At 35.2% G+C, this 133361-nt stretch overlaps 4 protein-coding genes across 15 annotated transcripts; 1 reads left to right on the top strand and 3 right to left on the bottom strand.

Moving 5' to 3' along the window:
- Positions 1–15029: 15029 nt before the first annotated feature.
- On the bottom strand, positions 15030–23268 carry LOC141667683 (uncharacterized). Of its 3 annotated transcripts, none has more exons than XM_074474268.1 (7): positions 23109–23268; positions 22647–23001; positions 17181–17289; positions 16965–17045; positions 16623–16844; positions 15938–16033; positions 15030–15856 (listed from the first exon to the last, which is right to left on the bottom strand). In XM_074474268.1, the coding sequence occupies exons 3-7, from the start codon at positions 17269–17271 to the stop codon at positions 15150–15152; spliced, it is 1197 nt and encodes a 398-aa protein (XP_074330369.1). In that variant the 5' UTR covers positions 17272–17289; positions 22647–23001; positions 23109–23268; the 3' UTR covers positions 15030–15149. The 3 variants fall into 3 exon arrangements, with proteins under 3 accessions (XP_074330369.1, XP_074330367.1, XP_074330370.1); XM_074474266.1 differs by having other exon boundaries at positions 22652–23001; XM_074474269.1 differs by lacking the exons at positions 22647–23001; positions 23109–23268 and adding an exon at positions 19212–20301.
- A 6818-nt stretch (positions 23269–30086) lies between these two features.
- Positions 30087–31889, top strand: LOC141664573 (uncharacterized). Its single transcript, XM_074470529.1, has 3 exons — positions 30087–30207; positions 30656–30728; positions 31163–31889. The coding sequence occupies exons 1-3, from the start codon at positions 30087–30089 to the stop codon at positions 31887–31889; spliced, it is 921 nt and encodes a 306-aa protein (XP_074326630.1).
- A 654-nt stretch (positions 31890–32543) lies between these two features.
- Positions 32544–124656, bottom strand: LOC141664202 (uncharacterized). 10 transcript variants are annotated; one of them, XM_074470107.1, is made up of 7 exons: positions 40208–40408; positions 39741–40100; positions 34748–34856; positions 34526–34612; positions 34190–34411; positions 33503–33598; positions 32544–33421 (listed from the first exon to the last, which is right to left on the bottom strand). In XM_074470107.1, exons 3-7 carry the CDS (start codon positions 34836–34838, stop codon positions 32715–32717), a joined length of 1203 nt encoding a protein of 400 aa, XP_074326208.1. In that variant the 5' UTR covers positions 34839–34856; positions 39741–40100; positions 40208–40408; the 3' UTR covers positions 32544–32714. The 10 variants fall into 10 exon arrangements, with proteins under 10 accessions (XP_074326208.1, XP_074326212.1, XP_074326209.1 ...); XM_074470105.1 differs by lacking the exons at positions 32544–33421; positions 33503–33598; positions 34190–34411; ... (2 more) ...; positions 39741–40100; positions 40208–40408 and adding exons at positions 43466–44329; positions 44411–44506; positions 45095–45316; ... (2 more) ...; positions 52035–52384; positions 52492–52755; XM_074470111.1 differs by lacking the exons at positions 39741–40100; positions 40208–40408 and adding an exon at positions 124296–124656.
- A 7134-nt stretch (positions 124657–131790) lies between these two features.
- LOC141664572 (uncharacterized) lies at positions 131791–132369 on the bottom strand. The gene has a single exon (XM_074470528.1). The coding sequence runs from the start codon at positions 132367–132369 to the stop codon at positions 131791–131793; it is 579 nt and encodes a 192-aa protein (XP_074326629.1).
- Between the last annotated feature and the right edge of the window lie 992 nt (positions 132370–133361).

Raw genomic sequence — 133361 nt, 5'->3', positions numbered from 1 at the left:
CTTGTCAACAATATCCAGTTTCCTTTTTGTTCTTCTAGCCAATTCTTTCTTCCTTGGAGATTTATTCCGTTCTTCAATTTTCTTCTTTGATTCAGCAGCTTCAGATGGTTGAGAGGGAATTTGTTGAGATGAATTAACAGCCTGTAGCTTGGCCAAGATAGCAATCTGCTCTTTCTTTTGTTTAGACTTCTTTGCATCTAGAGCAGCTTGCTTCTTTTCCTGCTTTAATCTGGCTTTTTCTTCTCTCTTTGCTTGAGCAAATTGTGGATGTCCAGCTACCACACAAATTTCCTTTCCATTTCTAAATATCTTAGCAATTCTCCTTTTTGAAGCTGAATTAACTGGATCTTTATAGAAGACAATTGATCTTGATAGAAGACAATTGATCTTGATAGAAGCTTCTTCTCATCAGGATTGGGTGTCTCATACATAGTGTCCAAGGGGTTCTTCAAAGATGATTTTGGATAATTTGCCATTGGTTTAAGAATTATTTCAGCCTTTGGAGACTTGATACAGGAAGATTGTCCTCTTTCCAGATAATTCATGCTCATCTCATTCACACTGATTGGCTTGACTTGAGAGTGATGGATGGCTGACTTGACTGGCTCCTTGACAAGTTCAAACTTTTTATGTATCTCCTCATCAATCTTATTCCAGTTGATCAAACTCAACTTTCCTTTCTCAGCAACTTTCAAATTTGCTGTTGCTGCTTTAATCAGATCTATACCATCTGCAACTGTTGGCTTGGAGACAGTAGTTGAAGGTACAATTACTTTGCTGATTTGAACTTGAAGTGTCTCCCCCTCACTTGGTCCTTTCTCCCCCTTAATTGATTCTCTCTCCCCCTTTTTGTTATCATCAAGTTGAGGAGTTAGGCCTTGTGCTTTAGCCAGTTGCATGAGAAGGCTTGTCTGAGACTGTTGATTTTGAAGAAGTATGGCCACAGAATTCTCAATAGCTTGAACTCTATCTTCCAGCTTGGCCAGCTTCTTTTCAGAATCTGATTCTCTTCTCAGTCTCAGTAATAGATCCTGCATGGTACCATATGGCATGACTGAATCCAGCTTCTCAGAATTGTAGGTCTTCAAGTCAGCTATGTCCTTTTTGATTTCATCTACACTCAGATTCTGTCTGACTTGTTGTAGCTTCATTAGATGTAAAGACTCTAGGTGAGTTTGAAGAACAGCCTTGGTACCAGCATTTGAGCTCTTCTGAATGGCCTGTTGGATAGACATAATTTGTTTGACCAAGGATACATTGAATTGTCCAGGAATGGATTCCTTAGTCAAAGCCCATTCAGGTAGATCAGGAATAGAACTTGGGCCTTCATCTCCCCCTAATTTCATGCTTCCATCAAATGAAATAGAGTCATCATCATTAGAATTTACCCCAAATTCTTCAGATGGCTCATCAGCTGTAGGAGGCATCAAATTGACAGCAACTTTATCCCTTTTTAGAGATTCTGAAGTATGCACTAAATTTAATGTCTTTTCTGCCTCCTCATTGCCCTGAGCAGCCAACAATTGATAGGCTGACACAGGATGAGTAAAAGTGTCAGCATCCAAGGAAATGTTATAAATTACAGCCTTGTAATGTTGCTGAAATTGTCTTTCCTTTTCAGCATCATCCACAATCATTGACTCATGAGCAATGGCTGTATCCACCCTTATTACTTCTGTACCTGCTTTTCTTTCATAATCTCTCTTTTGTTGCATTAGGGTCTCACCCTGGCTCCCCACCCTCACACCCTCACCTTCACCTACTAAGGTGGGACTTCTCTCACTCACTTTTTCCAATCCTGAATAAATGGATTGCTGATTTTCACTCTTTTCCTCTCCTTTTGCCTGGGAGCAACCCAGCCTCTCACTCAATGCACTCTCCTCTCTCAGTCCTAAGAGTGACTGTACTACCACTAAATCTTCTGCACTTGAAATTATTGAAGTTTGAAGTTGTGCAGAGATACTCGACGGACAAGTGATATCCATCGAGTGAGTAATAATGCTATCCGACGGATAACTGCTGTTAAGCTTATCCGTCGGGATACAATCACTACTCGACGGATGAGCAATATCCATCGAGAGATTAGAAATGAATGAGGTGGGAAGGGAAACTATTGTTGACTCTGTGTTGATTGAAGTTATTTGAGGCACAGATGTCACAACAGTATCTGAAAGAATTGGCAAGTGAGCCAACAAATCATCTAAAAGATGATGCTCACTTGCACTAGAATTTGGCTTCCCCAACAGAGTTAAAGAAGGGGAATCAGGAATTGAAGTGTTTATCATATCCACTTCCAGAGAGTATGTTGGTGAGTATGGTGTTTCAGATGCTTCTATTATTAGAGATTTTGGCTGTGACTCCACATTTATTGGAGCCACATCAAACTGAATTTGAGAGAGTGCAGGGACTGTGTCTTTAGCACCAGTTTGCACTGTGTGTGTGCCCTGTGCATCCCCGGATGTTTTAGATTTCTTTTTTCTTGTGTAAGTTTGGGGTGAGCTTGTGTCCCTAACCCTTTTGGCATGTGCTCTTGGCTGAGAGCTTTGTTCAATAACTACATCCTTTTGGGAGGATGCAGCTAGGCTAGGCTGGGATTCACTCAACTCTCCAACCTTATTCTTGGGGTTTCTTTGTTGTTCACCCCTTCCCTCACCTAACTTACCCTCCTTCACACTCCCCTCTTTGGCTTTGGTGGATTTTTCAACTGGTACCTTTTGAGAGATACCAGAGGGGGTTTTCTTTGATTTGGATTTAGAAATAACAGTAGTTTTGGCAGCTTTGGTAGGCAACTGTTTGGTCATTGTCACAGTTGCGATAGCTACTCCTGAACTCAAAGAAATTGAGGAGGTTGGAATAGTTGAAGGGATGGATGAACTTACCTCACTTACCTGAGGTGCCTGCATTACAGGAAAGTAGAATATTGGCACATTCTTATGATGGTTGGCCCTGTTCAAATCTGCAATGATTCTTCTTTCTTGAACCCAACAAGCCAATTTGTTGTTTGGGTTCTCAAGCACAATCTCTTGACATAGATGGTTAGCCAATAACATGAAAAATCTAGCATAATATACATTCTTTCCTCTTTTAGCTAACTCACCTAATTTAAAACCTAACTCATACAAGACAAGGTCACTGAAATTGTAAAATTTATCTGTATGTATAGCATGTTAAGCATGGAAATGTTCACAGAATCAAAATTACTGATTTTTCCAAAGAAAACCTTAGTAACTACATCACACATGAAACTCCACTCCTACCTAAGACCCATTTTTCTAATATCACTTAGTTTAGAAGTAGGAAGTGCATAATGCATGGAATTAAGCATATTGATAAGATCAGTGTCAGTGTGTGGTGAAGTCACATTATTATCAGGAATTTTGAAACATGCTTTTATCACATCACTATTGATACAGAATTCGTTACCTTTGATGGTTAGAGTGATGGTCTTGTAAGTAGAGTTGTAGATTGCAGTGGTCCACATCTCTTCAACAACTTCACAGAAGATTGTGGGTGATTCCAGCATGGCGTAATTTAACTTGCAGTTCTTCACAAAGTCCATCATCTTGTGATAGTCCTCTAATTGCTGAATACCCTTATTGACCAAAGCAATGGAGTTGTTCTTCTCATAAATGAACCTAGTTTGAGACATAATCTTTACTACAGGTGCCATTGTTAGAGAATGAAAGCTTGAAGAGAAAGAGAATATTTGCTTGAGAGAGAATGAAATTAAAGCAGTTGAATTGAGAATGATAAAAGAAAACAATTGAAATGAAATAAGCTTTTATACTATCTCAAAAATAACTGATAAAAATAATAAATAAAAGTAGATTAACCAATAGAAATTTCCTAAAATAGTCGTTTAAAAGTAAATTGTAAAAATTCCACCCATTATCCGTCGTGTAATGCTTACAAACTGTAAGTATACTCGATGGATACTGTTCAGGGAATTAACGGCTGAGATTTAGACAATTCGACGGATGAGGATAAACTGTTATCCGTCGAGTTTTAAAAGATTCCAGAAAAGTAATTGATTTTTATTGGCAAATAGTATATCGACGGATGACTAAACTCGATGGATAACGATCATCCGTCGAGATGTAAATTTTGACTTAGCCAAAATTTCATCCAAGACTTAAAAATCAACTAAATTTCTGGCTACATTACAACTTGCAAAATAATTCAGATAAATTTAAGAGTAATTAAGCATACCTAACTCACTTATCAACCTTGAAAAGGTGGATTCATCCAGTGGCTTGGTAAAGATATCTGCAAGTTGCTTCTCACTTGGAACAAAATGTAACTCCACAGTACCATTCATTACATGTTCCCTTATGAAATGGTACTTGATGTCTATGTGCTTAGTCCTTGAATGTTGCACTGGATTTTCAGTGATGGCAATTGCACTTGTGTTATCACAGAAAATAGGAATCCTCTCAACTTACAAACCATAGTCTAGCAATTGATTTTTCATCCATAAAATCTGTGCACAGCAACTACCAGCAGCAATATATTCAGCTTCAGTTGTAGATGTAGAAACTGAATTTTGCTTTTTACTGAACCAGGACACAAGCTTGTTTCCAAGAAATTGACAACTTCTTGTTGTGCTCTTTCTGTCAATTCTACAACCTGCATAATCTGCATCTAAATAACCTGTTAGATCAAAACCAGAATCTCTAGGGTACCAAATGCCAAGTTTTGGTGTTCCCTTGAGATATCTGAAAATTCTCTTAATAGCTATCAAGTGAGATTCTCTAGGATCAGCCTGAAATCTAGCACATAAACATGTAGCAAACATTATATCTGGCCTACTAGCTGTTAAGTACAGAAGTGAGCCAAGCATGCCTCTATAACTTGAAATATCCATAGACTTTTCAGTAGTGTTTAATTCAAGCTTAGTTGTAGTGGCCATGGGAGTTTTTGCAGATTTGCAATCCATTAGATCAAACTTTTTTAAAAGATCAAAAATATATTTGGTTTGACTAATGAATATTCCATCACTAACTTGCTTAACTTGTAAACCAAGAAAGTAAGTTAGTTCTCCCATCATACTCATTTCATACTTACTCTGCATCAATTTGGCAAACTTTTTACAAAGTTTCTCATCTGTAGAGCCAAAAATAATATTATCTACATAAATTTGAACAAGTATGCTAGAGCCATTAACATTTCTGAAAAATAAAGTTTTATCTACAGTACCTCTTGTGAAGTGATTTTCCAAAAGGAACTTTGATAAAGTGTCATACCAGGCTCTAGGTGCTTGCTTCAATCCATGAAGTTCTTTCAAAAGATAATAGACATATTCTGGAAAATTTGGATCTTCAAAACCAAGAGGTTGACTAACATACACTTCTTCCTCCAAATCTCCATTTAGAAAGGCACTTTTGACATCCATTTGATAGACCTTGAAATTGGCATGGGCTGCATAGGCTAAGAAGATTCTGATGGCTTCAAGTCTTGCAACAGGAGCAAAAGTTTCATCAAAATCTATTCCTTCTTGCTGACAATAGCCCTTAGCAACCAATCTAGCTTTATTCCTGATTACTATGCCATTTTCATCCATCTTGTTTCTGAATACCCACTTGGTATCTATTGGATTCTTTCCTTTAGGCTTGGGTACCAGCTTCCATATTTATTGCTTTCAAATTGGTTTAGCTCCTCCTGCATAGCTAAAATCCAATCAGGATCTAACAAAGCTTCTTCTACCTTCATTTGTTCTTCATTTGACAGAAAGCTGCTGTATAGACACTCTTCCTGAGTTACTCTCCTTGTTTGAACTCTAGAAGAAATATCACCAATGATAAGTTCAAAGGGGTTATCTTTTGTACATTTCCTTTGTTGAGGTAGATTAGCTCTAGATGAAGAGACCTCAATGTTGTCTTGATGTGTGATTGAGTTTTGATTTCTAGAAACTCCCCATGAGTTTGTGGATCTTTGATTTGAGATAGGGGTACTTTCTATAGGTGATCTATCTTGACTTCCTGCTCCTTTTGATAACCCGACGAATGGTGAATTTTGAGTACCGACGGATGAGGCAGGTTGTCTTCCGACGGATAACGCAGATTGCCTCCCGACGGATGAAGCATTATGCAACTCGACAGATGTAGAGGTTTGTGCTTCATTGGTAGTGGATTTATCTGCATTATCCTTAGACACTGTTTCTTGATCACTTTCATCATCACTTTCATCACTAGCCATCTCCACATTGTCAAATTTGAGGCTCTCATGGTAATCTCCATCTTTCAGTCCTTCAATCTTTTTATCATCAAACACAACATGTATAGATTCCACAACAATGTTGGTTCTTAGATTGTAGACTCTATATGCTTTACCAACAACATATCCAATAAAAATTTCTTCATCTGCTTTAGCATCAAACTTCCCATTTTGATCAGTTTGATTTCTCAGGATATAACATTTGCAGCCAAAGACATGAAGAAAGTTTAGAGTTGGCTTCTTGTTCTTGAACAATTGATAAGGAGTCATGCATCTTGCTTGATTGATCAGAGAAATGTTCTGAGTGTAGCATGCAGTATTTACAGCTTCAGCCCAGAAATATGTTGGTAATTTTGATTCTTCAAGCATTGTCCTTGCAGCTTCAATAAGTGATCTATTCTTCCTTTTCACTACTCCATTCTGTTGTAGAGTCCTTGCTACTGAGAACTCATGTAAAATCCCATTTTCCTCACAAAATGCTCTCATGACAGAGTTTTTGAACTCAGTTCCATTGTCACTCCTGATTCTTCTAACTTTGAAATCAGGATGATTGTTGACTTGCCTTATGTGATTGATGATGATTTCACTAGCCTCATCTTTAGACTTTAGGAAATATGTCCAAGAGAACTTTGAAAAATCATCTACAATTACTAGGCAAAATCTTTTCCTTGAGATTGACAATACATTGACTGGTCCAAACAAATCCATGTGAAGCAGTTGCAAAGGCTCTTCAATTGTTGAATCAAGTTTCTTCCTGAATGATGCTTTAATCTGCTTCCCTTTTTGGCAGACATCACACAGTCCATCCTTTGTAAACTCCACTAGAGGAATGCCTCTTACTAGTTCTTTCTTTACCAGCTCGTTCATGGTCTTGAAGTTCAAGTGGGATAGCTTCTTGTGCCATAGCCAACTTTCATCCTGACTTGCTTTACTGAGAAGACAAGTTACAGATTCTGCTTTAGTTGAGTTGAAATCAGCTAGGTACACATTTCCTCTTCTCACACCAGTGAGAACTACTTTGTTGCTTTGATTATTAGTCACAACACAGCTTCTTTATTGAAGGTTACTGAATTGCCTTTGTCACAAAGCTGGCTGATACTCAACATATTATGTTTGAGACCATCCACTAAGGCAACCTCTTCAATGATGACATTGTCCTTTGAAATCAAGCCATATCCCACAGTATAACCTTTGCTGTCATCTCCAAAAGTAATACTTGAGCCAGCTCTCTCCTTAAACTCTGTGAGCAGGGTAGAATCACCAGTCATGTGTCTTGAACAACCACTATCCAAGTACCAAAGATTCTTTCTGTTTCCCTGCACACATCAAAATCAAATCAAGCTGATTTTGGTACCCAAGTTTCCTTGGGTCCTGCCTTGTTAGCTTTTTTCTTCTGTTTCTTAGGTCTTATCATGCATATTATGGCTAACAGGAAATGGCATGCTTGGTATAAACATGTTATTCCAGTAAGGCATGCTAAATGGCATTTGAGGCATACTGTATGCATCATAATATGGATTAGGTGCAAATGGCATATTAGCAAACTGTGCATTCATGTTCTGTGTAGGCATAGCATTAACAGGTATGAGAGGCATGGCATTCATGTTAGGAAATTGAGACTGAACAGACATGGGAGTAGGTATGGCATATTTGCAATTAACAGACAAATGATTTACACTACCACACTTGACACAGATTTTTCTAGGAGCATATTTATCAGGTGTGTAGTTATTGTGTTTGTTAATCCCTACTTTACCATTCCTATTATTTTTCCTTTTAGTCTCTGTTTTTACCTCAATTTTCTCAAGTCTGTCACTTAACTGTTTGACAGTCATGTGACCAACATTAGCCTTTTTCCCTTTCTTAACTTGACTTGACTCTCCTGAAACAAAGTTCTTGGAAACAGACCCATACTTCTCATTTAACTTAGATAGTTTGGCTTTGCTAATGGGCTTGCTTATAGCCGACGGATGAGGATTTTTATTATTCGACGGATAGCACTTTTTGTTATCCGACGGATAGTCCTCATCATCCGTGGACTCTACATCTGTTAGCAAACCATCTACCAAATTGGGTTCTAGTTTCTCTTTGTTCTTTTTCCAGGCTTCATCACAAAAAGACTCAATTCCTTGAACTTTGGTGATTTGAGCATGGACATCGCTGGATGTTTTCCATGCTTTAATCACCTCTTGTTCACGCTCGAGCTGCTTCTTTAAAATCTCTTCCTTTTTCAAGGACTCAGTTAATTCCTCCTTGGCAATCTTACACTCAATTCTTAATTTCTCAAAATCAATAAACTGAAATTCAAGCACATTATTCCTCTCACTTAAAAACAAGTTGTTTTCTTTGATTTTAGCATTTTCTTTAGTAAGAGACTTAAGTGTAACACACAAATGATATAATTCTGTAGACATGTCATTTATGGCATCATTACACTCAGCTTTAGATAAATGTGCAAGGTTTGTAGTGATTACCTGATTGCTTGATGAACTTGTCTCTGTTTCATCAGACTTGGCCATTAGGGCTAGATTGACATAGCTGACATCTTCATCTTCATCCAAACCATCTGCTGCCCAGTCATTCTCTTGTGTAATAAAAGCCATTTCCTTTTATTTGAGTAGATCAAAGTATTTTTGCTTATAATCCACAGACTCAAACCTTTTCTTACTGGAATCTGACTTTCTACACTCATTTGCAAAATGCCCTGCCAATCCACATTTGAAACATTTGAATTTTGACTTATCCACCATGTTTCTATTTGGCTTGGCTGCTCCAAAGTTCTTCTTGAACTTGAGCTTGGAAAATCTACTGAAAAGAAATGCTAGGTGCTCATCAATATCCTCCATGTCATCTTGGCTCAATGAATCTTCACTTTCTGCTGCAAGCCCCTTGCCCTTATTCTCACAGACCTTTGAAGTTGATTCAACAACTTCCATCTTCACTTCCTTCTCCTTTTCCAAATCAGCAACTAGTGCAATGGATCCTCCTTTCTTATTTCCTCTCTCCATCCTTTCATCCTGCTCTATCTCAAGCTCATATGTCTTCAGGATGCCATACAGTATCTCCAAAGTAAACTCTTTATAATCTTGTGAGTTTCTCAATGAGACTGTCATTGGTTTCCATTCCTTTGGAAGAGATCTAAGGAATTTCAGATTAGAGTCTTTAGTCTGATAGACTCTTCCATGCAACTTAAGAGCATTTAGTAGTTTTTGAAATCTACTAAAAATGTCAGTGAGTGACTCACTTTCCTCATTGTGAAAATGCTCATATTGCTGAATCAAAAGCTGCATCTTATTTTCTCTAACTTGCTCAGTGCCATCACAGATTATCTGTATAGTATCCCAGACTTCCTTGGCAGTTTTGCAGTTAATAATGTTGTCAAACATGTCTGCATCAACTCCATTGAACAGAATGTTCATGGCCTTTTTATCCTTCCTGACTTGTTCAATGTTAGGATCAGACCATTCGTGCCTCGGCTTGGGAACTGATGGCTCGTTTCCTGTTGCAGCTCTCATTGGAACATGAGGGCCTCTTTCTATGCAGTCCACATAGGCCTCATCTTAAGAAAGCATATGAAGATGCATCTTTACCTTCCAATGATGGTAATTATCTTTATCTAGAAAAGGAATCTTGACTCCAACATCTTTCTTGTTCATCTTGCTGAATTATTTTGATCTTTAAACTCTTTGTAGATTAAGAGCTTGCTCTGATACCAATTGTTAGCCCCTTAACAATATATCAAGAATTACAGAAGGGGGGTTGAATGGAATTCTTGAACCTTTTTCTCGAAATAAAATTGTTCAACTCGAATATAGATATACCTGTTTTGATTAGCACAATGCGGAATAGAAACTTAATTGAATCAAAACATAAGTAATTAAAAACAAGAGTCTTTAAAATTTTTATGGTAGATTTAAACAATTCCACCAGAGATATATATTATATATCGAGAGGACTCTGTGTGCAAGAATGCTCACAGCTGCTTACAAATTGAACTACTGAGATTACATGGAAATGCTAATAATTCTGCTTACAAAGATTTCTCTGTTTTTGTGTATCTCAACTCTTTTTTCTATTTGCTACATTCTTGGTTTATATATTACCAAGATTACAAAGTCAAAAAGACTGAATATATATAAAAACTATCAGTCTTAAGCTTTGCTGCTTTTCGTCCTCTATTACCCAGTTAATGGGCTTCCACAGTAGGTTTGTATACATCTCGACGGCTGTGCTCAGCTTTTCACTGTTCAACTGCTGTTTGAATTCTTTATTAGTTGAGTACATGATCATCCGTCGGGTTGTTGATCATTCGTCGGGTTGTTGATCATCCGTCGGTTGCTTTGTAAGTTATCCGTCGGGTAACAATCAAGCATATGACTTCATTTCACTTATACAGAATTACAAGACATCATTTATGTACAATTAATCAACCTATTCTGCATATATAGTTAAAGTCAACATGACTTATATGCTACTACAGATTCTATAAAAAGGTGTATACATAACTGTGCTACAGACTTATTATTACATAAGCTACTCACTCGATGGATAATAAGTTAACATCCGTCGGGACTATAATGAGTTATCCGTCGGGACTATAATTCTTATCCGTCGGGACTATAATTCTTATCCGTCGGGACTATAATTCTTATCCGTCGAGTGCTAAATAATTTCACTAAGTAAAATCTACTTAGATGTTTTGTTTATGAAATCATCAAGTACACAACATATGCACAACACCCAGAAATTCCACCGGGTCAGAATTCCCGTGAAAACGCAAGTCATTGGTTGTATTACTGTATCCTGCGGGCAACTGTGCCTCCCTCACAACAGCAGCAAAAGGGGAAGGAGCTTGCGCAGTCGTTGTTATCCTACCTCCTTCAAGATGGTTGTGCAATCTCTTAAGATCATTCACGATGAACATCCCTACCCCAGGAATGGTTTGGACGTTGGGTTGTTCCCCTTTGTTACCCCCCGGGTGTACCGGTGGATCTTGTCGCCCCTCGCCCTGAGGCTGCGGCTGTGGTATGTTTCCATCTTGATTTTGAGCGTTCCCTTGCGCATGAAGTTCCTCCTGACCGTGGCGTGGTATCTCATCATTGTTTTGCAACCTTTCTTGACCTCGTGTGCTGTCCGGTCATGAGGATGCGTCCTGGTTCCATTGCCCGTAACACTGTGGGAAGCTATAGGGACAATGACAAGGGGTTCTCTAGTAGAGGGCGCGCCATCTTTTCTTCCATTATATGGCGCCCTAACATGATGGTACCCTATCCTTCTTCGTCCATTTCCATGATAGCCTCGACCATAATTCCCAAACCTTCCTCGCGGAGGGGCACGCTCGTGCTCGCGGTGCCGCGCCCTATCATCCCTTGGGTCTGTAGGGGGCACACGCGTTGTATCACGGGGCCTCGTGTCTCCAGCGTTTCTTTCTTTCTACCATTCCACCAGTAACATTCTCAAATCATCGTCTCCCAACCTTATGCCAAGCCTTCTCTTCAAGGTCGAAAAATCTCTTCTTTTCTCCTCTGGGTTTTGAATATTTTCCGCACGACGACACTCGTCCATCGTACGCCCAGACCTGTGTGGATGTGGCGTTTCTTGATTGCCGGAACGAGGCCTCGCTCTACCGTCCGTGTCCTCATCGATAAGCTCCACAATGGGTACATCATCCGAATACTCCAAACGCCGCGGAGTGATTCGCGGGTTTTTACCGCTGGCATGGGTATCCCTCTCAACTACAGGTGCTTTCCCTACGGCTTGGCCACGAGGGGGAAAATGATGACCCCTCCTCGTCCTGCGACGCTTCACCGTATTCAGCCTTGACTGAAAACTGTTAAGCGTATCCCCCATGCGGTACAACTGCTCTAAGATATCAGCATTGCTGATGAGAACTGGAGGTGTTCCTCCCACATCTGGAGCTCTCGGGAGATCTGCCATGTTTCTGGGCACGTAGGGTTCATGGCGAGTGTAGCCTCCCTCGCCTTCTCCTTCAGATCTGCTATCACTTCCATCATAAGAACTTCCATCATGATTATAAGACATCTTTTCCTCCCAAGATTACAATCTTAATCAACACCCCTCCTTGTAGCGCCAATTTGTTGACGGAGGAATCTGGTAGCAACAAAAATTAAGGTTTCTCGCTGGAATTAAGATCTATGACGGTGGTTCTTTGCCGGAAAATCAAGCGGTGTGTGGTGGTTTGTGGTTGTTTTAGGCTGAGATTGATCAGAGTAAGTGGTGGCTTTCTTATCAGCTCTCAACTTCTTACCCTCTCAATGTGCCTACGTACCCTTTATATAGGGATCAAGCCTGACGTAGTTCTTGTGAAACAAGAAATCTAATGGGCTGAGACTTCTTATCCCTAGGCCTGGTAGAAGCCCATCCAGAATCCATCTTCCGCTAGCTTTAGGAATGTCCAACTATGAGGCCCAACCGCGAAGGCCCAAGGCTCATCCGTAATCGCGGGACTTCACGGATAGTGCATCTCCCTGCGCAAGGATAACACCCCGCTACAGCTATCTCCCTTGATTTACGAATGCAGGTATAGTCACGGTTCACCCCAAGTGTCGGACGCATCTCTGTCCCCCGAATGAGGATGACCCACCAGATAATAGGACAGGTGATCCCAAGTTTTTGGGTGCAAAGTGCAGGATGACTCCAAAGTTCTCCAACGAGGACACCCGTTGAATACAAGAATAGAGTTCCCAAAGCACACACCAATGTTAACCCCACATCCCCAACGAGGACACCCGTTGAATACGTCAATCATCAGGCATACCCCTGGAGGCCTTCAAGCTTTTCACGGATATCCCCCTCCTTGACCGACTCAAGGAGGGAATTCTTCAAAGAGTACCTGCAACAAATATGTTAGTAGAAATAATCTCCATTGCACCCTTCCAAGCATGCTTTTTCCTGGATGATCCTCATGAGAGAGCACTGACCAAGCACAGGACGCGTCCTATGTCATTGGGCGCGTCCTCACCTCCATGACGCTTATATCGCCTCCCTAATATTTTTCCTTTCACTACCTTCCACAATGGCAGGACGCGTCCTGAGCAGGACAGGCGCGTCCTCCAGCTTATATTACCAAAAGATCACAACTGCTGGACACATTCACCACGGTGGACGCGTCCACAATATTTGGGTGCGTTCTACCCTAACCATGTGCTCCCAAGCTTCCTTATTATCAAACCATCTTCCATAAAACATCTCCTCAATGTTGGGCGCGTCCTGTGTGCCTGGACGCGTCCTAACATTTTACAATGTAACACCGAGTTTGACTGTAATTAGCCCGCGTTTGACCCGAATTAATCCAATGCCAAATTTTGGGTATAAAACTTCACAATCAAATTTCTTAAAGATAATCCTGTATCGTCAATAATATAGTTATGTGCAATAAGATTTCTGATTTCTGATGTATATATTTAGTGTTTAAGAAAACAACATATGTTATTCGAAAATCGAATGTGAACTGAATCAAACAAATTTAACAGAGTGATCGGCTGCTCGCAACCGAACCGAGTTTGGCCGAGCATTTTGATGTTAAATACGAGTACTTGGAAACTTTACGAATAAACGAATTTCATCAACGAATCGAGCCAACGATTGCGATTGCGGACACAACCGAATATGACTGGTATCGATCAGATCATTACAAGTAAAAATCATAAATGAAAAACCAAACAAGAGGTGTGTGGTGATGAAAAAGTTGACTAAGAAGAAGGACAAGGACATGGGGGGATTGAATAGTAGAGAAAAGTTAAAAAAATGAGTAAAATAGTGAGACCTATTAATATTATAGGTATAAAGTGGGTATAGTGGAAAAAAGTAATGGATGTAGTTATTTTAAAAATAATAAAAACTTTATTATTTTTGAAATTTTTTGAAATATAAATAACTGGAAGGGATAAAGTGTAAACAAATGGAAGAGACAAAAGAGTGAGTATCAAACATGTACGTGGCTTTAGAGTTTAGGACATAGGAAGTAATCGTAGATACTCCAATTTTTTGGTACACAAAATGAGTTTAATATTTTGTGGTACAATTATAGTTTGAATTTTTAATAAACCGTATAATACGGTATAATTTACAATTTGACATTTTAATATTGCAGTTCAATTACGCCGCACTGCAATTTCATATATTTATTTATTTATAATATATATACATAAAGATATTTATATACTATAGATTCAATTTTTATTTACTTTAGTTTTGTGTTATATAAATGCTGACTTAAATATTACAATTAGTGATATTTTTTTATTTTTAACCGAAAGAAAAAATTTTTAGCCCCATATTAGCTAAATTTTTATTATCTTTATGTGTAAATAATAATTTTTTTGAATAAATGAACTGCACAAACCGCGCCATATTTTCGTGATGTGATTTATGTAATTTTCTGAAATTACATGGTACGTGTGCGATTGAAAATTTGATCTAACCGCAAGTATGAATTAATTTACGATTTGAGAAAATTTGATCTTGTTGGATTCGTATTTATAAATATTTTAATACAGTGAAATTTTATATTTAATACTACTACGAAATTAAAGATATTAACAATTAAAAATGTGCATTGGCAAACGTGTCCAACACAAATGAGAAGCGTTTTTAGGAATAGAGGGAGTAATATGTATAGATCACTGGGCCATGCTCACTTAATTATTCTTGCATTGCATGTTTATCTAAAATATTTATGAAGATTTAAAGAAGATAGATAGAAAGTACTTAGCAAAATTTACTTGTAGAATCAAGTTTGGGCCCCTATTTCGCATGCCAGAGTGGGCCTGATCTAGCCTTTATCGAAAAAAAAGAAAGAACAATTTGATTTAGCCTCTCTCATAACCCTGAACAAGTCATCTGTGCTAAACGGGCAACAAAAATTCACCTAAAATCAATTTTAATGTGCATATGCATTACACAAAAATAATCATTTACAAAATGGAACTAACAATTTTTTCATATTCGGCATTAATACTCTGCATGTTCTCTGCATCCGCAGCTAGCTCTGATTGCAATGCCGAAGAGGTCTTTTCCCTATTCTCCTTCTTCAGTTCAGCCTCACTAAGCTTCTGGCGGAGTTGGCTGATTTCCTCATCACCAAGCTTGCCTTCTTCAACAATTTTTGATATCTTACTTTCCTTTTCCATGCAGTCTTTTTGGAGGTCCTCGAGCTTTTCCTTCTTCAACTTCAGCTGGGTCAGAGCTTCTTCAACTTTATCAACATCAAACCCGTGAGGTTTGAACGTATCCAGAGTTTTCAATATACTTTCAATTGCAGAGATGTCAGAAGAGGGCTGCAGTTTTGAAGCGCTCTCCACGAGATTATTAAAACTTACAACAAGACCAATTGCAGATCCCTCGCGGAGTACTTCTTCCTGTTCTTCTAAAGGCTGGAAGTGCGGCTTACGTTTCATCTTCATATAGGCTTTACCGGAACAGATACTTTCCCATAAGGTAGAACGCTTAACAAATGGAATATCCTCCTCATTCTCCGTAGAATCGGTTCTCACAAGGGCAGCTGTTCCAACATCTCCACCATCCTCATTCTTCATAGAATCAGTGCTCACAATCGCAGCTGTTCCAACTTCTCCACCTTCATCATTTAACTCAGCACACTGATTCAGATCAGGAATATCTCCTGGATCATATAACAGTAACATAAATAATAAGCTACCATATCAGATTATTATCAGAACTGGAGTTCAGATAGTCAGCTTACTAGGACCATCCGTATTCGGAAGATCAGAAGACCTCATGGTATTCCCATGGTCAGGTGGAGTTCCATTACCATCTTGTTTGTCAACGGACAAAGTTCCTGAAAACAATAACAATACTTTATATAACCAATTTAATATCGCTAGCCATTAGTAGAACTTTCACAGCTGAAAATTACAGATAGTTAAAGATGAAAATACAAATTTCAGAAGTACATGCCGAGTTTCAAATAATTAGGTTCGCCAAACGAAAACTCCCCATTACCTAACATGTCATCGAGCTGGACACATATATAAAACCAAATTCTTGGAGAAGACGGCTAAGAAATTTCCGAAGAGAACACATTTATCTAAACTAGATATCTATAAAGCAAGTTAATCATTTCTTATCTTCAAATGTTTGACCACCACAAAAGAAAACCTATGAAGCATATATTTTCCATGTTTATTAATACAACTTGCCGGTGCATGGAAAGTTAAAGCTTATTGCATTAAATCACGAAATGAATTGCGAGTAATTTGATTTCCACAAAACAAGATTATTACTCTATTAGTAGTTACAGATTTTTCCTCGGCATCTTTCAGCAATTAAGAAGCACACAAGAAATTTACTTTCAAAGAATGGCCCTGCACTTTCAGGATAAATTTTAACTTGCATGTATCTGATATAAACCAAGTTCCAGGGCATACCTTGATATTGTGTTACATCTTCCTGGCCCTCAAGCATAGGGGTCTTTTCTGTTTTTCTCAGCATACCATTGTGTTTTTTCACTCCATTTCTAGGTTGCTTACGACATGAAAGTGGGGGCAGTATAAGGTCCTTACCAGAGGGGTTAAAATCACCAATTTTGGGTATTTCATCCCCTACACGGGAATCATTCATATCCACGTTCGCTCCTGTGCTTCTCTCACCTACAGATAATTAGTTCAACATATTCTTAACAAAGAATATCTTCAAATTCTATACATATATGTATATATGTGTGCACGTGTGTATAAATGTTGGTAGGAGATCATTCGCCAAACATATACGTTTCTTTGGTCTTCCCCTTTTTTTCCCAGAACGATTGTTTACTTTCTCAGCATTATTTTTTTTAGCAGACCAATGTTCCCCTGCAAGACACAAATTCACTGTCAACAATCTCTTCAACATGAATCCCACTATTATCCTTCTTTTAGTACCATTATTCAAGGTTGTACGGAATTTGTGGATAGTTACTATTATGTAATTAAGTGATATGTTTATACCTGAGGAAGCAGGAGAATTCTCAGACTTGGACTGTAATTCTTCAGCCATCGTCTCCAGTCTGTTTGAATTTGCAGACTGCCTAGTGAGCATCTTAGCTATTTAGTTAACCTGTAACAATATAATGCAGACTTCCGAGTAAGCATCTTAAGTATTTAGTCTAAACTCTAGATACAAAAAACAAAGGAATAGGATGGAATAACTTGGTAATTACTACAATTCAAATGATATTTTTCAATTTTAGATAGCAGAGTGGGTGCGGTTTGAGTTAAATTTGCAAGGGAAAATGTCAAGCTTTTATTGTGCTCCACAGTAACATAAAAGGCGGTCAATGTTGCTTGTTTATTCACCAATTTCCCAACGATTACCCTATCAAAAAGTAATTTAAATAATCCCCCCCCCCTTGCTTCCTCCATCTCCATGTATCCTACTTGATGTAAAATATGTTATGACAGGAACAGGCCAAACAGATAAAGAAACATCAAAATTCTACGGCAGCTTACAAATTCAACACTTTGTAACACTTTGATCCAACACTTTGATCTCCATCAACCGTATTTGTGCTAACCACTAGTTTACAAATTGTACTTGATGACTTATTACTAATTCTATTTCTAGAACACTTAAACCTTTCCGCATTAAAATAAGGTGTTCTGTTAATAAGCACTGTATATTTACACAAACGGCATAAAGCAAACATTCTACGGCAGCTTCTCCCATTTTCCATTAACCCAGTCACAATTAAGCGAACAATTTGCAAATAAGAAAGGGGGGGAGGGGGATGGGGTTGTATGAACTTATATAAATGTTTATATATTATTACTTGCCACTTACATGTGTCTTATATCAAGAGAAACAATTTAACTTAAGTAATAACATTTCCACATGATCATTTTCTAATCCTTGACCAGTTTAAAAGCCACGGAGAACAATGAGCACTTTAGAAACATTGAGACAGAATTATAAAAAAAAAACCATAAAAAAGGAGTGCCTTCACGGATTCGAAGCCAAAAACTACATAAAAAGATTAAAGTTCGGTCCACCTCAATTACTATACGTTTTTTATATCACATTATTATTTATTCATTTTTCAAAATGCAGAGATACTATGAAATGGGCTAATCTATCACATGTTCACATTTTGTCTTTAATTTATAATACTTACACAGAACTTTAATCTTTGATGTAATATATGATAAAGACTAGTGTTCGCTTTACTTTTCCTGCTTTGCTTTCAGGGATTTCCTTTTTCCTTGCAAGTCTCTAATGGTCTATGGATCACAATCCCATCAATATGGGTGATACTAATATTATATACATTGTAAACCATATAAAGTGATAAGCAGCTTCGATGCTTCCACTAAATCATTTTAGGCTTTGGAGAAGTGGAAAGTGGAAATGTAGGATATCATGTAATTGAGCAAATCCAAAATATGAGTGTTTACTGATGATTTGCTGAACCAAATTGATCAGGCTATTAAAAGGATGTAGAGCCCCAAAATCAGAATATTTATATTAAAAAAATCAAACTAAAGCAGATTTCATAAAGAAAGTAAACTTGGTTTATAGAAGTTTATAATTTGCCACATCTACGATGATAATAAATTGTACCTCAAATTCAACAACTTACCATTATATCTGAGATATAAACAAACATAATCATTCCATCTACCACTGTTGAAATTAAACGAGACCCTAGCAAACTTGACATAAACTTATAACTCATCAACCCCAATATATATATATACAATATCATAAATAAATCTATATAAGAAGAAATCAAATTTTAAAATTCAACAAAAACATCAAAATGTCCAGATCTAAGTGTCAGAAATAATATTGTCATTATGTATATGTAACGATGGATAAGGAAATATATGATACACATATCAGATATACACCAAGTAAATCATACATATACCGGGTAAATTGAATATATGCTAATTGCATTTATGTTTATAACGTGAAAAGAAAAAGGACATAACTAATTAATTGAGTTATAGAGATAATCACTAGATTTGTTAATAACTTACTTGAATCAACGAGGAAGATGAAGCAAGAGGCTGAACACAGCGAAAAGCGGCGGAAAGAGGCTAGAAGATGGAATGATAAGACAAGACTGAAACCCAATCTTGAGTTAGGGTTTTCCTTTTTGCTATGATGTATTACAAACTTGGGCCGAAATTTAGTTTTGAATTTGGGCTTTTATTTGGACTCTAATTATTCTTGCCTCAACTACGATTTGCCAGCGCTATGCCTCTCATCTTACACACCAAGATATGGCCCTCAGTAAGGCCCATAGGGTTACCCAGATGACTTGAGTCATACATCACAGCTCCTTTTGAAAACACTATGAGAAACACTAATACGACATCAAACTATCTGCAAGAAACCAATTCACTTCGTCGCTGACACTTAACCAATGATTTCTTCCTCAGCCCTAGCCTTGATACCAATTTGCTAAGTTGTTTATAATCGTTTTCACATTGACGTTTTTAAAACACATTAACAAACATAAAAATATACAACTCAATTGAATGTAACACAAAAATGGAGACACGCACTCTACACTCCTAGATTATCACCTCGCTCTGATATAAAACCCTTGTTTATCTTTTACAATACATGTCTTTATTTTTGCATACTTGTTTCATGATTTTTGAAGTGTATGATATGCATATGTTTATTATGAATTTGGTCACAATATAAAAGTTAATTTGTATTAGTTTGGATTTTTAATTGATAAGTTATAATATTTACTTGCAGGAATCATCTGATTAAAGAAGGATTGCAGATTTGCACCTTTAAGAGGAAATTTTCTAGAAATCTTGCACAGTCTTTACGGTTTAGACTTTTCGGAAGGCCAATTCAGACGTTTAAACTGCGCACAAAATTCTTATGGAAAAATCTTTAATTTAGGTGCTCTAGCTATCAAAATCCGAACGGAACAACCAGGACAGAGAGCCAAAAAGTCGGATACAAATTTTTTTCCAAAAAATTATTGTTTCTACATTGAAAATATTGAATTGACTATTTTATAGAGATATACAAAGGATCATCATACCTAATTTGCGTTTGGGTAATACATTATAAGAATAGTCACGAAAAGAACTCAAGCATTGAAGACATTCAAATATGTCTTCAAACTAGTTTTTTTTTCTCTAAACTTCATCTCGATCACATATGCATATGTGTTGACTATTTTGATTATTTTAAAATTGTTTGGAGAATTTATTATGGTCTAAATTCTACAAAGTTGGAATATTGTGAAACCACATTATAAGATTATTGGAGTTTTGTTATAAAGGGATAGTTTCTTAGTTGTGAGTGAGGCATTCATTTATGATGGGGAAGGATTAGGAGCTATCACACAATCGATCTTAAACTTAGGTAATGACTCGTGAAGGCCTTTGGATATTACATGAAAACTTGGTTTTGTAGGAGATAGGTACCGTAGAGGCATCATTCTGATCATATTTTAAATCAACATAATTAGATTATAAGAATTGTTAATTTAACTCAACTATTTAATAAAATGCTTCAATATTGGTCAACATCACATGCAGGATGTATGGCACTTATAATGCACTATTTGGAGCTCATTTATAATATATATAGATTTCTTATTAGTATATTTATAACAGATTGAATTTTGTATCTAAATGGGTAGCCAACAAATTTAAAGCCGAAACATCTTATTATCTTATGTCATTGGTGGGCAGGATGCACAATCAAAGAGATGTCGGTCACTTTTTGCTATTTTTCTTTGGGTTGATTTTCAACATAAAGTAAGTTATATTTTTAAAATCTTAACCATTATTCAATCTGTAAACATTGCATAATATAAATAATTACCTTGATTCAAAATCATTTCCTATCCATATGTGACTATGAAACTGGACTCTATATATTTACCTATACTGTCACTTTCTGCGCATAACCTTGCTTTGGTAAGTAGATACATCCTCTGATGTTCATCTCTGAATATGCTATTCCTCATTGTTGAGACTGGTTATGCTATCAGCTAGCCTTATCTTGATGAAACAAATAGCATTCCACACATGACACTACTAATCCCAAGATGAGGAAGGGAAACGACTTGATTTTCAAGAAAAAAATACTCAAAGATTCATGACTAATGAGAAATCATTTGTATTACGTCAACATGCAAAATGCAGCCCGCGCCGGGGAGGGGGGGGTTAAAAACTGTTCAAATGTAGAAAGGTTTGCACTATTGATTTCTGGTTGAGTTGTATTTGACAACAAGAAACCAGGGAGTTGCCAAAGTAAAACGACAGTTAAAAAAAGCAAGAAAAAAATACATAAAATAAACTGTAGTTGTCCGACTCGACAACGCCTCGAGACTAATCCGCCTTCTCAACACATACTTTTCATTGTTTTAAAAGGTTTGGCTCACCTGTTAATAGGGTGTCCAGCTGAATGTTAATATCCTTAATAATCGTGTCAAACTGTCAATAACTACACAATTGTTGTTTAATAACTGTGTCAATATTGACGACAAGTACACCATTGCTGCAAGGATGGTCTTTGATGTTACTTTTTTTTTTGACAGGGGTCTTTGATGTTACTTATGGTATAACCACGTGTTGTGTTTGGCAAATGTTATTGTATACCAAGGCCATCTCCAACAGTTGTAATCCAAAAATCCAAATTTGGATCACCAACTGATCCAAATCCAAATACTGATCCAAATTTCTGATCAACTCCAACAGTGTGATCCAAATTACTTTTTACATATAATAATATATAAATTTCATATTAAGCAATTTTATCTTAAATTTATCATTTAATCATTATTAACAGTTTATATAACATTTCATAAATTAATGAAATCAAAAAAAATTAATACACATAAAAAATTGTGCACTTAATTCACGAAAAACACATTTATTGCAATAATTAACATAAAAAATATTATTGATACACACTAATGTTCCGAAGTAGTATATTTTTCTCAAAAATGCTCAATTAATGTGCAATATGTGACTCTTTATTTTTTATCTTTAAATTTTAATGAAAATATGTTTTCTCATTATTTTAAATTTTATTTTTAAAATAAATTTTGTTAGCTATTAATTATATTCAGTTATTAATTATATAATTAAATAATCAAAAATCAATTTAAAATCTCATAAACTACAAATAACAAACCATTATTTTATATTAAACCAAGTGATCCAGATTTGGATCACCACTTGGATCACTGTTGGAATAGAATTTGGGGTAATCTGCCCCAAATTTGGATCTTTGGATCCTGTTGGATTTGCCCCAACTTATCTCCCAGAATGCATTCCTAGCTAGGTTAAAATTAAAAGTGTCTATGCCAAGTTCATCTCAGCATTATTTCTAATAAACTTCTACTATCTAATAGCATATACGATTTTGTCATAACAACATGATTTTTGCCCAAATAAGAATATTGCAAAACTATAAATGCAGATAAGAACCTCACAGTGATCCATCAGACGAGGAACCCGGTTGTAAAGAAGATGTAAACTGAAATTCAGTCTCCCAAAATACGCACTTCCAAACTCTCAACACTTTCGTGAAAATCGACAAAATCAAACTCCACAGTTCCGGTGTACCCCTCTTGTTTATCAATTTCACCACCACCACCATCAGATTCCCATCCCAATAAACTCTGACCGCCATTCTTGACAACAATATTAATCTAATCCAAAGATGGAAAATTACTGGAGCATTTTCTTCATTGTTTACTTCACACATGAAAACTGAAATTAGTAATTTTCTCTCTTTCAGATATTGCGTCGAACACCTGGGGGTCAAAAGCAAATGTACACCCTGATAGAACAAAGACAGGAGATCAAACAAAGAGACCAAGAAAAACAAGATATAGATACATAGAGATACACACATATACACATATGTCTCAGTTTCTTTGTTTGTACCTCTCTATCTAGACAGTAATTGTATGTGTTTTTAGATCATCGAATTGTAAATTCTTGACATGGGGTTTTCTTAATTTCTCCCTCGAGGAAGCTAGCCAGTTTTCTCTCTCTCTCTCTGACTCTCTCTCTCTCGCTCTCGCTCTCTCTCTCTCTCTGACTCTCTCTCTCTCAGTTATCAAAACACCAAAAATAAAAGAGTAACAAAAAGGGGAGAAAGCGCCTCTATTTATATAACCGGGTTTAGAGAAGAGAGATTTTATGATAAATTATCGTACTATAAAAAAGGACTAAGCCCAAAATACCTAGTTAAACTTGTTTTTAAGACAGACCACCTAAGGTAATGCGAAAAAATAAAAAACCTTGTCTGAAATTTTAGCAATATGACAATATTTTTATATACTATAGACAAAATTTCTATTTGTGATTTATAAATCTGTATCGTATCCGATTTATAAATCTGTATCTTATTCAATATATTTGAAATCCGTCATTATTTCAGATAGACCGGTGTTATTTAATTCGTTCGATAACTGAAATCAAGTTTTAAGTTAGACATGTGATTGTTATTGGTGTATATTTTTAATACAAAAAATTAAATAACACTTTCATGAAAATCGATAAAATCAAAATCCACAGTTCCGGTATACCCCTCTTATTTATCAATTTCACCACCACTACCACCATCAGATTCCCATCCCAATAAACTCTAATCCCCATTCTTGACAACAATAATAGGGGTCATTTGTTAAATCTGAATAAATATACCTGATTGATTCAAATTTTTTGAATGAATAATATATCTGAATATGAACGAATTAATACACCTTGATGCTCTTTAATATGCATAGTCATTTATAAGTACTTTTTATCTTATTTTTCGGATTCTCTGCTTTGGCCCATGAGCCTATCGACATCTGTTTACCGAATTTTATAAATTTAGATGATGATTTTGATGGACGTCATTTACGGGGTTGGAAAATTAATGGATACCTTACCACACTGTTGGAATTCTACTGGATACTAACTTGATATTATTGCATGCCCGATAGAATTGCGGGCCTTTATGATGAATTACTCAGGTTCAAAAAAATAAGTGTAATACATGATATTTTTATGTATATAATCTTATTTTATTAACAGATTTATTTTTAAAATTTAATATTATAAAATGTTTTAAACTCACGTGATTTGTGTGAAAATATTCATCACGCCAGTTATCTAGTTTATATTGTGTGATACACGACTTTTTAAGTTTTACTTTTTGATTTTTCAAATTTTTTTAATGTGTTGTAATATTGTTTTTTTAATTTTTTAAATATTTTGGTTATTTATGGCACTGTTGCAATATTATTTTTATTTTTTACTATTTTTTGTAATATCTTGTAACAAATATGCATATATTAAAAAATATACGGATGAGAAATTAATTTACAAATATATTTTATAAAATATTAAATTATATTCAATCTACTATTGTATCATTATATTATATTTTGGTTTTTGAATATTAGGAGAACAGTGTAATTTTTTATATTTATGATGAGTGCTTAGATTTCTAATCATATTTTAATTAGGATATTGTATCGTAATTTGTGTTTCAGTAATCGTTTTCTGTTTATGATTATATTAAAAATATATCTATTTTAAATAGATATATTCCGAACCGACTGTTTTTTATTATATTAGAACAACGGTTGAGATTATTTTGTTGACCAAACTTTTGGATTAGAAGTCTGTTACACTTATTATATTCGAAGGATATAATATTCTTAAACTAAACATTTCACATTTGGGGTGGTAAATATTTTTAAAAAATTGATTCTAAGTTATCGCGGTAAAAGTTGAATTTTGGCCTATGGTCCAAAATTATTTTAGCTAATACTTTTTAATTTTATTAATTAAGAAATTATTTTATTATGTCAAAAGATTAAAAAACTAGAATTCAAGTGTAAAAACATAAAAAGAAAAGGTTCAAAAGTCAATGGAGTTGAATGTTGTTTTTTTACGATTATAGTGGAAGGATGCTTTGAACCAAAGAATTTGACAAAAAAATTCGACAAACAATTCCTCTCGATAAAGGTAAAAGAAAAATATATAAGTAAATATTTTTACAATAATCTTTGCGCACATACTTAAACACTATAATAATGCTAGGGGTGAGCAATAAAATCCGAAAATCGGATTATCCGAATTTCCGATCCGGTATCCGATTTAAAAAATCCGATAATTAGGATATCTGATCCGAATAATTCGGACCGGATATCCGATCCGGTTTTTTTATATGAATTCGGATTCGGATCTGGATCACAACTTTTCATAAAACCGGATATCCGGATCCGATCCGGTTTTCACTTTTATTAATAAAAAAAATTATATGTATAATACATGATAAATTATATATATTTTAGATTTTTTTTAAAAAAAATATTTAGTAACATTATGGTTGTTTCTCTCCAGGATTTTCAAAATTTCAGTTTAATATCTAATTGACTCATCATTCCTTCGTTGGTATCATCAACAAATTTGATATGAGTGTATAATATCAATGTTAACAAGTTTACATTGACCATACTTGCAGATTTGACATAAGTGATAATAAGAAATAATAATTTATGTCTGACGAGTATCCTGAAAACTAGATAGTAACAAATTTAATATAAGTGTGCACTAAGAAATATGTTAATATTGACCATATTCGCTAATTTACAATCGATCTTTATATTAAATTAATTTACGTGTCACCATTTGTCCCGACTAATAATATGATGACAAAAGTATAGTTTCATGCATCATTAATTTGACAACTCGAATATGTATACTTATCCCGTAAATTGTATTTTTTTTTTAAATAAAAGTTTTAAATGGATCCGGATAATCCGATTTCCGGTCCAGTTTAATCGGATATCCGAATATCTGGATATCCGGTTAAATCGGATCCGGATACGGAATGTAATTTTAGCGATCCGAAAAACCGGATATCCGGTTTGAATTTTAAAACCGGACCGGATATCCGGTTTTGCAATAAAGGTAAAAGAAAAATATATAAGTAAATATTTTTACAATAATCTTTGCGCACATACTTAAACACTATAATAATGCTACCTACTTTTCAGGAAATATATATGACCCACGTTGTTGACATATCTACCTGTGTTATACTTACTTCATATTTAATTACATCTGCAATTATTCTGGATGTAACTTACTTATGATTTATTTGAATTGTTCCCAAAATACAGTTATGTTTTTAAGGTAATTTAATGGTTACAAAAAAACAGATCACTTTGATTTCATAACACGAATTTCCCATAGACAATTTTCACAACACATTTTGCCTCATATTGTGTTGTATCACTTTTTAATACATGATAATTTCTTGAATTTTTCAGGTGAATTATTTTATAGCACTTATTACAGTTTTCTTGTCTGTAAAATTTTGACCTTCAAATAAGTCATCGTCAAGTGGATTAACATTTGAACAATTACCTGACGGGACATTGATTTCTTGAGTTGTAAACTATGGAGCAATTGAAAAATGTTCATCGTCGTTGTCGGTGCTATGATCTGAATAATCTTCCTCTTCATTGTATGCTTCATCACCTTCAGATTCATAAGTTTCTGACTCAGGATGATAATCTTGATTATCATCTACACCCCTCAGGTTATATATAGCATTTGGTCTTACAATTTCGTTTAAAGAAAAGAATTATTCATCTGTTATATAAAAAAATTAGTGTTATGAATATATAGAACTCATTTCAATAATTTTTTTAGAAAACTAAGTTGATGAGTTTGTTGAATTATACAACTGCGGCGGAAGTTAATTCAATGATATAATTATTTAAAGTGACTATATACTGAGAAATTAAAAATGATAATTCATTGAAAGGTTAAAGTTGACAGGTCACTGCAAATTTGATTTAACAACTCTCCGAAAAGTTCAATTTGACAATTCATACAAATTGATGTAATAATGATACTTTTAAATTCAAAATTCAAAATTTAAAATTTAAAATTTATTAATTATATATTTGTTGTGTAATAAAAACTAGGGTTTGTTAGTATTTAATGTTAGGATTTGTGAATTTCGAGTTTTAATGGATGTTCTCACAGTGAAGACTAGTTGTTCTCGCAAGATGCCTACATATCTCTGTGTTGTAGAGAATTAAGGCAAAATGTAGTTCTAAATTGAGGGGGTAAAACTCTTTATATAGAGGTGAGTCTAGGGTTAGACTGGTGTTGTAAGACTTGGTAGACAAGTCTTCAACTTAGATGGTAATTAGGAATCTTGTAAGGCAAGTGATTCCTAGATTCTTCCTTGCAGGAGTTAGTGTCTATGTTGGACGTCATGTCTCTATTTTTTCCAGCCGTATTGGGTTTGATGTTCGTGGACCTTGACGACCTCTGCTCGTGGGTCTTTGATTTCGTTTTTAGCTTCAAGAATTTTTAAATTTTATGTGTTAAACGATCAGGAAACAAATCATCTAACTAGTTTTAGTATATTATTTGTTTTACCATCTGGTTGTATCGACAGTTGGAATGTTTTCTAGAGTGAGAAGCTCCTCCTTCTCTCTAGAATTTCATTTTCCCGCCTAGCTATTACACAGATCTAATATCCAGTGCATGCTATTATCCAGCAGTCCTTCCCTCTCTTTCTTCTAATTGTATTTCCTTCCGACCTTCATCTCAGCTCCTATACTCACTCACTCTATACCAGAGATGCACAAAAAGCTCGGGCCCGAAAATCTGGCCCGGCCTGATCCGGTCAAAGCCCGGTGCCTTGGATGGAGGGGAACCAATTTAAGAGAAATGTTATTCATACGGTGCCTTGTTGGATTAAACTGGTAGATATTCCACACTCTTACTGGTCTCCTGAAGGTCTGAGTTTTATTGCTAAAGCAGTGGGGGTGCCACTCAAATTTGATGATAATACCTCTAGATTTGAACCAATGAAGTTTGCACAGGTTCAGGTTCAGTTATCGTATGCTGCTCCGCGACCTGATTTTGTTTGGGTTTCTGTGTTAGATCATGAAGGAAAGGAAGACCTTGTCAAAGTGTTAGTCATGTACTCACATCTACCTTTCTCATGTAGCTTGTGCAAAACTTTTGGCCATTCTCTATCTCGTTGTGCTAATAACCCTGATGTTGTGAGGCCTGCGCCTCGAGCCAGAAATAGATCCGGGGTTGGGACGCAGCCTCGCATAAACGGGCCAAAAATGGAACCTCCATCTAATGGAGTCACAATTGAGCCCCAGACTGATGAGTGGTGCGCAGAGACTGCTCAACTTGTGGGTGACAAAGGTTTTGAGACGCCTCTTGTTGATGATATTAATCCCACTATCATTGGTGAACTTGCAGGGTGTGATGTGGTTCTTGATGATGACCAACATGGAGATGATATTCAGATTAATGAGCCCAAACAAGTTAATCATGTCCTTGAGGATGATTTGGAGAACTTTGATGCAAGGCCCACTGTGCAGGCTCCTCCCCTTGACACAATTGAGCATGATGCCCAGGATGAAGATACTGAGGCTTTGCCAAGGTATATGGAGCTTATTGCAGAAGGACTAATTGTTGACCTTTCCACCTCTGGAAGGAAGAGAACCAGAAGTAAAAGCACTACTACTACTGTTGAGGAGACACCGGTGCATAGGGAGGTGGCCATTGGGCTTGGTGTTTCAACACCTAAACCTAACATCCCTAAACCACACTCTAAAGCTATTACTGATGAGGATGGCTTCACATTGGTTGTAAACAGGAAGAGCCCCAAGCTGGGGGGGGGGGGGGGTGGGGGCAATCAGCTATTCTTCGCAGACTTAGATGAGGTTCTCCTCATGGAATGTGCGTAGGCTAAATAAGAGCCCCCACCAGAATGAGTTGATTAAGTTTATTTTAGATAATCATTTAGATTTTATAGGTGTGTTAGAAACCAAAGTCAAGTTACATAATGCAGTTTGTATTTCAAAAAAGATTAATAGAGCTTGAAAGTGGTTGTTTAATTATGACTACCATTATAATGGTCTTGTTTGGGTTGGCTGGAATCCAGATGTTTGGGACATTACTTTGCACTCTAGCTCAGCTCAACATATTACTTGCAATGCTCATTTTATTGAGAAAGATATTCATTTTTTGGTGACTTTTGTTTATGCTTTCAATGATGGTGCGGATAGACATGCTATTTGGTCTCATTTGAGCTCTCTCGGCACTTGTCTCATGCCTTGGTGTGTCTTGGGGGATTTTAACTGTATTTTGTCTTTAAATGAGGTTTCTGGAGGTAGAGAGCATTGGACCCCGGAGATGCAGTCTTTTAAAGATTGAGGATTCAATGGGCTTGGTGCATGGTCAAGCCAATTGTGCTACTGTTTCAGTTAACTATTTCACGGAGTTCTTGGGGAAGGCCTCTCCTTGTGTTGATGCTAATCTCTCGAGCATTCAATGCCCCACCATCACAGAAGCTCAATCTTATCAATTAGAGGCTCTAGTTACGAATGATCTTATTCATTCCACTTTAAAGAAGATGAAGAAGAACAGGGCGCCGGGCCCCGATGGTCTGAATGTTGAGTTCTTCTTGGCAACTTGGCATATCAGCGGGCCTTCTTTTTGTGAAGTTGTGCATGCTTTCTTTGAGACTAGTACTAAGCACTCTGTGCATAATTCTACCTTCATTGCTTTGATACCTAAGATTCAAACTCCTACACAAATGAAAGACTTTCGTCCTATATCCTTTTGCACTATTTTTTACAAGTGTGTCTCCAAGATCCTTGCTTCTTGTTTGAAGACAGTTCTCCCCTCTCTTATTGATGTTGCTCAGAGTGCTTTCATACCTGGTAGAGTTATCTCAGATAATGTTCTCTTGGCTCAAGAACTTTTTAGAGGTTATGACAGGGTACAGGTGCTCCGCCGTGTGCTCTCAAAATTGACTTACACAAGGTCTTTAATTCGTTGCAATGGTCTTTTGTTCTTGCCTCTTTAGAGAAGATGGGGTTCAATGCCACTTTCATTTTCTGGATCAAAGCGTGCATATGCACTCCTAAATTCTCTGTGAAACTTAATGGTATTGTGCATGGTTATTTTGCTGGTGCTCAAGGCATTCGTCAAGGTGACCCCCTGTCACCCTATTTGTTCACCATATGTATGAATGTGTTATCTTGTTTACTGAAACCCATGCCCCCTAACTTTAAATACCATTTCAAGTGTAAACATATGGACATCACTCATTTGGTTTTTGCGGATGATGTTTAGTTTTTTGCTCATGCTAATGTCGATTCAGTCAAGCATATCATGGATAACATTGTTCTCTTCTCTTCGATGAGTGGCCTTACCCCAAGCGTACATAAAAGCTCTAGTTTTATTTGTAATGCCTCTGCAGATTTTTTACTTTGGTTTGATACTACCTGTGGTATTCCTCGAGGTTCCCTTCCAGTTAAATTTCTTGGAGTGCCTCTCATCTCTGCTTAACTGTGCATTAATGACTGCATTCTTCTCATTGACAAGCTCTCTGCTAGGATCAATTCTTGGACTTCTCTATTGCTTTTTTTTGCTGGTAGAGTTCGTCTTATCAAATCTGTTCTCACAGCTATTCAGGCTTACTAGTGCAACCACTTCATGCTTCCTACTGCTGTACATGCCCATATTCAATCTCTGTTAACTCGTTTTCTTTGGAGAGGAAACATCAATCAAAAAGGTAGTGCCAAGATAGCTTGGACAACAGTTTGCCTGCCAAAGGAGGAAGGGGGCCTTGGAGTTAAGAACATGATTGATTGGAATCGTGCTCAAATTTTGGGGCATTTACTCAAGATTATCACTAAACACAATAGTTTGTGGTCTAACTGGGTTCATGCAACTCTGCTTCGCAATAAACACTTCTGGATCATGCATATTCCTACTGATTCATCTTGGATATGGAAGAAGATCCTCAAATCTTGCACTACTGTTCTTCAATTCATTACCTATGCTATCGGGAATGGGTGATCTACCTCTTTATGGTTTGACCCCTGGTGGGAAGGCATCTGTTTGGCCTCCACTTTATATTCTCCAATCATTCGTCAATGTAGGTTAACTAGCAATGCAATGGTTAGTGTTTTGCTTCATTCTGGTACCTGGGTTTTGCCTAGGCCCAACTCTAGGCATCATCATATCGACCCTCTTATTCTTCGTTGGCTTGATCGATTTAATTTCCCGGAGGTGCATCTTGATAGAGAAGACAAAATTCTTTGGGCAGGTGTTGATGTAACTAAGGTAACAAACTGGGATATTTGGAATTCTCTTAGGAACAAGGAGCATGAGGTCTCTTGGGCTCCTGCAGTTTGGAACAAACTTGTGATTTATCGCTATGCGCATCATCAATGGGTGGCTTGTCATGGACGTCTCCCTACTCTTGCTCGTCTAGCTCGCTTTGGCATTACTAGCACTCAACTGTGTTACTTGTGCATTGGAGGTACTGAAACAGATAATCATATTCTTAGGCATTGTCCTTATAGTGCTTGTGTGCTTGGGATGATTTCTCACGTTTTGAAGGTGCATATTTTTGGTGACTCTTGGCTTCACTGTTTGGAGCTGGCTCTTCAGATTTCTGATAGGCCTCTGCGAGCTCTCTCTTTATATTGCTTACAGATCTTTTGTTATCACATCTGGAGGGAACGAAATTCTCGAGCTCATGATAAAGAATGGTTTGGTCCACAACAGCTTTTTGATGGGATTATGGTTGATTTTAAAGCTAGATTATCTGGATCTCTAAAGTTTACTAAGATAGTTTGTAGTAGGCCTGACTTGATATTTTGATATTTTGTTTGCTTTCTATCTCCAATCTGCTTGTAGATTGGTTATAGATAGTTCCCCTCTATGGCTTGTCATAGAGCTTGGGTTAATCCCTTGTTTTTTCGTTTCTTAACATATACTTACTTAGCAAAAAAAAAAAAATTGCATTTGTAAAAAAATATATTGTAAAATAATTGAAAGATGACTGAAAAATAAAAAATTCAAAATTCAAAAGAAGAAAAAGAGGGAATAACTATCTTTTTAGTTACATGTTCGTATTCCATGGGTGAAAAATTTATGATTATGCTTCCTAAATCAGAGACTGTTATTTAAATTTGGTTTATCTTGTTTCACATGATCTACGGACCCATAAATTTTATCTAGTGCGCAATTGAAAGCGGCTCCAGGTTAACTACGATAAAAAAACAGATAAAAAACAGAAAACAGAAGACAATTGCGTATGAACAAGTTTATGGCGCACATCAATTTATATTCGCTTAGCTGGGCATCTCCAGAGATATACTGCCTCTATCTCGTCAAATGACTTGATCCCATTCAGAGTTTTAACACTCTTGCTTTTCTGGCAGTGTCAGTACCTTCTAGGTTTACAAGGGATAGACTCAGGTACTATAGTATCATCTATGTAGCAAAAAAAAGTTATGTTATGATAAAGTTGGTTTATCAGGTATGACTAGCAAAGTTTACGTGTAGAGTCAAGTTTGGCCCCCCGTATCTCAGGCTAGAATGGGCCTGATCTGGTTCTTTAACAAGTCTTCTATGCTAAACGGGCAACTAAAATTCACCTAACATCAATTTTAATGTGCATATGCATTACAGAAAAATTATCATTTACAAAATGGAACCAACAATTTTTTCATATTCGGCGTTCATACTCTGAATGTTCTCTGCATCCGCCGCTCGCTCTGACCGCAATGCCGAAGAGGTCTTTTCCCTATTCTCCTTCTTCAGTTCAGCCTCACTAAGCTTCTGGCGGAGTTGGCTGATTTCCTCATCGCCAAGTTTGCCTTCTTCGACAATTTTTAATATCTTACTTTCCTTTTCCATGTAGTCTTTCTCGAGGTCCTCGAGCTTTTGCTTCTTCAACTTAAGTTGGGCCAGAGCTTCTTCAACTTTATCAACATCAAACCCGTGAGGTTTGAACGTATCCAGAGTTTTCAAAATACTTTCAATTGCAGAGATGTCAGAAGAGGGCTGCAGTTTTGAAGCGCTCTCCACGAGATTATTAAAACTTACAACAAGACCAATTGCAGATCCCTCGCGGAGTACTTCTTCCTGTTCTTCTAAAGGCTGGAAGTGCGGCTTACGTTTCATTTTCATATAGGCTTTACCGGAACAGATACTTTCCCGTAAGGTAGAACGCTTAACAAATGGAATATCCTCCTCATTCTCCGTAGAATCGGTTCTCACAAGGGCAGCTGTTCCAACATCTCCACCATCCTCATTCTCCACAGAATCAGTGCTCACAATCGCAGCTGTTCCAACTTCTCCACCTTCATCATTTAACTCATCACACTGATTCAGATCAGGGATATCTCCTGGATCATATAACAGTAACATAAATAATAAGCCACCATATCAGATTATTATCAGAACTGGAGTTCAGATAGTCAGCTTACTATGACCATCCGTATTCGGAAGATCAGAAGACCTCATGGTATTCCCATGGTCAGGTGGAGTTCCATTACCATCTTGTTTGTCAACGGGCAAAGTTCCTGACAACAATAACAACACTTTATATAACCAATATAATAGCGCTAGCCAGTAGTAGAACTTTCACAGCTGAAAATTACAGATAGTTAAATATGAAAATTCAAATTTCAGAAGTACATGCCGAGTTTCAAATAATTACGTTCGCCAAACGAAAACTCCCCATTACCTAAAATGTCATCGAGCTGGACACATATATATAAAACCAAATTCTTGGAGAAGACGGGTAAGAAATTTCCGAAGAGAACACATTTATCTAAACTAGATATCTATAAAGCAAGTTAATCATTTCTTATCTTCAAATGTTTGACCACCACAAAAGAAAACCTATGAAGCATATATTTTCCATGTTTATTAATACAACTTGCTGGTGCATAGAAAGTTAAAGCATATTGCATTAAATCACGAAATGAATTGCGGGTAATTTGATTTCCACAAAACAAGACTATTACTCTATTAGTAGTTACAGATTTTTCCTCGACATCTTTCAGCAATTAAGAAGCACACAAGAAATTTACTTTCAAAGTATGGCGCTGCACTTTCAGGCTAGATTTTAACTTGCATGCATCTGATATAAACCAAGTTCCAGGGCATACCTTGATATTGTGTTACATCTTCTTGGCCCTCAAGCATAGGGGTCTTTTCTGTTTTTCTCAGCATACCATTGTGTTTTTTCACTCCATTTCTAGGTTGCTTACGACATGACAGTGGGGGCAGTATAAGGTCCTTACCAGAGGGGTGAAAATCACCAATTTTTGGTATTTCATTCCCTACACGGGAATCATTCATATCCACGTTCGCTCCTGTGCTTCTCTCACCTACAGATAATTAGTTCAACATACTCTTAACAAAGAATATCTTCAAATTCTATACATATATGTATATATGTGTGCACGTGTGTGTAAATGGTGGTAGGAGATCATTCGCCAAACCTATATGTTTCTTTGGTCTTCCCCTTTTTTTCCCAGAACAATTGTTTACTTTCTCAACATTATTTTTTTTAGCAGACCAATGTTCCCCTGCAAGACACAAATTCACTGTCAACAATCTCTTCAACATGAACCCCAGTATTATCCTTCTCTTAGTACCATTATTCAAGGTTGTACGGAACTTGTGGATAGTTACTATTATGTAATTAAGTGATATGTTTATACCTGAGGAAGCAGGACAATTCTCAGACTCGGACTGTAATTCTTCAGCCATCGTCTCCAGTCTGTTTGAATTTGCAGACTGCCTAGTGAGCATCTTAGCTATTTAGTTAACCTGTAACATTATAATGCAGACTTCCTAGTAAGCATCTTAAGTATTTAGTCTAAACTCTAGATACAAAAATCAAAGGAATAGGATGGAATAACTTCGTAATTACTACAATTCAAATGATATTTGTTTTCAATTTTAGATAGCAGAGTGGGTGCGGTTTGAGTTAAATTTGCAAGGGAAAATGTCAAGCATTTATTGTGCTCCACAGTAACATAAAAGGCAGTCAATGTTGCTTGTGTGTTCACCAATTTCCCAACGATTACCGTATAAAAAAGTAATTTAAATAATCCCCCCCCCTTGCTTCCTCCATCTCCATGTATCCTACTTGATGTAAAATATGTTATGACAGGAACAGGCCAAACAGAGAAAGAAACATCAACATTCAACCATCAACCGTATTTGTGCTAACCACTAGTTTACAAATTGTACTTGATGACTTATTACTAATTCTATTTCTAGAACACTTAAACCTTTCCGCAATAAAAAAAGGTGTTCTGTTAATAAGCACTGTATATTTACACAAAGGGCATAAGGCAAACATTCTACAGCAGCTTCTCCCATTTTCCATTAACCCAGTCACAATTAAGCAAACAATTTGCAAATAAGAAAGGGGGGAGGGGGAGGGGGATGGGGTTGTATGAACTTATATAAATGTTTATATATTAATACTTGCCACTTACATGTGTATTATATCAAGAGAAACAATTTAACTTAAGTAATAACATTTCCACATGATCATTTTCTAACCCTTGACCAGTTTAAAAGCCACGGAGAACAATGGGCACTTTAGAAACATTGAGACAGAATTATTTAAAAAAAAACCATAAAAAAGGAGTGCCTTCACGGATTCGAAGCCAAAAACTACATAAAAAGATTAAAGTTCGGTCCACCTCAATTACTATACGTTTTTTATATCACATTATTATTTATTCATTTTTCAAAATGCAAAGATACTATGAAATGTGCTAATCTATCATATGTTCACATTTTGTCTTTAATTTATGATACTTACACAGAACTTTAATCTTTGATTTACTATGATAAAGACTAGTGTTCGCTTTACTTTTCCAGCTTTCAGGGATTTCCTTTTTCCTTGCAAGTCTCTAATGGTCTATGGATCACAATCCCATCAATATGGGTGATACTAATATTATATACATTGTAAACCATATAAAGCGATAAGCAGCTTCGATGCTTCCACTAAATCATTTTAGGCTTTGGAGAAGTGGAAAATGGAAATGTAGGATGTCATGTAATTGAGCAAATCCAAAATATGAGTGTTTACTGATGATCTGCTGAACCAAATTGATTGAACCAAATTGATCAGGCTATTAAAAGGATCTAGAGCCCCAAAATCAGAATATTTATATTAAAAAAATCAAACTGAAGCAGATTCCATAAAGAAAGTAAACTTGGTTTATAGAAGTCTGGGAAGCATGGGTGCGGGTGCGGGTGCGGGTGCGGGGATACGCGGTGTGGGGATACGGAAATTCGGCAAATTTAAAAATATGGGGATTCGGGTGCGCGGGGATACGGAAAATATTAAAATATTTAAATATATTTTTAGATAATATATATTTTATAAGTACATATTATATAATTAAAATTGCATTTTAAATAAATAAAGTAGTCAAATAAATATAAATTTGTAAATTTTTGATAAAACTAACCAATACTCAGCACATATAACAATTGATAGTAAGAAAAAGTAAATAAAGAAACAAGTATTAAAGAATGTAAAATAAGATAAAATAATGAAAGCAGTGAATTACACTAGCAGACCAGGTCGGTTTAACTTTGAAACACTCAAAACAACAAAAGCCCAGCCCATATATACATACACGATACACACAGACTCCCCCAAAGCCAATTGACTCGGAATTGAAGACGGAGATGAAGAGAACAGGCTCGACGGCGGCGACGTTAGAGCTCAATCATCTCTCCTCTCAAACTTCTCTCTCATCTCAAATCTCAGATTAGGCTCCGGTAAGTAAAGGTCAACAAAAAAAATTACGGTCTCTGCCCTTCCCGCACCCCCAACAAATCGAGTTAATTAAATATGGGGACACACCGGGTGGCGCACCCGTACGTATGCAGCCGCACCGCCGCGCACCCCCGCACCGGAACGTATCTAGTGCGCAGTACGTGGGGGTAGTGCCGCACCCCTGCTTTCCAGATAGAAGTTTATAATTTGCCACATCTACGATGATAATAAATTTTACCTCAAATTCAACAACTAACCATTATATCTGAGATATAAACAAACTTAATCATTCCATCTACCACTGTTGAAATTAAACGAGACCCTAGCAAACTTGACATAAACTTATAACTCATCAACCCCAATATATATATACAATATCATAAATGAATCTATATAAGAAGAAATCAAATTTTAAAATTCAACAAAAACATCAAAATGTCCAGATCTAAGTGTGGATTAATTGGATGCAATATCAGAAATAATATTGTCATTAGGTATATGTAACGATGGTTAAGGAAATATATGATACACATATCAGATATATACCAAGTAAATCATACATATACCAGGTAAATTGAATATATGCTAATTGCATTTATGTTTATAACGTGAAAAGAAAAAGGACATAACTAATTAACTGAGTTATGGAGATAATCACTAGATTTGTTAATAACTTACTTGAATCAACGAGGAAGATGAAGCAAGAGGCTGAACACAGCGAAAAGCGGCGGAAAGAGACTAGAAGATGGAATGACAAGACAAGACTGAAACCCAACCTTGAGTTGGGGTTTTCCTTTTTGCTATGATGTATTACAAACTTGGGCCGAAATTTAGTTTTGAATTTGGGCTTTTATTTGGACTCTAAATATTCTTGCCTCAACTATGATTTGCCAGCGCTATGCCTCTCATCTTACACACCAAGATATGGCCCTCAGTAAGGCCCATAGGGTTACCCACTCGACTCGAGTCATACATCACAGCTTCTCTTGAAAACACTAATACGACATCAAACTATCTGCAAGAAACCAATTCACTTCGTCGCTGACACTTAACCAATAATTTCTTCCTCAGCCCTAGCCTTGATACCAATTTGCTAAGTTGTTTATAATCGTTTTCACATTGACGTTGTTAAAACACATTAACAAACAATATTGAATTGACTATTTTATAGAGATATACAAATGATCATCATACCTAATTTGCGTTTGGGTAATACATTATAAGAATAGTCACGAAAAGAACTCAAGCATTAAAGACATTCAAATATGTCTTCAAACTAATTTTTTTTCTCTCTAAACTTCATCTCGATCACATATGCATATGTGTTAACTATTTTGATTATTTTAAAATTGTTTTGAGAATTTAATTATGGTCTAAATTCTACAAAGTTGGAATATTGTGAAACCACATTATAAGATTATTGGAGTTCTGTTATAAAGGGATAGTTTCTTAGTTGAGTGAGGCATTCATTTATGATGGGGAAGGATTAGGAGCTATCACACAATCGATCTTAAACTTACGTAATGACTCGTGAAGGCCTTTGGATATTACGTGAAAACTTAGTTTTGTCGGAGGTAGGTACCGTAGAGACATCGTTCTGATCATAATTTAAATCAAAATAATTAGATTATAAGAATTGTTAATTTAACTCAACTATTTACTAAAATACTTCAATATTGGTCAACATCACATGCAGGATATATGGCACTTATAATGCACTATTTGGAGCTCATTTATTATATATCTAGATTTCTTATTAGTAGATTTATAAGAGATTGAATTTCGTATCTAAATAGGTAGCCAACAAATTTAAAGCCGAAACATCTTATTATCTTATGTCATTGGTGGGCAAGATGCACAATCAAAGAGCTGCCGGTCACTTTTTGCTATTTTTTTAGTGGGTTGATTTTCAATATAAATTAAGTTATATTTTTAAAAATCATAACCATTATTCAATCAGTAAACATTGCATAATATAAATAATTACCTTGATTCAAAATCATTTCCTATCCACATGTGACTATGAAACTGGACTCTATACATTTACTTATACTGTCACTTTCTGCACATAACCTTGCTTTGGTAAGTAGATACATCCTCTGATGTTCATTTCTGAATATGCTATTCCTCATTGTTGAGACTGGTTATGTTATCAGCTAGCCTTATCTTGATGAAACAAATAGCATTCCACACATGACACAACTAATCCCAAGACGAGGAAGGGAAGCGACTTGATTTTAAAGAAAAAAAATACTCAAAAGATTCATGACTGAATGAGAAAATCTTTTGTATTACGTCAATATGCAAAATGCCGCGCTCTCCGGGGAGGGGGGGGGGTTAAAACTGTTGAAATGGAGAAAGGTTTGCACTATTGATTTGTGGTTGAGTTGTATTTGATAACAAGAAACTAGGGAGTTGCCAAAGTAAAATGACAGTTAAAAAACATAAAATAAACTGTAGTTGTCCCACCCGACAACGCCTCTAGACTAATACGCCTTCTCAACATATACTTTTCATTGTTTTGAAAGGTTTGGCTCACCTGCTAATAGGGTGTCCCGCTGAATGTTAATATCCTTAATAATCGTGTCAAACTGTCAATAACTACACAATTGTTGTTTAATAACTGTGTCAATATTGACGACAAATACACAATTGCTGCAAGGATGGCCTTTGATGTTACTTATGGTATAATCACGTGTTATGTTTGGCAAATGTTATGGTATACGAAGGTACTTATCTCCAAAAATGCGTTCCTGGCTAGGTTAAAAGTGCCTATGTCAAGTTCATCTCAGCATTAATAAACTTCTACCATTTAATAGGCATATACGATTTTATCATAACAATTTCATGATTTTGCCCAAATAAGAAAATTGCAAAACTACAAATGCAGATAAGAACCTCACATTGATCCAACAGATGAGGAACCCGGTTGTAAAGAAGATGTAAACTGAAATTCAGTCTCCCAAAATACGCCCACGGGAACTCTCAACACTTTCGTGAAAATCGACAAAATCAAACTCCTCAGTTCCAGTGTACCCCTCTTGTTTATCAATTTCACCACCACCACCACCATCAGATTCCCATCCCAAAAAACTCTAACCGCCATTCTTGACAACAATATTAATCTAATCCATTCTTCCACCATATAAAATTACTGGAGCATTTTCTTCATTGTTTACTTGACACATGAAAACTGAAATTAGTAATTTTCTCTCTTTCAGACATTGCGTCGAACACCTGGGGGTCAAAAGCAAATGTACACCCTGATAGAACAAAGACAGGAGATCAAACAAAGAGACCAAGAAAAACAAGATATAGATACATAGAGATACACACATATACACATATGTCTCAGTTTCTTTGTTTGTACCTCTCTATCTAGACAGTAATTGTATGAGTTTTTAGATCATCGGATTGTAAATTCTTGACATGGGGTTTTCTTAATTTCTCCTCCGAGGAGGCTAGCCAGCTTTCTCTCTCTATCTCTCTCTCTCCTTCTCGCTCTCTCTCTCTCTGGCTCTCTCTCTCAGTTGTCAAAACATCAAAAGAAAAAGAGTAACAAAAAGGGGAGAAAGCGCCTCTATTTATATAACCGGGTTTAGAGATAAGAGATTTTATGATAAATCATCGTACTATAAAAAAGGATTAAGCCCACCATACCTGGTTAAACTTGTTCTTAAGACAGACCACCGTAGGTAATGTGAAAAAATAAAAAACCTTATCTGAAATTTTAGCAATATGACAATATTTTTATATATTATAGACATATTTTACAAAATTTCTATTTGTGTCTGTAAATCTGTATATCATATCCAATCTGTTTTAAATCTGTCAATATTTTATGTATACCGGTGTTATTTAAGTTAGACATGTGATTGCTATTCGTGTATATTTTTAATAAAAAAAATAAATAACACTTTCGTGAAAATCGACAAAATCAAACTTTACGGTTCCGGTGTACCCCTCTTGTTTATCAATTTCACCACCACCATCACCACCACCACCATCCCAATAAACTCTAGCCGTCATTCTTGACAACAATATTAATCTAATCCATTTTTCCACCATATAAAATTACTAAAACATTTTTTTTATTGTTTACTTGACACATGAAAACTGAAATTAGTAATTTTCTCTCTTTCAGACATTGCGTCGAGCATATGGGGTCAAAAGCAAATGTACACCCAGATGCTCTTTAATATGCATAGTCATTTATAAGTACTCCCTCCGTCCACCCAAATGTAGGGGGCGCGGAGTTTAATAAAGTAGTGGAGAAAAATTGAAAAAATGAGTAAAGTAGTGGGACCGATTAATATTATATGTATAAAGTGGTTATAGTGGAAGAAAATAGTGGATGTAGTTAATTTAAAAATTATAAAAACTTTACTATTTTTGGAAAGTTTTGAAATGTAAACAATTGGATGGGACATCCCAAAAAGGAAAGTGTAAACAAATGGGAGGGACAGAGGGAGTACTTTTTATCTTATTTTTCGGTTTCTCTGCTTTGGCCCATGAGTCCATCGACATCTGTTTACCGAGTTTTATAAATTTAGATGATTATTTTGATGGATGTCATTTACGGGGTTGGAAAATTAATGGATAACTTACTGCACTGTTGGAGTTCTACGGGATACTAACTTGATTTTATTGCATACCCGATGGAATTGCGGGTCTTGAGAATGAATTACTGAGTTAAAAAAATAAGTGTAATATATGATATTTATATATATATAATCGTATTTTATTAACGGATTTATTTTTAAAATTTAATATTATAAAATGTTTTAAACTCACGTGATTTGTGTGAAAAAATTCATCACACCGATTTTCTAGTTTATATTGTGTGATACACGGCTTTTTAAGTATTACGTTTTAATTTTTCAAATTTTTTTAATGTGTTATAATATTGTTTTGTACATTTTTTATTTTTTTTGGTTATTTATGGAACTGTTGCAGTATTATTTTTATTTTTTACTATTTTTTGTAATATCTTCTAACAAATATGCATATATTGAAAAATATACGGATGATAAATTAATTTGTTTATTGTTTATTTGCATGCTTTTTTGCGTTAACTATTATCTTAGTCTTGTCTTGCTAAATGTAATATAATTGCATGTTGCTGTATTTTGTTAGTATTATTTCCAACAACTGTGATGGCTGATATACGTGTACTTGTATTCAGAAATATTAATATGTATAGATCATTGGCGATACTCACTTAATTATGCTTGCATTGCATGTTTATCTAAATTATTTATGAAGATTTAAAGAAGATAGATAGAAAGTATTGTAAACATGGGAGTAGGGTTCAGAAAAACAAGATGTAGATAATTAATTATCGCTCCCTATATGCGTGTCCTTGTAGTATTAACATTGTTCAAAAAAATATTATACCAATAATATAATTGGAGAATACATCTTTTCTCCCAACTTAAAATTTAGTTAATCTAATACACAACCGCCTCCTTCCTCTCCTCTCCTCTCCTTAGTGTTTGTCTATTTTCAAATAAACCGAGGGGCTTCTATTGATTTTCTCCGATGGAAAGTCCCAATCCCTTCATTCTCTTTTATTCTCGTTAATTTTCTTTCAATAAATTTTAATTTTTTGTGTATTTGTGTGTCTCTACTTTTGGAGTGTGTGTTTTATCTTTTCTTTAGGAGTATTTTGTTATGTTTTGGTTTAGTTATGATTGGGTTTTATTTGGTGTTGGATATGTTGAGAACGAGTTTATTGATATTTGATCTTCAAAGTTTGTATGGTGTTGGATATGTTGAGAACGAGTTTATTGATATTTGATCTTCAAAGTCTGTATCGAATTTGGGGAGGTGGTGATTATTGCAAGAGTTCACACTTCACAAACAAATATTGTTCATCCTTCACGAGTTTACACTTTCGAAATGTTTATAGTTGATATCCAGTATGTAAATAGTTGGGGTGCATTCGGCATGTATATAACTGGTGTCCAACATGTATATAGCTGTGGTGCCGCTTCTTCAATATCAGTTTATGCGATTGGTGTGTCTGAACAATGGGTTATTTATGTGATATGGTCAATTACGATGTTGCTATTTTCAGATATTTTGGTGCAATTTGGATCGTTTGGGATGTCTTTGATTTCGTATTTAGCTTCAAAATTTTTTAAATTCTATGTGTTAAACGACGAGGAAAAAAATCATCTAACTAGTTTTAGTATATTATTTGTTTTACCATCTGGTTGTATCAATAGTTGGGATTTTATCCTGATTGTACTATATTTAAATTAATGAAAGTTTTTTGCATTTATAAAAAAAAATATTGTTAAAAAAATATTAATTATTATTATTTTTTTTAATGAAAGATGACTGGAAAAAAAAAATGAAAAATTCAAAAGAAGAAAAAAAGGGAATAACTATTTTTTTGGTTACATGTATTCCATGGGAAGAAAATTTATGACTATACTTTCTAAATCAGAGACTGTTGTTTAAATTCGGTTTACCTTGATTCACATTATTTACGGGCTATTACGAGAGCCCATGTTACACATGCAGGTCAAGTTGGTTTATCAGGTATGACTAGCAAAGTTTACGTAGAGTCAAGTTTGGGCCCCCGTATCTCATGCTAGAATGGGCCTATCTGGTTCTGTGCTTTCCACAATTTTATCTGGCCTTTATTAAAAAAATAATAATAACAAGATTATCCAGCCTTTCTCAGAACCCTGAACAAGTCTTCTATGCTAAACGGACAACTAAAATTCACCTAAGATCAATTTTAATGTGCATATGCATTACAGAAAAATTATCATTTACAAAATGGAACCAACAATTTTTTCATATTCGGCGTTCATACTCTGAATGTTCTCTGCATCCGCCGCTCGCTCTGACAGCAATGCCGAAGAGGTCTTTTCCCTATTCTCCTTCTTCAGTTCAGCCTCACTAAGCTTCTGGCGGAGTTGGCTGATTTCCTCATCTCCAAGTTTGCCTTCTTCGACAATTTTTAATATCTTGCTTTCCTTTTCCATGTAGTCTTTCTGGAGGTCCTCGAGCTTTTGCTTCTTCAACTTAAGTTGGGCCAGAGCTTCTTCAACTCTATCAACATCAAACCCGTGAGGTTTGAACGTATCCAGAGTTTTCAAAATACTTTCAATTGCAGAGATGTCAGAAGAGGGCTGCAGTTTTGAAGCGCTCTCCACGAGATTATTAAAACTTACAACAAGACCAATTGCAGATCCCTCGCGGAGTACTTCTTCCTGTTCTTCTAAAGGCTGGAAGTGCGGCTTGCGTTTCATCTTCATATAGGCTTTACCGGAACAGATACTTTCCCATAAGGTAGAACGCTTAACAAATGGAATATCCTCCTCATTCTCAGTAGAATCGGTTCTCACAAGGGCAGCTGTTCCAACATCTCCACCATCCTCATTCTCCATAGAATCAGTGCTCACAATCGCAGCTGTTCCAACTTCTCCACCTTCATCATTTAACTCATCACACTGATTCAGATCAGGGATATCTCCTGGATCATATAACAGTAACATAAATAATAAGCCACCATATCAGATTATTATCAGAACTGGAGTTCAGATAGTCAGCTTACTAGGACCATCCGTATTCGGAAGATCAGAAGACCTCATGGTATTCCCATGGTCAGGTGGACTTCCATTACCATCTTGTTTGTCAACGGGCAAAGTTCCTGACAACAATAACAACACTTTATATAACCAATATAATAGCGCTAGCCAGTAGTAGAACTTTCACAGCTGAAAATTACAGATAGTTAAAGATGAAAATTCAAATTTCAGAAGTACATGCCGAGTTTCAAATAATTAGGTTCGCCAAACGAAAACTCCCCATTACCTAACATGTCATCGAGCTGGCACATATATAAAACCAAATTCTTGGAGAAGACGGGTAAGAAATTTCCGAAGAGAACACATTTATCTAAACTAGATATCTATAAAGCAAGTTAATCATTTCTTATCTTCAAATGTTTGACCACCACAAAAGAAAACCTATGAAGCATATATTTTCCATGTTTATTAATACAACTTGCTGGTGCATGGAAAGTTAAAGCATATTGCATTAAATCACGAAATGAATTGCGGGTAATTTGATTTCCACAAAACAAGACTATTACTTTATTAGTAGTTACAGATTTTTCTTCGACATCTTTCAGCAATTAAGAAGCACACAAGAAATTTACTTTTAAAGAATGGCCCTGCACTTTCAGGCTAGATTTTAACTTGCATGTATCTGATATAAACCAAGTTCCAGGGCATACCTTGATATTGTGTTACATCTTCCTGGCCCTCAAGCGTAGGGGTCTTTTCTGTTTTTCTCAGCATACCATTGTGTTTATTCACTCCATTTCTAGGTTGCTTACGACATGACAGTGGGGGCAGTATAAGGTCCTCACCAGAGGGGTGAAAATCACCAATTTTTGGTATTTCATCCCCTACACGGGAATCATTCATATCCACGTTCGCTCCTGTGCTTCTCTCACCTACAGATAATTAGTTCAACATACTCTTAACAAAGAATATCTTCAAATTCTATACATATATGTATATATGTGTGCACGTGTGTGTAAATGGTGGTAGGAGATCATTCGCCAAACCTATATGTTTCTTTGGTCTTCCCCTTTTTTTCCCAGAACAATTGTTTACTTTCTCAGCATTATTTTTTTTAGCAGACCAATGTTCCCCTGCAAGACACAAATTCACTGTCAACAATCTCTTCAACATGAACCCCAGTATTATCCTTCTTTTAGTACCATGATTCAAGGTTGTACGGAACTTGTGGATACTTATTATTATGTAATTAAGTGATATGTTTATACCTGAGGAAGCAGGAGAAATCTCAGACTTGGACTGTAATTCTTCAGCCATCGTCTCCAGTCGTTTTGAATTTGCAGACTGCCTAGTGAGCATCTTAGCTATTTAGTTAACCCGTAACATTATAATGCAGACTTCCGAGTAAGCATCTTAAGTATTTAGTCTAAACTCTAGATACAAAAATCAAAGGAATAGGATGGAATAACTTGGTAATTACTACAATTCAAATGATATTTGTTTTCAATTTTAGATAGAGAGTGGGTGCGGTTTGAGTTAAATTTGCAAGGGAAAATGTCAAGCTTTTATTGTGCTCCACAGTAACATAAAAGGCAGTCAATGTTGCTTGTGTTATCACCAATTTCCCAACGATTACCCTATAAAAAAGTAATATAAATAATCCCCCCCCCCTTGCTTCGTCCATCTCCATGTATCCTACTTGATGTAAAATATGTTATGCCAGGAACAGGCCAAACAGATAAAGAAACATCAACATTCAACCATCAACCGTATTTGTGCTAACCACTAGTTTACAAATTGTACTTGATGACTTATTACTAATTTTATTTCTAGAACACTTAAACCTTTCCGCATTAAAAAAAGGTGTTCTTTTAATAAGCACTGTATATTTACACAAAGGGCATAAGGCAAACATTCTACAGCAGCTTCTCCCATTTTCCATTAACCCAGTCACAATTAAGCAAACAATTTGCAAATAAGAAAGGGGGGGAGGGGGATGGGGTTGTATGAACTTATATAAATGTTTATATATTAATACTTGCCACTTACATGTGTCTTGTATCAAGAGAAACAATTTAACTTAAGTAATAACATTTCCACATGATCATTTTCTAACCCTTGACCAGTTTAAAAGCCACGGAGAACAATGAGCACTTTAGAAACATTGAGACAGAATCATAAAAAAAAACCATAAAAAAGGAGTGCCTTCACGGATTCGAAGCCAAAAACTACATAAAAAGATTAAAGTTCGGCCCACCTCAATTACTATACGTTTTTTATATCACATTATTATTTATTCATTTTTCAAAATGCAGAGAAATGTGCTAATTTATCACATGTTCACATTTTGTCTTTAATTTATGATACTTACACAGAATTTTAATCTTTGATGTAATATATGATAAAGACTAGTGTTCGCTTTACTTTTCCTGCTTTGCTTTCAGGGATTTTCTTGCAAGTCTCTAATGGCCTATGGATCACAATCCCATCAATATGGGTGATACTAGTATTATATACATTGTAAACCATATAAAGTGATAAGCAGTTTCGATGCTTCCACTAAATCATTTTAGGCTTTGGAGAAGTGGAAAGTGGAAATGTAGGATGTCATGTAATTGAGCAAATCCAAAATATGAGTGTTTACTGATGATCTGCTGAACCAAATTGATCAGGCTATTAAAAGGATCTAGAGCCCCAAAATCAGAATATTTATATTAAAAAAATCAAACTGAAGCAAATTCCATAAAGAAAGTAAACTTGGTTTATAGAACTTTATAATTTGCCACATCTACGATGATAATAAATTGTACCTCAAATTCAACAACTTACCATTATATCTGAGATATAAACAAACATAATCATTCCATCTACCACTGTTGAAATTAAACGAGACCCTACCAAACTTGACATAAACTTATAACTCATCAACCCCAATATATATATACAATATCATAAATGAATCTATATAAGAAGAAATCAAATTTTAAAATTCAACAAAAACATCAAAATGTCCAGATCTAAGTGTGGATTAATTGGATGCAATATCAGAAATAATATTGTCATTAAGTATATGTAACGATGGTTAAGGAAATATATGATACACATATCAGATATACACCAAGTAAATCATACATATACCGGGTAAATTGAATATATGCTAATTGCATTTATGTTTATAACGTGAAAAGAAAAAGGACATAACTAATTAACTGAGTTATGGAGATAATCACTAGATTTGTTAATAACTTACTTGAATCAACGAGGAAGATGAAGCAAGAGGCTGAACACAGCGAAAAGCGGCGGAAAGAGGCTAGAAGATGGAATGACAAGACAAGACTGAAACCCAATCTTGAGTTAGGGTTTTCCTTTTTGCTATGATGTATTAGAAACTTGGGCCGAAATTTAGTTTTGAATTTAGGCTTTTATTTGGACTCTAAATATTCTTGCCTCAACTACGATTTGGCAGCGCTATGCCTCACATCTTACACACCAAGATATTGCCCTCAGTAAGGCCCATAGGGTTACCCAGACGACTCGAGTCATACATCACAACTCCTCTTGAAAACACTATGAGAAACACTAAAACAACATCAAACTATCTGCAAGAAACCAATTCACTTCGTCGCTGACACTTAACCAATGATTTCTTCCTCAGCCCTAGCCTTGATACCAATTTGCTAAGTTGTTTATAATCGTTTTCATATTGACGTTGTTAAAACACATTAACAAACATAAAAATATACAACTCAACTGAATGTAACACAAAGATGGAGACACACACTCTACACTCCTAGATTATCACCTCGCTCTGATATAAAACCCTTGTTTATCTTTTACAATACATGTCTTTATTTTTGCATACTTGTTTCATGATTTTTGAAGTGTATGATATGCATATGTTTATTATGAATTTTGTCACAATATAAAAGTTAATTTGTATTAGTTTGGATTTTTAATTGATAAGTTATAATATTACTTGCAGGGATCATCTGATTAAAGAAGGATTGCAGATTTGCACCTTTAAGAGGAAAGTTTCTAGAAATCTTGCACAGTCTTTACGGTTTAGACTTTTCGGAAGGCCAATTCAGACGTTTCAACAGCCCACAAAATTCTTATGGAAAAATCTTTAATTTAGGTGCTCTAGCTATCAAAATCCGAACGGAACAACCAGGACAGAGAGCCAAAAAGTCGGATACAAATTTTTTTCCAAAAAATTATTGTTTCTACATTGAAAATATTGAATTGACTATTTTATAGAGATATACAAAGGATCATCATACCTAATTTGCGTTTGGGTAATACATTATAAGAATAGTCACGAAAAGAACTCAAGCATTGAAGACATTCAAATATGTCTTCAAACTAGTTTTTTTTCTCTAAACTTCATCTCGATCACATATGCATATGTGTTAAATATTTTGATTATTTTAAAATTGTTTGGAGAATTTAATTATGGTCTAAATTCTACAAAGTTGGAATATTGTGAAACCACATTATAAGATTATTGGAGTTTTGTTATAAAGGGATAGTTTCTTAGTTGTGAGTGAGGCATTCATTTATGATGGGGAAGGATTAGGAGCTATCACACAATCGATCTTAAACTTAGGTAATGACTCGTGAAGGCCTTTGGATATTACATGAAAACTTGGTTTTGTAGGAGATAGGTACCGTAGAGGCATCATTCTGATCATAATTTAAATCAAAATAATTAGATTATAAGAATTGTTAATTTAAATCAACTATTTAATAAAATGCTTCAATATTATGCAGGATGTATGGCACTTATAATGCACTATTTGGAGCTAATTTATTATATATCTAGATTTCTTATTATTATATTTTTAAGAGATTGAATTTCGTATCTAAATAGGTAGCCAACAAATTTAAAACCGAAACATCTTATTATCTTATGTCATTGGTGGGCAGGATGCACAATCAAAGAGATGCCGGTCACTTTTTGCTATTTTTTTAGGTGGGTTGTGGGTTGATTTTCAACATAAAGTAAGTTATATTTTTAAAATCTTAACCATTATTCAATCTGTAAACATTGCATAATATAAATAATTACCTTGATTCAAAATCATTTCCTATCCACATGTGACTATGAAACTAGACTCTATATATTTACCTATACTGTCACTTTCTGCACATAACCTTGCTTTGGTAAGTAGATACATCCTCTGATGTTCATCTCTGAATATGTTATTCCTCATTGTTGAGACTGGTTATGCTATCAGCTAGCCTTATCTTGATGAAACAAATCGCATTCCACACATGACACAACTAATCCCAAGATGAGGAAGGGAAACGACTTGATTTTCAAGAAAAAAATACTCAAAAGATTCATGACTAATGAGAAATCATTTGTATTACGTCAACATGCAAAATGCCGCGCTCGCCGGGGAAGGGGGGGGGTTAAAAACTGTTCAAATGGAGAAAGGTTTGCACTATTGATTTCTGGTTGAGTTGTATTTGATAACAAGAAACTAGGGAGTTGCCAAAGTAAAACGACAGTTAAAAAAAGAAAGAAAGAAATTCATAAAATAAACTGTAGTTGTCCGACTCGACAACGCCTCGAGACTAATCCTCCTTCTCAACACATACTTTTCATTGTTTTAAAAGGTTTGGCTCACCTGTTAACAGGGTGTCCAGCTGAATGTTAATATCCTTAATAATCTTGTCAAACTGTCAATAACTACACAATTGTTGTTTAATAACTGTGTCAATATTGACGACAAGTACACCATTGCTGCAAGGATGGTCTTTGATGTTTCATCCTATGGATCACAATCTTATTTTGTTTCATGAGCAAAAAACGACAGTTAAAAAAAGAAAGAAAAAAATACATAAAATAAACTATAGTTGTCCGACCCGACAACGCCTAGAGACTAATCCGCCTTCTCAACACATACTTTTCATTGTTTTAAAAGGTTACTGAGGGCCATATCTTGGTGTGTAATTGAGAGGCATAGCGCTGGCAAATCATAGTTGAAGCAAGAATATTTAGAGTCCAAATAAAAGCCCAAATTCAAAACTAAATTTCGGCCCAAGTTTGTAATACATCATAGCAAAAAGGAAAACCCCAACTCAAGGTTGGGTTTCAGTCTTGTCTTGTCATTCCATCTTCTAGCCTCTTTCCGCCGCTTTTCGCTGTGTTCTGCCTCTTGCTTCATCTTCCTCGTTGATTCAAGTAAGTTATTAACAAATCTAGTGATTATCTCCATAACTCAGTTAATTAGTTATGTCCTTTTTCTTTTCACATTATAAACATAAATGCAATTAGCATATATTCAATTTACCTGGTATATGTATGATTTACGTGGTGTATATTTGATATGTGTATCATATATTTCCTTAACCATCGTTACATATACCTAATGACAATATTATTTCTGATATTGCATCCAATTAATCCACACTTAGATCTGGACATTTTGATGTTTTTGTTGAATTTTAAAATTTGATTTCTTCTTATATAGATTCATTTATGATATTGTATATATATATTGGGGCTGATGAGTAAGTTGTTTATGATATTGTATATATATATTGGGGTTAATGAGTAAGTTTGTTTATATCTCAGATATAATGGTAAGTTGTTGAATTTGAGGTACAATTTATTATCATCGTAGATGTGGCAAATTATAAACTTTTATAAACCAAGTTTACTTTCTATATGGAATCTGCTTCAGTTTGATTTTTTTAATATAAATATTCTGATTTTGGGGCTCTAGATCCTTTTAATAGCCTGATCAATTTGGTTCAGCAGATCATCAGTAAACACTCATATTTTGGATTTGCTCAATTACATGATATCCTACATTTCTACTTTCCACTTCTCCAAAGCCTAAAATGATTTAGTGGAAGCATCGAAGCTGCTTTTCACTTTATATGGTTTACAATGTATATAATATTAGTATCACCCATATTGATGGGATTGTGATACATAGACCATTAGAGACTTTTAAGGAAAAAGGAAATCCCTGAAAGCAGGAAAAGTAAAGCGAACACTAGTCTTTATCATAGTAAATCAAAGATTAAAGTTATGTGTAAGTATCATAAATTAAAGACAAAATGTGAACATGTGATAGATTAGCACATTTCATAGTATCTCTGCATTTTGAAAAATGAATAAATAATAATGTGATATAAAAAACGTATAGTAATTGAGGTGGACCGAACTTTAATCTTTTTATGTAGTTTTTGGCTTCGAATCCGTGAAGGCACTCCTTTTTTATGGTTTTTTTTAAATAATTCTGTCTCAATGTTTCTAAAGTGCTCATTGTTCTCCAGCTGAATGTTAATATCCTTAATAATCTTGTCAAACTGTCAATAACTACAGTATTGTTGTTTAATAACTGTGTCAATATTGACGACAAGTACACCATTGCTGCAAGGATGGTCTTTGATGTTACTTATGGTATAATCAAGTGTTGTGTTTGGCAAATGTTATTGTATACTAAGGTACTTATCTCCCAGAATGCATTCCTAGCTAGGTTAAAATTAAAAGTGTCTATGCCAAGTTCATCTCAGCATTATTTCTAATAAACTTCTACTATCTAATAGCATATACGATTTTGTCATAACAACTTCATGATTTTTGCCCAAATAAGAATATTGCAAAACTATAAATGCAGATAAGAACCTCACAGTGATCCATCAGACGAGGAACCCGGTTGTAAAGAAGATGTAAACTGAAATTCAGTCTCCCAAAATACGCCCTTGCAAACTCTCAACACTTTCGTGAAAATCGACAAAATCAAACTCCACAGTTCCGGTGTACCCCTCTTGTTTATCAATTTCACCACCACCACCATCAGATTCCCATCCCAATAAACTCTGACCGCCATTCTTGACAACAATATTAATCTAATCCAAAGATGGAAAATTACTGGAGCATTTTCTTCATTGTTTACTTGACAAAGGAAAACTGAAATTAGTAATTTTCTCTCTTTCAGACATTGCGTCGAACACCTGGGGGTCAAAAGCAAATGTACATCCTGATAGAACAAAGACAGGAGATCAAACAAAGAGACCAAGAAAAACAAGATATAGATACATAGAGATACACACATATACACATATGTCTCAGTTTCTTTGTTTGTACCTCTCTATCTAGACAGTAATTGTATGTGATTTTAGATCATCGGATTGTGAATTCTTGACATGGGGTTTTCTTAATTTCTCCTCCGAGGAAGCTAGCCAGTTTTCTCTCTCTCTGACTCTCTCTCGCTCTCTCTCGCTCTCTCTCTCTCTCTTCTAACTCTCTCTCGCGCTCTCTCTCGCTCTCTCTCTCTCTCTGACTCTCTCTCTCTCTCGTCAAAACACCAAAATATCTCTCTCGCTCTCTCTGACTCTCTCTCTCAGTTGTCAAAACACCAAAAGAAAAAGAGTAACAAAAAGGGGAGAAAGCGCCTCTATTTATACTGGTCACTGTGCCCGCTGACGTTTGAAAATATAAAATTGAGTTTTCGAAAAACATTGAATTGTCGCAATGTAAAGTTTTATAATCCACTATAATTATACTTCTAAATGTTTAAAAATAAATTTGATGTCCCAAGACATTACATATGTACATCGTATATTAAGAAATTGGTTGTTCAATAATATTTTAGAAAAGTTCAATTATTTAGGCAAAATTAATAAATTTGGCAAATCATAACACTATCACAAAACATATTAAGGGAATAACTTGATGTTTTAACTCCCAGGAAAATTGATATAATTGTAAAGGGTACACAGTTTCCTTATAACAATTATCGGTTTAATATTTGTCCAATTAATATCAATTTTATTATATTTATATTCTTTGTAACTGTTTACTTTCTCTGTCATTAACACCGAAAGTAATTTACCAAAAAGTAGAGACCTTGTAAGTAAAAAAAATGTAGAAAAGGAATTTAAAGAAAATAAAATGTATTTAGAAGATGTTATATAAGTTTTGTGTGCACCGACATTGGTTTCAATTACAAATGTGGAGAACTGGTTAGTTTGTAATAAAATAATATCAATTATCATAATAAATAATTATGCATAAACTTAGTTATCTTTCCTAATTATGGATGTAGGTATTATCACAAGTTATTTCTTTTTACAAAAGTCATTTACTGCCCGAGAACGTATTGCTGAATGTTGATAAGTTTCATACCTGACTTTAAAAAATCGAAAATGATGGTAAAAGCACTCAAGGATTGGATGGTATGATGGATTATTATCGAGTAAAGCCATACTATTTGGTCATTTTGCAATATGATGGATCTGAAAATTTTTGCATGCAAATATATAATACATATGCCATTGAAATTAAATACTCCTCTCAACACCGAATAACACATGATGTTGCATTGTGCGATGAGGTTGCAATAGAAATCCTTCGTCATGAGTTTAATTATAATACAGTTGCAAATGTAAGCGTTGTCTACACCTTGATAATAAAATCAAAATATCCGACCATCGATAACTCAATAACAATGAGTATTTGTACATTTTTTGGGTAAAATATTACAAATTTAATGTGACCATTAATAATAGAGTAATCAGTTGCCAACTTAATAATAAATATAGTCTTATATATTTTAATTTGGTTCTTACAGTTTATTATCTAACATAAGAATACTACGATGTATTTCTCCTCTAGCTAAATAATTTGAAAATTATGAAACATGAATCTCAATGATCTAATTTTAACAGTTATTTTCAAATTACAGGATTACAAATTTGTGAACTTTCGTCCTTCTGAACTATAATGACAATTACTTGTCCATCCAAGATTTGTTAAACAACTCTTGAAATCTTTGGCCAATATCATTAATGAAGGTAACATTGACTTTATTTCTAAAATTTTAGGTTTATTAGTCACAACTATATAAAAATGAATAATGTAATTGATTTCAATAGACCTTCTATATAAAATGTGAACAGAGTAATTATTTTTTAATACCGTCTATCTGTTAAAATAAATTTCATATATGACTTATCGGGTACTCCTTTCTAGAAACAAATCTCGTAATAGAAGGGTCTACATTTTAATAACATCTAATAATTTTAATAAGATACCAAATTAGATGCATATTGAGGCAAATTGATTAAAATATAAACGTTTAATTATATGCAAGAATAAATATGCCTTAAAAATTAAGAAATGTTATCATTTAAAAACTTAGGAACATCTGACAAAGCAAATAAGTCAAAAGCGTATGGTTTGATCAGTGACACATCCTTTGTTACTCTCTCACACCTTGTTTGTTATGAAAGTAAATATGATTCTCGTCCGTGCCATGTTTATCTCATCACCATTATAATTATAAACTTTGAAATTTGATAATATAAACATGACTCTTTTTAAGATTTTCTCCAAAGCCATCACATAACTTCTCACTCATAAACTCATAAATGCATGAATCGTAGAAAAATAATATTAGGAATAAAACCTATAATTGAACTCATTTTATTACATCAATGAAGTGTAAAAGTTGTTGTCTCTGATCATGAATAATCATGATTTTCTCGCTCTTCAAACATAACCATGTGGTAAACTTAGTATGCATTTTATCGAAATGAAGAATGTGTTTGTTTCTGTGATGGTGGACTTGAATTAAAAGTTGGAGGATACAATTGTCTCTTTGGTCACTCACTTATAATTGGCTTATCACTTATAATAAACGTAAGCGTTGTCTGCACCTTGATAATAAAGCCAAAAGATCTGATCACCTATAACTCAATAATAATGAGTAATAGTACATTTTTTGGGTAAAATATTACAAATTTAATGTGGCCATTAATAGTAGAGTAATCAACTACCAACTTGTCTATAATCTTATACATTTTAATTTGGTTCTTATAGTTTATTCTCTAACATAAGAACACTACGATGTATTTCTCCTCTACCTAAATAATTTGAAAATTGTGAAACATGAATCTCATTGATCTAATTTTAACAGTTAATTTCAAATTACATGATTAAAAATTTGTTAGCTTTCGTCCTTCTGAACTATAATGACAATTACTTGTCCATCCAATATTTGTTAAACATCTCTTGGAATCTTTGGCCAACATTATTAATGAAGGTAACATTGACTTTATTTATAAAATTTTAGGTTTGGTATCATATATAAATAAAAACGAATAATGTAATTGATTTCAATAGTCCTGCTATCTAAAATGTGAACAGAGTTTAATTTTTTAATACCATCTATCTGTTAAAATAAATTTCATATATGACTTAGGCGGGTACTTCTTTCTAGAAATAAATCTCGTAGTAGAAGGGTCTATATTTTAATAACATCTAATAATTTGTTAGGAGTTGTCCCACATCGTTTGTGGGAGGGGCAGTTTGCTAGTATATAAGCAGCCAGATAACTCCATTAGTAAGAGGCCTTTTGGGAGGTGCCCAAAAACAAACCCGTGCGGGATCGGCCCAAAGCGGACAATATCATACTAATGTGGAGTTAGGCCTGCTCAGCAACCCAACAAGTGGTATAAGAGCTACCGTTGAAACGGTCCATAACAATCTCAGATGGGCTCCAAAAGTGACCTAGGAAAAGGCAGATGGGCTTGCCCCAGAATGGGCTCAAGGAAAAGGTAGACGGGCCTTCCAGTATGGGCCTAGGGGTAGCAGATAGCCAGATAGACTTTCAGTATAGGTCGAGGGGGACCCTGGTCACACTGAAGGAGGCAGAATCGACAGGTGTCGGGCCCGATGTGTGAAGGGGGAGATTGTTAGGAGTTGTCTCACATCGTTTGTGGGAGGGGCAGTTTGCTAGTATATAAGCAACCTGGTAACTCCATTAGAATGAGGCCTTTTGGGAGGTGCCCAAAAACAAACCCGTGCGGGCTCGGCCCAGAGCGGACAATATCATACTAATGTGGAGTTAGGCCTGCTCAGCAAGCCCAACAAGTGGTATCAGAGCTACCGTTGAAACGGTCCATAACAATCTCATGTGGGTTCCAGAAGTGACCTAGGAAAAGGCAGATGGGCTTGCCCCAGAATGGGCTCAAGGAAAAGGCAGACGGGCCTTCCAGTATGGGCCTAGGGGTAGCAGATAGCCAGATAGACTTTCAGTATAGGTCGAGGGGGACCCTGGTCACACTGAAGGAGGCAGAATCGACAGGTGTCGGGCCCGATGTGTGAAAGGGGAGATTGTTAGGAGTTGTCCCACATCGTTTGTGGGAGGGGCAGTTTGCTAGTATATAAGCAGCCATATAACTCCATTAGTATGAGGCCTTTTGGGAGGTGCCCAAAAACAAACCCGTGCGGGCTCGGCCCAAAGCGGACAATATCATACTAATGTGGAGTTAGGCCTGCTCAGCAAGCCCAACATAATTTTAATAAGATACCAAATTAGATGCATAAGGCAAATTGATTAAAATGTAAACGTTTAATTATATGCAAGAATAAATATGCCTTACAAATTGAGAAACGTTATCATTTAAAAACTTAGGAACATCTAACAGAGCAAATAAGTCAAAAGCGTATGATTTGATCAGTGACACATCCTCCATTACTCTTTCAAACCTTGTTTGGTTGTGAAAGTAAATATGATTCTCGTTACTGCCATGTTTGTCTTGTCAATATTATAATTATAAACTTTGAAATTAGATAATATATAAACTTGGCTCTCTTTAAGATTTTCTTCAAAGCCATCACATAACTTCTCACTCATAAATGCATGAATCGTACAACTATATAGAAAAATAATAATAATACGAATAAAATCTATAATTGAACTTCTTTTATTACATCAATAAAGTGTAAGAGTTGTTGTCTCTCGTCATGAATAATCATGATTTTGTCGCTCTTCAGACATAATCATGTAGTAAACTTAGCAAGCATTTTACCGAAACGAATAATGTATTTATTTCTGTGATGGTGGACTTCAATTAAAAGTTAGAGGATACTATATCTCTTTGGTCCTCACTTATAAGTGGTTTATCACGTATAAACTCATAAGAATTTATTTGAGAGTTTGCCGACTTATTAGTGGCTTATCACTTATAATCTCGTAACAATTTATTTGAGAGTTTGTTGGTTTATAAGTTTAACTTATAACATATAAGTTAGTAACAATATAATCTTTTCTAACCTATTTTAATTTTTTTAACTTTTTTTATTAATTTAAATTCTAAAGATCTGCTTTTAAATGTGTTTGTAATTCAAAACTCATGAATTAAAATAATTGAATTTAATTATTATACATTTAAATTTATCTTATTTTTTTTATTGATTTATATGTAAATTCATCCAAATATTATTATATTTTATAAATATATGTAATTATTACTTATATAAAACTTATTTATTTTAAGTAACAAATTATTTAATATTCCCAAATGGGCACTTAGGTATGTATGTTCGATGTTCATGAAAAGAGGGTAATACATTATTCACTTTTTTATTTTTGCTGGATGCATGCTTAAATTTGGTCGGTAATCAGTTAAAAATGTACAAACACATGGAAATGCTTATCATGCAATAAATGTTTTTGTAAAAGTTTAAAGTGCAGGAAATTGAAATATGTAATTGGGAAAATGGAATCTGAAGCTTAGTATTTTATTAGTGAGGCTCAAATTCAAAATATTTATATATTAAATTAAAACCCAATCATATGGATATAAATATCACGTATAAATAAGTAAGTGTGCAAATCATCCAATGATTTTTTTTTTATTTTGAGATGTCATTTTATAACAACAAATAATCGTTCAATCTATAAGTACATAAGAAAATAATTTATTAAAAAATCAATGATATACTACTTGAATTTGCATGAAATTTTTTTACAATTATATTTGAACTTAATCTTCATATCCCTAATGCATAATCGTGAAAAAACGTTCGATAAATGTAATTTTAGGTTAACTTTTTTTTATTATGTCCTCTATATATGACATTTATATTTACAAAGCTAGTATGAGCTTACTTGCACATTTTCATTGATATATCCGCTATATAGTAAATAAGACGTTAATCAATATCCCTAAACTCATAAAATATATAGATGTATTCATACATGCAAATTAGTCATTCTGATCATGGTTAAATTTTATAGTTAAATTTTATAGTCGTATGTATCAATTAAATATGATTGGAGTTTTATTGTTGTAAGTTTTATATTAGAATAATGATTTTAGTTTAGTAGATTATAATGTTTACAAAACATAAATATGTTTTCTTTAAATTGAAAAAAATAGTACAAACTAAAATACTTTAAATTATTAATGTTTAAAATTGATGAACCTATATAAAATTCTACTCCCTCAGACCATTCCAATTGTTTACATTTCTGGGGAAGTGTCCGGCACGCATTTTAAGGTGCATAAAAAGTATAGTTATGTAACTTATTTTTACAATTTCTTTTTCTGAATAAAAGTTGAATGTTTTAATTTTTATTCAGAAAAATAAAATTGTAAAAAAAAATTACAGAACTATACTTTATATGCACCTTAAAATGCGTGTCGGACACTCTCTAAAAAATATAAATAATTGAAAGGGACGGAGGGAGTATTATATTGTAGCTAAATGTCACACTATGTAATAATAAAAAAAATAGTTTTTTTCGTTATATGATTAAGAGTTTTTTGAAATTAGAAGTTTTTTTGTATTAAGAATTACGGAAAATATAAATGTGTAAAGAAATTCAGTTGAGTATTTACTTTTTCCTTAATTTTGTTATCAATATATATATATAACTTTTGTCTATATATAATGGGACAAAATGTATAACATTGCAATGCAAACAATTGAAAAATATAGGATACACGAATAGATTTATAAAGATCAGACATTATTATATTTTGATGAGCTCGAATCCAGTCCAGTCTATATTGCTCAACTGCTGCAAAGACATCTACCGTAAATTGTTGCCATAAACGACCGCCAAGATGAAGATTCATGCCTGTTATAGTAAATATAAAGTTAGCACTAAAGATATAATTCTGAGCACAACCCTAATATATTATGCATCAGAAGACAGTGGTTAAAAGTACCTTCTTCTGGGCGTATCATTAACTTATAAGCATAATATTCTCGCATTGTGACAGTAGTTCTGTGCTGAGTCTCATCTGGATGTAGATCACTTACATTCTCATCCGACACTTTAGGCTTCTTGTTGTGAAGGGGAATATCTAGATGAAAACCATCATCATCATAAGGAAAAAGCAACAGATATTGAAGCTGCATAAAGTGCTTGCAGGTTACGTATATTCTTTTCAGATACACCTGCTTTGTTTGAACGACAATATCTCTGAATGGGCAAGTATCATCGCTATCTCCAACTACCAAGGTTGCCACCTCATTTGAAGGTCCAACCTGGTTTTTCCTGCCAGAGGCTGACTTAGATGAAACCAAAAGCAAACTAAAGTTATCTGTTTCACCAAGATTAATACGATCACGCGCATAACGAAAACCTTCTGCCAATTGATTATTTTCGTCAAGCATCTTTAACAACCCTTCTACAATATCTGGATCAAGCACTTCCGAGCCAGGTACTGCATTCAAGCGATTTTCTATTTCATTTTCTGTGTCATACACATACAGTTGGCAGAATTTTGCTGGTTGACCATCCTTGAGTTTGAGGCTTCCAATTAGATGATAGTTTTGGCCATTAAGTTTAAAACAGTAAGGCCCTCCTCTATTGTTAATTTTGCGGTCTATTTTGCCACCAATTGAGGTGAACTGAAATAGGAAATTATATGTTCTTATGTTGAGCCTGAAGTGATCAAATTTTTCACCTCCAGATAGCAAAGAAGTAAGGAAGGGAGGAGGACATTTTTCAGCAGGAAGCTTAACTTGACCATCTTTGCAACACATTGTAAAAGTTGGTATGCTATTCTTCGATGATTTATTGTTCCGTTCTTCATTCCACATTTGTGCGTTACACTTCTGACATACCTTAGATGGAGGCCCGAGGTCCATGTATCCCGTCCATAAATCTGACAATAAAAATTAATATAAAGATAAAAATGTCATAGTTTTATAAATTATGTTTCCTTTGTGACGTAGTTAAAATATTTATGCTACCTGGGAAATATTGATTATTGTCTTCTTCATCATCGGATAAGTACCGACCTCTATGAGTTGTACTATGATAATATTAAAGAAATAGATTAATGGTCATCTAAATAGGATAATCATTGAGGTTTGATTGTAATGAGTGGTTATCAGTTTGAACATACCTTCAGCGTCTGAGTCATCTGCATTATCATCTGAAAAAAATAATATATAGAAATATAATTTTTTCTGGTAAATACAAAATGGCTTATTGTCTAAAAAACTGACTAAAATCTGTCTTAATATATTTTACCAGAAATATATTGCTCATAGTCCGGCATGTGTTCAATTTGTATCTCATCAACGTCGTTGAATGCTTCAAACAAATTCCTTTTACCAGACACAGAAGAACCGTCATTTGCTCTAGGCGTTCTTATTGAATCATTGTTATCTGAAATTGATATTAGAGAATGCTATTCTAATTTAAATCATAAACATGTACGAAACTATATAGGCTCACAAAGACGGGAACATACCGTGTGAAGCTGGAAACCAAACTGAGTATAAATAATAGAAAACATCAGTTCAAGATTGCAATACTTTTTAATATTGTGTGATGTTGACAAATAAGTATGTCGGAATACCTGGCCTTTTGACACCAATTTGCTCAGGCTCTGGAATATGAACTGTTACACGTCTCTTACGTTGATTTTTTTTTAGCTTGTGAAGGAGTTTCCAGCATGCGATGATCAAGTTGAGCCTGATTTATGTTCAAATTTGGCTTCTGATGCATTTGTAAACATGTGTCTGTGAAAAAATTTTAACAAATCAGTATCTCCCTGTAAACATGTGTCTGTGAACAAATTTTAGTAAATCAGTATCTCTCTGTAATAATATTAATTAGTATCTCATTGAACTTTAATTTATTTTAAAAATATTTTAAATCATACAATTTCATTTATATATTTTGTTATTAATTTATAATTAATTCAATTTAGATAGGTGTTGATATTTTGTTTATATTTCATTTTGTATCGTTCACTTTTTCTGCCAATAAATATTATTTACACAGTTTTTTCATTTTATAAATATTGTTTAAGTTTTTTCAGTTAATCAATATTTTTTCACATATATGTTTTTCTACATATATTGCTTAAACATGTGAACTCGAAATCAATTTTTGTCAATTACTCCTCTAACTGTATTTCTGTATATAACTTTCAAATATAAAAAATAGTTCAATATTACTCGGCGTCGCCTTACGGCGACCCCTCGCAGTTTAAAATTTGGAAAATTAAAAAAATATAAATACTTAATATGAGTTATTTTATAATTGTTGAATTGAAAACTGCAATGCTACATTTCTAAATATATTGCTTAAACATATGAATTTGAAATTAATTTGTGTCAATTACTCTCTAACTATATTTTTATATATATAACTTAATATAAAAAAATTAGTTCTATATTACTCGGCATCGCCTTACGACGATACCTCGTAGTTTAAAATTTGGAAAATTAAAAAATGAAAGTACTCAATATAAGTTATTTTAAAACAGTTGAATTGAAAACTACAATGTTACATTTATACATATATTGCTTACACATGTGAATTTGAAATCAATTTTTGTCAATTACTCTCTAACTGTATTACTATATATATAACTTAAATATAAAAAAATAGTGCAATATTACTCGGCATCACCTTACGGCGACACCTCGCAGTTTAAAATTTTGAAAATTAAAAGATATAAATACTAATATAAGTTATTTTAAAACTGTTGAATTAAAAACCATAATGTTTTACCTGAATACATATACAAAACATATAAATTAGTGCATTAAAACAAAAGTCATTATTCTGCTAAAGGAAATTTTTTATTCAAAAGTATTTTAATATTATTGCGATGCCTCGTTGTTTAAACATTATACAATTAAAATATTATTTTATCAGCACAGATCCATATTAATGCTCTATAATTTGCAAAATGATTCTCCAGTTTTCTAAAAAATTTGTGGGAAGTCTCTTGAACAGTAGATGTCATCAAAATCACAAATTGATTCCAAATAGCTAATGGCAAGATTGCAAGCATATGTGTGTTCTGCAAATGCTTTTAAAAAAAGTTAACTAAAAATATAGATATGAAACAATATACTATTCGTATTCACATCCTGATTCTAATCCTAATGTTAAATTTGCCACAATATTCTATGTGAATTGTAATCATGGAGAATATAATTAAGAGTTAAGATTGTAATCACATCCTCATTCTAATCCTGATACTGACAAACCCTGATTCATATATTGTTGCATAAGAAATCAGGATTTCTCAGCATCAAGATTAGAATCAGGATGTTAATATGTAGAGTATGCTCCAATAGATGTGAGAAATGGATTGTTCGCTTGAACCTTCAATGTCCAAGCTACTTGAGTAACATCCAGAGCGGATAAATGCTGATGTTCGTCCATATCTGAATGCAAGAAGATGAGAAGCTTAATAAATTACTATGGAACTTCAATGTATATTTGAGAAAATAAAAAATGTGTACCTCTATTACCTTCCTTTGATGTTTGAGTATAGGTTGAGATCCCATACATGTGAATATATAGTACGGTTAAACGAAATTGATTATGGTAGAGTTGCATAATCTTTTTAACTTTTAAACAGATATGCACTATCTTCATTGATTAATTGACTGAGAATTTGTGTAGCCATAATATTCTCTGTGAATTGTAACCATGGAAAATCTAATTGAAAGTTAAGATTATAATCACATGATGATTCTAATCCTGATGCTAACAAACCCTGATTCATATCCCGATGAAGGAGAAATCCAGGAACATATCATGATCTTGATCATATCTTGTTGCAGAAGAAATCAGGATTTCTCATCATCAGGATTAAAATTAGGATGTTAATATGCAGAATATGCGCCAAGAGATGTGAACAATGGTTCGAATGCAACTGATATAATTGAATCACACCTCACAGTCCAACAGAATAAGATTATACCTGATTGCCCCCCCCCCATGGTTATTCCTTGATATCCACATTCTTGTCACTCGAACCTTCAATTTCCAAGCTACTTGAGTAGCATCCAAAGCGGAAAAATGCTGATGGTCGTTCTTATCTGAATGCAAGAAGAGGAGAAACTTAATAAATTAATATAAACTTCAATTTGTATTTGAGAAAATCAAGAATGTGTATCTCTATTATGTTCTTCTGATGTTTGAGTATAGGTTGAGAGCCCAAGCATGTGAATATATATTACATTTAAATGAAGTTGATTATGATAGAGTTGCATAATATTTTCAACTTTTAAACAGATATGCACTATTTTCATTGATTAATTGACTGAGAGTTTGTGTATCCACAATATTCTCTGTCAATTATAATCACAAAGAATATGATTGAGAGTTTAGAAAACCTGTTTCATGAATATTGTGTCTAACACGGTAAGAAATGTAACAATATAACCGGTCACGCGTAACTTGTATTTGAGGGTGATGAAAGTGATATAGGTATAAAAATGCGCACATCGATAGCATAATCACTCGGATAGAAAGCATATTCATTAGTTCCCCTTAAAAAAAATAAATTCTGGAATATTTATAAGATATGTTGTATTTAAACTTGCCAATAATAATGTCAAAATAAAAAGAAATAGATTAATAAGTAATAAAAAAATAATGTAGTATGTGTGTCAGTGATACCACATTTTTTAACTCCCCTATGTTTGAGCAGCGTGTGATGATTATCAAGTTGTTTTAACAACCATTTTCTTGTTGTGAGTCAAAATCCCCTTCAACATGCTTAAAACCGATATTATGTTTAAACTTTTCACATAAATCTAAGATTCCCCGTGCATGGAATGTTGTGCAAGACATGCCTGTATCATAACAAGACTAAGTCATATTGACAACCCTAAGATTAGTTGTATTGTAACCTTAATCTGTAATTTATACTTGTAACACTTAATGCCTGTAAAATGTAAATGGAGCAGAGTGGAGCATTTTTCCCTAAACAGTGTCAAGCCTAAGAATTCTATCTGGAAGAAGATCAAGAAGGTCATGCCTCAGAAGAATTATGAAGAAGCTTGGAGTTGAATAATTGTGTTTGGTGAAAAACATTCTATGTCAAGATCTCTACAAGTCACATAATTAGTGTTATAGAGAAGTCATTCGAGAACTCAGAAAGACCTATCGAGAACTCAGAAAGACCTATCGAGAACTCAGGAATTGTCTATCGAGAACTCATGAAATGCTATTGGAGATATCGATAAGTCAGATACCCATTCGAGAACTCAGAGATATCGACAAGTATACATTCATTAGAGAACTCTGAGTTATCGATAAGCCAAAGTCCATTAGAGAACTCTGAGTTATCGATAAACCAAAATTCACTAGAGAACTCAGAGTTGGCGATAAGTCAAGTCAACAATGAAGTTTCAGAGATATCGACAAGCCAACATGCCTATCGAGATATCGAGTTCTCTACAGCTTAATTGGAGATCTCGAAGTGAAGAAATTTCTCTAAGTACAGGATTGCAGAATAGTTCAATATCCAAGATTGCAAATCAACAAACAATTCACATAGCTGGATTGATAAGTCTACAAAAAGCAGCTTGAGAGATGTGCAAGATCAATGGCAAAGATTAACTGACAGAGGAAGATTGAAGTAAACACGGGATGCTAAAGATATGCTAAGCCAGAAATGGAAGATTTGTTTTTCTATAAATAGAAATGACAAGTGACAGTTTAGAAAAGTTAATAGCATGTTTATTACACACTGTGTAAACAAGCAGTTAACTGAGTTATAAAGTTAACACCGGTCCTTAGTCAGTTGTAACAATCTAGATAGAATATCTTGTATTCTCTCTCAAGAAAGAAGCTAAGTTCTAAACCAAGAACTTAGAGATTTTGTAGCAAAACACTGCTTGATTTTTAATATAAAATTAAGTGAGTTTTGAAGATCTTTGTTTTACATATTTGCATTGTTATTTATGTTTAACATCTATTCCACCAAATCATTGATAACAACCAACTGCTAAAGCCAAAGTCGATCAAAAAGTAAACATTTAAGCCAAAACACATTCAACCCCCCCCCTCTGTGTTGTATTCATACCTAACAAGTGGTATCAGAGCAAAATCTGAAAGTAAACAGATTAGATCTTGGAAAAATGAATACACAGAAAATCATTAGTATCAAGATTCCTCCCTTTGATAAGGCCAACTACACTTTATGGAAAAAGAAAATGTTGCTGTTTATAAGAATGGCCAATCACCTTTACATTGAGATCCTCAAGAATGGGCCCTTCACTCCTATGGTTAGAGTTGAGGAAACCACAGATGGAGACATGGTTATTCCAGCTCATTTTACTCCCAAAGATGCCTCTGAGTATACTGATATTGAAAGAGAGAAAGTTTCCCAAGACAGTGCTTTGCAACTGATACTAATTGAGTCACTTGACAATGTAATGTATAATAACATTGTCAACTGTGACACTGCTAAACAGATCTGGGAAAAGATTGAGTTACTCTGTGAAGAAACTGAGGAGGTTAGGTCAAATCAGTATGAGGGTTTTATGGCTAAACCAAAGAAAGGTATTACTGATGTGTTTGATAGGTTTAATAAGCTGATAAATGACTTGCAGCTTCATGATAAATTTTATGATGTTGAAGAAGTGAATTTGAAGTTCTTGCTTACTCTCCCTGATCATTTGGAACAAAAGATCTCTGCAATCAGAGAAGGAAGGGATTTGAGTATAATCACACTGGAAGTGCTCTATGGGGTTCAGAAAACTTATGAACTTGAAATGATTCAAAAGAAATCATTAAGGGATGGTCAAAGATATGTAATGGATGGCTCAAGTGCACTGATTGTGAATGATGGACAGACCTCTAATGATGAGCAAAGATCCCAAACACTAGAAATTTCTACAAGTGAGAAAAGAGTCAATGTCACTAAAGAGCAAGTCATACTGGAATTGGATGAAGATGATGAGTTCTACACTCTTGATGAGCTTGATGAGCTAGACAAATCAATGGCTTACTTGGCTAGAAAATTCTCTAACATTAGAGTGAAGAAACCAAGATTTTTCAAGAGCAAAGGACAGTCCTTCAACAAAGACAGCAGCTGGAAAGGAAAAGGGAAGTACACTCCTAATAGCAAAACTGGCTACAAAACTGGATCTGTTGACAGATCAAATATAAGGTGCTTTAACTGTGATGAGTTGGGCCATTTTGTTACAGAATGTAGGAAACCCAAGAAGGCAAAGAAAGACAAAGCCTATCTTGAATTGGAAGCAAAGTATGATGCTCTTCTAAAGAAGCAACAAGGGAAAGCTTATATTGCTGAGGGCAAGAGCTGGGATGATTCAGATAATGATAAAGAAGAAGAAGTTGGAAACTATGCACTCATGGCCTTGGAGCAAGGAGACTCTTCATCATCTAAATCACAGGTACCAACTCTTACCACAATTGATTTAAATGTGAGTCAATATAAAGAAACTGTTGAAAAGATGAGCACAGAAATGTTCCACATTCATACAAGCATGGTTGCTGCAAATGAGGAATTTAGCAGATTGAAAAAGATCAATGAAAAACTTGAGAGTGAAAAACAAGAGACTGAATTGTTGCTGGTTGAGCTTGATGCTGCTAAGCAAGAAAATGCATACTTAAAGAACAAATTAAAGTGTGCAAGTGAAATTGAAGCAGTATTGAGAGAAAGGCTGGAGAAGAATGAAGTGAAGCTGAAATCCTTAAAAAATGCTTCTGAGTTGGTTGGCCAATATTATGAAAAGAACAAGCCATGTGCAAACATTGCCATTGGTCTTGATTATGAGGGTTTGAACAACAAAAAGAAGTCTGTCAGTGACAAAGGAAAATCAACTGAAACTGAGAATGTTCCAATTATTTTGAAGAAAGTTGAATCACCTTTGTTCAAGGCATGTGAGGTGAACTTCAGTGAAGAAGAGTTGATCATCAAACAGGAGATAGATGATGAGGACAAGGAAAAGAAAAATGATGAGACAACTCAGTCTTCCATCTCTGTTGAAACTCTAAAAGCCAATCAAGAAACTAAGGAGCCTGTGAAGGAGATTAAAGCTGAAGAGGTCAAAAAGAAAAAGAAGAATAAAAATGGAAAGATTAGGATAAACAAAAGCAATAATTTTGCTTATGTTGCAGATCCTCCTAGAAAGAGGTGTGAGAATTATGGATCAATGAATCACCTAACTCATCTTTGTAAAAAGATTGTTAGCAATCCACCTGAAGGAGTCTGCAAGTACAATGAAGCTAAGGCTAATGATCCCTATTCATTATGTGACAAGTTTGACTGCATTCCCTGCAACATGAAAGTGATGAAGAGTTGCCAAAAATTGATAATTGATCTCATAGAATCAAAAATTAGTTCTATATCTGAAAGGGAAAATGCTCAACAGTCTATGAATTCCATTTTATCTGAAAATTCTCATTCTACTTCTGCAAAATCAGTTAACAAGAAGAAAGTGCCCAACACAGCTTGGGTAGCTAAACACACTTAATCCTCATTGTGTACATAGAAAAGGAAAGAAGGTCATATGGATCATTGATAGTGGATGTTCCAGGCATATGACAGGTGATAAGGCACTGCTATCACAATTTGAGGAGATGGCTGGCCCTTTGGTGACCTTTGGAGACAACATCAAAGGATTCACAATGGGATATGGCAAGATTATTTCTGGAAATGTTATCATTGAAGATGTAGCACTAGTTGCTGGAATAGAAGTAAATCTTCTAAATGTTAGTCAATTTGTAGACAGAGGTTTTCAAGTTGTTTTCAACAAAGAAGATTGTGCTTTTATTAGCAAAAAGACTGGTGAAATTACTCTTAAAGGAGTAAGAAAGGGAAGCTTGTTTGTTGCAGACTTAGACTCAACAAATAAGGATGGAGTATGTTGTTTCTACACCAAGGCATCAGAAGAGCAAAGCAAATTGTGGCATAAGAAGCTATCTCACTTGAATTTCAAAGCAATCAACACCTTAGTCAAGAAGGAGCTTGTGAGAGACATGCCCAGTCTGGAATTTGCTCAACTGGAAGTTTGTGAAGTTTGTCAGAAAGGAAAAATGAAAAGATCAAGTCACAAGTCAAAATCTGTGAATTCTATAAGTGCACCTCTGCAACTTATTCACATGGACCTGTTTGGGCCAGTAAATGTCTTGTCCATTTCAAGGAACAAATATGCCCTTGTCATGGTTGATGATTTTTCAAGATACACTTGGGTTGAGTTCATGTACTCTAAAGATGAAACTCCAACCATTATAATTAAGCACATCAAGAAAATTGAGAAGCAAGCTGAAGGAAAAGTTAGTGTGAAAAGATTAGGGAGTGATAATGGAACATAATTCAGAAACTCAACATTAAGTGAATTCTGCAAAAGCAAAGGCATTGTTCAAGAATTTTCAGCAGCTAGAACACCTCAACAGAATGGAGTAGTTGAGAGGAAAAATAGAACATTGGTTGAAGCTTCTAGAACCTTGCTACAAGATGCTCAGTTGCCAACTAGTTTTTGGGAAGAGGCTGTTAATACTGCATGCTACACTCAAAACAGATATCTCATCAACAAAGCTCATGGCAAATCATCTTACTCAATCATGTCTAACAGGAAGCCTACAGTGAAGCATCTACATGTGTTGGGAAGCAAGTGTTATATTCTAAAAGACAACTCTGAATATGTGGGAAAATTTGACTCTAAAGTTTTTGAAGCAATTTTTCAGGGATATTCATTGGAAAGAACAGCCTACAAAGTTTATGTGATTGATCAAAAGAAAATTATGGAAAGCACAGATGTGACTTTTGATGATGACAAGTGTCCATGCTTGGAATGCCTTGATGTAAATGATGCTGAAGCCCTTACATTTGAGAATCTAACCATTGATAGTGATTCTGATGAAGAAGATGAAGTTGTGGCACAACAAATGACAAATGAAGAGATCTCTGAACAAAATCATGGGAGTGAAAGCTCTCTTCAGACACCTGAATTTGATGGCACAAACTCAGGGGGAGAAGGAGAGACTGGAAATGACAGTCATGGTAATACTGAAGAAAATGATGAAGGCACTAGTCAACAGACTCACACTAGAAAGTGGGATAGGAGTCATACAGTAGAAGCTATTATTGGTGATCCCTCAGCTGGTGTGAGAACTAGAAGTGCAACTGCTAATGAATTCCTACATGCATGTTTTCTATCTCAAGTAGAGTCCAAGAAAACTGAAGAAGCCCTATTGGATCCTGATTGGATATGTGCTATGCAGGAGGAGCTGAATCAGTTTGAGAGAAACAAAGTGTGGAAATTAGTCCCTGCACCAAAGAACAGAAGCATAATTGGAACTAAGTGGGTGTACAGGAACAAAATGGATGAAAATGGAATTGTTACTAGAAACAAAGCAAGGCTGGTTGCTAAAGGCTACTCACAAAAAGAGGGAATTGACTATGATGAGACTTTTGCTCCTGTTGCAAGACTAGAAGCAATAAGGATTTTTCTGGCATTTGCTGCACACTCAAATTTCAAGGTGTATCAAATGGATGTCAAGAGTGATTTTCTTAATGGTGAACTAGAAGAAGAAGTTTATGTGCAACAGCCACCTGGCTTTGAAGATCCAGAATTTCCTAACTTTGTTTACAAATTACTCAAGGATCTATATGGATTGAAACAAGCACCTAGAGCCTGGTATGACACTCTGTCAGAATTTTCACTCAAACATGATTTTACCAGAGGTACTATTGATAAGACTCTCTTCTACAAGAAGCATGGTGAAGATATGATCCTAGTTCAAATCTATGTGGATGATATCATCTTTGGATCTACAAATGAAAAGCTTTGTCAATGATTCTCTAGGCTAATGCAGAGTGAGTATGAAATGAGCATGATGGGAGAATTGAGTTACTTCCTTGGCCTTCAAGTTAGTCAAAGAAGTGATGGTATTTTCATCAGCCAAACCAAATATGTGAATGACTTATTGAAGAAATTTGGTATGGTGAATAGCTCACCTGCATCTACACCAATGTCTACTGCAACCAAGTTGGATGAAGACAAGAAAGGCAAGAGTGTGGATATTTCAAGCTACAGAGGGATGATTGGATCATTGCTTTATTTGACTGCTAGTAGACCAGACATCATGTTTGCTACTTGTCTATGTGCTAGATTTCAAGCCAATCCAAATATATCACATTTGATGGCTGTAAAAAGGATTTTCAGATACTTAAAGGGAACTCCAAACTTGGGATTATGGTATCCTAAGGGAACTGGTTTTGAAGCTGTTGGATACACAGATGCAGATTTTGCTGGATGCAGGGTTGATAGGAAAAGTACTAGTGGAAGCTGTCAATTTCTTGGTCAAAGACTTGTATCCTGGTATAATAAGAAACAACAATCTGTGTTAACTTCCACAGCCGAGGCTGAATATATAGTTGCTGGAAGTTGTTGTGCTCAGGTGCTTTGGATTAGAAATCAGCTAATAGACTATGGTCTAGTGTTATACAAAATTCCTATTATGTGTGATAATACTAGTGCCATATCTATAGTAGCTAATCCAGTTAATCATTCTAGAACAAAGCACATTGATGTTAGGTACAATTTTATCAGGGAACATGCTGCAAATGGTACCATTGAGCTTATTTTTGTTCCAACAGAGAAACAATTAGCTGACATTTTTACTAAACCTTTGGATGAAGCAACCTTCACTAGACTTGTGAGTGAAATTGGAATGTTCAATTCTTCATCCTAAGGCAAGAACTCAGCTAATGTGTTGCAGCAGATTAATTTCTAATAAATCAACCTAGTTTGATTTAATTGGAAATTAACTGAAATATGAATTATAAATATTTCAGAATCTCCGTATATTTATTTTTCTTAAAAACTCAAAAATTAACTTAGAATATTTCAAATTCTAAGTAAACTGCTCAGTTGTTAATTTACAACTTAAATGTGTAAAATTAACACAAGGCAGAATAACTATACTCAAAGGTATAGAGAACTGAGTTCTCGATAAGTCAAAATGACTTATCGACAAGTCATTTTAGAGTTCTCAAGTGAGTCCTCGATAAGTCTATTTACAGACTTCTCGAATGACTTCTCGATAAGCTCTATTATGACTTATCGATAAGACCATGTAGAGTTCTTTAATAGTGTTAATTCACAGAGTTCTCGACAAGGATATTTTGAGACTTATCAATAACTCAGAACTAAAATAATTTAATTCAATGAATTATTTTAGATAAATACTTTTGGAAAATTTATTCTGATTTCAATTTGATTCAATTCAAATAAATTAGAATTATTTCAGTCCTTTTTGGACAAACTGGGCATTTATCTGACATTTCGATAAGTCGTTTTTGAAGTTCTCTATAAGAGTAATTTAAAATGACTTCTCGATATGTACTTCACATCTCTAAATGACTTCTCGATAGACAACCCCAAATGTCTATTTTTGAGTTCTCGACAAGTCATCTACTTTTTCTATAAATACCCAGACTTCTCGATACATACACTATACTTACATTTTCGAGATCTCAAGTGATCTAGCTTTCAGACAAAAGGCGATTTCTCTCTCGTTTTTGCTCCTTTCTCAAAACTTTTTCTTAACCACTACTTCTAAACACTAAAATGGCACAAAACATTGTTAGAGCTATCATTCCAGAGAAGGAAACTAACTTTATTGCTTTTCTTGATGCTAACCAAGCCCCTGATAGTTTTAAGGGGTTTGTGAAGTTTCTTTCTGAATCCTATATTGCAGGTGCTTTAACTGCAAGTCCTGTGCTGTATTTGGACGTTCTTCATGAATTTTGGACATCAGCTATAACTAGGACAGTTGTTCAAGAGAATGTCACTTCTATGGTGGTCACATGCACAATTGGAGGCCAGGAAATTGAGTTTTCAGCTGCTGATGTGAATACAGCCCTGGGATTGCCAACTGAGAACTATGGAGAGATGCCAACTGCAGATGAGCTGAGTGAATTCATGGACTTCATCAACTACAGTGGCTCCATCAACTTGGCAAGCCTGAACAGGACAAACCTTAGGAAGGAATGGTCCTTTGTGTTTGATTCTGTAGTGAGGGCTTTCACTTGCAGAAAAACTGACTTTGACAACATCTCAAGTGTGGTGCAGAAGCTGGTGTTCTCAATAGCTCACAACAGGCATCTGAATGTTGGGGCTCTAATTCTAGAGGAGCTGGCTACCAGGCTTACTATGCCTTTGAAGAATAGAGGTAAAGAAATCGTTTTGCCAAGGTTTATTATGTCTACTTTAGCTCATAAAGTAAATGACATCCATTTGTTAGCTGGTATTGATAGTAGTAGAATTAGCAATTGTAAGCAAGTGTCCAAAATAATATTTGGCTCACTTACTTCAAAGAATAAGGTGAGTGTAAGTCTTAGAATCACTCCATTTATGTTGGACAGATTCAGGAATTATCCTTACCCTATGCCAGACATGATGGCTCCTAAATTTGCTAGTTCAGCTATGGTTCCTGAGCCTGTGGAAGCACAAACACAGACACACCAACAGGGACCTTCCAAGGCTGCAGCCCCTTTTTCTAAACCACTAGATGTTAGCAAACCAACCACTTTAGTCTCTCAAAAGACTGAAGTGAGTAAAAAGAAGAGTAAGGAACCAACCCTTACTGTTGTAGATGAGAGTGAAACAATTCAAACTGAACCAGAGTCACCCTTGGTCAAGAGACCAAAGAAGAGTAAGTTACCTGAGTTGACCACTCAAAACACCTCTGTGTCCTCCCAAAAGGGCACAGTTGAACAAATGGGTAGTAAACAGTTACTAGATGCATTCTCTCAACAGGGTGTATCTATTAAAAAGAGCATTCACCCCAATGCATCCTGTACTGAGTCAGCACAACCTGCACCTAGTGTGTATGGGAAAAGAAATAAGGATGGCACACACAGTGAGGGCACATTATTTGAAGCTCCCTCATCCATTTAGGGCGAGCTGCCAACACTCACAACTGAGCAAACTTCTCTAATCTCTCAAATTTCTTCACCATATGGAGCACTTGAATCTGATTCTCAAGGGCATCAACACTCAAGTGACATGGTTCATGAAACTGTGCTCACCATCCAGAACCAACATCTAGATGGTGAGAGGCTACTAGCTGGGGTAGACCTTGATGACACCATCACAAATATGGGGGTTTTATCAGTTTTTACTGAAGACTCCATGGTCACTCTTGCACCTTCATGTGCACAATCATCTTCACAGATGAATAGATTTGAGGGTAGTACTCTTGAGGGAGAGTTATCTAAATCCTCTCCAATTCAATTGGAGGTTCCTCTAGAAGGAACAACTCCCCTCAAAACCCTAGCTGAAATTGCCTTGACAGTTGAAGCTAGGAGTACAATTGCCAATGACTCTGTTATGGAAGAGGCAAGTTCATCACATTTATGTGACAGTGCTCTGCAAGGTGCACAAAGGTTTGAGGCTGGTATACATGACAGTAACCCAGTCAAATCCTCTCCAATTCCAATGGAGGTTCCCACTACATGTGGTGAACAACAAACTGTCAAAACCACAGATTTATCTGTGAGTCAAACTGTGACTTCAGTCACAGGTGGTAATATGGACAGTTCTCAACAGCCATCCACATCTCAATCCAGCCAACCACATGTCATGGCTCAATGGCTACAAGATATGGAAGCTCAGCCTTCTACAGTTAATGACATATTGGTAGATCAAATCTCAGGCTTGGCCAATCTCTCTCATCAATTGCTCACTTCAGACATGGGGAACCAGGACTATCATACTATACTGCTATGCTTCAATGAAGAGGTTGAACAACAGAAGGAGAAGATAGTAGATGAGGCTGAAGAGGATGGCAATGTAGATGCCTGGTTGTCTGATGACCATGTGGCAGAAATGGATGAAGTTTTGGCTAGATTCAGGAGGGAGTACATAACTATCATGGGAAGCAATACTAAATCTCTCACTCCTCCTGAAGTCTATGATGCCATCATGGATGTGCACAAAGCTCAACTCAAGGCTTTCCATCTCTTTGGAAAGGCCCTTGAAGTAAAATTGACTGGACATGAAGATAAAATCAGGAAGCTGATCAAGGAAAAGATGGATGACATTGTGCCTTCTCAAAAGGACATCAAGAATCAATTCCAGTCTTTCACTGAACAAATGTCAAGGATGAGGAAAAAAGTCACCTACATTTTTTTTTGCAGAGAACTTGTAGTGCTATATTTCTTGTTATTTCTTTTCTTTTTCTTCTAAAACTCAAGGTAAACTAGCCATTATATAGGCTTTACAAACATATTAAAACTAACTATTACTAAAACTAACCACTACTAATTAATGGGTAAATTACATGTCCATAATTTACTCCATAACTCCACTACCCCACTACTAAACAATTCTAAAATAATATTTTTCTCTAATAATTAATCTATTGCTAAATATCTAATAATTAAATAAACAAATAATTAATAACTAAATTTAAGATTATTCCAACATTCACCCCCATAATCTTAAATTTACGAAGCACTTTCTCTTCGCCTGTGATGCACTTCTCACCACCATCAATTTTGATGCACTATCTCATCAAAAACACTTTGGAGCACTTTCTCTCCAAAAACACTTTGGAGCACTTTCTCTCCACAACTCTAAAGGAGTGGTTCTCCCTCGATCAATTGTGCCATCCTTTCTTCATCATTCTAAAATCTACAATTCTTTGCCAGATGCCCATATTTTTTGCATTTGTAGCATTGTGGCTTTCCTTTGTACCAGCAGTCTTTTTCTTCATGTCCCATCTTATGACAATGGTTGCATTGAACTTTGTTACCTGTGCCTTTTGAGGATGAAGCTTTAGCTAATAGCAGTCCCTCATTTTTTTCCTCCAATTTTTATTCTTGCTTCTCTTTTCTTTTCCTCGTACCATTTCATCTTGATACTTCACTAAATATATATGGAGAAATTTTTAATGCCATTTAAAATATGATAAATAAATATTTAACATATATATATAGGTGTATATTTTAAAATATCTCACAAAGCCCTAGATCATGAGGCTCTGATACCATGTTGGAAAAACTTAAAGAAAAAAAACACCTACATTTTTTTTTTGCATCTGGCCTCCATAGAGAAGGAAGTGTCAAATATGAAGAGTTCTTTCAAGGACCTGTTTGATCAAGTTCAAGCTCATATCACAAATTCAAATGATACCAGGGTCAAGCTAAATCAAATGCATACTGCTAGGTATGAGCCTTCATTTCTTCTCATGGAGGGTATCAGAAAAGCTGTTGATGAACACTTTGGGTCCTTCTCAACCATAACCTCTACTCCTCAGATAAAAGAACTTCAAGATCAAATTTCTTCACTTCAAGCTTCCAACTCAGATTTATCTTCACAAGTCAGAGCTCTAACCACATTGGTTGTGAGTCAACAACATGATATTCAGGCCTTAGTGGAGTCCCATAAGCATTTACAAATGCAGAATACAGTTGCTTTGGGAGCCATTATGGGAAAACTCAACATACCACTGCCAGCATTGCCTGAAGCTGTAAGACCTGAGATTCCTACTCCCCTAATCATGCCTGTCACCAAGACTAAGGGGGAGATAGAAGCAAGGCTAGCACAATCAAAACTCAAAAGTCAAGTAGTCTAGAACAAGAGAGGCTCCTTATGGCTGCCCAAGGTCCAGGAATGACACAAGAGTTTGACAATTTGCTCATTGGACTAAGGAACTCTCTCAACAACAACTTCTTCACTTACAAAAAGACCTTGGAAAAGACTATCAATTACATCAGGGTGCTGCATATCCCAGTCAAGGACCAGCTCTTGGAGAAAAGAATAGTGATCAATCTTAATGATTCTGGTGTAGAAAGATGTATGCAAGTCAATCTAAATTATCTAATTTCTAGAAGAGCATCTGAGGTGGATATTTTGATTAACAAGGTCAGGATAATTGCCAATGAAGAGAAAATGCTACTAGCAGAGTTGAAGAAGGCTCAAGAAGCTGCATTCCCAGAAGCCTATCTACATCCAAGCAAAGGGGTACACTATATCTGCTCTACAACCAAGCAACTGAAACATTTCTAAGTACCTAAAAACTGTGTCATGGCCAACAAAAGACTGATAATGGTGCTTGAGTCTGGGCTGAAAAGTAAGAAACTGAAGACTAGTGAAGATGAAGCTATGATCAAGATTCTGAGGAGATATATTGATAACCCTGAAGCCAATTTGCCTAAAACTCAAATAAACACAGATGACTTGGGTGATGATGAGCAGAAGAAAGATGGTCAAAATCCTTCTGGCTCAAACTCAAGTCAATCTAGCAAGGCAATTGGTGGAAAAAGTGATAGTGAGAAAGAGAAGGATAAGAAAAGTGGATCTGAGACTCAAATGAGGGGTGAAAGGAGACAAAGACAAAAGAATGATACCTCACAACCCCTCCAAACCCTAAATATCCAAATACCAATTGCTAAACCTTCACATTCAACCTCATCAAAAACTGCTCAACCTCAAACCTCTAAGTCTAAATATTTCTACAAGCTCACTGCAAACTCTCTCCTCAAAACTCAAATCACTCACAACCATACTTCTCTGAAAAGACTCAAAATTGTACCTTCATTCAAGCCACCCCTTAAAACACACTTCAAAACAGTTGGAATAGGTCCAAAAGAAGCCAAGGTCAAGAGAAGATTCAGATGACAAAGAAGACAAAGAAGAAGACAACTGATAGCTGAATTTCTCAATGATCATGGATTTGGTGAAAAGGCCATCTGGAACAGATATAATCAAGATGATTTCCAACTTCTAAATGTTATTCAGATGAAGACTACTTCCAACAGCTAGCTGAAAGAATGGTCAGAGTTTGAGTTGTTAACATCAAAGAAGTTAGAATCTACTACAGTGATGGGTCCTTTGAACATCTTGGAAATAGACTAATGGATTCTCTCTCAATTGTTGAACTGAAAAGGGTGATAAGCTTGATGAATGGTAAAGATTCACCCACTAAGGCATGGATAACAGTATTGGCAGTGTTTGTGGTTAACAGAGATGAGCATAAAGATTTGCTAGCTGAAAAGAGGAGAAAGTATGAGCATAACATTGATGAGTATATTAGAAGATCAGAAGAGTTGAAGGCAGCAGGAAAGAGCAAAATATCAAAGGATGGAAAATTTCTGAATGTAAAAGCTGGCTCTTTGTCAAGATACAGGATAGGGATGTTAGCTAGTTATCCTAAGCCAGATTTGCTGAAACTAATGGAGGCTCTAACTGACACCCCCATCCTAGAAGAATTAGAAATACTTGTACAGATTAAGAACATAATTGAGAAAGGATCAGAAAGCTCAGTCTTTACTTAATTATTGTAAACTGTCAAATGTTCAATGTACAAGTTTTGTATAAGCTTTTGTATTGTTTTATTTTCATTCTTTAACTTGGGGTTATTGTTGTTAACAGGCAAGAATTTGTGATAAGCAATTTTCTCACAAATTGGGGGAGATTGTTGTGCAGGACATGCCTGTATCATAACAAGACTAAGTCATATTGACAACCCTAAGATTAGTTGTATTGTAACCTTAATCTGTAATTTATACTTGTAACACTTAATGCCTGTAAAATGTAAATGGAGCAGACTGGAGCATTTTTTCCTAAACAGTGTCAAGCCTAAGAATTCTATCTGGAAGAAGATGAAGAAGGTCATGCCTCAGAAGAATTATGAAAAAGCTTGGAGTTGAATAATTCTATTTGGTAAAAAACATTCTAAGTCAAGATCTCTACAAGTCACAGAATTAGTGTTATAGAGAAGTCATTCGAGAACTCAGAAAGACCTATCAAGAACTCAGAAAGACCTATCGAGAACTCAGGAATTGTCTATCGAGAACTCAAGAAATGCTATTGGAGATATCGATAAGTCAGATACCCATTCGAGAACTCAGAGATATCGACAAGTATACATTCATTAGAGAACTCTGAGTTATCGATAAGCCAAAGTTTATTAGAGAACTCTGAGTTATCGATAAACCAAAATTCACTAGAGAACTCAGAGTTGTCGATAAGTCAAGTCAATAATGAAGTTTCAGAGATATCGACAAGCCAACATGCCTATCGAGATGTCGAGTTCTCTGCAGCTTAATTGGAGATCTCGAAGTGAAGAAATTTCTCTAAGTACAGGATTGCAGAACAGTTCAATATCCAAGATTACAAATCAACAAACAATTCACACAGCTGGATTGACAAGTCTACAAAAAGCAGCTTGAGAGATGTGCAAGATCAATGACAAAGATTAACTGATAGAGGAAGATTGAAGTAAACACGGGATGCTAAAGATATGCTAAGCCAGAAATGGAAGATTTGTTTTTCTATAAATAGAAATGACAAGTGACAGTTTAGAAAAGTTAATAGCATGTTTATTACACACTGTGTAAACCAACAGTTAACTGAGTTATAAAGTTAACACTGGTCCTTAGTCAGTTGTAACAATCTAGATAGAAAATCTTGTATTCTCTCTCAAGAAAGAAGCTAAGTTCTAAACCAAGAACTTAGAGATTTTGTAGCAAAACACTGTTTGATTTTTAATATAAAATTAAGTGAGTTTTGAAGATCTTTGTTTTACATATTTGCATTGTTATTTATGTTTAACATCTATTCTACCAAATCATTGATAACAACCAACTGCTAAAGCCAAAGTCGATCAAAAAGTAAACATTTAAGCCAAAACACATTCACCCCCTTCTGTATTGTATTCATACCTAACATGGAATATTATAAAATGAATTCTTCAAAAAAAAGATAATAAAATTAAAATATTCAAAATAATAGCTAAATTTTGATATAAAATTTAGTTCAATATTACCCTCCATCACGTTAGGCGACACCTCACACTTTAAACTTTGAAAAAAAATATAAATACTCTATATAAGTTATTTTAAAATATGTTAATTGACAACTTATACTTGATTTATACAATTTACAAAAGCAAACATTAGTACATTAAAATTATTTTCTAACGGAATTTTTCTATAAAAAAATCATTTTAATATTAATGATATCCACCTTAACACCTCTTATTTTAAGCATTATAAAATTAATTATTGAAAAAAATATTATAAAATTAAAATATTTCTTTTCTCGACATAGTTTTCTATAAAAAATTTAAAATTACATAAAATATAACAATGATGTTGAAATGCAGATAAATATAATTTTTTGAAAATATAAATTGTGTATGCATATATTTTGAAATACATAAAAATATCATATAAATATCACACTATCTCTTTTTTAAAATTTTGGATATTTTCAGTAATTCATTCAATATTTGATATTTTAAATCAAAAGATAATTGACCTCAAAATCAATATTACATAAGGTTACATAATTTATCCAAACTTTTCATAGTTTAATATTGCACTTTTATCTATCCAATATTGTTTTGTACATAATTTGAATGAACTTAATAATTTTATTAGTTAAAAACAATAAAAAGTATTCATATGAACTAAATTTATTATTTATATACTATGATACTATTTAATCTAATTTTTTCAATAAAATGTAAAAATGTATAAATTTGTACTAAATTTATTATTTATATACTATGCAATTTCTGTAAGTTCTTTTTTATAAAGTCAATTAATATATTAAAATAGAACATAGTTCAAACCTCACGAAAAAGACACTAATACAATTGTTAAACATATCAATTAGTTCAACATTACTCGGTGTCCCACACCTGACACTTTAAACTTTGAAATAAGTTATTTTAAAATATGTTAATTGAAAATCACTATGTTATATTTGATGTATACAATTTGTATACAATTTGCAAAAGTAAAACATTAGTGAATTAAAATTATTTTACAACGAAAACTTTTTATTAAAAAATTATTTTAATATTACTGATATCCACCTTAAACTGACACTTCCAATTTTAAACATTATAAAACTAATTCTTCAAAAAAAAGATAATAAAATTAAAATATTTTAAAATTAAAAAAATTACATTAATTGTCAAAAGTAAATATATACAAATAAAAATTATATAGTTATATTCAAAATAACATACAATTTAGTTCAATATCACCTGGCCTCGCACTTTAAACTTTGAAAAAATAAATATATATACTTTACATAATGTTAGGTCACACACACTGTAGAAGGGGGTTGAATACAGTGTTTATCACAATCAAATCGAATATAAGAACACAAGTAACAGAAAACAGATTTTATTCAACACAATAAACTCTGTTACAATATGGAACTGTCTTCTCTCAGTGATGAACAACTTATCACGAGAGCTGCTAGGGTTACAATAAATAATAACTTCGATTATGATAACACTTATAATGTAAACCCTATGTCTGTATTTATATACTACAGAGTTACAAGATAATATTCTAATTGATATGGAATATAATTCTGCTTCCTAAAATATATCAACTAGTTATCTTTTCTTCCAAGTATTCTATTCTTCATAGAATTCCTTCTTCATGCATATCTCTTCTTGCGTTTGTCTTGATCTTCTTTCCTTTCAATCAGCCACCTTCCTTATCTGAAAGTCTTCTTAAGTCCTGATATTATCTCCTGATAAATATCTCCTGATAACTTAAGTTCTGACAACTTAAGTTCTGACTTCAGTATAAGTGCTGATTTCCAGTTAAGTACTGATTTGTTCTGTTAAGTAAGATCTGAAAACTAAATACAAATCATATTAGTCATGACATTATCAAATATATCTAACAATCTCCCCCAACTTGTAAATTAGCATAATATACAAGTTTAACAGATATTTGATGATGTCAAAAACATTAAGTACAAATGCATGAGAATTTGACTAGATAACTACAACTTACAGTCCTTAAAGCTTTACCATCTTTAACTTCTGATAACAGCTTCAGTCTGTATACACATCAAAATTTATGCAGTTGTAGATCTTTGACTTGGCTTCAATTACTGATCTCTTTGATATCAGGAGTTGTTCTGAGATAATTCCTTAAAAGACTTCTCTCAGCATATTCAAGTTCATTGACCATCCTCCTTTTAGCATTCTTCAATTCAACTGTATCTTCACCAATTTGAAAGATAGCAGCCCTGAGATCATTTATTCTAGCTTTTCTTATGTCCTAATCTAGTCTTATCAAATAAGCCTTGTCAGACTCAAGATTGAATTCCACAGCCTTATAACCCAGAAAGGTAGTTATAATCTTAGCAGAGTTAGGCTTCATCTTGACAATATCACCCTTGTGATCTCTGTAATTGGGACAGTATGTGTTGTCAGACTTTACAGAGTAAAGCTTCTTCTGTCTCTGAATTTGAGTCTTCAAATAATTTGCAGCACTATCGGTTAATCTGTTCTTCACTTGAAGTAGGAATAGAACATGTTCTAGTTCCTCAAAATACTTCAGTGGTATAGCATTCTGCCTAATATGGTATACCCTTCCATCTGTCATAAAATATAACAAGATGTGTTCTTTCAAAAATGTATGGTAAACCATCTATACAGATTCAAGCTGATTCAATCTTTCAGGAGTTGCTCCAACACCTGGTTCACTTAAAGAAGTTGGATCATTGGTTGTGTTCTGTATTCTTCTTTCATCAGCACTACCCAATCCAGATTTATCTCTTGCTTCTTTTCCTGTAATCACTCTTGCTTCAAAACCACTTGTTGCAGTCTTCAAAGGTTGAGTCTTTTTAGCTTTGGTGAATCCTGGTAGGAGTAACTTTGAGGGTTTAACATGAGCAATGTCAGAGGTTTCCTTTAACTTATCTTCTGATATCAAGCCAACTTGAGTTATGTCAGAGGTTGCTTGCTTCAGTGTCATATCAGAACTTACTACATCTTGACTCGGAACAACTTGAGCCATGTCAGAGGTTGTTTGAGAAATCTTCTTTGAAATCAGAGTAAGATTAACATCTTCATCAGATATTTCTTCATCCATAGCAGGCACATAAACCTTTATAGGTTCATCAACTTTTTCTTTGCCTTTGGACCTTGGTTTGGCTTTAATTGCCTCAGGATTTGTCCTTTCTTTTATCACAATGTCTTTAGCCTTAGGAAGTTTCTTTTCAACAACAGAAGCTTTAGATTTGGAGTTGACTTTTTCTAACTTAAGTCTAGCTTCTTCTTCCTTTATACTCTCAAAGTCCAATCCTGGATTTTCTTTCAGAAATAACTGTCTTGAAATTTCCTCATCAAGTTCCAGATATTCATCAGAACTTATCCTTTTACCAGTATCAGAATTTATTCTTCTCCCAGTATCAGAACTTGTTCTTTGACTTGTAGTTCCAGCTTTGCTTGATGAAAAACCTTTACTTTGACCATGACCTCCACCCATTCCAGAGTTTCCCTGGTCATCTTTTTCATCATCCTTTCCCTTCAGTGTCTTAACATTTTTGCATTTGGACTTAATTACTTTCTCCCCCTTTTTGGCATCAGCAGGTAAAAGAAGAGAGAGAAGCAATTCCACTGAGGATTGGATTTCATTGAGTTGAGATTGCTGAGAAGCTTGATTCTTCAAAATTTCATCAATCTGAGCCTATTGCTTCTCCTGGGTTTGCTCAATGTACTCAATTTTGTCAAAAGTAGGTTTGAAAAACCTTTTCTTGTCCAGCTTGGCAACCATATCTTGCTGATTTAAGGATTCTTGAATCTTGTCTACCTTGGCCTGAGTTACAGATTGTTGACCTTGAAGGTGCCTTGTACTGAGTGCAATAACCCTGAGTTGTGTCTTGAAATCATCATTGACTAGCATCTCATCAGCTTTTTCCAAGTGCTCAGCAAGTATGTTTAAAGTAGGAACAAAATCAACTTTGTTCCATTCCTTAGTCCACTCCTGTCCTCTAAGAGTTTCACTCCAAGGTACTGGTGCATCTTCTCTAACAAACTTCTTGATTAATTCAGCTTTGTTTGGAGCTTGTTGAGGTGCATGTCCAGATGGACCAGCTGCATCAGCATCTACAGTGGCAGCAGCTTCACCAGTAACTTTATCATTATCAGCATCAGAACTTACAGAGTCAGCATCCTCTGATAAAAGAACAGTATAAGAGGCTATTGAGGCTTCAACATCATCCTCTAAGTGCTGATCTCCAACTAAGTTCTGATCAACATCCATATTTTGATGCTCACCTAAAATCTGATCTTCAGTATCTAGATGCAGAGAAGGTGTTGTAGGCAATTCTGGATTAAAATCAGCATCAAGAATTGGTGTTGTTGGTGGAGTGATCTGAGTTGGTGGAGCTTCTAAGTACAAAACCTCAGGTACAATCAGATTATGAATATCAATCTCAGCATTTGTACTTGGGTCATCAGTATGTACTTGTTCAATTACAGGAGACACAGGAGGTGTAGGCACATGCTCTGAAATATTCCCTTGTTCTTGAATAGGAGATTTTTAAGCTGATTCAGCAGTAGGAAGTAATTCAATTACTATAGGTTCTGTTGGGATCAGAGATTCCTGACCCCCTTCCTTAGCTGCTTCTTCCAGAGTTTCTTCAGAGTGTGATGATATACTGACAGCCCTCCTGGCTCTTTGCTTTTTAAGTCTCTTTGCAGAACTAGAGACTTTGGGAGCTTCATCATCAGAATTTAGCTTTCTAAGCCTTTTTAGGGGCCTAGAACTCCCAATTTCAGTATGCTTCTGAGAAGAAACCTTCTCAGCTTCTACAATAACAGGTTCTGATATTGGAACCTGTTCCCACTGTCTGACTCATCTCTCAGAACAATCCTCCTTCTATTCTGTTGTGTCTGAGGTACAGTCTTTGTCCTCTTAGGTTTTGAAGATGAAGGCCTCATCGGATGTGCTGATGGTGAAGGTTGAGATGTCTGTGATGGTTTGAAATATGTCCTGATGGAGGGTTGAGTAGGTTGAGGTTGTGAAGTTTGAGGTGTAGTTGTGGTATGTTCTGATGGCTGTTGTGATGGCTGGGATGTGCTGGTGGGTTGAACATCAGGGTAAACAGATGTGTAGGTTTGAGGATCAGCATTTACCAGGATCTATTTTACAGACTGAGGTATCTGTAAGGGTCTAACCACTTTTTTCTTATTGTCAACATTTAACAAATCATTAAAAGCCCTTTTTGCAAGCTTAAAGGGTGGAATTAAATCAGTGGTAGGTTGGGGTTCATCAGCACAACAAAAATTATATATAAGCTGACAGAATCTAGCAAAGTATACTACATTCCTATCCTCTGTCATCCTATCCCCTATGAAACCTAGCACAACACTTGCAAAATCAAAGTGAGTTTGATGAATAAGAGCATACCCGATTTGCTGACTCATGATGGGAATAACATCAAAGTTGGAGCACTTATTGGCGAATGCCTTAGTGATATAATCGAAGAAAAAGCTCCATTTCTTCCTGATATTTGCTCTTTTTAATTGTCCAAGATTTCCCAAACTTTTCCCATAACCCAAACTGGCCATGAGCTGCTGTAGCACAGGGTCCTCCACTGTTGAGAATGCACAGCCTTCTGGTAAGTGGAGAGCTTTGCGAACTGCTCCAGGAGTAACCACATGTTCAACATCATTTACTTTAAATACGATGCTTGGAGTACCAGTAGCACCACCATCATCAAAATGCCCAGTCCGCCAAAACGTCAGAACTTGTTGGCTTGAAATAGTTTGAGGTTGGGTCAAAGAATACCCAATCTCACTATTTGCTAAAAAATCTTGCACAAAGTGCAAATCTGATGGAGCTTCAGCCTTGTTCAAGATTGCAGCATAGTTGTTTGGTACAAACTTAGCTCCATCAACAATTAAATCCTTGGGTGCCATAAGAAATAAGTGAGAAATAAAATTGCATGTAAGGTGTTTGATAAAATGTCTGTAGAGAAACCGTCAGAAAAAGTGAAAGAGAATAAGAAAAGAGAGAGAGAGTAGAATAAAAATGAAAATAAAAGATTTAAAAGTCTTTTATCTCTTTTACTTAGACACCCCACGTGACAGCAGTTAATAAGGAGTGGAACAGACCTTTACACCTGTCAGACGTGCAGCAGTTAAGGCAAAAGTTAATGGGCACGGTAAATAAGCAATTATTACTTTGCACGTTCAGTTTAAAAAAAACTGTTCCCACTAAATAAATGATTATTACTGCTTTATCTCTCATAAACCAATATTCTGAAAAATATGACCGTTCAAGTAATGACCAAAAATTAACCAAGTAAATAAATACTGCCACGTCAGCATCAGAACTTGATTATTATCAGAATTTAAAAGTCATCAGAATATGGCTTCTTAACTCGAAAAGTGAATGTTTATTCCTGTAATTCTTCACACAAATACTGATATGGACACATCAGAACTTAATCATTAGAACTTTCATTAGAACTTGTCCTCAGAATTTATGCAACTGACACTTGAACCGTTCATCTAAAACAACATTTATCACCATAGTAATTTTCATCATTCATATGGAGTGTAAGTGTGTGCAATAAGCTAAATATTAGACAAAGAGTAAAGTCTGATTCACTTCAGTACATCTTAGAAGTAAGGCATAACTAAGAACTTTGCTCAAAATCTGTCATTATTCTGAAGTCTACTGTAGAATGAGTTCATGCATGAGTCCACCTCAACTGTTTTGTGCTCATTTTATGCATCTTTTTGAAATTTCTTTTTATAGTGGCTTCTCAGTGTAAGTGAGTCACAACTGCTTATCAGAATTTATGCTATAATCAGAGTATTTCTCCAGTAATCAGAGAATGTGAAAAGTCACCAAGAAAATTTTATTTTGCTTTTCTAATGCATATTAATTAATACCATCAATGCACTTGGATCTTCCCTTCCACATTTACTCTAGATCCCAAAGGAGTACCTAATTTTTATTTCTTTTTCTTTTTCTTTTGATAAGTGAGGTTTATCAGCACTTAGTACATCCATCAGATTTACTAACATCAGAACTTAACAGATAAGAAGCACTATTCTAGTTTTTGACTTAGTAATAAGATACACAAAGTAAACTTCAACTAAGCTCAATATCAGAATTTGCTTGTGTTAAGAGATTTTCACATAAACAATTACTTCAGACATAGAATATCAGTATATTAAAGATTACTAGGTCATCATCTATCACAGTTATCCTCATTGGATCGAATAGTCACAGAAACATTCATATCACTATCAGAGTTTAAAAATTCACATCAGACAACAATCAGCACTTTAGCAAATTTCAATTTAAGCACATAATACACAAAGATAGTAATATTTGTAAATACTGATCATAAAGTCTGATATATCAGAACATAAACTACGCAGATTTAGAGAAAGAACCTGAAACCATTCCAAGTTCATTTACCAATCTTGTAAAAGTAGCTTCACACAGTGGTTTTGTGAAGATATCTGCTAGTTGTTGATCTGTTGGAACAAAATGCAATTCCACTGTACCTTCATTCACATGTTCCCTTATGAAGTGGTACCTAATGCTGATGTGTTTTATCATTGAGTGTTGAACTGGATTACCTGTCATAGCAATAACACTTTGATTATCACAGTAAATAGGAATTTTAGAAAATTCTAACCCATAATCCAGTAACTGATTCTTCATCCAAAGAATCTGTGCACAACAGCTTCCTGCAGCAATGTATTCTACTTCTGCAGTTGATGTGGAAATTGACTTCTGTTTCTTGCTAAACCAAGAAACTAATCTGCCTCCAAGAAATTGGCAGCTTCCACTTGTGCTTTTCCTGTCAATTTTGCATCCTGCTAAATCTGCATTTGAGTAACCTATTAGCTTAAAGTCCGATTCTCTAGGATACCACAATCCCAGATCAGCTGTACCCTTAATGTACTTGAAAATTCTTTTCATAGCTGTTAAGTGAGGTTCTCTTGGATCTGCTTGAAATCTTGCACAAAGACAGGTAGCATACATGATATCAGGTCTACTTACAGTAAGATAGAGTAGTGAGCCAATCATACCTCTGTAATCAGTAATATCTACTGATGTACCAGTATCCTTATCTAATTTTGTTGCAGTGGCCATGGGAGTGGATGCACTTGAACAGTCTTGTATTCCAAATTTCTTCAACAAATTTCTGGTGTACTTGGATTGACAAATAAAAGTGCCTTCTTTATTCTGCTTGACTTGAAGACCAAGAAAATAGCTAAGTTCCCCCCATCATACTCATTTGATATCTTGACTGCATGAGGTTGGCAAACCTTTTACAAAGTCTGTCATTTGTAGAACCAAAAATAATATCATCAACATATATTTGCACCAAAAGTAAGTCCTTTCCATGGTTGAGATAAAACAATGTTTTGTCAATAGTCCCTCTGTTAAATCCACTTTCCAGAAGAAACTGAGCTAGTGTCTCATACCATGCTCTAGGAGCTTGCATAAGGCCATAAAGTGCTTTGTCAAGTCTGTAGACATGATTAGGAAATTTTACATCCACAAAACCTGGAGGTTGTTCAACATATACTTCCTCTTCCAATTCTCCATTGAGAAAATCACTTTTCACATCCATTTGAAAGACTGTAAACTTTTGTGAGCAGCATAAGCTAAAAATATCCTTATGGCTTCCAATCTAGCAACTGGTGCAAATGTTTCATCATAATCAATTCCCTCATATTGAGAATATCTTTTTACAACCAGCCTTGCTTTATTCCTTGTAATTATGCCATCACTATCAGTTTTGTTTCTGAACACCCACTTTGTACCAACAACAAATCTGTTCTTTGGTCTTGGTACTAGGGTCCAAACTTTATTTCTTTCAAATTCATTTAACTCTTCCTGCATTGCTTGCACCCAATCAGCATCTTGAAGAGTTTCTTCCACTTTCTTTGGTTCAGTCCGAGAGAGAAAAGATTGATAAAGACATTCATTTGATGTAGCTGTTCTAGTTCTGACACCTGCATCAGGATTTCCAATAATTAAGTCAGGTGTATGTGCTTTAGTCCACTTCCTTGCAGATGGAAGATTTTCTCTAGAACTGGATGCTCCCCCATGATCCATGATGTCTTCATCAACATTTTCTGATGCTCCCCCTGAAATTATGCTCTCTGAGTTGGATCCTTCAGAATTTGAGTTTCCAAAATTATCAGCACTTGAGTTTCCAGAATTATCAGAACTTGGCCCATCAGAACTTGATGAAACAGAACTTGAAGAGCTTGTTATAGGTCCTGATGCTTCTTGAGATATGGTTGTATCTTCAGTATGCTCCCCCTGCACAAGTGCATCTTCCTTTGGCGTAGTCACCACAGTTTCAATAATATCAGAGTTTAATCCATCAGAGTTTGCAGTATCAGGATTTAGACTGTCAGGATTTACAGTATCCAAATTTAAAACTTCATTTTCAAATCTCAGCTAATCATGATCATTGAAATCTTTAAGTCCTGTAATCTTCTTATCATCAAAAGAGACATTGATAGATTCCATGACAACCCTTGTTCTTAAATTGTAGACTCTGAAGGCTTTTGTGGAAAGTGGATATCCAACAAAAATTCCTTCATCAGCTTTTAGATCAAATTTGGATAACTGTTCAGGATGAGTCTTAAGAACAAAACACTTGCATCCAAATACATGAAAATACTTCAGATTGGCTTCTTTTTCTTCACCATCTCATATGGTGTTTTTCCATGCTTGTTAATGAGTGTTGTATTTTGAGTAAAACAAGCAGTCTGCATAGCTTCAGCCCAAAAGTAGGTTGGCAACTTTGCTTCATCAAGCATAGTTCGTGCAGCTTCAATAAGAGTTCTATTCTTTCTTTCAACAACTCCATTTTGTTGTGGAGTTCCAGGAGTAGAAAATTCCTGCTTTATTCCATGGTCTTTGCAGAACTCTTCCATGATCAAATTCTTGAACTCAGTGACATTATCACTTCTTATGATCTTCACAGAATCTTTGACCAATTTATCCAGTTGCTTGACATGATCAATCAAAATTGATGCAGTTTCACTTTTTGTGTGTAAGAAATACACCCATGTGTATCTGGTGAACTCATCCACTATGACCATAGCATATTTCTTCTTTGCAATAGACATGACATTCACTGGACCAAATAGATCAACATGTAGTAGGTGATAAGGCTCAAGAATTGAAGATTCAGTCTTGCTCTTGAATGAAGATTTTCTTTGTTTTGCCTTTTGACAGGAATCACAAAGGCCATCAGGAGCAAATACTGATTTTGGAAAACCTCTCACAAGATCTTTCTTGACTAGTTCATTTATATTGTTGAAATTTAAATGAGAGAGTTTCTTGTGCCAATTCCAGCTTTCTTCAATTGATGCTCTACTTAACAGACAGATTGCAGAACCATCAGTACTTGTTGAAAGCTTGGCTTCATAAATGTTACCATGCCTGTATCCTTTCAGAACAACTTTGCCTGTAGATTTGCTTACAACTTCACAGTGTTCTTCAAAGAAATCCACATGATAACCTCTGTCACAAATTTGACTAACACTCAGCAAATTGTGTTTAAGTCCTGAGACTAGAGCTACTTTTTCAATGATGACATTCCCCAGATTAATATTGTCATATCCCAAAGTTTTTCCCATATTTCAATCTCCATAAGAAACACTTGGGCCAGCTTTCTCCACAAAGTCTGATAGCAGGGCTTTATTTCCAGTCATATGTCCTGAACATCCACTGTCCAGAACTAGGATATTTTCCATGTTGCCCTGCAATCACAAAGACCACTAATGATTAGTTTTAAGGACCCAGACTTGCTTGGATCCTTTGGCCTTATTAAGTTTGTTAATATTTGCAGCGGATTTAGCATCGGAATTTATGTTAACAGTTTTCTTATCAGCATTTACAGTATCAGACTTTGCATCAGAATTTACACTAGAAGGAATAATGCTAACTTTCTTTAAAGAAGGTTTTATTTGATAATAATCATAGTATAAACTATGATATTCCTTACAAGTATAAATGGAATGTCATAAACTACCACAATGAAAACAAGGATTTTATGGCCTATATCTAACAGACTGACTCTTAACTCCTGACTTTAAAGGTAAGGAGTTTATGTTCTTATTTTTCCTGCAAAAAGAAGCCAGATGGTTAGAATTTCCACAGTTATAACATTTCTTTCTAGGAGCATTAAGAACAGGCTTATAATCATTACTTTTATTCACACCTTCCTTTCCATTCCTATTTTTCCTAGGTGGCTTTACCTTGTTAACATTCTTAACATCTTTCAGCTTATGCTTAAGCTGCTTCTTTGTCATTAAGCCTATGTTTACTTCAGTTGGCTTACCTTGTTTTGGTTTGTCAGAAGTTAATTTCTCTTTAACTTCTGATTTATCAATATCAGACTTTACAGCTACAAACTTAACATGATTTATCTTTGGCTTTTGTTTAAAAACTATAGGCTCAATCTCTACAGTTCCCTTATCATTCTTATCATCTCCATAACCTAAGCCCTCTTTCCAGTTTCCACTACTAAGAATATCCCGAGTTGCTTTACCAGAGTTAGTCCAAGTCCTGATAGTCTCTCTTACCTTTTCTAACTCAGTTTTTAGAGATTCATTCATTTTAAGTACTTCATCCCTAACATAGAAAGCATCATCTCTATCTTTCTGAGTTTGATGGAACATGACTAACTCTTTTTCTAAATAATCATTCCTCTTTTTATAAGCAAGATTTTCAGAAATTAATCTTTCACATGTTAAAGTTTGATCTCTATAACTAATGAACATGGTTTTAAGATATCTTCTCAACTCATTAATATCATCATTATGAAAGGCATAAGTAGTTTGAGGTACCTTTAACTCAACAGCATCAGAACTGCTATTAGCATTTGCCATCAAGGCATAGTTCACCTCACTTTCAGAATCTGAAGTGTCTGTCCAGCTTTTCTTCTTTGTGACAAGAGCCTTGCCTTTGTCACTCCTCACTTTCTTTCAATCAGGAGATATGTGGCCTTTCTCACCACAGTTGTAGTATTTGACATTTGTGTATTCTTCTCTGTCAGACTTTCCTCCTTTGCCTTCAGATTTTCTGAAACTCTTCTTATCAGAACTTGCACCTTTCCTGGAAGACTTCTTTCCCTTTCTGAATTTCTTGTATGTAATCCTTGTGATTCCTTTCACCATAAGAGCACACAACTTCATCATCTCTTCATCAGGATCCATCTCAGGTAAGCTTTCAGTTTCTGAGTCATCATCAGTATTGGTACTTGATGATTCAGTATCAGACTTTGTGATGAGAGCTTTTCCCTTGCCTTTCCTTGAGGCAGCTGCTTTAGGGGATTCCTCCTCAGCCTTAAGATCAACTGTCCTTGACTTTCTTCCATTCCTCTTGCTTATTTGTTCCATCTCAAGTTCATGAGTCTTGAGCATTCCATAAATTTCATCAAGAGTTGTTTCCTCAATAGCATAGTTGTCTCTTATAGTGGTGGCCTTAAAATCCCAACATTCAGGAAGAGCTAACAGGAATTTAAGATTTGAATCTTCAAGATCATATTCCTTGTCAACTAGTGACAAATCATTCAAGAGTTTGACAAATCTGTCATATAAACCAGTTAATGACTCATCGGGCTTTGAGTCAAAGTGTTCATTCTCTTGAGTGAGTATAGTCTTCCTATTTTTCTTAATTGAATCAGTTCCCTGACATCTTTTCTCCATAAGGTATCCCATATCTCCTTTGCAGTCTTGCAGTTGATTACCCTGTTTGACATTACATTATCAATGGCACTATGCAGCAAGTGTCGTACCTTAGCATCCTTAGCAATTGATGAGATATCTTCAGCAGTGTAATCACTCTTCTCCTTTGGTACAAACTTTGCTGGTTCACCTGCAACTACAACAGAGAGTTTGGTTGGCTTGTGTGGTCCTTCATTAATTCTGTCAAGGTATTCTGGATCAGTAGCTTCCAGAAACATAGACATTCTCACCTTTCATATGGGATATTCAGATGGTTTCAGTATGGGAACTCTAATAGTCTCATATCAACTGTGGATTTGAGTCTTTGGAGGTTCTTCAGTTTTGGTGGGCTTGGTTGGAGTTTGTTCTTCAGACATGATTGTTTTTGGATCTTAAATTGTTTGTGTGTTAACAGATCTGCTCTGATACCACTTGTTAGGTCACACACACTGTAGAAGGGGGTTGAATACCGTGTTTATCATAATCAAATCGAATATAAGAACACAAGTAACAGAAAACAGATTTTATTCAACACAATAAACTCTGTTACAATATGGAATTGTCCTCTCTCAGTGATGAACAACTTATCACGAGAGCTGCTAGGGTTATAATAAATAATAACTTCGATTATGATAACACTTATAGTGTAAACCCTATGTCTGTGTTTATATACTACACAGTTACAAGATAATATTCTAATTGATATGGAATATAATTATGCTTCCTAAAATATATCAACTAGTTCTTTTCTTCCAAGTATTCTATTCTTCATAGAATTCCTTCTTCATGCATATCTCTTCTTGTGTTTATCTTGATCTTCTTTCCTTTCAATCAGTCACCTTCCTTATCTGAAAGTCTCCTTAAGTCCTGATATTATCTCCTGATAACTTAAGTTCTGACAACTTAAGTTCTGACTTCAGTATAAGTGCTGATTTCCAGTTATGTACTGATTTGTTCTGTTAAGTAAGATTTGAAAACTAAACACAAATCATATTAGTCATGACATTATCAAATATATCTAACACATAAGTTATTTTAAAATATGTTATTTGACAACTATTATATTACACTTTTATCTTCATAATATTTTTTTGTACATAATTTGAATGAACTTAATAATTTTATTAGTTAAATATAATAAAAAGTATGCATATAAACTAAATTTATTATTTATATACTATGATACTTTTTAATATGATTTTTTCAATAAAATGTAAAAATGAATAAACTTGTACTAAATTTATTATTTATATACTTTGCAATTTCTGTAACTATAAAAACGTCCTTTTTTTATAAAGTCAATTGATATATTAAAATAGAACACAGCAAGCCTGATAGTTCAAACCTCACGAAGAATATACTAATAAAATTATTAAACATAGCATGCAGTCTCACATACTCTTAGACCAAATATACTAAAGAAGAACCCACTCACTATTTACTTTACTATTACAATCTTACATTACTTGGTCATAATTTAGAAAATTGAAGCTCACTAAGCAACAGACTACAAATTAGCAAAAATCACCGACACTAACACTGAAATATGGCATTATAGTTAAACTTCAATTCATTCCTCTAGCATTAGCTTCCTCCATCATTGCCAATTGCATCAGCACTTCTTTGCATGATACATGATACAAGGTGCAATATCACTGCAATCTAATAGTATTAACTGTAGCAGTCCTAGCCAAATGTATTAGCCATGTAGACAAGGAAAGCTAGCATTGCAGTCCAACACAATGTCGACGTTACCACCAAATTCTTCTCACTCAGGTGAAATATATCACTATATGGGTTGAACTGTGAACCTTTCTTCCCTGGACTTTTGCTGATATGTTATTTATGCAGATTATACGTAGAAATTATGAGCTTTTATGTTCTAAGAACTTAGAGACAGATGTTAGCTTTTATCAAAACAGAGATGATTTCTCACCAGATATGAAGATATGCAAATATGGGAAAAGGAATCTTGAATCTCAGAAGTTTAATGTGGACTGGCAGACTTTTGTATATCTTTTCTAGTAGCTGAAACCAAAATAAAAAATATTGATGCACATTTCATTATAAGGAACTGTGAAAAAACAATTTTTGAGTTATGAGTATGAGAGTGAAGAAATTTTACAGGAACCCAAGATCCATCCTTCTCAATATTATCAGAGAAGTTTCCATGTCCACTGTGACATCAGAAACCAGATACAAGTCAACTCACTCTATAAAAATAGTTAAAACAAATGGAAAAATAGGACAAAATTTACCAATCACGGCCAAGAAAAAAGATTTCCCAGAACATGGTCCCCTGAGCTAGCCAATACAAAGGCCAGAAATCCCAATTGTGCAAGTGCAATGCCATCATCAGCAATACCAAAATAACAACAAAATCCCTAATGACATAACTATAAGACCTCCAAGAATTCTTAACCCAACAATGCTTGGAAATAGTACAAACATATTATCAATACAAAAAACAACACTAAAATTACATAAAGAAAGGAGTGCAGAGACGAATTAAAAGAAAAACAGAAAAAAGAAGAACTATGATGTACTAACCTGTTTGTTCATTAGCAAATGAAACTCAATTAAAATCTACATGTAACCTGCAAAAAGAAAGAGAGAAAATGAGATTCTGAGATTTGAAATTTGAGAGAAGAAGAATAACAGACGTATATATATCAATAATTTAACTCAATTTACAAATCAAGGAGTGATAGTATCGATAGATAAGTATGAAATTCAAAATTTAAAAATATAACATATAAAGGAGCAAATCATGCATGATTGATTAGTCTAAAATCTTTTTCCATAGATAGCTTGCTTTTTGAATTTCAAATTATAAATGTAGATTAAGAATATTTATACAAACATACCAAATCAATACAAAAAAATAATACTAAAATTACAAAAAAGAAAGAGTAAAAGAGACGACATATTAAATCAATACAAAAAGTTATACTAAAATTATAAAAAAAAGAGAGGAAAAAGTCGAATAAAAAGAAAAAAAATTGAAAATAGAAGAATGAGAGAGATAAATGTCTGATATAATTTGAAATAGTGGTTTTTGAAGGTAGATATATTTGAATAGATAGTTTTATCGTATTCGTGGCTAAAATTGTGGAACGTGAGTAGCACACATATAATATTAATTGGGTAATTTGATTGGATATGAGATAATTAAGGAAATTTGAATTTTAAAAAATAATTGAACGTGTAAATAAAGAATGAGAGAGAATAAGGAAACCAATAATTATCATTGAATTAGTGTTGTAATAGATGTGAGAAAATCATGCAAATCTTTTCTTAGATAAGATGTTTAAATTTTAAAATTCAAAAAATTTCCATGTTTAGTGTTTTGATGGGTAAAAAAATGGGTAAACTTATATGGATATATTCATGGATATCTAGATTTTATACTTAATATGGGTCATGGGTAAATTTATTTACCCATTGGGTAAATTTTGTGGATATATCCATGGATATAGTGATTTTATACTTAATATGGGTTATGAATACCCATTTGAAAAATGGGTAAATTAAGGAGTACACTTTAAGAATACTAGGGACTTTTTGCCCGCGCTACGCGCGCTCTAAATTTCTTCAATTTTGAATTTTTTTTCACGAAGTTTATAATTTTTATAACATAAACGGTTATCTTCTAGTTATATTTAATTTATTTATTACAGTTATTTAGGTTCCGTTTATTTTGAAATATAAAATTGATATTATAGTTTAACATTAAATTTTAGTATTTTAATTTAGTTTTCTTTCTCTCACATTTTAACCAATTAAAAGTCTTTTAACTCATATTTTAATATTTCTCTTTTATATTTTTAGTAGTCAATATTTTAATAATTTGTACAACAAAACTGAGTAAATATTTTTTTAATTAAATACTTTTTTAAAAAATCCAGTAAATATTACATAACATAAATAGTAAACCATGAGGATTCTTTAAAGTATGAGAATATTTTTATCAATCTTGTTCCTGCTTAAACTTTGCATTAGATTGGTACATAGTATGTGAATAGATTTGACATATAGAAAAACTTGGTTGATTTTTATTACTGTCTAAACATTACTAATCATATATTTCAATTTTGCATAGCATTATACAATGGTGTCTACTTCAATAATGAAAGTTGACAGTGGGTTATATTTGTATATTGAGATTAGAAAAATCTATTAAAGTTAATTTTCACATATATGTTTTTCTACATATAATGCTTAAACATGTGAACTCGAAATCAATTTTTGTCAATTACTCCTCTAACTGTATTTATGTATATAAATTTCAAATATAAAAAAATAGTTCAATATTACTCGGCATCGCCTTACGGCGACCCCTCGCAGTTTAAAATTTGGAAAATTAAAAAAATGTAAATACTTAATATGAGTTATTTTAAAACTATTGAATTGAAAACTGCAATGTTACATTTCTATATATATTGCTTAAACATATGAATTTAAAATTAATTTGTGTCAATTACTCTCTAACTGTATTTCTATATATATAACTTAAATATAAGAAAATTAGTTCTATATTACTCGACATCGCCTTACGACGACACCTCGTAGTTTAAAATTTGGAAAATTAAAAAATGAAAGTACTCAATATAAGTTATTTTAAAACAGTTGAATTGAAAACTACAATGTTACATTTCTACATATATTGCTTACACATGTGAATTTGAAATCAATTTTTGACAATTACTCTCTAACTGTATTACTATATATATAACTTGAATATAAAAAAATAGTGCAATATTACTCGGCGTCGCCTTACGGCGACACCTCGCAGTTTAAAATTTTGAAAATTGAAAGATATAAATACTAATATAAGTTATTTTAAAACTGTTGAATTGAAAACCATAATGTTTTACTTGAATACATATACAAAACATATAAATTAGTGCATTAAAACAAAAGTCATTATTCTGCTAAAGGAAAATTTTTATTCAAAAGTATTTTAATATTATTGCGACGCCTCGTCGTTTAAACATTATACAATTAATTTTTTTTTATCAGCACAGATCCATATCAATGCTCTATAATTTGCAAAATGATTCTCCAGTTTTCTAAAAGATTTGTTGGAAGTCTCTTGAACAGTAGATGTCATGGAAATCACAAATTGATTCCAAATAGCTAATGGCAAGATTGCAAGCATATGTGTATTCTGCAAATGTTATTAAAAAAGTTAACTAAAAACATAGATATGAAATAATATACTATTCGTATTCACATCCTGATTCTAATCCTAATGCTGAATTTGCCATAATATTCTATGTGAATTGTAATCATGGAGAATAATTGAGAGTTAAGATTGTAATAACATCCTCATTCTAATCCTGATACCGACAAACCCTGATTCATATCTTGTTGCATAAGAAATCAGGATTTCTCAGCATTAAAATTAGAATCAGGATGTTAATATGTAGAGTATGCTCCAATAGATGTGAGAAATGGGATTGTTCGCTCGAACCTTCAATGTCCAAGCTACTTGAGTAACATCCAGAGCGGACAAATGCTGATGGTCGTCCATATCTGAATGCAAGAAGAGGAGAAGCTTAATAAATTACTATGGAACTTCAATGTATATTTGACAAAATAAAAAATGTGTACCTCTATTACCTTCTTTTGATGTTTGAGTATAGGTTGAGAGCACAAATATGTGAATATATAGTACGGTTAAACGAAATTGATTATGGTAGAGTTGCATAATCTTTTTAACTTTTAAACAGGTATGCACTAATTTCATTGATTAATTGACTGAGAATTTGTGTAGCCATAATATTCTCTGTGAATTGTAATCATGGAGAATCTAATTGAAAGTTAAGATTATAATCACATGATGATTCTAATCCTGATACTAACAAATCCTGATTCATATCCTGATACTGATCCATATCCTGATGAAGGAGAAATCCAGGAACATATCATGATCTTGATCATATCTTGTTGCAGAAGAAATCAGGATTTCTCATCATCGGGATTAAAATTAGGATGTTAATATGCAGAATATGCGCCAAGAGATATGAACAATGGTTCGAATGTAACTAATATAATTAAATCACACCTCACAGTCCAACATAATAAGATTATGACTGATTGCCTCCCCATGGTTATTCCTTGATATCCACATTCTTGTCACTCGAACCTTCAATTTCCAAGCTACTTGAGTAGCATCCAAAGCGGAAAAATGCTGATGGTCGTTCATATCTGAATGCAAGAAGAGGAGAAACTTAATAAATTAATATAAAAGTTTAATTTATATTTGAGAAAATCAAGAATGTGTATCTCTATTATGTTCTTCTGATGTTTGAGTATAGGTTGAGAGCCCAAGCATGTGAATATATAGTATAGTTAAATGAAGTTGATTATGGTAGAGTTGCATAATATTTTCAACTTTTAAACATATATGCACTATTTTCATTGATTAATTGACTGAGAGTTTGTGTATCCACAATATTCTCTGTCAATTGTAATCCAAAGAATATGATTGAGAGTTTAGAAAACTTGTTTCATGAATATTGTGTCTAACACGGTAAAAAATGTAACAATATAACCGGTCACGCGTAACTTGCATTTGAGGGTGATGAAAGTGATATAGGTATAAAAATGCGCACATCGATAGCATAATCACCCGAATAGAAAGCATATTCATTAGTTCCCCTTAAAAAAAATTAAATTCTGGAATATTTATAAGATATGTTGTATTTAAACTTGCCACTAATAATGTCAAAATAAAAAGAAATAGAAGAATAAGTAATAAAAAAATAATGTAGTATGTGTATCAGTGATACCACATTTTTTTACTCCCCTATGTTTGAGCAGCGTGTGATGATTATCAAGTTATTTTGATAACCATTTTCTTGTTGTGAGTCAAAATCCCCTTCAACATGCTTAAAACCGATATCATGTTTAAAATTTTCATATAAATCTAGGATTACCCGTGCATGGAACATCATACACAAAATAATATTGATGAAATTGCAACAATAACCAAATATCTACATAAACAGATGCAGTAATGCACTTGTTTTAGATATTAACCTTATAACCTACTTTAGTTAGATTATATAGGGATATGCGAGCTCTAACAAAAAATATGACGTTATCAAATGCTAATCAGGTTTGAAAACGACACAGATGACATAGAAGTAATATAAGGATGGTTGAAATACCCGTCGACACAAATTTTGATTCTTCAACATTTTAATATTACTGATAGTCACCTTAAAGTGACACTTCCAATTTTAAACATTATAAAACGAATTCTTAAAAAAAAGATAATAAAAATTAAAATATTCAAAATAATTTTTATTCCCGGTGGACTAATAATGAGATTTACAGAAGGGGGGTTGAATGTAAATCTCAAAACTTTTTCAAGTTTTGAGTAGTTTCTAAGGCTAAGTGTTTTAGTGAACAAATATGTGTGAATGGCTTGAAGCTAATACAGACAAATATATATTCAAACACAAATGTAGAGAACACAAAGAACTTAAAATCTTTTCTGGTGGATTTGTTGTTCCACCAGAGATGTGTTATTTCAGAAAATCTGTGATTCAAAGAATTAAATCACAGCTGCTTCCTAGTACAAACTTAATGATTTTCTCTCTGAATTTTTCTAAACAGCTCTGGAAAATTCACATCTAATTACTAGCCGCTACTTGGTTTATATATCACCAAGTTTACAAGTGAAGACAAAACTGTAAAATACAATTAAAAAGGCTCTTCACATGTTTCTTCTTCATTTCTCTATCCAATGCAATTTAGGCTTAGCTGTTAATCTTTGAATACTTCCTTGTTTGCACCAGAATGGAAATGTTGCATTTTCTTGATTCCTCCTAGAGGCTTCCACATTCCAGTTTGTCTCTGTCAACCCATGTGCCTCTGTCAGCTTATGAATTGTCACTATCAACTGCTAATGAACTAAACATCCGTTGAAGCTTTCATCCGTTGATGCCTTATCCGTTGAGGCTTTATCCGTTGAAGCTTTATCCGTTGATGCATTAGCAGTTGAAGTCTTTATCCGTTGAAGCACTTATCCGTTGATGGATATTATCCGTTGAAGCTTTATCCGTTGATGCATTAGCAGTTGAAGTCTTTATCCGTTGAAGCACTTATCCGTTGATGGATATTATCCGTTGAAACTTTAGAGACATCCGTTGAAGCTTTGTTTCTTATCCATTGAAGGTCTTCAATATCAGTTGATACTTCTTCACTTATACAAAATTACAAGGCATGAAATATTTACAATTAGCCCTCCTATTTACATATCCACTAGTAGTCAACATGACTGATAATTTCCTACAACATCTAAGAATTACAACTTGAATCCAGAGAATGAAATGTGCTACAATACTAAACTTATTGCTAAGTAAAGCTACTCCTTCAACGGATAGCCAAGATGGTCTTATCCGTTGAGGCTACAAACACTAGATTTCTACTTAAGTGTTTTGTTTAACTTATCATCAAACTAATACACATATTCCTAACAATCTCCCCCTATTTATGTCTACTAGAACTGTAGGCATAAATTTGGGTTTAGCTTGATAATAACAAAACACTTGACAAATATATTAACTGTAATAAAGCAGAAATTCAAAAGTGCTGCAAAAATGTGTATGCTGAGATGGAATTGAAGAATTACATTATTTCCAAGGGTGCTCCTTTAGCCTGAGCAGATTAATTTCTTTTCCTTTGATCCCTTGTTTTCTTTCCTAGCCTCCTATCATTCTTCTCTATTTGAAGTTGAAGTTGTCTGTAGAACTCAGCTTCATCTTCTTCATTGATGTCCAACTTAGATTGCATATCCTTGAGAGTTTCATTACTGGCAATCTTGAGCTGATCTTCAAGTCTGAAAAATCTTCTGACTCCTTTGTTGTCTCTGAACTCCATCAACCAATGAGGTGATTTGTGAACTGTAATTCCTCTTTCTTGAATGAGTAATGTTCTAGGCAAGGCATTGGGCTCCCACCAAGTTTTCCTTATGTTGGCAATCTTGTTGAGAATCTCAGTCTTGGCAGTCCTGGTAAAGCCAAAATCCCTTTGTATGGCTGAGTAGACTCTAACCAAGGTAGAGTAGCCTTCATTCAGAATCCTGTAGAGAGGTCAAGTTCTTTCCCCACTTCCTTTGTATTTGAACACTAGTCTTTCTGGTAGCTGTCTGTAGGCAGCTATTCCCCTTACTTCCTCCAGCTCATCCAGATAGAGTTCAATGTCTGAAAATTCTTTTATGTCACAAATATGAACATAATCATCCTTAGAGGCTTATGGCTTAGGCTTAGGCTTCTGAGTGAATTTGATTGAGGTTTTAAGAGGTGTTGATTTGATTCTTCTTTTCTGCTTCTTTGATGGTGGAGAAGAGGTTAAGAAGGTGGGCAATTTGATGGTGTCCCAATCAATTGGTTCCTCCTTAGGAATGATTGTTTCACCATGAATGTTTATGAAGGGGTCAGGCACAATGGGTTCAGGAATAGAAGGTAGTGGTTTGGATTTTGATTGGGTTTCTTCAGTCTCATCTACCATCTTTCTCTTTGCATTGGCCTTCTTTTTGTTCCCTTTCCGCCATTCCTCTCTTTCCTTACTTCTTTCTTCCATATCATTATCAACCATGTCCCCCATACCTTCATCTTCACTTTTGTCTTCAATTTCTTTCTTTTCTTCAGCTTGACTTGACTTTAGCTATTTTTCAAGCTTTGCTTGTGCTCTTTTGTCAACCTTTAGCTTTTTGGCTTCTTCCTTCAACCTTCTGGCTTCTTCCCTCTTGGCTATTGGGAATTTGGGATGTCCTTGCATCACACAAATGCTCTTTCCCTCTCTAAATATAATAGCCATGTTCCTCCTTTCAACCACATCCATGGTCTCTTTGTGCTTTATGATACTCCCACCCAAAACCTTGTCTTCATCAAGCTTTGGAAGAGGAAAGTCCACTTCTTTCAACTGAGCAAGGCTTAGAGGGTTCTTTGTAGAGTCCTTGTTGGATCTGTTGTTGGGCTTGAGAACCATAGGTTTCAGATTCTTGGAAGAAGTCTCTCCAACCTTATTCCTCCTTACTGGCTTGAGCTCCATAATAATTGGTTCCACCTTTGTGCTATGCTTCACAGATTGTGATTTAGAAGTTGTAGAACCAAAAATTTATTGCATCTTTTCATCAATTTTCCTCCTTTGCTCTTTGACTTGCAATTCAGCTGCTGCTATCTGGATTAGATCAATTCCATCAAGCTTTCCTTTGATTTGAATAGTTGGAGAAGTGGTGATGGCAGGAACTAGCACTTGAGATATTTGAACTGTTGTTGATGGCTCTCCTTTCCCTTCCCCTTTATTCTCCCCCTTTTTGTTATCATCAAGGGTAGGGGTCAAGCCTTGTGCTTTTGCCAGCTGCATTAGTAGATTTGTCTGAGTTTGTTGATTCTGAAGAATGGTGACCGTAGAGTCTTCAATGATCTGAACTCTGTCTTCCAACCTGGCCAGCCTCTTGTCAGCATCAGATGATTTCCTCAGTCTCCCCAACAAATCTTGCATAGTACCATAAGGCATGACTGAATCCATCTTCTCAGCATTGTAGGATTTCAGATCAGCAATGTCCTGCTTGAGTTTATCCACACTTAGATTCTGTTTGAAATGCTGCAACTGCAAGAGATGCAGAGAGTCCAGATGAGCTTGAAGAATTGCCTTGGTACCAGCATCTGTAGTCTCCTGAAGGGCCTTCTGAATAGTCATTACTTGCCTGACCAAAGTTACACCAAACTCTCCTGGTGTAGATGCCTTTGCCCATGCCCAATCAGGTAGATCTGAAACAGAACTTGGGCCTGCTTCTCCCCCTAAGTTCATGCTCTCATCCAAAGAATTAGAGGCATCATCATTAGAATTTACTCCAAATTCTTCAGATGGCTCACCAGCTTGAGAAGGCAGCCTGTTAACAGCAGCTTTGTCTCTGAGAAGAGATTCTGAAGTGTGTACAATGTTTAAAATCTGTTCTGCCTCCACATTGCCCTGAGCAACCAACAATTGATAGGCTGGAACAGGGTGAGTAAAAGTGTCAGCATCCAAGGAAATGTTATCAATTACAGCTTTGTAATGTTGCTGAAATTGTCTTCCCTTATCTGCATCATCCACAATCATTGACTCACTAGCAATGGCTGGATCCACCCTTATAGCTTCTATACCTGCCTTTCTCTCATTTTCTCTATTTTCTTGCATCAGGGGCTCCCCCTGGCTCACACACACCCTCACACCCTCACCCTCACCTTCTAAGGTGGCACTCCCCTCACTCACTTTTGCCATGCTGGAAGAAATAGCATGCATATGATGACTCTCAACCTCTCCTTTTGCCTGGGAGCAACCCAGCCTCTCACTCAAATTATCACTCCCTTCCCTCAAACCTAAGAGTGATTGTACAGTAACCATGTCCTCTACAGTTGGAAGTGTGTCTGTTATATGTGTAGAGACCATCAACGGATAGGGAGTATCCGTTGAAGTGGAAACTGATGGTATCAACGGATAACTGCTGTTAAGCTTATCCGTCGAAGAACAACCACTTATCAACGGATGAGAGATATCCGTTGAAGAAGGAAAAGATGTAGATATTAAAAGTGACATAATTGTTGAATATGTGTGAATTGATTTTAAGTGAGGTGACACAGATTCTTCAACTATATCTGAAAGAATTGGCTGATGATCCAACAAATCATCTAAAAGATGATGATCATCAGGTTTTGAGTGGGGCTCCTCCCTGAGTTTTAATGCAGGAGAATCAGGAATTGATGTGAATATCATATCCATATCCAGAGAGGGTGATGGAGAGTTTGATGATTGATGTGTTTCTATTATGAGAGAATGGGTCTGTGACTCCACATTTGCTGGAGTCACATCAAACTGAATTTGAGAAGGCAAAGATACAGGTGGATATATCTGTGCTGTGTGTGCCCCCTGTGTGGAAACTAGGGTCTTGGCCTTCTTCTTCCTTGAAAAGGCTTTGATTGGTGAATGTGTGGCCTCAGTGTCCCTCCCTCTTTTGTTCTGTGTCCCTGGTTGGGAACTATTTTTAATAGCTGCATCCTTTTGGGAGGATGCAACTAGGGATATGTTTGACTCCTTTTGAACCACCACAGTCTTTTGAGAGACTGTGGCTTGGCTGGCTGGGGTACCACTCACCTCTCCCACCTTATCCTGGGGGGTTTCTTGATGTTCACCCCTCCCCTCACCACTCACACCCTGTTCACTCCCTTCAGGGTTTATGGTAGTTGTTACAACTGTTGTCTTTTGAGAAACAACAGAGGTTGTTTTCTTTGACTTGTGTTTTGAAATTTTAGTTTTGGTGGCTTTGGTAGGAACCTGTTTGGACAAAGGCACAGATTTCATTGCCACACTGGAAGGCAAAGAAACAATGGGGTTGGAAACAGTAAGAGTTATAGAAGTGTTTACCTCACTTACCTGTGGTGCATTCATGATTGGCAAATATACCAATGGCACCTGGCTGTTGAGGTTGATTCTCAAAAGGTCTGCAAGGACCCTTTTCTCTTGTGCCCAGCATTTGAGTTTATTGTTCTCATTAGATATAACCAATCCTTCAGCAACATGGTTAGCCAATAACATAAAGAATCTAGCATAGTAGATGTTATGTGGTCTATTAGCTTTGTTACCTAATCTGGAACCTAATTCTAGCATGACATAGTTGCTAAAATTAAAGTACCTATCAGAAACTAGCATATAGAGCATATTAACAAGAGATGAAGTTATGACATCAAAATTGCTAATCTTCCCAGAGAAAACCTTGATAAAGGCATCTCCAAGAAAACTCCATTCTTTCCTAAGGCCCTTCCTTCTAATACTACCTAAACTAGCAGAATCAAAAGCATAGCCTATGGAATCTAACATAGCAGATACATCTTTATCAGTGTGTGGTGTCATGACATTATTCTCAGGCAACTTAAAGCAAGACTGTATATCATCACAGTTAATGCAATAATCCTTACCTTTGAGAGAGAAGGAAATAGTCATATATGTGGAGTTGAACTCTGCAGTTGTCCAAATCTCCTCAATCACCTCACAGTAGATGGTTGGGGCTTCCAGCATTGCATAGTTTAGTTTGCAGTTTTTGATGAAGTCCATCATCTTGTGATAATCAGAATGGGCTTCATTCTTTTCAACCAAGGCTACGAAATTATTCTTTTCATAAACAAATCCAGATTGAGACATAATTTTGACTACTGGTGCCATTGTTGTGAGTAGAGGTTGCAGAGAAAAACTTGAGAATTTTGGGAGAGAAGGAGAATAAAAATTGCAAGAAAGCGTAAAGTGAAAATAAGAATTCAATGGGCTTTTATACTTTCTTGAATTAAAACGTAAATAAAATGATTAAATGATACTTTTAAACAAATTACAGCCGTTTAAGAATAAAGAAAACTGTAGAAATTCTGAAAACTGCCTTTAATACAAATATATACAACAGTGTATATCTGTATCAACGGTTAAGTAAAAGAATCAACGGCTGTGACTCACTTAAAGTAACTGATGTGACACTTCAACGGATAAGGTAAATAGTTATCCGTTGATGATCAACACTATTTTATCCGTTGAGGGATAAAATTACCAGAAATGTATTTGTCTTTCAACGGATAATGAACATCCGTTGATAGAACAATTTTGGCTTTCAACGGATAGGGAATATCCGTTGATAGAATAAGTCTTACTTAAAGCCAACTTTGTTCTTGCAGCAAATTCATTTCAGGCTTCAAGGCAGATTATATAGAGGACATAAATTTATGAATAATTAAGCATACCTAGCTCACTTACTAATCTTGTAAATGTTGATTCATCAAGTGGCTTGGTAAATATGTCTGCAATCTGCTTTTCACTTGGAACAAAATGAAGCTCCACTGTACCTTTCATCACATGTTCCCTAATGAAGTGGTACTTGATGTCAATGTGCTTGGTTCTTGAGTGCTGCACTGGATTTTCAGTAATGGCAATGGCACTTGTGTTGTCACAGAATATAGGAATTTTGTCAACAGTTAGTCCATAGTCAAATAGTTGATTTCTCATCCATAGTATCTGTGCACAGCAACTACCAGCAGCAATGTACTCAGCTTCAGCTGTTGATGTAGAAACAGAATTTTGCTTCTTGCTGAACCATGACACAAGCTTGTTCCCTAGAAATTGACAGGTGCCAGTTGTGCTTTTCCTGTCTATTTTGCAGCCTGCATAATCTGCATCTGAGTAGCCAATTAGATCAAAACCAGACTCTCTAGGGTACCAAATTCCTAGATTTGGAGTCCCTTTGAGATATCTGAAGATTCTTTTAATAGCCACTAAGTGAGATTCTTTAGGGTCAGCTTGAAATCCAGCACAGAGACATGTAGAAGACATTATATCAGGTCTACTAGCAGTTAAATATAAAAGTGAGCCAACCATGCCTCTATAACTTGAAATGTCCACATACTTTTCAGCCTTGTTTAATTCAAGCTTGGTGGCAGTGGCCATGTGAGTTTTTGCAGATGAACAGTCCATTAAGTCAAACTTCTTTAAAAGATCATAAATATATTTAGTTTGACTAATGAAAATTCCACCACTGACTTGTTTAACTTGTAAACCAAGAAAATAAGTTAGCTCTCCCATCATGCTCATTTCATATTTACTTTGCATTAACTTAGCAAACTTTTTACAAAGCTTATCATCTGTAGATCCAAATATAATATCATCTACATAAATTTGAACAAGTATTGTAGAGCCATTAAAATTTCTAAAGAAAAGAGTTTTGTCAACAGTACCGCTTGTGAAGTGATTATCTAGAAGAAATTTTGACAAAGTCTCATACCAGGCTCTAGGTGCTTGCTTTAGTCCATAGAGTGCTTTCAACAGATAATACACATAGTCTGGAAAGTTTGGAGCTTCAAATCCTGGAGGTTGGCTTACATAAACTTCTTCCTCCAATTCCCCATTTAGAAATGCACTCTTGACATCCATTTGATAGACTTTAAAATTGGCATGGGCTGCATAGACTAGAAAGATTCTGATGGCTTCAAGTATGGCAACTGGAGCAAATGTTTCATCAAAATTTATTCCCTCTTGTTGAGAATATCCTTTAGCAACCAATCTGGCTTTATTCCTTATGACAATGCCATTTTCATCCATCTTGTTTCTGAATACCCATTTTGTGTCAATAGAACTCTTGTTCTTTGGCTTGGGTACCAGCTTCCATACTTTGTTCCTCTCAAATTGGTTTAGCTCCTCTTGCATTACTAAAATCCAATCTGGATCCAATAGAGCTTCTTCCACTCTCTTAGGTTCCTCCTGTGATAGAAAGCTACTATACAGACATTCATCTTGAGTAGCCCTTCTAGTTTGCACTTTAGATGTAGCATCACCAATGATCAGTTCAAAAGGGTGATTCTTGGTCAATTTCCTTTGAGGTGGTAGATTAGCTCTAGATGAGGTTGCTTCAGTATTGTCATGATGTGAGATAGATTGTTGATTGGTTGAAACTCCCCCTGAGTTGCTGATCCTTTGAAAGGAATTGGGAGCTCTATCAACTGATGAAGTGAATTGATTATCCGTTGACAGACTGTGATCAACGGATGCTTCATTATGAACTTCAACGGATGATGCACTTTGTCTTTCAACGGATGCTGCATTGCTTCTTTCAACGGAAGCTGAATTATGACTTTCAACGGATGCAGCATTCTGTGCATTATCCAAAGGCAGATTTTAAATTCTTCTTGAGATGCCTTCTTCATCATTCTCATCTTCACTATCATCACAATATATCTCAATATTGTCAAATTTGAGTCCTTCATGATGTCCCTCATCTGTTAGTCCATCAATCTTTTTATCATCAAACACAACATGCACAGATTCCATGACAATGTTGGTTCTTAGATTGTAGACCCTATATGATTTTCCAGCAGAATAACCAACAAATATTCCTTCATCAGCCTTTGCATCAAACTTCCCTTTGTGATCAGATTGATTCCTTAAGATGTAACATTTACAACCAAAGACATGCAGAAAGTTTAAAGTTGGTTTTCTTCTCTTGAATAATTGATAGGGAGTCATGCCTTTTGCCTGATTGATTAGAGAAATATTCTGAGTGTAACATGCACAGTTAACAGCCTCAGCCCAAAAATAAGTTGGGAGTTTTGACTCTTCAAGCATTGTCCTTGCAGCTTCAATTAGTGATCTGTTCTTCCTTTCCACCACACCATTTTGTTGTGGAGTCCTTGGAGCTGAGAACTCATGCATGATCCCATTTTCTTCACAGAACAACTTCATGGTTGAATTTTTGAACTCAGTTCCATTGTCACTCCTAATATTCCTTACTTTGAAATCATGATGATTGTTGACTTGCTTGATATGATTGATAATGATTTCACTAGCTTCATCCTTTGATCCAAGAAAATAAACCCATGAAAACTTTGAGAAATCATCTACAATCACTAGGCAATATCTTTTCCTTGAAATTGACAATACATTGACTGGTCCAAAAGATCCATGTGTAGCAGTTGTAATGGTTCATCAATTGCAGATTCAAGCTTCTTACTGAATGATACTTTCTTTTGCTTTCCTTTCTGACAAGCATCACACAGTCCATCCCTTGTGAATTCTACTAGAGGCATTCCTCTAACTAAGTCCTTTTTGACTAGATCATTCATTGTCTTGAAATTCAAGTGGGACAGCTTCTTGTTCCATAGCCAACTTTCAACTGAACTTACTTTGCTGAGAAGACAAGTAATAGATTCTGCATCTGTAGAGTTGAAGTCAGCTAAATACACATTCCCTTTTCTAACTCCAGTTAGAACCACTTTATTGTCCTTCTTACTTGTGACAATACAGGCTTCAGAATTGAAGGAAACAATATTCCCTCTGTCACATAATTGACTGATGCTCAATAAGTTGTGTTTGAGACCATTAACTAATGCAACTTCATCAATGATGACATTTTCTTTTGAAATCAAGCCATATCCCATAGTGAATCCTTTGTTGTCATCTCCAAAGGTTATGCTAGGGCCAGCTCTCTCCTTAAACTCTGTGAGCAGGGGGAAATCTCCTGTCATGTGTCTTGAACAGCCACTGTCCAAGTACCATAGATTCCTTCTTTTTCCCTGCACACAACAAAATCAATCAAGTTGATTTTGGTACCCAAGTTTCCTTGGGTCCAGCCTTGTTAGTCTTTTTCCTAGACTTCATTCCTCCTGCATCTTTTGACTTAGGTAACTTTGGGCCAACCTTGATCTCAGATGTGGTTGGTTGAAGTGTAGGGTTAGTCACAAATCATTTAGCACATTTGATTGAATTTGATAAGGCATAGATTGTGCAAACATGTTATTCCACATAGGCATATTGTATGGCATTTGAGGCATACTAAATGCAGTAAAATAAGGATTATTAATATATGGCATGTTTGCAAAATGTGCATGGGGATTCTGATGAGACATAACAGGCATAGCATGCAGAGGTGACATAGACATGTTAGGCATGGAGGGATTTGAAGGCATGGGAGCATTTTTAACAGATTTGCAATTATCAGATAGGTGATTAACACTTTTACAATGTACACAGCTTTTTCTAGGAGCATACCTATCAGGTGTGTAATTGTTATATTTATTAATCCCTACCTTCCCATTTCTTTTAGATTTTCTTTTAGTTTCCTTCTTATCCTCAACCAATTTAAGCCTATTTTTCAGCTCATCTAAAGTCATGTGTCCTATATTCACCTTACTGGCATCTTTGGATGTGCTAGCTCCTTCTTTGACAAAGTTCTTGAAAGTTGAATCATCCTTCTTATTGAGATTTTTATTTTTAAAATTACTTGCCTGTTTTAATTGATGAGCCTTCAACGAATGCTCTTTTTCTTCCTTCAACGGATAACTTTCATCATCCGTTGATTCCACATCCGTTGACAATCCGTCAATTAATTCTAACTCCTTTTTTTTTCTTCCAGGCATCCTCACAGAATGATTCAATTCCCTGAACCTTGGCAATCTGAACACTAACATCCCTAGATGTTTTCCAGGCCTTGATTACCTCTTGCTCACTTTCTAACTGTTTAGAAAGAATTTCTACTTTCTTAACAGCTTCTTCTAGTTCACTCTCAACAGTCAAGCATCTAAGTTTAATCTTTTCAAGCTCAATTACCTGATCTTCTAACACAGCATTCCTATCACTTAAAAACACATTATTCTCTTTGATCCTAGTGTTTTCTTTAGCTAGTGATTTAAGGGAAACTCGCAAATGATATAATTCATTGGACATATCATTTATGGCTTCATTGCATTCATTTTTAGAAAGCTGAGAGAGATCAGTAGTAATTACCTGGTTGCTTGATGAACTAGTTTCATTTTCATCAGAATTAGCCATCATGGCTAGGTTGACATATTCCATATCATCATCTTCATTGACTCCATCTGTTGCCCAATCATCTTGAGTGAGAAAAGCTCTTTCCTTTTGTTTGAGCAAATCAAAATACTTCTTTTTGTAATCAACTTGCTCAAATTTCTTCTTATCAGAGGTTGGCTTCCTACACTCACTTGCAAAGTGTCCACTAATGCCACAGTTATAACATTTGAACTTGGATTTGTCCACCATGTTTTTGTTTGGCTTAGCGAATTTTGTATTTTTCCTGAACTTCATCTTTGCAAACCTCCTGGACAAAAAAGCCAGATGTTCATCAACATCATCAGAGTCATCCTGACTGGAATTGTTTTCATCCTCAGCTACTTGCTCTTTACCCTTGCTTGATTCTGATTTGCTTGTGCCAATTTTGAGACTTGGCATTGTCTTCTCCTCATTCCTGGCTCCAACCTTCTCACTGTCAGCTACAAGTGCAACTGATCCTCCTTTTCTCTTTCCCTTTTCCAACAGCTCATCTTGCTCCATCTCAAGTTTATATGTCTTCAAAATTCCATATAATCTTTCAAGTGTGAAGTCCTTATAATCTTGAGAATTTCTTAGAGAAACAGTCATAGGCTTCCATTCCTTTGGTAGAGACCTTAAAAATTTTAAATTGGAGTCCTTGACTTGGTACATTCTGCCATACAGCTTCAATCCATTCAACAGTTTTTGAAATCTGTTGAAGGTATCATTCAATGATTCTCCTTCTTCAAAATGAAAATATTCATACTGTTGAATGAGAAGCTGCATTTTGTTTTCTCTAACTTGCTCAGTGCCTTCACAGATAAGCAACACAGTATCCCAAATTTCCTTAGCAGTTTGGTTGTTAATGACATTGTCAAACATATCTTGATCTAGGCCATTAAACAGAATGTTCATGGCTTTCTTGTCCTTGTGAACCTCTTCAATATCTTCAACAGTCCATTCTGCTTTTGGCTTGGGAATAGACTGTCCAACAGCAACTGTTGCAGTAGCAGCTGTGGCCACCTTGTGAGGGATGTGAGGACCATTTTCAATGCAGTTGATGTAACTTTCATCTTGAGAGAGAAGATGTAAATGCATCTTCACTTTCCAGTGATGATAGTTATCTCTTTCCAAGATTGGAATCTTTACACCAATATCCTTCTTACTCATGATGTTAGCTGAATAGATCTTTAAACTCTTTATATGTTAAGAGCTTGCTCTGATACCAATTGTTATTCCCAGTGGACTAACAATGAGATTTACAGAAGGGGGGTTGAATGTAAATCTCAAAACTTTTTCAAGTTTTGAGTAGTTTCTAAGGCTAAGTGTTTTAGTGAACAAATGTGTGTGAATGGCTTGAAGCTAATACAGACAGATATATATTCAAACACAAATGTAGAGAACACAAAGAACTTAAAAACTTTTCTGGTGGATTTGTTGTTCCACCAGAGATGTGTTATTTCAGAAAATCTGTGATTCAAAGAATTAAATCACAGCTGCTTCCTAGTACAAACTAGATGATTTTCTCTCTGGATTTTTCTAAACATCTCTGGAAAATTCACATCTAATTACTAGCTGCTACTTGGTTTATATATCACCAAGTTTACAAGTGAAGACAAAACTGTAAAATACAATTAAAAAGGCTCTTCACATGTTTCTTCTTCATTTCTCTATCCAATGCAATTTAGGCTTAGCTGTTAATCTTTGAATACTTCCTTGTTTGTACCAGAATAGAAATGCTGCATTTTCTTGATTCCTCCTAGAGGCTTCCACATTCCAGTTTGTCTCTGTCAACCCATGTGCCTCTGTCAGCTTATGAATTGTCACTATGAACTGCTAATGAACTAAGCATCCGTTGAAGCTTTCATCCGTTGATGCCTTATCCGTTGAGGCTTTATCCGTTGAGGCTTTATCCGTTGATGCATTAGCAGTTGAAGTCTTTATCCGTTGAAGCACTTATCCATTGATGGATATTATCCGTTGAAGCTTTATCCGTTGATGTTTTAGCAGTTGAAGTCTTTATCCGTTGAAGCACTTATCCGTTGATGGATATTATCCGTTGAAGCTTTAGAGACATCCGTTGAAGCTTTGTTTCTTATCCGTTGAAGGTCTTCAATATCAGTTGATCCTTCTTCACTTATACAAAATTACAAGGCATGAAATATTTACAATTAGCCCTCCTATTTGCATATCCACTAGTAGTCAACATGACTGATAATTTCCTACAACATCTAAGAATTACAACTTGAATCCAGAGAATGAAATGTGCTACAATACTAAACTTATTGCTAAGTAAAGCTACTCCTTCAACGGATAGCCAAGATGGTCTTATCCGTTGAGGCTACAAACACTAGATTTCTACTTAAGTGTTTTGTTTAACTTATCATCAAACTAATACACATATTCCTAACAATAATAGCTAAATTTTGATATAAAATTTAGTTCAATATTACCCGTCATCACGTTAGGCGACACCTCACACTTTAAACTTTGAAAAAAATATAAATACTCTATATAAGTTATTTTAAAATATGTTAATTGACAACTTATACTTGATGTATACAATTTACAAAAGCAAACATTAGTACATTAAAATTATTTTCTAACAGAATTTTTCTATAAAAAAATTCATTTTAATATTACTGATATCCACCTTAACCTCTCCTATTTTAAGCATTATAAAATTAATTATTGAAAAATATATTATAAAATTAAAATATTTCTTTTCTCGACATAGTTTGCTGTAAAAAATTAAAAATTATATAATATATAACAATGATTTTGAAATGCAGATAAATATAATTTTTTGAAAATATAAACTATGTATGCATATATTTTGAAATGCATAAAAATATCATATAAATATCACACTATCTCTTTTTTAAATTTTTGGAGATTTTCATTAATTCATTCAATATTTGATATTTTAATATCAAAAGATAATTGACCTCAAAATCAATATTACATAAGGTTACATAATTTATCCAAACTTTTCATAGTTTAATATTGCACTTTTATCTATACAATATTGTTTTATACATAATTTGAATGAACTTAATAATTTTATTAGTTAAATACAATAAAAAATATTCATATAAACTAAATTTATTATTTATATACTATGATACTATTTAATCTGATTTTTTCAATAAAATGTATAAATTTGTACTAAATTTATTATTTATATACTATGCAATTTCTGTAAGTTCTTTTTTATAAAGTCAATTAATATATTAAAATAGAACACAACAAGCCTGATAGTTCAAACTTCACGAAGAAAATACTAATACAATTGTTAAACATATCAATTTGTTCAACATTACTCGGTGTCCCACACCTGACACTTTAAACTTTGAAATAAGTTATTTTAAAATATGTTAATTGAAAATCACTATGTTATATTTGATGTATACAATTTGTATACAATTTGCAAAAGTAAAATATTAGTGCATTAAAATTACTTTACAATGAAATTTTTTTATTAAAAAATTGTTTTAATATTACTGATATCCACCTTAAACTGACACTTCCAATTTTAAACATTATAAAATTAATTCTTCAAAAAAAAGATAATAATATGGTTTAAGGATACCCATTTGAAAAATGGGTAAACTAAGGAGTACACTTTAAGAATATATAGATTTTAGCAATATGACGATATTTTTATATACTATAGATAAATTTTACAAAATCTCTATTTGTGATCTGTAAATTTGTATCGTATCCGATTTATAAATCTGTATCTTATCCAATATGTTTGAAATCCGTCAATATTTCAGATAGATCGGTGTTATTTAATTCGTTCGATAACTGAAATCAAGTTTTAAGTTAGACATGTGATTGTTATTCGTGTATATTTTTAATACAAAAAGTTAAATAACACTTTCATGAAAATCGACAAAATCAAAATCCACAGTTCCGGTATACCCCTCTTATTTATCAATTTCACCACCACTACCACCATCAAATTCCCATCCCAATAAACTCTAACCCCATTCTTGACAACAATATTAGGGGTCATTTGTTAAATCTGAATAAATATACATGATTGATTCAAATTTTTGAATGAATAATATATCTGAACATGAACAAATTAATTCACCTTGATGCTTTTTAATATACATAGTCATTTATAAGTATTTTTTATCTTATTTTTCGGATTCTCTGCTTTGGCCCATGAGCCCATCGACATCTGTTTACCGAATTTTATAAATTTAGATGATGATTTTGATGGACGTCATTTACGGGGTTGGAAAATTAATGGATACCATACCGCACTGTTGGAGTTCTACCGGATACCAACTTGATTTTATTGCATACCCGATAGAATTGCGGGCCTTTAGGATGAAATACTGAGGTTCAAAAAAATAAGTGTAATATAGGATATTTTTATATATATAATCGTATTTTATTAACAAATTTATTTTTAAAATTTAATATTATAAAATGTTTTAAACTCACGTGATTTGTGTGAAAATATTCATCACGCCAGTTTTCTAGTTTATATTGTGTGATACACGACTTTTTAAGTTTTACTTTTTGATTTTTCAAATTTTTTTAATGTGTTGTAATATTGTTTTTTTAATTTTTTAAATATTTTGGTTATTTATGGCACTGTTGCAATATTATTTTTATTTTTTACTATTTTTTGTAATATCTTGTAACAAATATGCATATATTAAAAAATATACGGATGAGAAATTAATTTACAAATATATATTATAAAATATCAAATTATATTCAATCTACTATTGTATCATTATATCATATTTTGGTTTTTGAATATTAGGAGAACAATGTAATTTTTTATATTTATGAGTGCTTAGATTTCTAATCATATTTTAATTAGGATATTATATCGTAATTTGTGTTTCAGTAATCATTTTCTGTTTATGATTGTATTAAAAATATATCTATTTTAAATAGATATAATCTGAACCGACTATTTTTTATTATATTAGAACAACGGTTGAGATTATTTTGGTGACCAAACTTTTGGATTAGAAGTCTGTTACACTTATTATATTCGAAGGATATAATATTCTTAAACTAAACATTTCACATTTAGGGTGGTAAATATTTTTAAAAAATTGATTCTAAGTTATCGCGGTAAAGGTTGAATTTTCGCCTATGGTCCAAAATTATTTTAGCTAATACTTTTTTATTTTATTAATTAAGAAATTATTTTATTATGTCAAAAGATTAAAAAATAGAATTCAAGTGTAAAAACATAAAAAGAAAAGGTTCAAAAGTCAATGGAGTTGAATGTTGTTTTTTTACGATTATAGTGGAAGGATGCTTTGAACCAAAGAATTTGACAAAAAAAATCGACAAACAATTCCTCTCGAAAAAGGTAAAGAAAAATATATAAGTAAATATTTTTACAATAATCTTTGCGCACATACTTAAACACTATAATAATGCTACCTACTTTTCGGGAAATATATATGACCCACGTTGTTGACATATCTACCTGTGTTATACTTACTTCATAGTTAATTACATCTGCAATTATTCTGGATGTAACTTATGATTTATTTGAATTGTTCCCAAAATACAGTTATGTTTTTAAGGTAATTTAATGGTTACAAAAAAAACATATCGCTTTGATTTCATAACCCAAATTTCCCATAGACAATTTTCACAACACATTTTGCCTCATATTGTGTTGTATCACTTTTTATTACATGATAATTTCTTGAATTTTTCAGGTGAATTATTTTATAGCACTTATTACAGTTTTCTTGTCTGTAAAATTTTGACCTTCAAATAAGTCATCGTCAAGTGGATTAACGTTTGAATAATTACCTGACGGGACATTGATTTCTTGAGTTGTAAACTATGGAGCAATTGAAAAATGTTCATCGTCGTTGTCAATGCTATGATCTGAATAATCTTCCTCTTCATTGTATGCTTCATCACATTCAGATTCATAAGTTTCTGACTCAGGATGATAATCTTGATTATCATCTACACCCCTCAGGTTATATATAGCATTTGGTCTTACAATTTCGTTTGAAGAAAAGAATTATTCATCTGTTATATAAAAAAATTAGTGTTATGAATATATAGGAACTCATTTCAATAATTTTTGTAGAAAACTAAGTTGATGAGTTTGTTGAATTATACAACTGCGGTGGAAGTTAATTCAATGATATAATTATTTGAAGTGACTATATACTGAGAAATTAAAAATAATAATTCATTGAAAGGTTAAAGTTGACAGGTCACTGCAAATTTGATTTAACAACTCTCCGAAAAGTTCAATTTGACAATTCATACAAATTGATGTAATAATGATACTTTTAAATTCAAAATTCAAAATTTAAAATTTATTAATTATATATTTGTTGTGTAATAAAAACTAGGGTTTGTTAGTATTTAATGTTAGGATTTGTGAATTTTGAGTTTTAATGGATGTTCTCACAGTGGAGACTAGTTGTTCTCGCAAGATGCCTACGTATCTCTGTGTTGTAGAGAATTAAGACAAAATGTAGTTCTAAATTGAGGGGTAAAACTCTTTATATAGAGGTGAGTCTAGGGTTAGACTGGTGTTGGAAGACTTGCTAGACAAGTCTTCAATTTAGATGGTAATTAGGAATCTTGTAAGGCAAGTGATTCTAGATTCTTCCTTGCAGGAGTTAGTGTCTATGTTGGACGTCATGTCTCTATTTTTTTCAGTCGTATTGGGTCTGATGTTCGTGGACCTTGACGACCTCTGCTCGTGGGACTTTGACGAGTTTAGTCTGTAACAAGTCTTGACCAACCTGGTTTGCATTGCGTTTTGGACAAGAATTTTAAGCGTAATTTAATGTGACATTTAATATGTGTTTAGGTGTTCTATCCATATCAATATTAAAAGGAAGTACTTATTAAAATAATTTTAAATTATTTTATGATCATAATTTATTAATTATATGTTTTAAAATCTAATAAAATGATTAGCATATTTATTTGGCAGTTCAAATTACTTAAGTGAATTTTAAATGGAAAATAAATATTTAAGAATATTTTATTATATAATAATTATAATTAAGAAAGTAAAAATAAAATTTAGATAAAATATTGTAATAACAAACATAATTCATTTGTGCAATCTGCACCCTCATAAGCGGACAAAAAGGGACATGGAGGTGAGAGATAAAAAAGTGTGTAGGGTGGGAAGTCAAACAAAAAGGTGGGTAGTTTGGTAAAATTCAATGCCAAACATGGCTATAACAGGAACATAGTCGATGTTGCTGCTTCTGCAGCCAACCAGGGTCACTGTTACTGTGATGGCTGATGTACCTGTCCTTGTATTCAGAAATATTAATATGTATAGATCACTGCCCATACTCACTTAATTATGCTTGCATTGCATGTTTATCTAAATTATTTATGAAGATTTAAAGAAGATAGATAGAAAGTATTGTAAACATGGGAGTATGGTTCAGAAGAACAAGATGTAGATAATTAATTATCGCTCCCTATATGCGTCTCATTGTACTATTAAAATTGTTCAAAAAAATATAATACCAATAATACAATTGGAGAATACATCTTTTCTCCTAACTTAAAATTTAGCCAATCTAATACACAACCGTCTCCTTCCTCTCCTCTCCTTAGGGTTTGTCCATTTTCAAATAAATGGAGGGGCTTCTATTGATTTTCTCCGGTGGAAAGTCCCAACCCCTTCATTCTCGTTAATTTCCTTTCAATAAAATTCAATTTTTTGTGTGTTTGTGTGTCTCTACTCTTGGAGTGTGTGTTTTGTCTTTCCTTTTGTAGTATTTTGTTATGTTTTTGTTTAGTTATGATTGGGTTTTATTTGGTGTTGGATATGTTGAGAACGAGTTTATTGATATTTGATCTTCAAAGTCTGTATCGAATCTGGGGAGGTGGTGATTATCGTAAGAGTTCACACTTCACAAACAAATATTGTTCATCCTTCACGGGTTTACACTTTCGAAATGTTTATAGCTGATATCCGGTATGTAGATAGCTAGGGTGCATTCGGCATGTCTATAGCTGGTGTCCAACATGTAGATAGCTGGGGTGCATTCGACATGTTGAGAACGAGTTTATTGATATTTGATCTTCAAAGTCTGTATCGAATCTGGGGAGGTGGTGATTATTGCCAGAGTTCACACTTCACAAACAAATATTGTTCATCCTTCACGGGTTTACATTTTTGAAATGTTTATAGCTGATATCCGGTATGTAGATAGTTAGGGTGCATTCGGCATGTCTATAGCCGGTGTCCAACATGTAGATAAGTGGGGTGCATTCGGCATGTTGAGAACGAGTTTATTGATATTTGATCTTCAAAGTCTGTATCGAATCTGGGGAGGTGGTGACTATTGCAAGAGTTCACACTTCACAAACAAATATTGTTCATCCTTCACGGGTTTACATTTTTGAAATGTTTATAGCTGATATCCGGTATGTAGATAGCTGGGGTGCATTCGGCATGTCTATAGCTGGTGTCCAACATGTAGATAGATGTGGTGCCGCTTCTTCAATATCAGTTTATGCGATTGATGTGTCTGAATAATGGGTTAATAATGGTTTTATGTGATATGGTCAATTACGATGTTGCTTTTTTCAGATATTTTGGTGCAATTTGGATCGCTTGGGATGTCTTTGATTTCATTTTTAGCTTCAAGTATTTTTTAATTCTATGTGTTAAACGATCAGAAAACAAATCATCTAACTAGTTTTAGTATATTATTTGTTTTACCATCTGGTTGTATCGACAGTTAGAATGTTTTCTAGAGTGAGAAGCTCCTCCGTCTCTCTAGAATTTCATTTTCCCGCCTAGCTATTACACAGATCTAATATCCAGTGCATGCTATTATCCAGCAGTCCTTCCCTCTCTTTTTTCTAACTGTATTTCCTTCCAACCTTCATCTCGGCTCCTATACTCACTCACTCTATACACGCTCTGTAATTTCTTCTTCCCCACCTCATTACCTTTATTTTAACACCCATATAACAAGAACCCTTCTATCTTTTAGTTTCTTCACTTCCTCACTTTATGGGTTCAAGAAACTCTGAAAACTCACGTAGCATGGATTCTGATGAAATGTCTCAACTCATTGGACATAATTATGTCGCTCCACCACCTGTCCCTCAACCTTCGGCTGCACTTGAAGCTTTGGATTTTGAGAATGAATTTCTCACAGTCAACAAGCAGATGTTATGTTTGATGCACCACTGTCTCCTGCTGTTGCACAGAGATTGAATGGAGGCCTTCAACTCATTATTGATGGAGGTTCTACCCACCATGAAACGGATCCGAGTTAGGGTCCAGAGCACTCTCACAGTCACGCTTTTGGAAACGTGCGTACAACCTGCTCTCCTGACTCAGTTACAAGTCATGCTCAAACTAAGGTTCTTTCACAAGGTATGTCTAGAGACTTGCTTCCTGCTTCTCTAGAGTCTCTACGAGATCATCTACAAATTAATAAGGGAGTCTAAACTTTAGTCCCTAATGATACTAATGTTGAGGCTACTGAAATTGTGATTCCTAATGCCACTGTTGGTAACTCGTGGAGAAATATTGTTACAAAAAATGTTCCAAGTACTAGCACATGGAATTGTGATAATGCTCGCATCATGTTTAATGAGGATGGGTCTGCCACTTTGAAGCCACCCGCTAATTTTCTCAAAAATGCTAGAAAGTCTTGGAATTCTAGCTTGATTGGTCATTTTATTGGGGGGGAGTTTTGATTTCAAGTTTGTTCGTGAGCAAGGCTTCAAGATGTGGAAAAACAAAGGGTTAAGTATAATTTTTTATAGCTCTAAGGGGTACTTCACCTTCAAATTCACAACTGTTGAAGAGAAAGATGAAATACTCAAATTGCATTCTGTTCAAATGGGAGGCAAAACCTTGTACTTGGTGCCTTGGATGGAGGGGAACCAATTTAAGAGAAATGTTATTCATAAGGTGCCTTGTTGGATTAAACTGGTAGATATTCCACACTCTTACTGGTCTCGTGAAGGTCTGAGTTTTATTGCTAAAGCAGTGGGGGTGCCACTCAAATTTGATGATAATACCTCTAGATTTGAACCAATGAAGTTTGCACAGGTTCAGGTTCAGTTATCGTATGCTGTTCCACGACCTGATTTTGTTTGGGTTCATGTGTTTATTCATGAAGGAAAGGAAGAACTTGTTAAAGTGTTAGTCATGTACTCACAGCTACCTTTCTCATGTAGCTTGTGCAAACCTTTTGGCCATTCTCTATCTCGTTGTGCTAATAATCCTGATGCTGTGAGGCCTGTGCCTCGAGCCAGAAATAGATCCGGGGTTGGGACGCAGCCTTGCACAAACGGGCCACAAATGGATCCTCCATCTAATGGAGTCATAATTGAGCCCCAGACTGATGAGCGGTGCGCAGAGACTGCTCAACTTGTGGGTGACAAAGGTTTTGAGACGCCTCTTGTTGATGATATTAATCCCACTATCATTGGTGAACTTGCAGGGTGTGATGTGGTTCTTGATGATGACCAACATGGAGATGATATTCAGATTAATGAGCCCAAACAAGTTAATCATGTCCTTGAGGATGATTTGGAGAACTTTGATGTAAGGCCCACTATGCAGGCTCCTCCCCTTGACACAATTGAGCATGAAGCCCAGGATGAAGATACTGAGGCTTTGCCAAGGTCTATTGAGCTTATTGCAGAAGGACTAATTGTTGACCTTTCCACCTCTGGAAGGAAGAGAACCAGAAGTAAAAGCACTACTACTACTGTTGAGGAGACACCGGTGCTTAAGGAGGTGGCCATTGGGCTTGGTGTTTCAACACCTAAACCTAACATCCCTAAACCACACTCTAAAGCTATTACTGATGAAGATGGCTTCACATTGGTTGTAAACAAGAAGAGCCCCAAGCTGGGGGGGCAATCAGCTATTCTTCGCAGACTTAGATGAGGTTCTCTCGGCACTTGTCTCATGCCCTGGTGTGTCTTGGGGGATTTTAACAAACGTTTAGATCGAATGTTAGCCAATGGTCTTTGGTTTTCTCAATTCACAGAAGGGAATGCTTTCATAAAAAATAGAGGGATTATGGATCACGATCCTATTTTGTTTCATGAGCCTATGCAGATTAAAAAATTTGGTAAACCTTTTCAATTTTTTAACTATATGCTTGAGTTGCCAAATTTTCTGTCAACTGTTCAGAGTGCTTGGCAGGTTGACTTATTTGGTGATCCAATGGTTGTGCTTGCTAGAAAGATTAAACTTACCAAGAATGCTCTTAAGGAGCTCAACAAAAATTATGGTGATATCAATGATAATGTGACTTCTGCTAGAGTTTCTCTCCGAGTGGATTTGCTCTCTTTTGAGAAATCTCTCTGAGATAGTTGGCACAATATCTTCTTCAACAAGAGCACTTCTTACTTCAAAAGGCTAGAGTCAAATGAATGCATAAGGGGATGGGAATAACAGCTTTTTCTTTAACCAATGCAAGAAAAATTGGAATTCTAGTAAAGTTTTAGCTCTTGAGGATTCAATGGGCTTGGTGCATGGTCAAGCCAATTGTGCTACTGTTTCAGTTAACTATTTCACGGAGTTCTTGGGGAAGTCCTCTCCTTGTGTTGATGCTAATCTCTCGAGCATTCAATGCCCCACCATCACAGAAGCTCAATCTTGTCAATTAGAGGCTCCAGTCATTCCACTTTAAAGAAGATGAAGAAGAACAGGGCGTCGGGCCCCGATGGTCTGAATGTTGAGTTCTTTTTGGCAACTTGGCATATCACGGGGCCTTCTTTTTGTGAAGCTGTGCATGCTTTCTTTGAGACTAGTACTATGCACTCTGTGCATAATTCTACCTTCATTGCTTTGATACCTAAGATTCAAACTCCTACACAAATAAAAGACTTTCGTCCTATATCCTTTTGCACTGTTTTTTACAAGTGTGTCTCCAAGATCCTTACTTCTCGTTTGAAGACAGTTCTCCCCTCTCTTATTGATGTTGCTCAGAGTGCTTTCATACCTGGTAGAGTTATCTCAGATAATGTTCTCTTGGCTCAAGAACTTTTAAGAGGTTATGACAGGGTAACAGGTGCTCCGCGGTGTGCTCTCAAAATTGACTTACACAAGGCCTTTGATTCGTTGCAATGGTCTTTTGTTCTTGCCTCTTTAGAGAAGATGGGGTTCAATGCCACTTTCATTTCCTGGATCAAAGCGTGCATATGCACTCCTAAATTCTCAGTGAAACTTAATGGTATTGTGCATGGTTATGTTGCTGGTGCTCAAGGCATTCGTCAAGGTGACCCCCTGTCACCCTATTTGGTCACCGTATGTATGAATGTGTTATCTTGTTTACTGATACCCAAGCTCCCTAACTTTAAATACCATTTCAAGTGTAAACATATGGACATCACTCATTTGTTTTTTACGGATGATATTTTGTTTTTTGCTCATGCTAATGTCGATTCAGTCAAGCATATTTCATGGATAACATTGTTCTCTTCTCTTCGATGAGTGGCCTTACCCCAAGCATACATAAAAGCTCTAGTTTTATTTGTAATGCCTCTGCAGATTTTTGCTTTGGTTTGATACTACCTATGGTATTCCTCGAGGTTCCCTGCCAGTTAAATTTTTGGAGTGCCTTTCATCTCTACTCAACTGTGCATTAATGACTGCATTCTTCTGATTGACAAGCTCTCTGCTAGGATCAATTCTTGGACTTCTCTATTACTTTCTGATACTACCTATGGCGTCGTTTTGATCATAATTTAAATCAAGATAATTATATTATAAGAATAACTCCACTATTTACTAAACAAGCTTCAATATTGGTCAACGTCACATGCAGGATGTATGACACTTATAATGCACTATTTGGAACTCATTTATTATATATCTAGATTTTTATGTGTAGATTTATAAGAGAATAAATTTCGTATCTAAATAGGTAGCCAACAAATTTAAAGCCGAAACATCTTATTATCTTATGTCATTGGTGGGCAGGGCAGGATGCACAATCAAAGAGATGTCGGTCACTTTTTGCTATTTTTTAGTGGGTTGATTTTCAACATAAGTAAGTTAAATTTTTATAATCTGTATCATTATTCAATCCGTAAACAATGCATAATATAAATAAATACCTTTATTCAAAATCATTTCCTATCCACACTTGACTATGAAACTGGACTCTATATATTTACTTATACTGCCACTTTCTGCACATAACCTTGCTTTGGTAAGTAGATACATCCTTTGATGTTCATCTCTGAATATGCTACTCCTCATTGTTGAGACTGGTTATGCTATCAGCTAGCCTTATCTTGATGAAACAAATAGCATTCCATACATGAGACAACTAATCCCAAGACAAGGAAGGGAAACGACTTGATTTTAAAGAAAAAAAATACTCAAAAGATTCATGACTGAATGAGAAAATCATTTGTATTACGTCAATATACAAAATGCCGCGCGCCGGGGGGGGGGTTAAAACTGTTCAAATGGAGAAAGGTTTGCACTATTGATTTCTGATTGATAACAAGAAACTAGGGAGGTGCCAAAGTAAAAATGACAGTTAAAAAAACCTAAAATAAACTGTAGTTGCCCAACCTGACAACGCCTCTAGACTAATACGCATTCTCAACATATACTTTTCATTGTTTTGAAAGGTTTGGCTCACCTGTTGATAGGGTGTCCTTAATAATCGTGTCAAACTATCAATAACAGGCAGCTATACAATTGTTGTTTAATAACTGTGTCAATATTGACGACAAGTACACCATTGCTAAAAGGATGGTCTTTGATGTTACTTATGGTATAATCACGTGTTTTGTTTGGCAAATGTTATTGTATACTAAGGTACTTAGCTCCCAGAATGCGTTCCTCGCTAGGTTAAAATTAAAAGTGTCTATACCAAGTTCATCTCAGCATTATTTCTAATAATCTTCTACCATCTAATAAGCATATACGATTCTGTCATAACAATTTCATGATTTTGCCCAAATAAGAATATTGCAAAACTATAAATGCAGAAAAGAACCTCACAGTGATCCATCAGACGAGGAACCTGGTTGTAAAGAAGATGTAAACTGAAAGTCAGTCTCCCAAAATACGCCCTAGCAGACTCTCAACACTTTCGTGAAAATCGACAAAATCAAACTCCACATATCCGGTGTACCACTCTTGTTTATTAATAAACACTAACCACCATTCTTAACCACCCTAAAGAAAAACTATTTTTCTCCGACAAAATAAGCAGAACAAGCACCAGCCCACGTCTGGTTTTCACATATTTGTTGAGACCCAAGAAAGAAATGTCCCTCTTTCAGACATTGTGTCGAACATCTTGGGGTCAAAAGCAAATGAGGGCGCACTGTACTGTACAGCGTGATGCTCTGTAATCTATATATGCAGAGTCATTTAGTACGGTTATTTTAGCTAATATTTTAAAAAAAAATTAAAATTTTATTAATTAATAAATTATTTTTATAATTTTAAGTGTAGATTTGTTCCTCACGTTTTTTCAACTTTTCTTCTCAAACAGTTTTATTGTTTTAACCTTCCGTGTTTAATTGTTTTCTTTGTTTCAAAATCATTTTTACCAAAATTAGATCCCAACATAAAAAATGAAGTAAAATTAATAAATTTTCATGTCTTTTCCTGTAATTAATTAACTATCATTTTTTTGATACTTAAGTGTTCATTTAACAAAGTAATTTTTGTTATCGGATATTTTATTGTTTCTTTTTTCATTGTTAATACAACATGCTTGTTCTTGTTAGTTGATATATGTAGTGTTTAGAAAAGAAGAAAAAAAGAAAAATGATTTTGGGACAAACTAACATTTAATTGTTATCTATTAATGAATTCAAATTATTAGCATTTTCATATTATTTAACAATTTTTGTTAATTAGATTAAATAAATCTTATTTCAAATCTCAAATATATTTGTCTAGTTCATGCCATTTATTTTTTAAAAATTTAAAAAAATAGTTTTAAATTGTTACAACTATATTATATTAAAGTTAAACCTTAATAGGATCCGGACCAAGAAAGTTTATTACTTTATCGGGATTAAAAATTATTTTAAAAAATATTATTTTAGCGAGATTATTAATTTATTGATTATTAGGTTTAACTGTGTGTGCTATATAGCTATCGCACAAGCACAATTTTTACAATTAAAATGAAAAATAAAGCAACATCAATGTGAACAGCAAAACGAAATGATGCATTTTGTACTGCAAAAGAAAGGGCGTTCAGGCCAGAAACCTACCACAAAGGGCCGTCCGAACAAATGTTAAAGCCGGACTAAGCAGCATAGTATAAACCAAAAGCATTAAAAAACTATAATGCATGACACCAGCAAACCCGTGCAAGGGTGCCATTGACCTCGGAAACTAAACCCTGAAGCCTCCTTACCTCCGCATCTGCTGCATCTTTTTCCCTTTCGAGAGCATCAGCCCGACACTTCTCCTCCCACAGCTGCGTCTCCAAGTCAATGCCCCGAGCAATGTAGCTATTGACCTGGGAAACCAACTGCAAGACAGATAAAAAACCCATGAAAAAATCCAAGCATAATTCTAAACTAATTTACCAAGGAAATAAAAATCAGAACTCAAGAACTCACCGAACCCATAGCCCTCTGCACATCAATGGCATGGGTCTTGATGGGCCAGAAATAACTAGGCCCAGATAGAAGAATAGGGGCCCAAAAGAGATGCCACCCCAGGCCCAAGCCGAAGTGGTCCCCGGTGCCACGTGGCACAGGACAAAAGAGTCAACTGTCGCATGTTACCCAAAATGGAACAATTGCATCCTAACCATTCATGGGTAATCATCCCAAGACAGCTCTGATGGAGAAAGGACACCTGACCACACAGCTCATCTGGACCGTCCAACCTGTCACCAACCAAGAATGATCAAAGGCCAGGATGAAGAGGTACAAATCCCAAAAACCCTAAATCTTGGGACCTATAAAAGGCCCCAAAAAGAGGGTTTTAGGGGTTGGAAAATATTTGACTGCTATACTCACATACACACACCCTCACATATTTTTGAATAGCTCATTCTTCCCTCTTCTTCTTCTTCTTCTTCTTCTTCTTCAAGAAAGCCCATTTCTTATTCTCACACCGGAGTTGCCGCGGGACACAACCCCCCCTCCGGTTCTGTTTTGCAGAGACCCCCACTTAGCAGGTTAACCACACCCAAACCGCTGCGGAGGCCGGGTCCTAGCACGTGAGAGAAAGGAGAAGACCTGGGAAGAAACCGAGTTATCATTGGCGCTAGAAGGAGGGGCCGAACCTCCAGTGACATGGTGTCAACTCCAGCTACGTTGCACAACTACAAAACCAAAGAAACCCTCTCTGGTAAGAACGAAAACCCTCCCCCTCTTTACAGCTCACTCTCCTTATTCTTTCTCCAGAACGATCACACATCCTAGCACCATCACCCTTACTGTGTCCTGAGAATAATGACCACGCGAAAGAGCAAGACCTCGGTCTCCGGAACCATTCAGCCCGACACTTCTCCTCCCACAGCTGCGTCTCCAAGTCAATGCCCCGAGTAATGTAGCCATTGACCTGAGAAACCAACTGCAAGACAGATAAAAAAACACATGAAAAAATCCAAGCATAATTCTGAACTAATTTACCAAGGAAAAAAAATCAGAACTCAAGAACTCATCGAACCCATAGCCCTCTGCACATCAATGGCATGGGTCTTGTAGTCGTACCTCTTCATCAGCTCCTCTTCATCCTGGGTACTGACATGGGACAAGTCATTCCGACGAGCAACCCCAAAGAGATAACCGACCTTTTTTGTGCTTGAGCCACCAGCGTCACCACCACCCGACCCGCTAGCACCCACCACAAAGGTTGGAGACTGGGATCGGGAAACCTGCGATCTGGCTGCCTCATTATTAGAATAAGAAACAAGTAAAACAGGTGTTTACGTTTAAACTGAGAAAAAACAATGCATTCAGATGATTAACTATAATGAAAGATTATAGGGAAATATAAGCATAGCAGTGCACACATAGTGGCACAAAAACATCAACTACTTCTAACGTGTCTCCACTATCTATAAGACTTATTCAAAGACTCCTAAAAACACTCTAACTACTACATGACTAATTCAGCTGCTAATAAAACACTATTTAACAGCTAATTATTAAAACGTTTAGATTAATAAACTCCAACACACACCCCCATAATCTAAACGTTCTTCTGCAGTTTCTTGACACTGAGATGTTCCCGCATTTTCTCGAACCTAACTGCATACAAAGCTTTTGTCATGACATCCGCCTTCTGACTCTCTGAACTTACATGTTTAATTTCAATTTCACCGCGTTCCATACATTCCCTAATGAAGTGATATCGTATGTCGATATGCTTGCTTCTGCCATGGAAGACTGGATTATTCGCCAAATCGATTGCTGACCTATTGTCGATATAAATCACCACAGGTCCAGTCTTCAAGTCTGTTATGCAGTTCAACAAGTTTTTCAGCCAAATTCCTTGACAAGCAGCTGCTGTAGTAGCCATAAATTCCGCTTCGTATGAAGAAAGTGCTACACAGCGTTGCTTTTGAGATACCCAGGTGATAAGACTCTCGTTTAAGTAGAAGACCATATCAATTATATTAAAATAATAATTTTAGGATGTGGAAATATAGGATGTTGTGTAGTTGATCAAATCCAAAATATGAATGTTCAATTTGTATTGAAATAGGCAAATGTCCTCTTTACTGATGATGTGCTGCTGAACCAAAATTGCTCAGGTGATTAAAAGGTTCTAAAGCCAAAAATTCAGAATTTTATTATATAAAAAGAATCAAACTGAAGCAGATTATACACAGAAAGTAAGACCTTGGTAATAGAAGTTCATAATTTGCTACATCTATGATGATAGTGATAAACAGTAGTCGAAGTCAACAAACCACCATTACATCGTGATAAAAACAAACATAATTATTCCATCTACCACTATCGAGATTAAACGGAGACCCTAGCAAACTTGAGTATGAACTTATAATTCATCAACCCAAATATATATATACACACTATCAGAAATGTATCAGAAGAAATCAAATTTCAAAATTCAACAAAATCAGAAATGAAATCAATTTTGATAGTGAAAATGCAGATCTAAGTTTAGATTATCTGGACACAAAATCAAAAATAATCTTGTCATTTAGGTATATATAACGATTTTTAAGGAAATATATGATACACATATCAGAAATACATAAAGTAAATCATACATATACCAGGAGAATCAAATATATACTAACTGCATTTATGTCTTTAATGTGAAAAAAGACATAATTGATTAACAGAGTTATGGAGATAATCACTGAATTTGTTAATACATTGCTTGAACCAAATAGGAAGATGAAGCAAGAGGCGGAACGCAACAACAAGCAGAAAGCGGCGGAAAGAAGCTAGAAGATGCAAGAAAGACACTGAAACTGAAGATAAAGTTTGAGGCTGGACGTTCAGGACTAAGGAACAAACAGAAGAAGCCATGGTGAGGGCTGTAGCCGAGCTTCATTTGCATGCCAGACAAAGTGCCAACATGGCTGCTAGACTCGGGGCGTGTCTTGCTGTTACTGACACTGCTAAAAGCCAGGCTGAAGATAAAATCAAATCATTGGAAAAGTACATCAACTTGCTTGGCCAAGAGAAAGATGCCGAGATCAAGCGCCTGTAGGAGGACATGACGCGTCTTGAGGGGGAGAAAGCTGTGTTGGAAGGTAATGTCTCCTCTATGGAGAAAGTGATGGAGAGTGTTATCACACTAAATTCCACCATGCAGCTGGAGCTTGATACTCTGAACGATGACAGACTGCATGGATGGAAAGAGGAGAAGAAGCTAATCTATCAGAATGGTTTCGTAGCTGGGTTCGAGGAATGGTGCTCTGGGTTTATTGCAAATGACCCAGAGTATTCTTTTTCCAAGTTTGATGAAGACACCCAGAAATGGGTAAGTGATTTCAGAATCAGAGCTGCGGATTCCATCAAAAGCAAGAGGGTTTTTCTAGGCTTGGAGGAAGGTTACGCGTCCCCAGCGCCTTCTCCACTTAACGTTCAGCCTCCTCTTCCAGACAACCAAAACAAGTCTCAGGACGCGCATCCTTCCTAGGACGCGTCCTATGTCTATTTTCTCCATTTTATCTGAACTACTTTAAGGGTGCGGGCCCCTTCAAGCCTTGCAACTTGTAATGATTTCTTTGAACTCCTTTTGCTTGCACTTTTTATGATATTTCTCTTTTATTACTTTTATGCATATCGTTTTACTTTCTTAATCTTGTTTTATCATAGATAGGGGCGCGTCCTATGATGAGGACACGTCAATATTGGAATTTTGTTGTTATTCCCTCTACTGTCATATGTCAAGTAATTGTTCTTAATAGGCACGTCCATTTAGTTAGGCACGTCCTTGAATCATCTGAATAGTATATACTTCACGAGCATGATACCATGCTGCACTTGTGTATTTAGATAAGGCACAAAGCAAGAGGGGGCGCGTCCTAATGTCTTGACGCGTCCACCCTTTATTTTAAAGATACACTTAGCCTTTCGTACTGGACGCGTCTTTTGGAAGGACGTGTCTTTCTTTTTAGTTATGAAATGTCGTAATCAAAGAAACATAAAATTGAAGGAGCATCAACCAAGATAACTTGGGCGCGTCCTTGGAAATAGTACGCGCCTTAGTTCCATTTTTACTTTGATTTTGTTGTTCCCTTTAACAGTTACCGTTTCTATTAACATCCGTATAGAATTACCACTCAGGGAGCGTCCTGTGATTAGGACGCATCATACAACCAAGTAAATCAACAAATAAACAACCCTTTGGAGAATTTCAAAGTTTTTATTAATAATGCGCTCTGGTGTCAAAGGTGCACCAGTCCCGCGGCTACTATGCCCTGTGGGGATTTTATTCAAAAAAATGATCCTTCGACTAGTTCTAAGGTAAGTAGTACATGCACTACCCCCTAGGCTAGGATGAATTTTATTGCTTCTAGTCTATAATCTGGGCACAGCCCTAAGTAGATAAAAAGATACGTAAGGGGCCAAAGCCGCGCCTTACTGATAATACTTCCGGAGATGTTCCGTGTTCCAAGCTCGCGGAACCAGTTTCCCTTCCATATCCTCAAGGTGATAGTCCCTTTCCACAAGATGGCTTTTATCTTGTATGGTCCTTCCCAATTAGCTTCAAACACTCCATGCTGGGGATTCTTCATGTTTGGCATCACCTTCCTGAGCACCAAATCCCCTACCTTTAGCAGCTGTCCCTTTACCTTCTTGTTATAATACCTTGCAGCACGTTGCTGATACGCCGCAAGTCTCAGCTGAGAATTCTCCATTGTTTCTTCCAAGAGATCGAAATGAAGCCTTTAATTAACCTCTGCATCCTCCTCTGTGTAACGATCTCTGCGAAGCGATCCCGAACCAACATCCACGAGGACCATAGCTTCATAGCCGTAATTCAGCATAAAAGGAGTTTCTCCCGTAGTAGATCGTGGAGTAGTGTTGTAGGACCACACCACTTTTGGGAGTTCTTCAGGCCAATTCCCTTTGCGCTCTTCCAGTTTGGTCTTGAGGGTATGCTTTATTATTTTATTCACGGCTTCTGTCTGTCCATTACTTTGAGGATGATAAACTTCTGCAAACTCCTTCTTAATCTTCAGATCCTCACATAATTACCGCAACTCCTTGCTGTCGAACTGCTTTTCGTTGTCAGAGACAAGTTTGTAAGGAATACCAAACCTGCAAACAATGGAGTTGAAAACAAAATCTCTGATTTTCTTTGCCGTGATAGTTGCCAATGGCATAGCCTCTGCCCACTTAGTAAAGTAATCAACCGCTACCACCGCATACTTGACATCCCCTTTAGCCTTGGGCAACTCCCCAATAAGATCTATCCCCCACATGGCAAATGGCCACGGGCTTATCATAGACGTCAAGAGCGTCGCTGGCATAGATGAGTAGTTTGCAAAGCGCTGACATCGATTGCATGCCCTGATAAAATTTGCAGCATCCTCTTTCATTGTAGGCCAATAGTATCCTTGGCGCAAAACTTTCATTGCGAACGAGCTACCCCCGAGTGATTGCCACATATTCCTTCATGCACTTTCCTTAAGATATGATTTCCTTCCTCTTCATCAACACATCTAAGCAGCGGTTGATTGAAGCCCCTCTTATACAGAATTTCATCGTACACCACATATCTTGCATCCTGGTAGCGGAGTCGCCGAGCCTTGAACTTATCCTCGGGGAGGGTTCCCTTGTGAATATAAGCGAGAATGGGTGTCATCCATGTTTCCTTGGGTGCCACATCCACTTGCATCATCTCTACTTCCGGGATGCTAGGGATTCTCCTGGATCTCTAGGGGTATAGATCCCAATAACACAACTTCCTGCTGCGACCCCATTTTTGCCAGGGCATCCGCGTTGCTGTTCTTCTCCCGCGGTACACACTTCAGCCTAACTTCTCTGAACTTTTCAATCAGGCGCTGCGCGCATTTCAAGTAAAATTATGTCCGCGGTCCTCGAGCTTGAAACCCCCCATTCACCTGATTTACCACTAGCTCTGAGTCACTCCTCGCAATTAGGTTCCGCACTCCCATTTCCAAAGCGATCTTTATGCCATTAATCAATGCTTCATATTCTGCATCATTGTTTGTTGCATAAAATTTAAAGTGAATTGCGCTCATCAGATGATGGCCTTCTGGAGACACGAGTACTATACCCGCACCTGATCCTCCATTGTTAACTGCCCCATCCACATGCAAGATCCAGCAGGGATGTGAAAAATCCTCCAAAGATTCTTCATTACGAGGGGGCTGTAGCACTACCAAAGCCTTATCATCAACAGCAGAATCAAATTCCAACAAAAAATCGGCTAAGGCTTGTCCTTTAATTGCTGTACGGGGCATGTATTCCAAGTCAGACTGTCCCAACTCTACGACCCATTTCAACATCCTCCCTGATGATTCTGGCTTGTGAAGGACTTGTCGTAGTAGATATGCTGTGCGGACTTCAATTCTATGAGCCTGGAAGTACGGCCGTAACTTCCTTGACGCAAGGATCAAGGCATAAGCCAGTTTCTCCATGCTTGTGTAGCAAGTCTCAGCGTCGTGTAATCGCTTGCTCACATAATACACTTGTGACTGTTGCCCATATTCCTCCCTTACTTAAACAGCGCTGATTGAATACTCCGACACTGCAATGTACAGTATTAAAGATTTTCCATCTAACGGTTTTGACAACATGGGAGGGTTTCCCAGTTGTTCCTTGATCCTTCTAAAAGCCTCTTCACATTCTGACGTCCATACAAAATCTTTCCCTGCCAACTTAATCGCCTTAAAAAATTCCTTGCATCTGTAGGACGATTTGGAAATAAATCGATTTAGCGCGGCGATCCTTCCAGTTAAGCTCTGCACCTGTTTCACATTGGTGGGTGATTTCATATCCAACAATTCCTTGATCTTTGCGAGATTAACTTCAATTCCCCTATGGTTGACAATGAATCCAAGAAACTTGCCCGACTCCACGTCGAACATGCACTTTTTTGGATTCAACTTCATGCGAAACCTCCTTAGAATGTTAAACATTTCCATCAAGTGCTCGATATGGTCATTCGCCTCCTTGGATTTTACCAACATATCATCCACGTACACCTACATGGTTCTCCCAATCTGGTTTTTGAACATCATATTCACCAACCACCGATAGGTTGCGCCGGCGTTAATCAATCCAAATGGCATTCCTATGTAGCAGTATAGCCCCCTGTCGGTGATGAAGGATGTATGCTCTTGATCGGGACCATACATGAGAATCTGATTGTAACCAGAGTATGCATCCATGAAACTTAGCAAGGCATTCCCTGCCGTTGCGTCAACCAACTAATCAATTCATGGGAGCGGGAAACTATCCTTTGGACATGCCTTGTTGAGATCTGTGAAATCTATAAACGTCCTCCACTTCCCGTTCGGCTTTTTTACGAGCACTGGATTTGTAAGTCATTCGGGGTAGTAAGATTCTTTGATCAACCCCACTTCCAACAGTCGGTCCACCTCTTCTTTTAATGTTATCGCCCTTTCCC

Source organism: Apium graveolens, chromosome 6, assembly GCF_009905375.1.
Source record: "Apium graveolens cultivar Ventura chromosome 6, ASM990537v1, whole genome shotgun sequence".
NCBI lineage: Eukaryota > Viridiplantae > Streptophyta > Magnoliopsida > Apiales > Apiaceae > Apium > Apium graveolens.
Note: the sequence above shows the minus strand (reverse complement) of the source record. Positions and strands in the feature narration are given on the sequence as shown.

What these genes read in the sequence shown, in the direction of transcription:
- LOC141667683 (XM_074474268.1), bottom strand. Translation starts at nt 17,271, where the DNA reads ATGCTCACTAGGCAGTCTGCAAATTCAAACAGACTGGAGACGATGGCT. An exon ending in GAATTCTCCTGCTTCCTCAG is followed by an intron (nt 17,046 to 17,180) that starts GTATAAACATAT and finishes TGTGTCTTGCAG; the next exon opens with GGGAACATTGGTCTGCTAAA. An exon ending in AAGGGGAAGACCAAAGAAAC is followed by an intron (nt 16,845 to 16,964) that starts GTATATGTTTGG and finishes AATTATCTGTAG; the next exon opens with GTGAGAGAAGCACAGGAGCG.
- LOC141664573 (XM_074470529.1), top strand. Translation starts at nt 30,087, where the DNA reads ATGGGGTTCAATGCCACTTTCATTTTCTGGATCAAAGCGTGCATATGC. An exon ending in TGCTCAAGGCATTCGTCAAG is followed by an intron (nt 30,208 to 30,655) that starts GTGACCCCCTGT and finishes TTTTGCTGGTAG; the next exon opens with AGTTCGTCTTATCAAATCTG. An exon ending in ACTTCATGCTTCCTACTGCT is followed by an intron (nt 30,729 to 31,162) that starts GTACATGCCCAT and finishes TCGTCAATGTAG; the next exon opens with GTTAACTAGCAATGCAATGG.
- LOC141664202 (XM_074470105.1), bottom strand. Translation starts at nt 52,234, where the DNA reads ATGGCGGTCAGAGTTTATTGGGATGGGAATCTGATGGTGGTGGTGGTG. An exon ending in AGATGTAACACAATATCAAG is followed by an intron (nt 44,507 to 45,094) that starts GTATGCCCTGGA and finishes TATTGTTGTCAG; the next exon opens with GAACTTTGCCCGTTGACAAA. An exon ending in TCCGAATACGGATGGTCCTA is followed by an intron (nt 44,330 to 44,410) that starts GTAAGCTGACTA and finishes TATATGATCCAG; the next exon opens with GAGATATCCCTGATCTGAAT.
- LOC141664572 (XM_074470528.1), bottom strand. Translation starts at nt 132,369, where the DNA reads ATGGAGAAACTGGCTTATGCCTTGATCCTTGCGTCAAGGAAGTTACGG.